Source organism: Schistosoma haematobium, chromosome 3 (genome assembly GCF_000699445.3).
Source record: "Schistosoma haematobium chromosome 3, whole genome shotgun sequence".
Classification (NCBI taxonomy): Eukaryota; Metazoa; Platyhelminthes; class Trematoda; order Strigeidida; family Schistosomatidae; genus Schistosoma; species Schistosoma haematobium.
The window spans coordinates 24,054,794-24,178,837 of record NC_067198.1 but is presented as its reverse complement, the minus strand read 5'-3'; the positions used below and the strand labels follow the sequence as shown (position 1 = coordinate 24,178,837).

At 38.5% G+C, this 124,044-nt stretch overlaps 3 protein-coding genes across 13 annotated transcripts; 2 read left to right on the top strand and 1 right to left on the bottom strand.

Moving 5' to 3' along the window:
• Positions 1-39,026: 39,026 nt before the first annotated feature.
• Positions 39,027-66,248, top strand: RGS14_1 (Regulator of G-protein signaling 14; the record flags this gene model as incomplete). 6 transcript variants are annotated; one of them, XM_051213365.1, is made up of 11 exons in its annotated part: positions 39,027-39,747; positions 40,488-40,849; positions 44,884-45,003; positions 46,477-46,659; positions 48,143-48,229; positions 50,450-50,596; positions 52,235-52,625; positions 61,573-61,600; positions 62,072-62,118; positions 63,380-63,439; positions 65,884-66,248. In XM_051213365.1, 10 exons carry the CDS (start codon positions 39,396-39,398, stop codon positions 63,430-63,432), a joined length of 1,770 nt encoding a protein of 589 aa, XP_051069334.1. In that variant the 3' UTR covers positions 63,433-63,439; positions 65,884-66,248. The 6 variants fall into 6 exon arrangements, with proteins under 6 accessions (XP_051069334.1, XP_051069335.1, XP_051069336.1 ...); XM_051213362.1 differs by having other exon boundaries at positions 39,027-39,287; positions 39,321-39,747; positions 63,245-66,191; XM_051213363.1 differs by having other exon boundaries at positions 39,027-40,849; positions 63,245-63,439; positions 65,884-66,191.
• On the bottom strand, positions 66,234-111,236 carry RQCD1 (Cell differentiation protein RCD1; the record flags this gene model as incomplete). Of its 6 annotated transcripts, XM_051213358.1 has the most annotated exons (12): positions 83,624-84,236; positions 83,507-83,589; positions 83,328-83,475; positions 83,126-83,296; positions 82,959-83,092; positions 80,684-80,881; positions 78,353-78,467; positions 76,056-76,128; positions 75,617-75,719; positions 73,571-73,814; positions 66,952-67,091; positions 66,234-66,582 (listed from the first exon to the last, which is right to left on the bottom strand). In XM_051213358.1, the coding sequence occupies exons 2-12, from the start codon at positions 83,582-83,584 to the stop codon at positions 66,481-66,483; spliced, it is 1,506 nt and encodes a 501-aa protein (XP_051069330.1). In that variant the 5' UTR covers positions 83,585-83,589; positions 83,624-84,236. The 6 variants fall into 6 exon arrangements, with proteins under 6 accessions (XP_051069330.1, XP_051069329.1, XP_051069332.1 ...); XM_051213357.1 differs by having other exon boundaries at positions 76,056-78,467; positions 83,507-83,592; XM_051213359.1 differs by having other exon boundaries at positions 82,959-83,475; positions 83,507-83,592; positions 83,624-83,814.
• On the top strand, positions 94,754-96,354 carry MS3_00010612 (uncharacterized protein). Its single transcript, XM_051218998.1, has 3 exons — positions 94,754-94,844; positions 94,884-95,526; positions 96,080-96,354. The coding sequence occupies exons 2-3, from the start codon at positions 95,033-95,035 to the stop codon at positions 96,336-96,338; spliced, it is 753 nt and encodes a 250-aa protein (XP_051069333.1). The 5' UTR covers positions 94,754-94,844; positions 94,884-95,032; the 3' UTR covers positions 96,339-96,354.
• Positions 111,237-124,044: the final 12,808 nt, after the last annotated feature.

The following is a 124,044-nucleotide window of genomic DNA, read 5'->3' as shown; positions in this document are numbered from 1 at the left end:
CTGTCGATGATGGGATGCAACGTGATAACTGCAATAGGTAGTATTGTAGGGCCAGTGAAATATTACTGAACCCTAACCAAATCATCCGACTTCTGGGTCACTGAGTATCGAACAAGTCGTCGATCGTCGTGAAGGTCAAGGACAACCAACGCGCATTAGTTAATCGTTCGCCATGGACTGACCCATGCAGCGGTGGTCTTGCTTTCGCTTGTATCTACTTTAAACAATATATTTCTGTGACTAGGTCCTCTGTGTTATACGATCTTAAAAGCAGTCATCCTGGGTTATCCACGCTAGATGCTGATCGCGAGTCTTGTTATCGAAGTTAGCTGTTTCGTCACACCGTTCTCGTCTAATTCGAGTGGACCTCCAAACATTCGACGTAGATAATCTACCTTGGTGAACTACAGTAACACAATGTGTGCACCGGACTTACACCGACTGAATAAAAACGGTGCTGCAAGCCATTATCACGTTGGTTGCTCAAAGAATGTTGTTCTACAAAGTCTCTGCTGATTTTAGAGGCGATTGGGCCGCTGAATATAGCAAGATAATTAGGCAGCAGTAGATGGACAGAATTCCACTTTCGAGGAAACTGAGATCGTTATCATGAGCCCAGCTCTAGATCTAAATGAGACCATAAAGGTGGACCCAATCAAAGAAACATATATGTATGTGGATGTAGGCACTGTCACAAGGAAAAAGAGTGCCTTGTGAAGAAGAAGCTACCTATAGACAGTACTAAGGCATGTGGATCTGAGGTTTCAGTTCGGGATTCACACACCAATGCAATACAAAGTATGGGGAGCCAAGTCTGAGTGGTGTAGAGGATGTGATCAAGAGACAAAATAAAGTGAATGAGTGGCTCATAGTAACACCTAGAAAAAGAAGAGTAAGAAAACAGAATATTACTTCCGCGTTTGACGCTAAATTGTAATCGGATTGCGGGGGAGAAACGACTTCAGGAACCAAAATTCCACAGTGTGTTAAGACAGATCTCACTGAGAGGTCAGTCATTTTTCACAAGTTATAAGAATCTTTCGATAAGGAAACAAAGGCAAGATTAGAGCAAGTCCTCAGTCATATTAAGTTCCTAATAAGCAAGCTACTCCCAGGAGCTGTTTCTGGAGTTAGCATCTGTAAGCTTTATAGAATATGACAAAAAGTGGATTCTGAAAGTACTCAGAAAAGCCGCCTTTTGAAAGTTAACTTTGCTACAGTTGAAGAAGGAAACCTGAAACTAGGAAACTCACGCAAACTGATTGGATCCGGAATATACGTCCGTGAGGATCTCAGTATGGCCAATCGCATTAAGAGACGAGCTGCAGAAGTAGAAATGAATGAGCGCTGCCAAAACGGTGAAGGAAACCTCGTTCTTAAGGGTTGACAAATTGCAAACGTTCGGAACAAAACGATCCTCAAACCACTGTGGGTGGTAAGCGAAAGTTCTTCACAAAATTAAGGGTGTACTACACAAATGCTTGCAGCCCACTAAATAAAATGGTGAAGCTCAAAACAGTGGTGGGTAAAGAAGAACCGGGTGTTGTTGCTATCTCAGAAACATGGTTAATATCAGTAGTTTTTGATTATGAAATTCAATTGACTGGTTTTTCTATCCAATAGGGCTGAGAGGATCAACTTTGGGGGAAGCGCGGTTATTCTGTACACGAAAAGTACCTTAACCATACGAGCATTTGAGACAGTGGCACAAGACTCAGGGACACGTAAACTGGTTCGTTGCAAGCTAAAATGTAGAAGGTAACATATTGAATTAGTTGAAACATGTCGTAGTCAAGAATGTGTAGTAGATGACTTTCTCCTGATCAAACTTAAGTCTCGGTGTAATAGGGGTAAAAGCCTTATAGTAGGCGACCATAATGCACCGTAGACAGACTGGGTAATAAACTTAGAAGTAGGGTTGTCGATAACGTTATTCGATTGAAAACCATCAGAAACCTCATTTGCACCAGCCTTATTCCAACACATTAGAGATCCTACCAGATATGAATTCAACGCGTGCTATTCAAAAAGGACAGTGGTATTTCAACTCTGGGTATATTTTACAGTATTGATCCTTAAATTATGCATCAAGACAACTGTTTTTCCTTTAATTGAATTTATTTCAGTAAAAGTAATTCACAAGATTATTCGATGTTTACTAAGTTAAAAGAAGAGTTGTTAGAAAATTGCTGTCAGCCTTGTCACAGCAGGTACGATCGAACGCTACAGGTCGGTAAGAAATAAGTGTGATTAAAATCCGGAGAGTTCAGAGATAATATGAAATGAATTTGTCACAATCTGCACTCAAGTAGCTTAAAAGAATATTCTCGTACATAAATTACAAAACAATGATGCATCATTGGATTTCCAACTTAATGAAAGCAGGGAGTGAATCTGAAATGTTAGAGGGATGTCAGAAAAAAAACAGATGCTATGGCTGGCTATTTTGCGGCAGTTTTCAGTCAGGAACCTCTTCTAGACAAAGAGCTAGAGTCTACAAAACGCCTTCTCACCGTTTGCTTTGATCAACACGATGTACTTAATGCTCTTAGCACCTTAGGCACTGAAAAGTCAACAGGACCAGATGAACTACACCCCAAAATCTTGAGACCTATTGCACAATATATCGCGGCTCCACTGACTGTGATATTCAATATGTCACTTGAACAAGGTGAGTTACCTACGGGCCAGAAGGAAGCAGTTGTCACTTCCATTCATAAAACAGGACCAAGACAACTTTCATAGAGTTACAGACCTGTAAGCTTCACCAGTGTTGCAGTTAAAATATCGGAAAGAATAGTCAAACGGACCATGATGGCACTTATGGAGACCAATAACTTGCTAAACATAGGACAACATGATTTTAGAAAGGGTCTATCTTGTACAACGAACCTCCTTATAGCAAGGGAGTTCTGGATAAAGGCGTTAGACAACGGAAACTCAGTGGATGTTGTCTACATAGACTTCAGCAAAGCACTTGACAAGATGCCAACAAATAGACTTCTATTGAAGTTGGAAAACCTTGGTATTGCCGGGCCTTTTTCAAAATGGATTAGGGATATCCATAAGGTCGTAGACAGAAGGTAAGAATAAATTCCAAGTGCTCCAGTTGGAGACCGGTGCTTAGTGGAGTATATCAAGGTTCTGTCCTAGGTCCTTTGTTGTATGTAAATGTAATTATACACTGACTATGTAAACGACTGGCGATAAATAACGGGAGACGCAGATGCACACGCACTTCAGGCAGACTTAAATAATGTGATTGACTTGTAGAGAAGGGCTGTGGCCTATTAACGCGGAAAGTGCGTTTACGTGTAATTTGGGGATACAAATGCTAATAGGTACAGCATAGTGGAAGTGCCTGTACCCGTGGTCCGATTTCATAAGGATATTGGGGTGAAAGTGAGTTATGATCTTAAAACGACGACCCATTGACAGGAGGTCACAGCTCAGATGTTTAAAACCTTCTGGGCTTTAAAACGGACATTCACTACGTTAGATACTACCATGTTCACTACAGTACACACAACCTTAGTGAGAACTAAGCTTGAAAACTGCGTTCTAGCTGCAAGTCCCGGTTTAAAAGGCGACTCGAATATACTGGAAACAGTGCAGAGGCCACTACCTGTGCAATTCCGGAACTCGAAGGGTTCACCATACGAAGAGCGGTTTAAAAAGCTAAACCTCTTTAATCTGTCCTATCACAGATTAAGGGGAGATCTAATTTTGATGTTTGGAGTGCTAAGAAATGATGTTAGACTCACTATATTCCCTCTTTTTCGTCACATTATATCGAGACATCTCATAGGATCGAACAGAATACCCGTGACATACAGGATTTCACACCAAGTCATCAATACATGGAACCTGCTGCGCGAAGCAGTGGTGTCCGCACCTCCAATTGACACATTCAAGAAAAAAGTGGACACTCATAGAAGCATACAAGAAAAAGGATAACATATGCCATCGGCCTTCTGTCCTCACTACATGAATCTGAATCTGAAAGTGATGCCATCGAAATGATGCATGATATAGTACGAATATTCACTGATATTATGTTGGCGCGACGACTTGCGTGTTGGAACAATTTTGAGACCTGTTTGAAAGAAGCATATAAGTAATAAGACTCCTGTGGTTGACAATTATTTTTACAGCATACGCACATTAAATATGTCATGTCAGTATTATCCTGAACAACTAACTCGTGGCGGATATTATGTATTTGAAATTGACAGATACCGTTGCTTTGGGTGTAAATAATTGTGTTCTATGCTACTTGTAACGGCAATAAGTCTACAAAATTACTGAAATTTCTCAAACTGTGAATCCAATACTAGACAATTGTCATAGAGTTGCATTTCAGTGAGTTTTTACTATAGTCATATGAATAGCATTCTGTTAGACGTTATCCAGATTTAACAAGGCCGGAAAATCTACGTTTTACCTGAAATTTCCGTTATGTAGCACGCGCACTGGTGATGAGGACACAGTAAACGATGAGTTCATGGCTAAGAATCTACGATGAACATCACTGTAAAAAAATGCACACACGTGTTGTCAAAGTTTGATACTTATAAACACATTTATTCGCAGGAAACTCTATTTGAGAATTTTCAATGCAGTTAACCAATAATTTGTGATTGATAATAAATACTCGGTTCATGTATTTAAATAACTTCAATTAAACATGCAGTCGATAACGAAGTGTATTTTTTATCACTGATTCACTGCTTAATATTATTAACTCAAATACTAAAACAACTTTATGTTCGTATATGAAAAAATAAATGTGCCTAACAACAATGAAAAAACCGGCTTCCGTAGTTACAAAAAGACCTTAGCACCTATGGATACAAGCAATACTCGAAGATATATTCAACGGTGAAGAATAAATACCAGTGCCTTTAGTTTTTTTGCATCTGTATTTGTGAAGTATAGATGACAAACTTCTCTAGAGAAAGAATGGTACTCCTAGGGACTACTTTGACCTAAATAAATTTATTTAAAGCTTAAACAGTAGTCTTGATGCGTAATTTAACGATCAGTACTATAAAATACGCTCCTTTTTGAATAGCGCGCGTATGTTACTTGATGGATGGACGCTATAAGAAATGGTGTGACGAAACTCAATTCAAATAAAAATGTCTTAATTTGACCGCTTCTGCAAAACCTTACGAATTGTCGAGGTGACACACCAATCGTTTCGCGTCGGTTTGACCTTCAAGTGCTCAGTCACATCCATCAGTGGATGATACCCCAGAAGCGTTGCCGATTTGGGTAGTGCTTATCCATACCTCTTCACTCGTTTTGCGATGAGAGAACACAAAAGGGGTAACTCATGTACTTAATTACCTTGATAATCCACAAATTCTTCCTGAGGAATAAGGTTTATCGCCTCAAATCCTAATTTGTTTACGCATCTGAACAAATACCAAGTACAACTAATATTAAATATTTTCTGTGTGACTATATAAATAGTCATACTCGGATCAAACCTGCTCTATGTCTATGTCAATGTTAGTTGTATTTTCAGACTACTTCATCTGTAGTTGTTTTCTAGTTTACTATTATAAGTATTAGCTGAACCATGTCCAACGAAGTAACAAGTGTTTTTGGTGTTGAGGAACAAAATGAGAGGAGCTTTCGCCTAATAAGCTTTCGTTCCTAGTGGCAAAATAATCACAGTGCCATCAGTTAAGCACCTGGGTATAAGGTCAATGCAGAAAAGGTGAAATTAGTGTGATAGTGCTCCGAACCCCTTAGATAATTTCGCGTTTCCTTGTGACAGATTTCAGTTTCAGTTTGCACGAGACAGGTGGCCTGTGTTAGTTCCGGCAATAGTGGTCTCATTTGATCCAATTTTCTTTTGAAAGCGTCTACAGGTCCGATCACGTGTAGAGGTAATGAATTCCATTTGATGATTCGATGGGAAAGTCGATAGTCAGCAGACAAGCAATTTGTTCCGGTCTCATGAACGCTTTTATTGTCCTCGTAATTTCTCTGTTTTGAAAGACAAGAAAAATGATGACATGTCAGATGCAAATTTATCACCAAGTAATTTGAAAACTGTAGTCAATTCACCTCTGGTTCTTCGATATGACAGTGGAAATAGGTTTATTTTGGCCAGTTGAGCATAAAATAGGAGCTGTGCTGTCCCGAGAGTCAGCTTACTTGCGGTTCTTTGAACCTTTTCCAACAGCGTACTGTTTCTTTTTAGACGGGCTATTCGGTTGTATGCAGTATTCCAGTTTACGACGGATAAATACTGTACATAAAGTCAAAAAGGTTTTAGCATTTGCATGACTAAAGGCTCTACATATTGACCATAGGGTTCTAAACCTTTGGTATTTATCGAACGTAGTAGTATTAGTTTTTAATTCTTCGATAACGATGACTCCTAGGTCATTGTGTGTGTGAACGACAGGTAGCTCAATGTTATTCACCGTGTATGTATCTGTACCTTGGTGACCAATATGCATCATAGTGCACTTGGAAGCATTTATCGGCAACTACCAAATTTAGACCATTCAGATAATTCCTACAGGTAATTTTTAAGATCTGTACTATCATATTTTTGTCGCTCTCTATATCTTGACATCAGCATATAACAAGACCGATGATGATAGGAGACTAAGGTCATTTACATGCAGGATGAACAACACTGGCCCCCAAACTGTACCCTGGGGCACTCCGGTAAACACAATTACCCAGCTATGCAACTTTTTTGACGCACAATTAGAAAGTCCTTCATCATCATTAATAAATTGTCTGCAATCTCGACATTACTTAACTCATATAACAGTCGGTTGTCAGGATTTTTGTCAAAGTCTTGCTGAATTCAATGTAGTCTACATCTATAGGTGACTTTTTATCTTTAAATGCGCACCGACTTTCACGGGTTATTATTAATTTAATGAGACAGGAATAACCTGTTCTAAATCCATGCTGATTTTTAGAAATAATCTGGTTTTCGTCGAGATACTTAAACAACTTCCGAACAACCTTTTCTAAAATTTTAACAACCATGCTGGTCGATAGTCCTCGGGTTTATGTTTCATACCTGTCATGAAGACAGGACTTACTATAACATTGTTCCAGTCCTTTGGTAATCGACCATGGATTACAGATAGGTTGAAACATATGCTTAAGGGATTTGAGACAAAATTCGCTAGTTCTTTTATTAACCTGTGATACATTTCATCGAGTCTCATGGATCTGTCTACATCAAGCTCATTTAGACCGAAGAAATCGTGTTTCTTAACGGTCATAGTGTCCAGTGTGTGTGGAGTTTGTATGAATTGAAGGAGAGGATGTCTCTACGGTAAATACATTGCTAAAGTTATTCGAGAATACCTGAGTATTTCCATAATCGTCCCCCAGCACTGGTGAAGTACTATTACCTCCTCATAATACTGTAATATTTCCTCTTCCCTCAGTCATTTTGTTTTGATACAAATATAAACGTTTAGGGTAATCTATAGATTCCTCGACAAGTTCTTCGTGCAACCTACTGGACTTGCGGACGCTCGAGGCACAAATATTTCGAGCTTCCCGATATTGAGATTTTGTCCCGTCATTGCCCAGTGACTTAAGTCTCCCACATTCTTCTCTTATGGAGAAGATTGTGGACCTCCTCAGTGAACCACGGTAGGGAGTCACTCGGACCCCTTTGTGTAGTCCAAGGGATGTGCGATGCAGCGACTTTTATGTACAAATCTCTGAATACCTTCCAAGACGTTCCAATGGTGTATTCTGGTTCTAATGTCCAATCTACTAAGGATAGTGAGTGTATAGTCCCCGTATATTTGCTTTCCAGATATTTGGTCCGGCTTGGGCTGACACACTTTCGTTACTAACAGCTATAGTCACTTTTACCTGGAGGTGGGATATAATCCAGGTTTGTGACGTCATCATCATAATGGATCAATATGAGGCCTAGTAAGGATGATTTAGAGTCCGGGTCATACCTAGTTATTTCTTTCACATGTCGCACTACGGCACATGAGATAACCAAGTCAACTAGTTCCTGTTCGAAGGAATTTTCTAACAATTCAGTCCTCGGATTTTTCCATTTTATAGTAGGTGGATTAAAGTTTCCTAAAATTAAACATCGACCACTTGATAACCATATCTCGAAACCGTTTAGCGAGACCTCATTCACCTCACAGTTTGAACTGTGGTAGACCAAACCAATCAATAGCTCTTGTATTCCAGGCAGCAACGAACAGATTCGCAAGTCCCACTTTCATGGGATACGTTATCAATAACAATAAATGGAATAGTACTTCTAATAAATAGTGCTGCCCCTCTTCTTTTACGCTTCCGGATTTTGTCGACTTGCTAATGTGAAAGTTTCAGAATCATGTTCCCTATCGTCTATTGACTGGGTCAGGCAAGTTTCTGTGACGGCGATTACATCCAGCTTAGGTGAGTCTATCTGTACACCTGGCTCCGATCGGTTGTTAAACGCTCTCAGGGCATTTGTGTTACAGGTCTGAAGACCATCTAAATGGCTTCGGCATTGCTCTAAGATCTATCTCTCCAGTATTTAACCCTAGTTTTTACTCTCCTCGATCTTCTCGTCTCTTTGTACTGATCTATCATTATGATCAATCTTCAATTTCTCAGTTACTTTTTAGGGAACTGGCTCTTCTTCAACAAGATGATGTCGCTTCTTGTTTTTGGTTTTTACCCACTCATCAGCAGTCACAGTCGCGTCATACACATTGTGGGATCCTGGGTGATTGTCGATGACTTGGGTAATCAGGTTTCTGTTCTTTCTGCTAGAAACAGACCTAGTCTAACGATCAGGTTTTCTAGGCATTTCCTGCCCACTACCATTTGGAGGGCAGGGGACAGAAGAAATTTCCTTTCTTGAGCTTTTATTTCTAACAAACCTCTTTGAATTCTGTCCTTCCTCGTTCGGTCTGTGTAAGTCAATCGACTCTGAGCTTGAGGTAACTTCGCATCAATGTTTATGTCGACCGAGAGAGTACCATTTGATGTGGCTCGATCACGCTTGTTAATCCTCCTTTTAGCAGCACTCACCATTGCAATGGCCTCAGATAGCAATCTGTTTGCGTCCGAACAGCACTGCTGACACGACCACACAAAACTACTTTTGCTGAACCATTTAAAACCCACAGGCGTTAGATTCGTGCGAAATTCGTGGTACCGTCCTTTGCACTAATCGCACTACATGCCACTTTCCACATGGCATCTACAGCCTGGGCGTTGGCAATTGCTTTTCTTTGCATTGTATGGTATTTGCTTGAACTATTTCACCTGGGCGTAAATTTTAGGACTTGATTATACGTAAAAGGTGGGAGGTATGTCTACTCTCCAATATACTTTTTCATACTTCTAATCTCTTAATTCTTTCCAGAATAAGTTTTTGAGCTGAACTTAAGCAAGTGCTTTAGATAATGTGTAGGGTTTTTTTGTTATGCTTTGAGTTATTGAGAGGTCGCCTGTGAGTTGCCTATTTTATGTAGGTTAGAAACCTAGTGATTTAAGCCATTCCTCTTAAGGCTTTAATCTGTTTGGAAACTAATTCCATAGTTTGGATTAATATACCATCCAGCGGCTTCTTAACTTTTAGAGTGGTCAAGGAATAACTATATTATCATACTCCAAATGAGGCTGAACTAAACCCAAAAATCAAGTGAAAAATTTCGCTATCAAACTGGCAAAAATTGCGCTTCAAAGTAATTAGTGCAAGATTTATTCTGACGGCTTTCTATCACATTTATTATTTATTTATTTATTTATTTGAACACAAATATTGGTACGAGAGGGCACCAAATATATACGCGCCACACAAAACAATGAGGATGGGGAGAGAGAAGAGAAAAAGGTAAGGAGCGTAAAAGAAAAAAAGGACAATAACGACCAGATTGGTGTAAGGTAGTGCAATAATAATAATTAAAAAAATAATAATGGGGGAAACGGAAAGGTTCAACCAGAAGAAATCTTTCAATTAAGAAAGACACAACCACTTTTTATGAAAAAGTAAAAGAATAATGAAAATGATGATATTTGTCAAATTTAACATGTAATTTTAGATCATCGGTAACCAGGACAAGTACCCATTTTCCAACTAGTAACATCACAAGCAGAAAATTGCCTAATTTTTCTGTGTCGCAAATGAACTACACTAAAGGAAGCTACTTTAAAGTGTTGAAAGCAACTCCACTGTTGTTCACCAAACTTTGAAGTTATATCAGATTCTCACAGAGTTCCGGTTTATCATGCTGATTCTAAAGCTTTAGATTCTCAGCAGTAATACATGTCTCAGAGGATACTGTCTGAGGAAGGCTATTTATGTAAATCAAGAAAATATTATTACTAAACCCTGTAGGACCCTAACATGACGCTCTATAGTTTGAGAATATAATTTGCCGTGACCCTATATAGTCAATTTAAGTGAATGTATCGATGGTAATTTTATTATCTTGTCTCATCTGTCGAAGATTGCATACAAAGTTCATACGTATTGGGTGTTCAGCAACTCATCTTTAGTAATTAGCCAGAAAGAGTCTAGTTCATTACTGTATTATTTGATAATCTTGTCTACCAACAATACGTTTGCAGACCTAATTTTGTGTGGGGATTCATGCTTTTAATATATAACGGGGACTTGTTCTCATGAAATCGGTTAATTTCTTTCGGAAAAGTAATTCGTTTCATTCGCGATTGTTACTATATTGGCTGCTTTCCTTCCGAAACCAACATAAGTTATGCTTCAGCACTTTTTAAAGGTCAGATTTTAACCGTAATTATATAAACAATGAGATGTTTGCCTTAAAACGGTAGTCAAACTTATGATGCTTCCACATATTTAATAAAGTCGCTTCCAAAAAGAAAGCGTTATCTATTCGTTGAGTACAGTAATAAATGTTATTCTCAAGCATAAAAGTTGACATGGTATAAGATGTTCTAATTTTATCTTAGCTGTAAGCGTGGCATCGGCTCACTATGTTGCAAGCTCGAAACTTGTACCACATTTTTCGGTTTGAACAGGCAGGGATTATAACTGATTACCACGCCTAAAACGCTTCTCGAGACGGTATATCTATTGAGGGCCAATAATATACTTTAATAACAATTGTAAACTAATTTAGGATTGTTGAGCAGTTTTGCTTCTCCTATAGAAATCTTTGTTTGCCGATTCTATCAGTTTGCTATCATTTTGAATACGGCTTTTTCTCACAAATACTTAAAGTTAGCCAATCACGATTTTTACTATTTCATAAAATTCAAACTGATAATGAACTGCAAATGAATCATGTGTAATTTGGAGCCGGATATCTGATAATTAATTTTAATCTTCATCCTAAAATTAACTCCGGTTTTATTTTTGCTTTGTCAGTTTTTGAAAACTCATTCTTCATTTTGTACCTGTGGTTCGGTTATTAAAGAATTTGACTTTTCATCAGTTGGTTACATGTTGGAACTTTCTTCCATCTCTTCCGCTCTGGGTACTCAAATAGTGTCACTAGCACTCACAAATTGTGACCCTAAGCCAAATACATCTAACTCCATTTTGTAAATGGCTATCATATTGTATAATAAGGCTCTTTGGTTTTTATTTGAGATGTTTTTTATTGAAACTCAGGTACTTTCACCTTACTGTCATGTGTATCTACACGTTGTTAGACCGTTTCGCTGACCCATCCTCTTATCACTTCAGGTGTAGTAACTGCAAATATCACTAGTCGTGTTGACATACAGTTAGGGACTACTGAAGTCCTGGACAGCTTTAATTGGTCAAGGATTATTGCTTAATCTACTCTTAGCTTATGGTTAGGTTTCAGTGACTTGAAAGGATCACCAAAACATACTCATCTTTAAGGCACTATTTGAAAAAGATGAAAATTCACTTTAATTTATACCGCTGAAATAACAAGAAAAACTACAATGTGAGTAAATTGAATTAACCATAGTCCTATTGTCTTTCAATGGACCTTTGGGCAAATCCCTAATGGTGTATAGTAATAATGTGTTTCTTACATTTCAGCTGCCATTCCATCGGGTGATCTTATTTCATTGGGTATGTTCTCTATGTATTTGATTTTATCTTGAGAACGTTAGGAAGTAAATCAAAGAAGGTTTCAGTTTCACATGGAAATCTTGCCAAAAAAACTAAAACTCAATCAGTAGAAGGTAAGGTTGTATACGATAGTTTTCCAGCAATATTCTCAATCTGTTCTCTTCCTCTAAATTTTGCACTATATAAGGTTTTTAAAATTACACATAATTCTTAACTTTCGGGCGTTTTGTATCACCTCCGTTTGTACAATCCTTTGTTTATTCGACGCCGTACTTTGTCTCGTGTGCATAAACCTGTTGAAGTATACTTGTTTAGAAATTAGTCTAATAAAAAATAATGAGTCCAAGTAATCATACCTTAATAACCCATCTCGAATGACTGAACTTCTCTACTCATGAACACTGTACGTTTCGCTTCTCGCCCTTCCCTTTTCCTCTCACGTTTTCAGCACCCTTGTGTTATACCAACGAAAGCTTATGTGGAACATATGACTTTATCGTGCGCCGTTATTATTACCTCCGGAATTTATCTGGTCTCATTACCAAGAAGCAAAAAGTAATGCATTAAATTTAGCCTTTTCTGCTTACTGTTCCGGATTTTAATCACATTTATTCTCGACCACAAATTACTTGTCGCAACGCAACTTTCACAAAGCGCATCATTCTTCACATTAAACATTAGATTCTTACTGACATTATTATTCTAATATATGATGATTTTTCCCTTTTTTATCTAGCTAAGGTATCACATAACATATAAACATAACTGAGCAGCTTATAACATTAAAGCCATTAGCTTTATAACAATCTGATCTTGACTTTAAACTGGCATGTCTTATGAAAAATATGGTTATCTGAGAATAAATATTATCATTGATATTTATTATGTTTTAAAATGCGCGTAAGGTGTATCAGCAGGTGAGTGTGGTCGTCATAAAGAAATAACAAATTCCCAATTAGTCAGTGACTCAGGAGCTGCAGGAGATTTCAGCGTTTGTTACATTTGTCTTTCAGTACGACTGGATAGTTTTTCTAGACAATCGCAGCAGTTTGTGTAACATGCACTATAATCGTCTGAATAGTAACTAAATTTCCCGTATGCCATAGAAGTCCAAAAGAAAATTAGTAGTCATATCACAAATAAATCATGATTCCGTTTTTCCGTGATACCCAGTAATTTCAACAGGTTTTAAAAAAATCTACCTCACAAACGATATTTTTATGGACTGATCCTATCTGTGTGTTCAGATATCACAGTTGTATGTAAACCGAAAATTCTTGATCCATAGAAGTGTATTTTTTCTGATTAACAGTCGATTATATTGCAACCATAATTTATGATGACGTTGGAATTGAATTTCATAATTAGTTCATCATCCACGTGGTAAATAATCAGAATCTGTTTACTGCCTAGACACTGTTAGTACATAGAATACACCTAAAATATATACTTAGAATATTTCATTAGTGTCGTAGGTTGGAAGTTAAATTCTTATGACATTTAAGAGAAGATTCCTAACCATTTTTAAACGGTATTCAATCCTAAAAATAGTTTACAAGGAAGCACAATTTCAGTAAATCTCACAAGCCGTTTCAGTGATATATTCTGGTCCTGTCGTTCAACCCAATGAGTACCTGAGTGTATGATTTATTGTATATTTACCGTCCAGAAGTTTAACTTGGCTTGTGCTGACAAATCGTAGCGGACAACTACATAGAAATCAAACGTTGGAACTGCATGCTCACTCTTACCCAAGTGTACCATATAATCGAGACTGATGACGTCATCTTCATAATGGGTCAATAAGCGACTTAGTATGGCTGATTTGGACTCTAGATCATAACAAGTTGCGTCTTCCACAGGCTACACTCAGGCACATGTGATAATTGCGTCAACTAGAATTTGTTCAAAATAATTCTCTTACGACTAATTCGCGCGTTTCGCCCTCATGCTAAATGTTTTCAATAATGGCAAATGGAATGTCGTTTTTATGATAAATGGAGCTAATCCTCCTTTACGCTTCTAAATTCTGTCTGCTATTGGTAATGTGGAACTTTTGGAATCGAGTTCTCCACTGTCTACAGACTGGGTCAGGCAAGTTTTTCTGACAACGATTACACTGGGCTTGGTAGAGTCTATCTGTAGACCTAGCTCCGATAGCTTATTAAGTACGCTCCCAGCATTTGTGTAACGGATTGAAAGACCATTTAAGTGGTTTTGGCATCATTCTCTATCGAAGCCTCACTATCCGGAAATTTACAGTTTCAAAATCTTTCTTGTTAGCAACTCACCTTTGTTTTAGTTCGCGAGCGACAAGTCTTTACAAATACAAAATCCTGATGCGTTTAGTTTATGTCCATTCTGTTGTATTGTATTCCTTTCATTGGGAGATTTAAATACTCATTTTAGCAGCCTGGTCTGATCCTGTTTCATATCCATTTGGCTACTTATTCTACAAACCCTCAGCAAGATAACCCCAGTGATTTGTCGAGTCATTTGTTGATTACGTAGATTATTTATCAAACCAATGTCATGTTCAAAGAGAGTTCTGGGTTCCGAGATTTTACTTTCCTTGGCTGTACGAAAGACAACTGACTTATCACTATGAACAGTCTTCAATTTCTCAGCTACAGTTTTGGGAACTGGGTCTTCTTCGGCAACATGAGGTCGGTTCCTAATCTTGATTTGTACCCATTCATCAACTGTCATTGGAGTAGCAACCGCAGTCGCGTAATGCACACTGTGGGATCCTAAATGTCTGTTCGTGATCTCGAAGATGTTTGCCATTTGTGAGTACATCTATCTACACACCCGAATTGTATTTCTGACTTATATTTGACGGTCGGTTCGACAATTATTTTTGGATGAAATCCACTAGGTATGGTCTTTCAATCTATCCATGTGGGAACAATTATTCGGAGTTTTTCTGATACTTTGAGCGCTCAGAATTTCAGTCTGGTCCGATGTGTCTGTAAACTATTCCTGTCGCATGTCACCTACCAAGGACATTATTATTTTATTATAACAGCGTGACATAGTTTTTATTCATTTCGATGGTACACACAATGCTGGCCAAAGCAGACAAAGTTTAAAGCCAAGTTGTTCTTGATTTGACTATAGCCTTCACATAAACTCTGGGGCCGTCAGTATCGCGTTTACAGTTCTAATGGAAGATCTGTATGACAAATTAAATCCTACAATAGCCTTAAACTTGAATTGTACCGTTAATTTGTCACTGACTACTAAAATTTCCCTTACTTTAAATGAGAATTGTGTTGAAGATTTGGCAGATTGATTATATGATTGTAAGATCCATGTTGAATGTTTTGTGTGTGAAAATCCCTCCATGTATACACTTGCAGTTTGTTCCTGTTGATTTCTTTAGTTGTACATTGTTAGTCTTTTTGGTTCCATTTGAGTTGTTAATATTTGCATTTTATTATAGTTTTTACTTTTCTTACACCTTCACTAAGTTTACGTGTTTCTTCCTGAACTACATTTATGTTGTTTTACTTTATACTTAGCCTTGACAGCAGCCATATTGGTTTGTTCATATTTTCGATTGAGTTGCTTGTATTGACTGGAATTGTGCATTTTTGACTGTGAATTGAGGCACTCTTCCGGAATTGGAAACACTGTGGCATAAAGGAACCAAATATTATCTTTTGAATGAATCTCTGTGTGTCCTGTCCAAACAGGATAGAATAGCATTTCTTTGTTGCGATTGGTAATTTTCTCGCATCCCTTATCAACTTCCTAATTTGTTGTAATTTAGATTTGGTTAATTGAATAATTATTGGTTGAGTAGTTCGGTGGTCATATTTGTCTAGGTAACAATGTACATTTAAATTTATGATGAATTTTAGAACCATCATTTCATCCAATTACATTGTTTTGGTTTCAACTGGGCAATGGCTCGTATCTAACCCACGTAGACAGCTATTCTTCTGTCCAAACCTTAGTTTACATCTTACGACGATCTGACAAGACTATTTTCTGTCTTCTGCATTTATCTTGAGCTGCACGTAGAGGTCTTTGGGAATGAATTGGTTGGTCTCAGCCCGGTGTTTGGTTTGCATGGCTTCAGTGTACCATGTACTCAAATAATCACATGTGCACTATACTAATGGACGATCTTGCTTTGCCAATCGTTTCCTTTTAATAATTTTGTCGAGTGTCTTATTGTTATAATAATAATAATAATATATTTCTGAATTTGCAGGTACACACCGTTTTTACAGGCATGATCTATAAATTACAACATTTGTTGGCTCACAAAATGTTTCCCAACTTATTAAGTTTATAGTTGTTATAAAGTAGACTCGTAGGGCGCTTGCTGTAAACCATGAACTTGAGGAGACGCATAATTCAAGTTTGTTCCAGACGTCAGAAGTTCCATAGCTGTGCCCCCAGAGCAGGATTCTGAAGAAGAAAAAAAGAGAAACAGAAGAGCAGAAAGGCACTTGGATATGAACGCCAAACGTTGCTTAACATTGTGTAGTAGAACGGACAGAGGTATAATAAATTAGAATAAATTCATATTATATCTTGTTAGAGTGAAATGAAGTCAGAGGCTCCATATTAGAGAATGTAGTAATAAAGAACAATGAATTGTGATAGCTACGTAGGTCTTGAATAAGGTTATTTTTCATTTGTTGATTTGTGCTAATGCTTCTAAATAATTTTGTGGCCTTCCAAATGTGGTCACATTTGTTGATGACTCCTGTGGTCTACACCTTTTATTGTATTCTTTTTGGTTCTTAGTTTCGTTAAAGCTCTTTGTTTCATGCGATAGGTTCAGTCATGACCGATCATTTCAGAATCTTTCACAAATGAGCACATAACTAAACATCCTATCGTCTTCATGTACGAGTCTAGAAGCAGAAATACAACGGATTTCAATATAACCTAATGAGTTTAAACGAGCAGATCCGATTCAGAATAGACGAAGTGGTTAGTTTGCTTAGTGATTTATTTAGTGCTACATGGATGAGCAATGGAACTATAAAAGCTTAGATCCTGGTTAAAGTTAAGACCCAGATTGCTGCCTGGTCTTTACTTACGCCTGTTACTCCTCGTGAAGGATCATAGGCCACACACAAGCGTTCTCAATTCGACTCTGTCCCGAGCAATCCTTTCCGGTTGCTTTTCATTCTTTATTGTCTGAGTCCGATTTCCGACATAATACGTCCTTGGGTCTTCCTCTTTTCTGTGTCCTTTCAGGATTCCAAGTTAAAACTCTCCTCATGATGCAGCTTGGCGATTTTCGCAATGTATTCCCAATCAACTTCTAGCGTTTTTTGTTCTCTCTCAAAGTATGATGTTGCTGATGGTATCTGGCTAACGGACATTGAGTATCTTACGTAAAGAATGGTCTGTAAATACATGTACTCTTGTTGTAGCAGTTCTCTGAGTTTCAGCTCCGTACAATAGAGCTGTCTTTGATGATAGCTGATAGATTTTTTATGATATACGTGTTCTTCAGTTGTAGGGATACTGCCCTTGCTTTTCCAAACATTGCATTCACATCTGCATCATATCCTCCTTGTTCATCGATGATGCTGCTGACCAGCCATTTTTACAGGCATGACCTATAAATTACAACATTTGTTGGTGCACAGCATGCTTTCCAACTTAATACGTTTATAGTTGTTATAAAGTAGACTCGTAGGGCGCTTGCTGTAAACCATGAACTTGAGGAGACGCATAATTCAAGTTTGTTCCAGACGTCAGAAGTTCCATAGCTGTGCCCCCAGAGCAGGATTCTGAAGAAGAAAAAAAGAGAAACAGAAGAGCAGAAAGGCACTTGGATATGAACGCCAAACGTTGCTTAACATTGTGTAGTAGAACGGACAGAGGTATAATAAATTAGAATAAATTCATATTATATCTTGTTAGAGTGAAATGAAGTCAGAGGCTCCATATTAGAGAATGTAGTAATAAAGAACAATGAGTTGTGTCGTTCAACGAGTTGTAGTAAGCTCACATGAAGGAAAGGAAGTCAAGGCTGGTACAAGGAAAGAGGTTTATTAGAAGGGTGTGTATATTGAGGGCGAAGTGTTAAGAATACTAATGACTATATCTTTTGTTGTCTAACTTTTTTTCCTTTTTTGTTTATCCGATGCCAGCCACACAATCCTAGTGTAAAAGTCCGAGTTAGCATGTTATAGGTTGTCTTAGTAGAATAGCTAATCCAGTATAAATTTGGAAGCATGAGTCTAAGTTGTGAGCGTAGGAAGACAATCTACATCACAGATTGATTGACTTATTCTCAATCATAAAGAGCCTGATACATACAAAATGTTCTGCCCCACAAACATGGGTGGGTTGAAGTTATCGCCCGCACCATCAATGCTTGCTGGTCAGTAACTCCACACTCCCTCCTTTTGTGATGTTAGGCTCACTTAAGCTTATTTTTGGATGTATGTCATATCTCAAATAATGCTCTGTGTTTCACAACCTGTTGGAAAGCACTATTTTTATAAGTACCATTTTACAAGCTTATCAGGCAGTTACAAGCTATGGACTGTGGGTAAGGCGTCGATGCAGTGCTTTTGTTGACTATAGTATAAAGTATAGTTTGCCGATCAGAGTATAAGCATTAGGAAGGGTATATAGTAGGATAGTTGTTTATCAAAGCAGGCGGAAAAGTATGGAAGTATATGAGTTGTAGATAAGGTAACGAGTGGAGAAATAATATTAATTGCTAGTCAACATACTGTGCAGAAGAGTAAAAAGTTAATACAGGATAAACAGGTAGAAACTCACAGTAACTTGGTGCTGATGTTATTTTGTGTTGTCCTAACCAGTTGATTGGTAACAGGCTCCATAGATGCAAGACCACTGGTAGTGTAGAATTATGGTCTACTATGATATTAGTGCTGCTCTAATAATAGACCTAATCCTAAATTTGTAGATTTGTCATGATATAACTGCCTAATCTATAAGATCTTACGTGGAAGTCACACCATCGACTACGCCAACTCACTGTATCGTACCAATTACCAATACATGATGTAGAACAAGGTTAGGCTAGAGAAAGAACAATATGTTTAATATGAATAGAAGAAATAAGATAACATTCAGCAGGGACCACGCCTGCACGGCCGAGCCATGCCGCTCGATCAACTCTAATTCACTCAACTCATTGTTCGCGCCTTCTCCATCGTTAGGTATTTCTCCGTGTTAAATATTGAATATCTATTTTCCGAGTTGTCTCATGTTCAGCTTTGCGGATTGTGTGGTTATGGTCCAATGCCACTTTCGTGCCTTAAGGTAACCCTCGTGCTATTGATAGAAGAAACCAGAGAAGTAGTGAATAGGTCTTTATTTTGATCTTCGCGCAGTCACAGTGGAGCGTGGGATTATCTGTTCGGACAAACAAAGGCTCTCAACATTCAATATAAGAAATAGGGAATATAACGCTTATAAAAAATAAGGAAGTGAAGGAATACTTGAACAATACTGTTTTGGCATATGCTTGGTTGTTTGGGGTCAACTCTTAACCAACCAACCTGAGCTGTTACATTAGCTTCCCCCTAGAATCGACTTCCGTAGGAACGTCGGTTCGATTAACCTATCTGTCGAAAACACCTTAGTTCTATTTCTCATCCCAAGGGAAAATTATCAACTCACTCACTATTTGACTTACAATCAGTGACGACTAACGCTGTCAACGATAGTCCATGGATGTCTCCTCATTTACTAGCTTGTCATCTTATTTTGTAGCATGTGATCTGTTCTGCAACTATCGCTGACGGTTTGCTGCGTGCTTTCAAGAGAAAGAGTGTGAGAATGTGGAATAAGAATGTCTGAGGAAGTGCCGCGAGCGGGCTACCCAACACCATGTTGGTGAGGTACGATTTTTCCATGCTCAGATCGGCTATCAGGTGTTTACTCACCTGCCTCTTGAGTCGCCCTCAAGTAAAAGGTAAAGAAGAATCTACTTCAAAGGTAATGGTGAAAATCAAGCAAACCTGAAGAACTGCTCCACTGCCTGCATAAAATAATAAGATACAAAATGGAAATACATAAATGTAATTGATAATTGTTCGGTTCCATGTAAGTGCTTGGCCTCCAGAACGGACTGGTATTCTGGAAGGAAATAGACATAGTGTAGATATCTTGTGCACGTAAAACCATGAAAACAAAAAAATACTCTTTTGTAATGTATATGCTTGGTTGTTTGGGGTCAACTCTTAACCAACCAACCTGAGCTGTTACACCACTACAGTAGTAGGCAATCGATTGTGCGGTCCTCTTGACTTTCTGAGGGTGGTAGTGAGTGTCCCTTAGCGACCGAGTTTAGTTGAACAGTATCGATAGGTTCAGTGAGTAACCTGTCTACTTCAAGTGAAAAATTAGGGTGGAAAAAGTAACTAGTACAACTGCAAAGTAGGAAAAATAAGGCAAACTGAACTTGAAGTCCATTTCGGTCTAAACATGGAGAGAGCCTATGATGTCTGAGTGGGGCGCTGATGTGTTCGTACGTGCAAGACCAGTGCGAGTGAGGGCTTGATCAAACAGTTTTACAAACGTATGTAGTTCATCCGCCATGAGAGTTTCGGAGGGAAGACTGTTCCATATTATTGCATACTTGGTGAGGAAGAAGTTTTCCTGAGTTTTTGATCTGTATTTCTCAACCTTGACCGTAGATACTTTGTTTCGAAGTTCGTATTCATGTGAATCTCGGGCAAGAACTATCTTACATGTTGAATAAGTAAGGTTTTTGAGTAGTTTGAAGTAGAGAATCAAATTAGACCTAAGCCTTCTCTCCCAAAGGGATGCTATTCCTATGATTTGGCATCAAGAACTGTAGTCAATGACCGAGTCAGTCTTAAGTACTTTGCCGGTGAAGTCTCGTTGTATTCTTTCCACCTTTAGTATATCAGATAGGTGTAGGTTGGAAAACAAGAACGAGCAGTATTCAATGATAGGTGTTACACCAACTTTGTAAAGAAGGATTTTAGATTCATTTTGACAGAAATTAAGGAATTGAAGCCAAGCGATTTCAGCATTTTAGATGCTTTGGCTAAAATGTGTTCAGAGAAATTAAGACTGTGTGAGTAATGTACCCCTAGGTCAGTTACTGATACCAGTCTGGGCAGTGTGATTGCTAATTGTTAGTTTTATTTTAAGAGACGTGTTTCCTATGTATAGCCAGCCGCATTTCTCCATGTTGAGCTCTAACCTCCAGCGTTTGCACCAGTCATCTACCATGTTGAGTTCATGTTGGATTGTGTGCATAGTACTACGTAAATCGCAAATGTCAGTTTTATAGATGACTTTTAAGTCATCAGCATAGAGGTAGGTCTTACTTGTGCTGAAGCATTTGCATATATTGTTGATGTAGATTATAAAGAGAAATGAACCCAAGATCTTGTTGTTTTTCCTTTTGTATGTGTTGATCGACTTACTTAGCTTCTTTCCATGTTGAGCATAAGTAATATAGAACAGTTATACTTTCGACTAAATATTCTGCAGAAGGAAATGTGGACAAAGTTGGCGGCCTGCTTGAATATCTGGGCTACCTGTTTCTGTCATCTAATTATTTAAACAAATTATCTGATTTTTCATTTGTTTTAACTTATCATTATGTCCATTAATCGCATAGCCTATTCAGGCGATTTTATGAAGGGCCTGCGACCTTTCGCTGCACAAGTTACAAAAAAGGACTATAAGAGACATCGTGGTGGTTGGCAATAGGCGTTAAAGAGAATGAACATTAAACATGTGCCGATTCCGGAGCTTCTAAATTCTAACTGACGATCACTAATCAACAAAGTGGACTATCTGCAATTCCTACTAAGTCAAAATATGTATCGTAATTGTGGTGTCATCACAATTCAAGAACCTTGGTTAAATGATTTACAGGACGACTTCCTAGTATCACTACGTGATTTCAACATTTATCGTCTGGATCGATCAAGCAGTGAAAGGTGTGACGGTGATGTAGCTACGTTTGTAAGCGTAAACTAGTGTCGATCTTCGTTTGTGTGTTTTAAGTTTTCAAATGACTTTATCGACTGTCTAACTCCTAGATGTCGTGCAAAACATCTGAATAAATACAACTATGTTTATGTTACCAATATCTACGTGATTCCAGATTGCACATCACCTGCACTATCTGTTTTCGCTGATGAATTCACTGAGTTCGCTGTTACTGCCTTCAGTGATTCACTTTCAGTTGTATGTGGTGATTTCAATTCATGTGACTGTAGCTTCCTTACATCACTAGGTCACCAAAACGTTGTAGATTTTCCTACGCTTTTGAATGCTCATTTAGACTTCGTTTTCATTAATGATGTGGGTATATATGCGACTCATAAACGTGCTCCATTGCCTAGCTCGGATCACTGTATAATTCGTGTTCTACCTAAAGTATATGAGAACCTTGGAAGGAGTACACTCTTACATCAAACCAAGAAAGTCAAACATTGGAATTACTCAGAAGAAAATATCCGAGATCTGCAAAACATGTTCCATACGACTAACTGGGAATTGTTTACAGATGACTCACTGGAAATCACTACTGATGTCATCACTTGTTATCTTAAATTCTGTTTTGATATTTGTTGTCCCACTGAAACCATTTTTGTAAGTTTTGATCGACTTATATCTTCACAACTAAAACGACTACGGAGGGTGAAAGAAAGAATGTACAAGGAGAAAAACTCTAATAAAGTTCGTCAGCTAAATGGTTTGATAAGAAGTATGTTCGATGTGCTTTTCTGGACTATACTTCAACTTTTGATTCTATACGAAGACAACTTCTAATTAACAAGTTAATCAGCGTCAACACTGACAGCCGGATAACCAACTTGCTATGTTCCTACCTCTGTGGAAGGGAACAGTATACTGTATTTGGAGGAAAGTGTTCAGAGTCTCTGCTGTCTCATGAAGGTGTACCACAAGGAGCTGTTCTTTCACTTCTTCTTTTCTCTTTTTTTCAGCATGATCTGCCATCTTCCACGGAAAACACTTTTGTGAAATATGCGGATGATCTCACTGTATGTATGCCTATCTCTTCTTCTTTACATCTCATAGAAATGAATGAGTTTTCGTCTCGTATTGACTGTTGGTCTGTTGGTAGTGCTCTTATACTTAGCCCGTCTAAATGTCAAGTTGTTAACTTTAGCGTGAGACATGAACGGAATCTAAACAGCATTTTGAGATCCCATAGTGCTTGTGACATTAAAGACTCTTTGATTAACACAATGTCGAAGGTCAATCATCTCTGTGGTTCCATTTCCTCTGATTTCTCTTGGTTTTATCATGTTTTATTGTTATCGAAGAAAGTTTTCCGTCTGACTTACTGTAAGATGCATTTTGAATGCCTTGTGTGTTTGTGAAAATCCCTCCATGTATATACTTGCAATTTGTTCCTATTGATCTTCTTAGTTGTACATTGTTAACTTTTGGACTACATTTGAATTGTTGATATTTGGATTTTATTATAGTTTTCGTTTTTACCACACTTTCACTAATTCCCCATGTTTCTTCCCGAACTGCACTTATGTTGTTTTACTTTATACTAAATCTGAGCGGCAGCCATTTTGGTTGGTTCCTGCTTTTGATTGCTTGACCTGTGTTGACTGGAATTGTGCATTTTGGTTGTGAATTGAAGCACTCTTCCAGAATTGAAAACACTCTGTGTTATAGAGCGACCAATTATTACCTTTTGAACGAATCTGTACGTGATCTATCCAGACAGGATAGAATAACATTTATTTGTGGTGATAACGATGGAGCGTATAGGCAATACAAACATATCAGGAACACATGCACGAAGGCTATAAGAGAAGACAGGCTTCAGTACCAAACAAAGCTTATGGACAAATTCGCCTCTAACCCTAGAAGCCTATTCCGTTATGCAGCCTCTCTTCGTCAAGCCAAAACAGGAGTTTCTCAACTGCTAGGTCTTAACGGCCCGACCAACAACGATGGCGACGCCGCTAACCTTCTGGCGGCCCATTACTCTCAAACATTTCAACCGGCTGACATCAACTTTATTGACGACAGTCTCATCTCCAACTCCACAGGACTTTCTGAAGTGGACCTAAGCGCTGACTTGGTGTTCCGGAAATTGCAGCACTTAAGACTTGACACTTCTCCTGGCCCGGATATGGTTCATCCTGCCATACTGAGGGAGGCAGCCTCAATCCTGGCAACGCCGCTTAGCGTGATGTTTTCACACTCGCTTAGCCGAGGCAAATTACCGGAAAACTGGAAGTTGGCTCACATCACACCAATTTTCAAAGGTGGTCGACGCAATGAACCTTCAAGTTATCGGCCGGTGGCTCTTCTGTCATTACCTTCAAAACTCATGGAGTCCCTGATATGCGACGGTTTAAATGACTATCTACTGTCCTTAAATTTCTTCTCACCCCAACAGCATGGTTTCAGGAAGGGTTACTCTTGTATAACCAACCTGCTGACTGCGGTGGACAGATGGACAAGCATCCTCGATTGCAAGGGAAAGGTTGATGTCATTTACCTTGATTTCTCAAAAGCTTTTGATAAGGTTAACCACTTGTGTCTTACCAACAAGCTCAAACGACTAGGTATCAAACCACCTCTAATCGATTGGCTTACTTCATACCTAAAAATCGACACTTTAAGGTTAGGGTTAATTTCACTTTATCTCAGGCTATGGAATATCCTAGTGGGGTCCCCCAGGGCTCAGTACTAGGGCCTCTTCTCTTCTTGATCTACACAAATGATCTTCCTCAACAGGTAACGTCAGACTTACTACTTTTTGCCGACGACGTGAAACTTTGGAGAGAGATACGCAACCAAGACGATACACAGGCACTTCAGGAGGATCTGACGCGACTTCAAAGTTGGGCAGACGATAACGGACTTATCTTTAACACTTCAAAGTGTAAAGTGGTCCATCTGCGACATGTCGCAAACTACAGTTACAACTTAGGAAACTCCTCTCTAGTAGTATCCCAAGTCGAAAAAGATTTAGGAGTCCTGGTGCCCCATGACTTAAAGTCTTACGCTAACTGTGACAAAAATGCCTTCCGAGCAAACCTTGCACTGGTAACGTTGAAGCGCATTTTTGGACAGTTTGACGGACGAACTTTCCATACAATCTTCAATAGTTTCATCCGTCCCCATTTAGAGTACGGAAACATAGTACTCCCCCTCACTCCATAAGGACAAGGTCACTTTGGAGCGTATCCAACGGCGAGCTACGAAATCAGTTCGAGGACTCAAATCTAAGCCTTACGAAGAACGCCTCCGTTCACTAGACCTTTACCCACTAGAATATAGGCGTCTTAGAGGTGATTTACTAATGGCTTATAGTATTCTTAACACTTCTGGACATCCTCTTAAACACCTACTTAAGCTTAGTTTGAATAATAATCTAAGGGGTAACACCCAGAAACTGGAAACACAACATAGCAAGACGGAATGTAGACACAACTTCTACTCCTTAAGAGTTGTCAAAAGCTGGAATTCGCTGCCGGCCGAGCTAGTCCAAGCGACTTCTCAGGAGTCCTTCAAGAGGCAACTTGACCTATTCTTAAGGACCAAGGACAGCATCACATTATGATTTACCAATTTCTTTTCCTTTTTTATTGTTAACATACCTAGGTTCCTGCCTGGAGGATTTGGTGATCCCCTGCTACTAGACACGGAAGCCTGTTAAGCGAAAGCTTCTTCTATTCCGTCCACAACCATTTGAACCATTTGAACCATTTGATTGGTAATTTTCTTGCATTCTTTATCAACTTTCCTATTTATTGTAGTTTAGGTTTGATCAATTAAACAATTATTGGTTGGATAGCTGTGTGGTTATATTTGTTTAGGTAATAATGTATACTTAAATTTATGATAAATTATAGAACCGCTAACTTACCTAATTACTTTGTTTTGGTTTCAAACGGGCGAGGGCGCGTATCCAACTTATCCAGGCAGCTGTCCAGCAGTCCAAACGTGGTTTGGATCCTACAGTTCTAAACAAATATTACTTGGCCGAAATCCTTTGGTAATCGTTCGCGGATTTTCTGGAAATAATTGGTCGTTTCGCTTATAATGCCAGTTAATCGTCGAAGGAGATCATGCTCAAAGTTCGTCGATGTTAACGAAGAATCCCCTATTGTCAAGCAAGTGCCTTTTGACGTCTTTAAGGGTCATGGTTCAAACTTAAATAGGGTTAATTATCATGGCAGTGATTCTAGTCTTAATTCGATGTCAGATGATGTAAAAAATCTTAGTTTAAAGGAGGAGCAAAGGTCTGAATTACTAGGAAAGAGCATGTCGCCTATAGTTCATGTTGTTGGCCCAGAGCTACCAAAGGTTGAACTGAGTTATTTCGATGGAGAGCCAAGAGGTTATTGGAAATTTATAAGGCAATTTGAGACGTATGTAGCATCGAGAGTCACGGATGATAGCCAGCGCTTGCTCTATTTGATACACTACTGTAAGGGCAAGGTTAAAACAGCTATTGAAGGTTGCGTCATGATGGAGGCATCCTCTGGCTATAAAAGAGCAAGGGGGATTTTAAAACGTTTTTTTCGGACAGTCTCACGTAATTGCTAGAGAAACACTACAGGACTTATTCAGTGCTGTGAATTTTGAGTATATTGATGGGGACCAACTATCCAACTTGGCTATTAAAATGGAAAACTGTGCCATGGTCTTGGAACAGATGAATCATACTTCTGATCCAAATTCCTTAGTTACCTTGGAAAGAATAGTGAGACTCTTGCCGCAACCTTTGCAAGCCCAGTGGGCGGACTGGGTGGATAAATTGACTGAAGATAACAGGGAACCGACCTTCGACGAGCTCACTCAGTTTATCGCATCGCATGCGAGAGTGGCTTGTAGTAGATTTGGACGGTTAGCAAACCGTTCAAGAAAAGGACATAACGTAAAGACGAACTGTCACGTGCAATCAGAGCAGGGGAATAGTTCGACAACGAAAACTAAATGCAGTATGTGTTCCTACGACCATGCTATTGATAAATGTCCACAGTTCTTAGCGCTTACAATTCAAGACCGATGGTCTCACGCTAAAAGCAAGGGTACCTGTTTTGTTTGTCTTAAGCAAGGACATAAGGTTAATGAATGTAAGATGACAAGGCTCTGTAACGTTGACAGTTGTAAGAAGAGACATCACGTTCTGCTGCACACTGACTCGACAAGCAACGTCGTAAATGATAAGCCATCATGCTCGGAATATAGGAAAAGAGTTGTTAATCATATCAGTAAGGTACAGACACTGGAGAACGAAATACGTAAGCTTTATGATAAGTTTTCAGATGCTTATTCAAGTGATAAATCATTATCAGTAGACGACAAGGCGGCTATAAAGATTGTGGAAGGGGGCACGCACTTAGGCAACGGTCATTTTGTAGTTTCTATACCGTGGAAAAAGAATCCAGATATGAAAGTGGATAATTATGAAGTAGCAAACCGTAGATTACCAAGTTTGAAGGGTATGTTGTCGAAGGATGTCAGTCTGCACATCAGGTATATCAAAAGTATTGAAAGTGATTTTACTAAGGCTTATGCGGAGAGGGTCTTTGAAATATATCTGCAGTCTTATTATCGCCCTCGATGGTATTTACCTCATCATGCAGCATCAAACATGGAAAAACCAGAACTTAGAGTGGTCCTTGATTGTGCCGCCGAGTTTGCAGGGATTTCCACAAATGATATGATTTATCAAGAACCCGATACCACTGATGAGTTAATGTGTATATTATTAAGTTTTCGCAAGGAGGCAGTTACAATCCCTGCAGATGTTGAAGAAGTGTTCATGCAATTGGCCTCTGAGTCTGATCGAGGAGCTTCAAGATTTCTGTGGTGGCAGGAGGGAGACATGTCGAGGGAACCATCTGAGTTTCAAATGACATCTCATCCATTTAGTGCCATATCATCGCCGTTTCGTGCGAACTTTACCTTGAATAAGACGGCTCAAATATTCTCTGACGGTTATGATGGTTATGTCGTAAGTGCTGTCAAGAATAATTTCTATGTTGGTGATTGCTTGATATCCTTTCCACGTTGTGATCAAGCAAAGAGTTTCGTTAAGCAGATAGGTGAATTATTATGTAGAGGAGGTATACAAAAAATGACTGATCTTGAGCTTTGGTTCAAATGTCCTACCTTAATGCATGGCGAGTTTTGTACAGCAATCACTGACTGTCCGGGACCTACTCCTGACGATATTGAGTTAAGAAAAACTGCTGTGGTTAACCTGATTAGTATAAAGTACAACAGGACACCTGTTCTCTCTTATTATTCCGAGTGGTTGAAATTAGTCAGAGCTGTAACCTGGTCTAGAAGGTTCATCGAATTCCTGATGGTAGTTCGTTTACCGAGTTGTGAAGGATCAGTTCATCTAGGATGTTTAAAGGTCAAGGAGCCTGACATCGCCGAGGGTAAGAATTTATTGATGGTTCAAAAGGAAGTGTGTGGAGAATTATTTAGTGAATTTAGAAACAGAAGTAAGGTAGTAAGTCATGATGATCTGAAAGGCTTATCACCGATAATGCTTGATGGATTGCTCTGTGTTACAGGTCGTCTAAGCTACTCAGAATTCTTAAATGCTTTTGAACATCCAGTAATTTTACCCAGTCGACACTTAGTGACGGAAATGATAATTAAACATTGTCATAAAGAACCAGGACACATAGGAGGGTCATTAGAAAAAGGATATAGATATGTGTTTACTTGTTTGCAAACATGGGCAATACATATTGAACTGATGTATAGTTTGATTACTGGTTCATTTATAATGGCCTTATTACGTTTTATTGGAAGAAGGAAACCTCCGGAGTTTTACAGCGATAGTGCGTCAAGCTTCATGGGAGCAGATTCTGAATTAAAGAGGTTTGTGCAACAGTCGAATCAGCAGAAGATAAATATTGAATTGTCAGCGAGGTCCTCATCCAACAGCATGGGTGTAATTTGGGGAACAGTGATTAGGTCTATACCAAGACTGTTATTGTTGATCACAAGAGAACAGGTGAAGCAGGTCTCCTTGAAGCTTTGGATTAGTCTTTGTTGTTATTGATGTAGTTAGGTCGAGTAGGCGTACTGTTGTAAGTCCTACTCGTTCCTATAGTGTCATATGCTACATAATGAACCATGACCATAGGTCAAGGTAGCTTGTGTGATATGGAGGGATTTTGGGGGCCGGTGTAAGATCCATTTTGAATGCCTTGTGTGTTTGTGAAAATCCCTCCATGTATATACTTGCACTTTGTTCCTATTGATCTTCTTAGTTGTACATTGTTAACTTTTGGACTACATTTGAATTGTTGATATTTGGATTTTATTATAGTTTTCGTTTTTACCACACTTTCACTAATTCCCCATGTTTCTTCCCGAACTGCACTTATGTTGTTTTACTTTATACTAAATCTGAGCGGCAGCCATTTTGGTTGGTTCCTGCTTTTGATTGCTTGACCTGTGTTGACTGGAATTGTGCATTTTGGTTGTGAATTGAAGCACTCTTCCAGAATTGAAAACACTCTGTGTTATAGAGCGACCAATTATTACCTTTTGAACGAATCTGTACGTGATCTATCCAGACAGGATAGAATAACATTTATTTGTGGTGATTGGTAATTTTCTTGCATTCTTTATCAATTTTCCTATTTATTGTAGTTTAGGTTTGATCAATTAAACAATTATTGGTTGGATAGCTGTGTGGTTATATTTGTTTAGGTAATAATGTGTACTTAAATTTATGATAAATTATAGAACCGCTATCTTACCCAATTACCTTGTTTTGGTTTCAAACGGGCGAGGGCGCGTATCCAACTTATCCAGGCAGCTGTCCAGCAGTCCAAACGTGGTTTGGATCCTACACTTACTACGTAAAGAGACTGCATGCTCTTGGGATTACTGTTCATTTACTCTTACAATTTGTCAATCCTTTCATATTATTTATTATTATTTACTGTTCTCCATTATTTCCCGGGTTTTTGAGAAAAGATTTTGCTGTATTTCGGAGAGTGTTGAGGGCAGTTAGCAAGGTGTGTGGTGAATCTTTCGAGGTCATAATTAATATGGTTGTGGATAGACATCTGAAGTCATGCAAACTCCTGGAAGATGTTATCTTATTAGATACTAACCATCTCCTTCACTCTTATCTTTCTCCTTGTATATCTTCTGGTAGAACGACACGTATTAACATTAAAATCCATGCACGCAAGCAAGAGTACAAAAGGTCTATAATACCTTACGTAGCAAAAATACTCTGTGACGAACAGGTTGTTAGAGTTATTCTAGTCAATAACCTGCATTCTTAACATGTTTCTGATTTGAAAAGTCGTACGGGTTTTCGGTTTTTTTTAACCTTTTTTGTCTTTGTCACTGTTTTTTGCGCAAGTAACTTGTTGCAATACCCTGTGCTGAGAATTCTATATTGTGTCAGAATATAGTGTTGAATAAAGCCAATAATAATACCATACGACAAAAATGTGAGGTGTTATTAACGAAACCCCTCCAAGAACGATATCTCAAAGCCAATACATGGAAAGAGACTACTATTGAAGGAGGAAAATGCTGAAAAAGAGATAAATATAAACTGCGACTCTATAATCTATATATGAAGCAATCAGATGTGGGATAACATACCTCGGATTTTGGCGCGAATTTCATTCACACATTCGTCGTAGCATTTTGGCTGCTGTCAGTTGCTGGTGGAAAACATAAATATGATATTTAGCCATAAGTGTCAATTTTAAATCATAATGTTTATTCTTCACAGTGTTTCGTGACCCTCTTTTAGCTCTAGAAAAAGGGGGACATTCTCAAGGTCACTAAACGAAAAGAAGAGCTGTAGGCAGGACGTAGCTGGTTAGCAAGTCGTTGGGGGACTCCCATTGTGAGTCAAAATCCACTAACAAAGTCTGATAGTAGGGGAGAATTCCACCCTGGAGTGACTGAGAAGCAGAATCTAATATCATCGAATATTATTGTAAGCAAACTGCTGAAGTCAAACTACTTTTATCCCAAAATTAGACACGCGCTTGATTTAGAGAAGCTCGGAGAATATATTCGTAGTATCTTACCAGATAATTCTAAAAAAGTTCAGGAAAAAAGACGGTTAGAATAGGTAAGAGGACTGAGGACAGTGTTGAACCCTGACCATGTAGATTCCTTAAAGGAATCCTAGGGTCGGAGAAGCAACGTGATCTCTTGTTAAGTAGCGGTCGTAGTCACGACAATTCCGACATCCGAGTTAGACCCGATATGTCTCTTGAAAATAGAATATAAAGGAAGAAGGCACTATCTGAACTAGAAACCTGTCGATAAAATGGTGAGGAAATTCTCCGGTTAGTGGGTTTTTGGATAGTCAGGTCTTGAAAGCGAATGCTACCAAGGCCTGTGTGGATGGGCCGTTCTGACTACGAGTTTTATATGCTAACGCTCGTAGTCTAAGCAATAAGTTCTATGAACTAGAAGCATTAGTGGACAGATTAGAGCCACTCATTATAGCAGTGAAAGAAACTTGGTTAGCCCATAACTTAGATATTACTCTAGAATTATCCGGATACCATTTTCTCAGGATTGATAGACATAGATGTAGGAAAGGAGGTGGCGTCCTGTTATATATAGCCAATAATATAAATATCCGCTCCTCTGCTAGCGAATCTCATGATAGCGGTACTTGTGAAGTGATTAGCTGCAAATTGGCTATCGGATGTAGTACATTTATGCTCGGTGTTATCTATCGCAGCTCGATCTGCTTAGCTGATGACTTTATTTCAGAGCACATTCATCTTTGGAGTGCAAATACCAGATGCTTGATAATAGGAGACTTTAATACACCTGATAATAGTTGGAATGAGATGAGCACGGAAGGGTCTATAAACTCTTTTGATAGTAGGTTCCTGGTAACAATAATGGAGCATGTATTAGTACAGCATGTATTCAAACCCACACGTTTTGCTGCTGACCAAGGTTCTTCTCTGTTGGACCTGGTAATCACTCATGAGACTGAGGATACTGTTGACCTAAGTATTCTTCCACCGTTAGTGAACAGCAATCACGCTGTTTTGTCATTCACATTTAGAACTAGGGACATGTTATACGATCAGGTTACACCCCACCCAAATGTATGGAAAGTTAACATATCAGCCATTCAGAAATGCGCTGTTAAGACATATTGGTTTGTAGATACTAGTTTATCAGTTGAAGAAGCATGATCTGTATTTTAAGGTAAGTTTAGCTACGTCCTCGTTCATACCATACCTGGTACCGCGAAGACCGAATAACAGTCCACCATGGATAACGAAAACAGTCAGGAAACTTCTTAGAAAAAGGAAGAATCACTGGAATATGTTCATCTCTACTGGCTTAGAACAATACAGATCCAGTTATTGCAAGATTAGAAATGCCTGTAAAGCGTTAATAAGTAAGACTGGACGATCATATGAAAAACAATTTGCTAGGGATCCTAGATATAGTCAGAAACAGTTATTCTCGTATTTAAAAAGGCGAACTCAGAGAAGCGATGGAATTCCATCACTTTTGATACAGGAAAATCCCTTAATTTTAACAAGAAATGATACCGAAAAAGCTGAAGCTTTATCGGAATATTTCAATAAAGTGTTTTCTATCAGTAATGAAGAACGACCAACGATTCATTGTGATTGTGACGGCTTGTTGATGGACCCTGTAGTCATTGAGAAAGGTACTGTCTTAAGGCTACTTCAGCATCTCAAACCTGATAAGTCCAATGATACTGATGATATTAGTCCTAGGATTATGAAAGCCATATCAGAAGTAATCGCTGAACCTCTAGCGATACTGTTTGAATGGAAAGACGCGGTAGTAAGTTCGGTGTATAAGGCTGTTAGTAGGTATTTGGCTAGTAACTATAGACCCGTTAGCTTAACTAGTGCGGTTGTAAAACTAATGGAAACAATTATTCGGATATCTGTTACAAACTGTGTTGCAGGGCATATTCTTTTCTCCAGGGAACAACATGGTTTTCAGAGAGCCCTTTCATGCTTGACAAATCCTCTCACTGCAAGAGAAGACTGGGCTGTTGCAAAAGATCAGAATATTCCTGTAGGTGTAATCTTCGTAGAACTAAGTAAAGTCTTCGACAAGGTCTCACATTCTGGTCTTAAATTCAAACTGGAACGTTCTGGAATCCATTATACAGTCTTAGATTGTATAAGTAACTTTCTCCATGACAGGAGACAAAGGGTAAGGGTTAATGGAGCTCTTTCTTCATGGGTACCTGTTAAAAATGGAGTTCCCTAAGGTACAATCCTCACTCCTCCTCTCTTTTTACGTTATGTAAATGAATTACCAACTATAGCAAAATTATCCATTCTACTCTTCACTGATGACATGAAAATTTGGAGACCCATACTTAGTATGTCGAAGTCGAGCAGCGAGTCCTTGTTTCAAGTATGAAGCGGATATGCTGGAAAGAGTCCAACGACGAAGTACTAAGATGGTAAAAGGTCTATCTGGCCTATCTTATGAAGACAGACTGAGACACCTCAACTTATTTCCGTTATCTTACCGTAGAGTACGGGGTGATCTAATATTGGCTTATCGCATACTGAACTATGACCTTGGTGTTAACATGTATTATCTCTTACTTCCGTCTAGAAATGATTATTTGAGAGGACATTCGAAGAAAGTTCAAAGACGGAGTTTTGTTTCTCGCACCGAGTAGTGACCCAAGCTCCTAACTCTGTGGAAATTTTGGGGAAATTCCCGAAGTGAAATAGCATTCCCCAAAGTTTTGAGAAATTTTGGGGTCTTGTGCCATTTCCTCAAAGTTTACCATAGCGGCTTCCCCAAAATTTCCCCAAAACGTGCCAAATTTTCCCAAAAATTGGGAGCTTGGTGAGTTAATGGGATTCAAATGGTTCAAATGGTTGTGGACGGAATAGAAGAAGCTTTCGCTTAACAGGCTTCCGTGTCTAGTAGCAGGGGATCACCAAATCCTCCAGGCAGGAACCTAGGTATGTTAACAATAAAAAAGGAAAAGAAATTGGTAAATCATAATGTGATGCTGTCCTTGGTCCTTAAGAATAGGTCAAGTTGCCTCTTGAAGGACTCCTGAGAAGTCGCTTGGACTAGCTCGGCCGGCAGCGAATTCCAGCTTTTGACAACTCTTAAGGAGTAGAAGTTGTGTCTACATTCCGTCTTGCTATGTTGTGTTTCCAGTTTCTGGGTGTTACCCCTTAGATTATTATTCAAACTAAGCTTAAGTAGGTGTTTAAGAGGATGTCCAGAAGTGTTAAGAATACTATAAGCCATTAGTAAATCACCTCTAAGACGCCTATATTCTAGTGGGTAAAGGTCTAGTGAACGGAGGCGTTCTTCGTAAGGCTTAGATTTGAGTCCTCGAACTGATTTCGTAGCTCGCCGTTGGATACGCTCCAAAGTGACCTTGTCCTTATGGAGTGAGGGGGGGAGTACTATGTTTCCGTACTCTAAATGGGGACGGATGAAACTATTGAAGATTGTATGGAAAGTTCGTCCGTCAAACTGTCCAAAAATGCGCTTCAACGTTACCAGTGCAAGGTTTGCTCGGAAGGCATTTTTGTCACAGTTAGCGTAAGACTTTAAGTCATGGGGCACCAGGACTCCTAAATCTTTTTCGACTTGGGATACTACTAGAGAGGAGTTTCCTAAGTTGTAACTGTAGTTTGCGACATGTCGCAGATGGACTACTTTACACTTTGAAGTGTTAAAGATAAGTCCGTTATCGTCTGCTCAACTTTGAAGTCGCGTCAGATCCTCCTGAAGTGCCTGTGTATCGTCTTGGTTGCGTATCTCTCTCCAAAGTTTCACGTCGTCGGCAAAAAGTAGTAAGTCTGACGTTACCTGTTGAGGAAGATCATTTATGTAGATCAAGAAGAGAAGAGGCCCTAGTACTGAGCCCTGGGGGACCCCACTAGGATATTCCATAGCCTGAGATAAAGTGAAATTAACCCTAACCTTAAAGTGTCGATTTTTAGGTATGAAGTAAGCCAATCGATTAGAGGTGGTTTGATACCTAGTCGTTTGAGCTTGTTGGTAAGACACAAGTGGTTAACCTTATCAAAAGCTTTTGAGAAATCAAGGTAAATGACATCAACCTTTCCCTTGCAATCGAGGATGCTTGTCCATCTGTCCACCGCAGTCAGCAGGTTGGTTATACAAGAGTAACCCTTCCTGAAACCATGCTGTTGGGGTGAGAAGAAATTTAAGGACAGTAGATAGTCATTTAAACCGTCGCATATCAGGGACTCCATGAGTTTTGAAGGTAATGACAGAAGAGCCACCGGCCGATAACTTGAAGGTTCATTGCGTCGACCACCTTTGAAAATTGGTGTGATGTGAGCCAACTTCCAGTTTTCCGGTAATTTGCCTCGGCTAAGCGAGTGTGAAAACATCACGCTAAGCGGCGTTGCCAGGATTGAGGCTGCCTCCCTCAGTATGGCAGGATGAACCATATCCGGGCCAGGAGAAGTGTCAAGTCTTAAGTGCTGCAATTTCCGGAACACCAAGTCAGCGCTTAGGTCCACTTCAGAAAGTCCTGTGGAGTTGGAGATGAGACTGTCGTCAATAAAGTTGATGTCAGCCGGTTGAAATGTTTGAGAGTAATGGGCCGCCAGAAGGTTAGCGGCGTCGCCATCGTTGTTGGTCGGGCCGTTAAGACCTAGCAGTTGAGAAACTCCTGTTTTGGCTTGACGAAGAGAGGCTGCATAACGGAATAGGCTTCTAGGGTTAGAGGCGAATTTGTCCATAAGCTTTGTTTGGTACTGAAGCCTGTCTTCTCTTATAGCCTTCGTGCATATGTTCCTGATATGTTTGTATTGCCTATACGCTCCATCGTTATTAGTTCGTTTGTATTCCGCCCAACAGTGCCGTTTGCGGCTTAGGAGGCGAAGGGTACGGTTCTTGATTACTGTAGGTGGCTTGAAGCTTTTGGGAACCGTTTGAGGAACTGAATGGTCTGTAGCACATATGAGCGTGTGCAGTAAGAAGTCCCAATGACCATCCACATCGATTTGAGGGTGAACATCCCAAACCACCTGTTGTAGATAGTCATGTAGAGCTGGCACATTCAGCCGTTTAAAATTCCAACGCAAATTATTGTTGGGATACCTTAGCTTAGTTTTGATGACAAAACTGAAGGCTATGACGGCATGATCGCTTTTTCCCAGAGGAGCCAGGATTGAGAGGTTGTCGACTAGGAATTCTTCGTTAGTGAATACACAGTCTAAGCGCGATGGTGTCTTACTGTTTCTCCAACGAGTTGCCGACCTCACATTTTCATATAAGCCCAAGTCATCGATGAGGTTGAAGAACCGAGCTTCAATTGAGTTGTCGCCTCCAGTGTACGTGTGTTCCGCGAAGTTGACTCTAGGGAGATTAAAGTCCCCTAGAATCAGGATGTGTGTGAAACCGAGACGGATAGAGCGGGATAGTCCTTCCAGCATACGACTATCGTACTCGGTGTCGGCAGTTGGCTTCCTGTAAATGACTCCGACTAGACACCTGGAAGTACTAGACAATCTTACAGAGCACCATATGGATTCCTCAAGATTGTTAAACTCGAGGTTGTGAACCTGGTGCACCTCCAAGCAAGAGCTTATGTATATGGCTACTCCGCCCCCAATTCCTGTTTTTCTGTCGTTGCGGAACAAAGTCATCCCAGGCAATGCTAACTCTTGGTCCGAGAACTGAGAAGATATCCATGTTTCAGATATTCCTATCAGATGGGCCTTATTAGCGTTGCTTAGTTCACGTAGTTCATCCAGTTTGTTTGGTAGACTCGCGGCGTTCATATATAAGCAGTTTATGCTTTCAATTTGGAACGCGTGAGCTTCGTCCTGTTTTTCTGTATGAACCTTATGTGAATGGACAGGTAGCCCGCCTATGTGAGGTTTGCCGAGGTGGTAGGCCCTGTCCTTTACACGTTTTTTTATCGTTTAGACAGTCCACAAGTGGAATGGTCAGCTCCAACTTGTCTTTGTTCTTGGTCCTAACTTCGTATGGCCTATCCGGGTGCATGTGGATTCCAGGTGGCAATCGACGTCTATTAGCACGAAATGCTTCCAGAACTGCAGCCGCCATGTGGGAAGATGGGAAGGTTATCTTCATTAGACGGGGTCTAAGATCACCGTCCTTCTTGGCTAGTCTCGTCACATGCTGAGTCAGTATGTGTTTGAGCCTCAAGGACTGTTTGATGAATTTCCATTCCCTGATGTCAGAATTTGATTGAGTAGGGTCTGCATTTTCCGGTATACCTTGGACAATTATGTTTCTTCCGCGGAAAAACTTCTCACGAGATTCTTTAGGGACGTTTCGTATGATACTGCGCTCAGAGTACGGTATGTCGGGCAGTATTCTTACGTTACCATCTGATTTCAGCAAGTGGCTTGCTAGCAAGACGTCCTCTACGTCGGTAGCAGCCTTAAGTGTTACTCGGAGAAGCCTCGGGTGATTTAGATGCTTAGAATCCTTTCCTCGAGTGAGCCGGGTGACCGTCAAAGGCTCTATTCTAGGAAGTTCGAGCTTCTTGTTCAATTCACCCCAGAGCATCCTGTCGTTTTTGTCCTGCAGACTGAGAGGAAGATCAGGCTTGTCAACGAGGTTCATGATAATGAGAGAATCGTCACGAACTGTTGTTAATTTACCAGGTTTCACGATGGGTTCAGGTTTGGTAACTTGTTGTTTGGAGGTCAGTGTGCGTTTATGAATCATGGGCTCTTTATTGACCGGACGAACAGTCTTGGGGGTAGACTGTGCGACTAAATTACTAGTTATTTTCCGTGCAGCAACTCTTGGGTTGCTCGGCTTAGGCGGTGATGCCTGGTTCTTTTGGGCTCTCTTAACGTGGGTCGAATCACATGCAGGGTTTTTGGCAACCACTGTTGTGTTCGGGGACCCTGAGCTGGGAGACCCGAGTTTGCCTAGAGAGTTCAGTACCGTCGACGTAATGATGGTACTGAGCCTCGACACGTCGTCGTTAGTGTGGATGGATGCTCCATCGATGGAATACCTATCGATATCCCTGTTTTTGAGTCCGTTGCACTCTCTTGTTTGTATATCAGTTTTTTTACTATCGTATTCCAAGTTAACTGACAACTTGTTCCGAAGACTTGTCAGTAGGACAATGATGTTACTCAGCAAGACTACGGAGTCTGTGTTGCACGTGACACACACCCACTTTTGCTCCGACTTGCTGAGTCTGTTGTAAGCAGTTGCTGTCAGATCTGTGCATGCTTCGTGGAACCAACCTTTGCAGTTGTCGCACTGCATGCCAGTTGTGACAGCAAAACGGCATCCCGGACGTTTGCATGAGTTTTTCATGACGGTGTTGAAGTAAATTATGTTATAGATGCTTGCAAGAGCCTAGGACCTTTTAAAAAAAACACTAAAAAGCACACTGAAAACGGACAAAAATGGACAAAACGAGTGATATAAACTGAAACTAGTCTATACGTGAAAAACAAAAAAAAAACCGAATAGTAAGCTGAGGCAAAACCACAGGTAACTATTAAATATAGTGAAACTCAAAAAAAAAAGTAATCTACCGAACGTATAGCTCAGGATAGATTCTTTAGAACTGAAATGGTACTTTTGTTGCGTAAGAACACAGCAAAAGTTTGATAAATGCAAATCACGTTAGGACTAAACTTCCCGTTCGAAAAGCGCGGTCAAGATTCTCTACCGGAACACGTCATATCAGCACCTCCTATTGATATATTCAAAATGAGATTGGACCTCCACAGTATTACAAACTGCAAGGAATAATATAGGTCGATAGACCTCCTATCCTTATTATGAAGACTGAAGACTGGTGTCGTCCAAGGGCCGTCCGTAAATTGGTCTCACTGTTTTTAGTATTATTTCTGGCTAAAAATGCAACGAGAAGCTTAAATGCCTTTTATGCAATAGTCTTCTGAATATTTACACGATTTACGTGACAGAGAATTTAATTGTTTATTTGTCCCTAATTGTGACGTCCTTTCTCTAGGTCAAATGTTCGCAGCCACTTAGCATCTGTTTGATGCGGAGGATTGTTGAGATTCCTAGGTCGCCTGGTGGTTATGGGTTTCGTTTGAAGAATGAACGTCCTTGCCTCATAGATCATGTTCTAACTGGGTCTAATGCAGAAAAATCAGGGGTTAGGGTTGGTGATATATTGCTCAAAGTGAACGGTGTGAATGTTATTAGTGCTACTCACGAAGAAGTTGCCTCGTTGATTTGGCGATGCCATAAAAAGTTATTCATTGAGGTTTTCCTGCTTCAAACTGTAATATATCTTTAGGTAGAGTCACAGGAATCAAGGTCTAGCCAATGTATCATTGGTTCTTTAGAATCCAGTCATCAGGATTCACACTGCATGATTAGTTCGGAACACAAAACTTATAGCAGAACAACCTCCGTGTTGATTTATGCAGGTTGTGTATCAGTGCCTGCTGGTTTTAAGTCACATACTGAAGAACTTTCAATTCTAAGGAGGAAAACTAACTCTGTGGTTAATAAAATACATGTCCATGCGATGTCAATATGCTTGGTCGATATCCGTTTAGGTGTTCTCCAGGTTCACCTTCATGACACATACACTGCAAAATACCCGGTTAGCTGTTTGCACTCAGCTGGTCATGTTGATTCCGACGAAAAGTTTCTTTACATTGTTACTCGCAGTAAGAACAAAGGTAATGCAAACACGATAAAAGTCAATGAGAACCGTGGTGAGTTTTGGTTATTCATTTATATACGTATCCATATTTTTACGCAGATTTTCAGCATAGCCCCATTCCTATCTTTTTGACGTAGAGTAAATTGTAAGCCACTGTACACTTCTTACATACACATAAGTATTTTTCGTTAGGTACTATTGTTTAGCACGTAGTTTCAATTTTTAGGCAACACTCACGCTTTTACAAAACGTTTAGCATTGCCATAGTCATTTAAAATATGTTCGAAGAGATTAAAGTCAAATCTAAGTAGGAATTTTGCGTTGAATTATGTTGTTCTCATGCATTTTTCCACAAGGCACTTGCGCATTATGAGACTTAATATTCTTTTATTGCATTCATACACTCAGTCGTTGATAAAAAAGTAGGATTTCCCATTCGTTTTTCCTACTTATCTCAGAGAACTATCTTGTGGTTTCTGTTTGCTTTTAAATGGATTCTCAAGGGTCAAAGGATCCAGTTTTCAGTCACTGGGTCTCAGGTTCGATCTCCGCATCACTTTAATATATTTACTGTGTGTATAAAAATATCGTCATTAGATAAAACTTACTCCTGGCACTGCTGAGACTAAAGCTATCAAACCCTTGGTATAGATGAGTGTTTGTCATTTAATGTTAGTTCTAGAGTCCTGCAAAAAGGCAGTTCCAACATTCCACATGTTTATTATGCCTATGTAACCTGTCTTGATCTATAAGCCTAAAGTAACATGATTTCTCAAACTACTCTTTTCCAAGGAAAAAATGCTTCTGTTAAGTTAATGAACTGTCATGTATTCAGAACACTACCAGCAAAATTTTTATCTCATTCGGGTCACATAGCGATTGCAAAGACGTTTGGAATAAACTGTTCATATGACCGCTTGACTGGCGAGTGCTGTAATTTCCCTTCCAGCACTACTTGTGCACTATCCCATTTACAAACTATGCTGGGGAATTCAGGATTACAAAGCACTATGAATATTGGAGATCTTCGGAGCGTTTCACGACGAAGTTCCGAAATATATCACAGTTCAGCTAATATTTCTTCGACAGAATTTCACACGAAATCAAATTCAATAGCAATAAGTTTCCAGGATCCAAACTATCATGCTAATCAGGTAAATGTTTCTTAATGTCATCCTGAGGACTTTAGTGGACAAATACTTTTCGGTAAAATAATTCGTAATTACTTTAATGTACTTTTCGTAAATTTTTTAAAACAATGTAAATGGATACTGCCTTTATCTCAATAATCTGTTAAGTATTCCAGTAACTTTCATTCATTGTTGGACCTGGCGCGCACCTGTTTCAGGTCAAGTCAATACATAATTCAGCTCCAGTCAAAAAGACCAGCGGGGTAATATATACATGGTTACTTTGTTGTTAGCTAACTACGCGTGAATCAACATATCACCATTAACCATATTTTACTTGTTAGAGTGAGAATAATTTGTAGCAGTGTAGAATAAATGAAGTAGCTGAGAGTGAGTGTCTCTATCTTCAATTTTCTCATAGAGAGTTGCAACTCAACAGTAATTGCTTTTAGCTTCTTAAAGGCAGATTTCTAAGTGTGCCTGGAATAGTAGAATAGTGGCTTGTTGTTCCAAACATTCTTTCGATTAATGGGTCACAGGTTCGAATTTCGATATATCAACCATGATTTATTTTTACTTTAATAATTTAAAGTGTATTTTCAATGCCTAATCTTTTCTATTACCACTAAAACTTTTATTACCTTCACTCCTTCGAGATTCGCTCTGGCAATTTGATCTTTCTTATGCTTACGGGGGTATGGCGATTTAAACCGACTCGCACGTGCCAAGTTCTGCGTTGTGTATGACTGACTGGAACTTTAATACTTGGGCAATACCACTATTCCTCACGCAGTGGTTACTCTAACCGAATAGCCGAACTCGTAGTTGGCTATTGTATGTTGAACTGTGCTATTTTAGTAGGTGTAGACTATCTCAAAATCCTCGCGATTACCGAGACTAGCAGTTGAAGATTCAGGGTATTGTAGTTCTTGATCTTGAATTCCAGTTTTCCTTCATACATTCCTTCCCAATCTTTCCAAACCATATTCCCGTCACTTAGCTTTACTAACTTTCACTGCTACTACATTATTTCTGCCTCTCTTATATTTTGCATTTCATTTTATTTATGTGATTTTGGCAACTTCAACCAACACACGATTGTTTCAGGCTCCACCTTGATTATGACTAGTCAATATACTAGTTATCAGTAGAGTCAACATTATGTTTCGTCTTATCCTAGAATTTTCGATTCGTTGTATTTAAATCTGTTTTGATTCTCTGACCAATTATATGTATGATATACTACTAGTTACAAAATGACAGATTTTTCATCATTAATATTCCAAAAGTGAATTGACTTATCCAAATAGGGTTTTCCACGTAATAAGACTACAATCGAACCCAGATAGATTTATTAAGTTCTTAATGTCAACGAAAAACCACTATAACTAATTCGTTGTTTTGTTGCCAGATAATATACATGAAGCGGCTTATTTGTTAATCTATGAGTATCAGGATACTTATATTACAAAGGTTTGGGAGCTAGAGAGTGTACCAACGTCATGGAATGAGTCGATAGTTGTCCCTATCTTTAAAAAGGGTTCACGTCGTCTCTGTCACAACTATCGGGGAATAAGTCTACTTCCGGTTGCGTCCAAGCTATTGGCTTCCGTCATACTTCGTAGGTTGTTCAAAACCCGAGAAAGATTGGCTCGCGAGGAGCAGGCTGGGTTTCGTTCTGGTCGAGGATGTATTGATCATATCTTCACCCTCCGCCAAATGTTAGAACACCACCATACTTATCAAAGGCCAACAATCGTAGTGTTTCTTGACATCAGGGCTGCTTTCGATTCGTTGGGTAGGACTGTTCTGTGGGATTGTCTATTGAAGAAGGGTGTGCCTGAGAAGTTTATTAACATCCTAAAAGCCCTATATAGAAACACCTCAGGCAGAGTGAGGACATAGAACCACCTTTCTCTATTGTTCCATTCGAGCAGTGTAGTTAGGCAGGGTTGCCGAATCTCACCATTCCTCTTCAACTTTGCCATCGATGACATTCTGGAAACAGCTCTGATGAATGTAAGTAATGGTTGTGTGGATCTGTTGCCTGGAGAAAGACTTCTCGACCTTGAGTATGCGGACGATATTGTCTTATTGTGCGAGAATGTCCAAGGCATGCGATCCGCACTTAATCAGTTGGAAATCAGTGTCCGTAAGTATGGTATGTGCTTTGCACCTTCGAAGTGCAAAGTACTTCTACAAGACTGGCAGGATTCTAATCCTGTACTCACCCTGGATGATGAGCAGATAGAAGTAGTCGAGAAGTTCGTGTTTCTGGGTAGCTACATAAGTGCTGGTGGTGGTGTGAGTGATGAGATCAATGTACGTATGGTGAAAGCCAGAGCGACTTATGCCAATCTGGGACACATTTGGCGCCTTCGTGATGTTAGTCTGGCTGTAAAAGGTCGGATCTACAAGGCGTCGGTGAGAGCAGTTTTGCTCTATGCTTGTGAAACCTGGCCTCTCCGAGTAGAGGACGTTAGACGACTCTCTGTGTTCGATCATCGCTGTCTCCGAAGAATTTCTGACATCCAGTGGCAACACCATGTCAGTAATGCAGAGGTTCGGCATCGTGTGTTCTGGCACAGAGATGATAATGCAATCGATGTCACCATCTTGAAACACCGACTTCGGTGGCTTGGACATGTTCTACGAATGTCGTCCCAGAGAATTCCACGTCGTGCATTATTTGCCGACTCTGGGACTAATTGGAAAAAGCGGAGAGGTGGTCAGTGTATGACATGGTGTCGTGGTATGAAAGAAAGCTGCAAAGGGCTGGCTCCTGTCGGTCCTTCACGACTCCCTGGTTGGGGTCTGAGAGATGGTGCTACACAGTGGATAGAGACGTTATCAGATATGGCTCAGAATAGAAGCCAGTGGCGATCCTGCTGTAACCTTCTTTTATTTTCTTCATAAAAATTGGTTGTCTCCCTTAACTGAAAGATTTCTTCTGATTGTACCTTTCCGTTCCCCCATTATTATTATTACTACACTACCTTGCACCAACCTCTTCGTTATTGTTCTTTTTTTTGCACTCCTTACCTTTTTTTTCTTCCTCTTCGAATTCTCATTGTTTTGTGTGGCGCATATATATTGGCGCTCTCTTGTACCAATATTTATGTGTTCAAATAAAATAATAATAATAATAATAAGATGAAATTCAGTGGTGGTAATATATAAAAGAAAGATTGCAATAAGGATATAGTACAGGAAGAAAGAATTAGTTCGTAGAAAGAAAGATATGAAGCGATTTTAAACTCTTAGTTTAAGGGAAGACAGAAAGTGTATACATCTACACCATTGTGATCGATTCAGAGCCGTGTTACCAAGAGTCTCTAACCATGGTTACGATAGTCACGCGGATCCCAACCGAGTAGTCTGCATCTACCAAAATGGCTCAGACTAGAAGTTACTGTCTTCAAGCACTGATGCCACGTTTTGGTTTGGCCGCCCTCAACATTCTTCCAACCATCGCCAACACCAGTTAGCATTGCACGTCGTGGTAATCGGTGTTCAGGCATACGTAACACGTGGCCCAACCATCTCAGTCGATGAAGATTCACAACCTCATCAACTGATTTACCATCATTCCCTAATACCTTGTGTCTAACCTCACTGTTACTAACCCGGTGATCCCAGCAGATGGGAGCAATATTTCTAAGGCATCTGTGGTCAAATACTAGTAGCTTACGAGTATCTTCGACTCTTAATGGTTGGTGATATCCACTTAAAAATAGCATGTCCTGTTGCATCATTTATAGGCCACTCAAGGATATTTTAGGATCGATTCGCCTTGTTTATGCTGTTTATCGTTAGTCATAGATTACTCAAATTTGATTTCGAATGTAAGTGTCAATTTAGGTCTCTCTATCCACTCATGCTCAGTTTTTGAACAGTGTCAATTTTTAGTTAACAACTGATGTCTTGATTCAGTAATTAACTAGTTCATTTGTTTTAAGTTCCCCTCTTGCAAATATATACAATTCTCTACTTGCAAGACATAATATCTCAGCTATTTCATTATTTCTTTCTCCTTTACCATATTTCCACACTTACAGCCTAAAAGATCCCGTAATTCTCTTCCTGAACCAATAAATCCTAACTTGATCTCAAAGTTTTTAAAGGCTACTTCATCTTTAAGTTCACGAATTGTGAGTTCAAAGAATTCTTTGGAAACGGTAAGTTCAAACGTTTTCGTCTTTACTGTAGTAAAGTGAACTAAACGATATTAGATCGACGTGAACTAAAGGTATTTGAATTTTGGTAATTTCATTTAAATCTTAAACATCCTTGTACAGTCAGACGTACCATTTCACAAGATTATCTTTCGGTGGTGAAACATGCTAACAAATACCATGAGCAGCTAGGAAACTAACTCCTTAAGTGAACCATAGTTGTCTGAATTTTGAATTTTTTTTGTTTTTAACACACTGTCATTAGTGAAATACTCGCTTGTGTACACTTTCCAAACGTCAATGGTACAGTTAAAAGGCTAGTTGAAAGTTAGTAAATTATCTATGGATTCGATACTACAATCCTAAAATTACCATTATATATATACCAATCAAAATCTACCCATTAGTAGGTTGACATGTTATTGCACCAAGCCAATATATTGCAACTTCAGTCCCAACACTGGGAACAAGACTGCTTCTATCCTCTTCCTCCCTGCCTCGCTATCTAGGGTGAGAAGTCGAGTTTCTTGATGGAAGCTCTGTTGATGATGTTTTTAATAACATTAAGAATACTTTTAAGTTGATCGATTACAATGGTGCACATGGGCTCCAGTATCCTGAAGGAAGAAATGGCGTATGAACCAATTGTTGGTCACGGCTACCATGGGAATCCATCTCCTTACGATGCTCCACTGCCTTGTGGACGAGACCTTCAGGTCGAAGGCTCGGGGAGTGCCCCCCTAAGAAAACTACCTGCTTCGGTTTGGGCACCTGGGCAGTGTCACAGCCCTCACATATATCGAATGAGATTTGTGTGGCGCATATATATTTGGTGCCTCCTTGTACCAATATCTATGTGTTACAATAAATAAATAAAATAAAATAAGCACATAGCTTAGTAAGAGTGTATTAGAAGTTCACAAAGTAAGTTAATGAAAATGTGTTGACAGTTGACCTTATATTCATCTTAAATTAATATTAATTTCCTTCCTCACAAGCTGTTTGTTGGTATTCCACATTCACAACATGAGTTTTATCTTATTTTTCTGAGCACCGTTTAAGCGGATTAAAACATTTAGTTTTTAAGTAGGTATTTCACATTAATCCTTGCTAAAGGCGTAGTTTTGAGCTGATAAAGAGTGAAACGATTGGAAAGAATATTCATGTAAATTATACAAATAATAGATATTTTAATACATATCAGGATTTTTATTCTGCTTGATTTCCTCTATAATTTGAGGGTTAAAGACTAAAAATTCAAATTGAAAAGTATTGAACTAGCTGATTTGTCTATCTCATTATGTACTTAATGTTGTAAATTACCAGAAATTTGTTTTCGTTTCTAACGAACTGTCTATTTTGTTACACTTTATGTTGAAGGTCGTATTAAAATAACGTATATTACTTATTCCAAAAATATTAAGTGGTACCAACATTAATCAGTAGGACATTTATTTATTTTTGTTTCATACTTAGGTAAAAACGAATTGTGATGAACAGCTACCAAAAATCAGTTGTTTTAGTTCTACTACTGAAATTGAAGATACTGAAAATATAGAGCCACCTAATGATCCGTCAAGTGCGTCATCAAATCCAATGTCATGGGCGAAAGATTTTGATAACCTTCTAAATGACCCTGTCGGTTGCAATGAATTTAGGGTAATTACGCTTTTTTCTTCTTATTTTCTTTCACCATTCAGGAATCTAATTTAGGATACTGTTTGAAGTAGAATGTTGTTTAACGGTGATTGTTGTTAAAGACTGATTTTCTCTATTTAAACTATGAAATTAAAATTGTTTTATACTTTTCTTTCTACCAACTAATTCTTTCTTCTTGGATTATATTCTTGTACACAATCTTTCTTTTATATATTACTGCCATTGAACTAACTACTTCTATGAATTCGGTGTTGATCTTGTGCTAATGAGGTGTGGCAACTGGGACCGATGTATACATGTTCCTGGTCCTAAGTTGTAGCTGACTGTCTGACTTATTCCAAAAAAATGTACAGCGCATTATATTCTAGTGCATTTAAACACAGGATTCTGATGTCTTTTAATTGTCGATTCATTGATTGTTGAACGTGTTGTGAAATTTTAGCGTAAGAAAATTTCGGTCATAAAATATGGTTTTGTCACAAACCTGGATGTATGAGATATTAGCAACTTCCAAAATCACTATTCTTTCTTTCCACGGAAATAATGAATCATCTATGAATACATTCTCTGAAGCGTCTCTTTGATGATAATGTTATGCGGTGTTAATTGCTAATAGATATCAACTACGGACATCAGCTAAACGCAGGTATGGATCAGGAGAGACTGAGAAAGGTCAAAATGATAATATCCTCGTATTTTATCGGGCCGATTTTTATGTATGACGTTTCTTACTTTGCCACCTGTCATACTTTTATCAACTGCGGTGATAAATTTTGCTAATCAAATGAATTCATCCGTCAGTCAATAATCCACCTTTCTTTCGGATATTATATCGGTATTCTGCTTGGTTTTGTTTAACTTGTACATTTACTATAATCCATTGCTTTTTATAGAGAGTGGTGTTTTGTTAGTTCTACTTGTTATGGGGAATTTCTATATTTAATGAACGAAATTTCTATCGTAAAAATCGATGGAAGAAATGGTCGCTCGACCCATTATATGGAATGATGCCTTATGGTTGTGTGATGTCTACACACGATAACAAGTTATGGGTTTAAACATCAAAATAGTTTGAAACTAAAGATAAGACCGCTAGCCAGAAGGACAGTTTTTTCTATGCACTAAGATGAAATATTCATTTACAAAACACCAGCACAAAATAACATGATGAAATGTCCCAGGTTATTCGAGGGAATCCGTTTGTAGGTCACTTACTCTCCAATCAATTAAAACCTGACAGTTAGGGGTAATTCGCGCTACTATGTCAATATGATACTCTGTAATTGTAAACGTATGTATTAAATGAATAAACCAATTTCTAGCATACCACATATTTCGCCCAAACGCTTGTCTCCTCACTTGTTTTATGACTATTTATTGCTCAACTTCAGTGGTTTGTCTTTAGAATATTTGGTTAAGTTTTTTTTTGAATTAACTTGATACTTTTTTATCTCAACTTGCCGCTACTTTCTTTTCCTTTCAGAAATTTCTGATAACAGAATTCAGCAGTGAAAATCTTGATTTTTTGCTTTCAGTCCGTAGTTGGCGTCATTCCTTTGAAACCGGAAATGTAAGTTACTTTCATTTCTGTGATCTGTAATCGTTATTAATGATTGTTGTATAGACGTATATAGTTGGTTAGCAATGTTAAACTGTAAGACTTGTCCGTGTGTTCTTTTACTTGACTAATTAAGATCTGTTTGAATATTTTCCATCCCTTCAAAATTCCATTTTCCAACTCGGTCCGCTTAGTTCATGATCCTTTGTGGTTTCTCTTATAGTATTGACTCTAACGGAACAAATGGACACATTGAAGCAGCACGAAATATACCACACCAACTAATATAAGTTCATTTCTCTTGTAAACTACACGTAAATGCTTATGTAGATAACAAAAGTAATGCACAACAGAATTTCCATTGACTTCAGTTTTGAGCTATATTTCAAGACATTGTTTTGTATGTACCACAGTATGTCTTTCACAAAGTCTCAATGTCCAAACATATGATAACATAATACAGCTATCGTTGCGCTGTGGGAACTCCAGATCCACTGTTTCTACAGAATCTCTCGGATAGAAATACACTTGTGATGATGCAAGAACTAGTCTTAATAATACGGTCCCTAAAATAATAGCGTCTTAAGTCATCTGATTCATCTAGATCCTCATTTTATGATACAAATCTGCACTGTTAATATCCAAATATCAGTTTGGCAAAAACACTGGCAAAGATTCACTGTAGTTCTTTATGAATGTAGCTAATAATTACTGGTAAAAAATATGTGTTCTAAATCGACTTACTCTGATAACATTCTACCTCAGCTTTCAACTATGATATTGGCTTTTCACTAAATTTAGATCAAGGAGAAGCCAAACGAAAAAATCGAACCACTCCACAAAGTAAATGACAGTTCGATTGAGGCATTTTGGTTGGCCAGTCTTTGCACTAGGGATCTGCGGGGTAGTTGTAATCTATGTTTAGAAATCTTCGGTTACTGATACAACGGACGGTTCAAAATATTTTTTCTCCCTCAAGTATACTAAAATAATACGTTAATACGGTAAAAAAAAAAACTAGCCACGTTATATCAGAACCAGGACTCACGATCCCGAATAGAGAACCACAGTACAGACCAAACTACTTTATCCACACAATTACAAGCAGTCACTCCCAGTGAATCCGGAATAGAAATCCGTAACAGGAAAGGAAATCACATATTTAATATCCCGTACGCTAAGTATCTGTTTGTTCACGTTCAATGGCCAATCATACTTTAAATTCACTACCCGACCGTTGTTTCTACCTTGGCGTGGTGATCGGGCTTGCCTATCGTGATGAAGCAACCGAGCTATACTGGCTGGAACAACCGTTCCTCAAGGTCCTACCATGACAGACAGGTTGGCTGAAGTTCGGTAAGACTAAAAGCAACAAACCCAGGGTCCGAAGGCGAAGTCGTACTGCTGACTGTACAGAGGTGTGACTGCAGTAAGGTGTTTCCTTCAGACACCCAGCATGATAGCGATGCTGCCTTCTCTCAAGGAGGGGTGGGGTTAGAAAAGGTCGACTCTAAAAATGCACACCTCGCCTTGTCCCACGGATATCCGTCTCCGGCGGTAAAGTCTCAACAAGTACGGAGCTAACACAAAAATTACCCATAAAAAGGTCGTGTGTGACCGACCTCAAGCAGTTTTCCCTTGGGCACTGCGGTCACGCTCCCAGGTCACTAAGACCACCTCTAATCCAATTTCTTTTTCAGGTACCTTCAGAAGAACCCTTCCATGGTGTGGAAAACCGGGAAGTGATAATCACCCTCATACCTCTAACAGCACTCAAGACCACCATACATAACCTTCCCCTCTAAATTTGCAGGTAGTTTTTTGTCCTGCATTCATTTGAGTGGTCAGCATTATGAAACCGGATATCTCTTACTCGAATTTGAGTCAAAACCAATGGCCCTGATGGAATAGAATTCATTATTTATCTTTCGACTCATGAGCTTGACATTAATTTTTTTGTTCTTATTCTGTGATCCCTTTTGAATATATCTTTCATGTGTATTTTTCGACTGCTGATTTATACACTCTCTGTGCTTTTGTAAATTGTGGCAACCGGGACTAAGACATTTTCTTACCAATTTGCACATTATCTCGGACTAGCTGATTAATAGAAAAATAACCGTAGCACCCGTTACATTGTTCATATTATTCACGTTTATTTTTTTGGTGACCAAAGGTTTTAATTTCCGTTGTAATATCAATGTATTCTTTTCGTTTCTTGATTTCATTAAGGTGAAAAAGAGAGCAAATGAGATATTTAGTCAATTCTTGGTTTCTGATGCTACTCAAGCTGTAAACATAGATCATTTAGCTATAAAGTCTGCCTCATCTTGTTTATCACATCCTCATGTAGATATGTTCTTAGAAGCTGAAAATCAGGTAAATTAAAATCTAGATTATAGTGATAACTAAACGTCCTTATGTTTAGCAGGCTGAATTATATATACGATTTACTTTTATTCTTAAATCCTCCACGTTTATTCTACATAATATTCTTACCTAGATTCAAGTTCTCCATTTCAGTAACCTCCTGAAACGTTAACACTTAAAAATTTTAAGATCATTCAGCACATGTGACATTTTCATAGACTGATATATATTTATTCGTTTTAATTTAGAAAAAAGAAAGCACGTCTTACTGAAACTTTTTATACAGTTTCCTGAAAATAGGTACTAAGTTATATTTAGGAAATAATATAACGAGTCCACAAAATCCATATAATCCATGTTATTATTAGTGCGTTTGAAATCATTCGTAAAAATGGCACTTCTCTAGTTGACCCTGAAATGATATCAAAATATACGTGTGCTTTTGCGAATAAGTCTGTGTTTGAACTTGAAAACTCAAATGATTTGATTACTGTATTGTAAAATATAACTGACTAATCGATCAATCACTTCAGCTTAAAGCTGTCAAAACAAACATAAAGTAAGATGTTACTTCTGGATAGGTTGCGTCAGCCTTTCAATTAATGATAAAGAATGAAGTAGTTGAACGCATCGACCACTTTATTTATCTTGGGAGTCTCATCAATCATGATAGTATGGTGTCCGACGAAATCTCGGCACGGATTAGGAGGGCTCGATTTGGTTTCGTCGACTTGCGTCACTTGTTGCGTGGGGGAGAGATCCGTCTGCCAAACAAAGGGCGAGCTTACTGCTACACAGTAAGCTCAGTTCTATTTTATGGGTGTTAAACATGACCATTAAGAGTAGAGGATATTTATAGGTTACTGATGCCAGATCATAAGTGTTTCTGAAGCATTGCTCATATATTTTTGGACCACAGAGTTAGTAATGTCTGGGTTAGGAACAGGCTACTAGGTAAGGATATGAAATCGAATAACGAGTTAGTAAATCTTCATCAAATGAGACGGTTGGGATGTGTTACGTACCCCCAACCACCGTCTACCTCGTCGGGCGATGCTTTCCGGTGTGAGAGTAGACTGGAAGAAAGCTAGGGGCGGCCAAACCAAAACATGGCATCAGTCCACGAAGTTGTTGGTAATTGAATCTAGCCATGTTGATAGGTGTAGACTACATTATTAGAGACTGAAGGTCATGGTCCAAAATCGTTTCCAATGGTGCAGGTGCATCAATTCTTTGTCGTTCCCCTCAAGTTCAGAGCTCTTGAATGCCTTATAACTGCTTTTGTTTTCATATCACTGATTTATATTTTCTTCTTGAATAGTGCTTTTGATCCCTAATCTATTACCACTTATACAGTTAGTACTTTTACTATTTAGGTGTTTTGCCTAGTAGTTTTATCTGTCTGTACTAATGGCGTATGGCAACTTGAAACGATGCACATATTTACCAGGTTCTACTTACTGATATACATATAGCAATGAATTTTATCATTTATGTGGAGCAGCTGATGGGTTCCATGTTCGGGTCGAGTCATTTTATTTGATTACTTGACATACGTTTACCGTTTTAGTTTTATCGATTCATTTATTTTGTTTATTACTTATTTGTCCTTATTATCTATAATGTATATTTTGTTCAAATTTCTAGGTATATACATTAATGAAAACCGATTCATTCCCACGATTCTTAGAGTCTTCAAACTATTCATCAATAATAAATAATTTCAATGTAAATAAATCTTCCCGAAAATCAACTGTGCTAAATCAATCTAAAAGTTTTAAGAACAAAACAGATGTTTCTCTAGATAGAATGTCTTCAAAAATATCAACAACTATTAACCGACCTGGCAAAGACGATGGTAAATTGATATCATCGCAAGTAAAAAGTTGTAAACATGGCAGTTCTCAAGTGAACAAAAGTAAAATTGTAGTCATGCATAAAAGTGATAAAACTGCTACTCCTAGTGCTGAGATCAAAGACAAATTGAATAAGGAATTTAATAATAATAGTTTCAAGTCAAATTTAATAAGATTAAAAAGTAAGTTTACTCGGTCTTTTTTTTTGTTAGTTTAGTTGCCATTCTTTTCAAAAGTAACGTTGTTGCCATAAGATATCTAGGGTTCTGTTTATAATTTATAGGGTGAGAAAAAGTATCATCGAATGGGAACTCAAGTAACTGTGAAATATCTATCGTATATTTTGATTTTCGTTTCTCAATACTCCTCGTATGTTAGTTGCTAGTACGTTATCAACAGTGCATGCTCAGAATTTTAAGATAGACTTTTACAACCACATCTAGATTTTCGATAAGATTAGAGTAAATTCAGTTAGTCGGTCAGGTTAGCTATCCCATCTCAAAGAAAACTAACTCGCTAAAAAAACGACAACCACTCAGTAACAACATAGAAATTCATACGTACGTACATCAGTTCGAGTTGCCATACCACTTTAGCACACAGATACAATTCTGATTCAAATCCCGTAGTGGTAGAGGTAGTAAAAGTATAAACAGTAATCGGAAACATTAGGGTTTGAAGATGTTATTCAAGGAGTATAATACAGTGTTATAAATTTGGAAAGAGAAAAAAAGGCCATGAAGAATCCAGAAGATTATAATCTGCGATATCACAGAGTGGATACACCTGCACCATTGGAAACAATTTTGAGCCATGTCATTCAAGGTCTCCAATCATCGAGTGCTATCATCTCGCGGATCCCAACCAGGCAGTTTACACCTACCAACATGGCTCGGTCCGCTTGTCAGTGAATTCATGGATTTGTGCCATGTTTTGGTCTGGCCGCCCCTAGCTTTCTTCCAACCTACTCCTACACCTTAAAACTTCGCAAGTCGAGGCAGTCGGTCGTTGAGCATAATTAACATGTGTCCCAGCCACCTCAACTGATGAAGTTTCACTACATCATCAAGAGATTTGCCATCCTTACCTAGTACCCGTTTCCCAACAACTGCATAATTTACTCGGTGGTCCCAGGATATACGAGCAATGTTTCGAAGACATCTATGATCGAATACTAGTAATCCACGAATATCATTTACTCTTACCGGCCATGTTTCACTGCCATAAAGTAGGACGGAAAGAACTGCTGTGCAGTAAACCCGTCCTTTGGTTGATAGATGGATATCTCGCCTATGCCATAAATTTCAAAAGCTAGTCGAGCCTTCTGTATTTGTGACACACCATACTACAAGGGCTGATGCGACTCCCAAGTGAAGCGGTCGGCACGCTCAACCACTTCACTCCCTATCATTAGTTCGGGTGTCAATGCAACCCAAACCTGAAGCAACACTTTACATTTCGAAGGGGAGAATCGCATCCCGAACATGTCTGCATTGTTGCTTAGAGTGGTCAGAAGACTCTGCATTTTGTCAGCGTCTTCACCAAATAGAACTATGTCATCGGCATATTTTAAGCCAACAAGTGAACCTCCCGGTAGAAGTTCAACCCCTGGAAATCTAGACGAGGAAAGTGTTATCTCTAGAAGTACGTCAACGACAAAGTTAAACAAGAATGGAGAGAGTGGGCAGCCCTGACGAACATCACTTGAAGTAATCAATTCTGATGACAGTTCGCCATAAGCTCTCACTCGACCAGTTGTGTTCGAGTAGAAAGCCTTTACAAGGTTAATGTACTTCTTTGGTACTCCTTTCAGTGACAAACACTGCCATAGAACCTTACGATCGACAGAGTCGAATGCCGCCTTAAGGTCGAGAAATACTACGATTGTGGGGCATCTGAACGTGTGTCTATGTTCTAGAACCTGACGTAGTGTGAATATATGGTCTATACAACCACGTCCAGGTCGAAAACCGGCCTGGTTTGCTCTAGTCTGCTTTGGTTAAGCGTCGAAGTATTCTTAAAGTTAATATTTTAGACACTATATTAGTCAAACTGATTCCTCTGTGATTGTCACAAGAGGATTTTGTCCTTTCTTATAGACTGTAGCAATCAGTGATTGAGACCAGTCAGATGGGATTACCTCCAGTCCCCAAATTCTACCTAAGACCTCAGTTAATCTCACTGCTAATACTGAACCACCATCCTTAAAAATCTCAGGAGTAAACCTGTCAGGGCCTGCTGCTGTCCCTCGCTTCAGATTTCCTATGGATTTTTCAACTTCGTAAAGAGTCGGAGGACCTAAATTAACTTGCCATTCGGGTTGACTGGAGATCGTGGGAAACCGAAGTGTGACTGAAGGCCAGTTGAACTGATCCCTAAAGTGTTCTGCCCATCGATCTAATCTCCTGGATTGAGAATGTATAATATGTCCATCTTTCTCTGACATTGTTTCGCTAACAGTCGGGTTCCTAATACCGGTTTTCTTAACAAGTCTGAACAATTGTCTGCTATTACCTATTGCCGCTGCCTTTTCCATCTCTCTTGCTTTCGCTACCCACCACTGTTCGTGATCATTGCGTAGGCTTCTTGTCAACTTGCGCTTAAGCTGACTCCGCTCTTCGTTATGTTCAGATCCAGATGGACTGAGTTGTCGAGCATCTACCAGTGCGGTAGATGCTGCTGAGATCCAGTGTTTCTCCCTAACCTTATGGTTGACCGTACTAGCAGATATTACTGCAGTTTCCACAGCTTTTCGGATATCATTCCATGCTGCCTCGGGGTGGGCATCACCTACATGGCTGCCTAACTGTTTTCCTAGTTGTTCCTGAGATATACTCTTAGCTTGACTATCATTAAATAGGACTGTGAGAGGTTTCCGTGCAGCGCACAAACGACGGTCTACTGGGATCCAGTCTAAGAGAGCTAGTTCTGCCCTAGGACTCACTGCTATACCTACACCAACGAGGCTACGGGAAGCAGCATTAAGGCTTCCAGATAAACGAAGAGTGAATAAAGATATTTCTTTATTTTGATATGGTAAGGTCAAATGAATGACGCTACTTTATTTGCGTTTCGGAGACCCATCGCACATCGATTCTAAAGTCTTAGCTAAGGAAGCCTGTTGTCCTATTTGGCACAGTGTTCGGACGTTAAAAGCTCCTACATGTAGTGCAGAGCGTGGTTTCAGGAGACCAGGAATAACGTTCCGCGTACTCGAATCGTTTGCATTAGCAGCGTGAGGTGATAAAGAAATGTGAGAAGGATCAGTCGTGGAGATAACAGAGTTATTAGGTGTAGAAAGGATTTGATTGTGACCAACTTGGTCTCGTGTGCTGTTACGGGTATGAGGGCTGATATCACTTCCTGGCTGCCCACACCGTGGAACGGTATTTCTTGAGGAACCTGAAAGGGAAGTTGGATTAGTTTTGGTCTTAACGACCTGGGAGCGTGGCCGCAGAGCTCAAGTGAAAACTGCTTCAGGCCGGTCGCGCAAGGGCCCTTTGTGGAGAGCTTTAAACGTGTTAGCTCCGTTTTACAAAAGCCTTTACCGCCGGAGATCCGTGAGGTAAGGTGAGGTGTGACATTTTCAGGGTCAATGCCCTGGTACGGCCGAGAGTGGGGAGAGTCCGCTCACCCTCTCGAAATACTCTCACACGGCCGCGCGTATACAGCCTCTGCCAAGGAAGTCCTACTCATTGCCTTCTCGTGGCGGGGGTGTTGTTTACGAAAATGAGAGGACGAAAACCGAATGTCCGGCGCTTTAACCGGATTCCAAACCAATGGTGCACATGGGCTCCATTATCCTGCGGGAACAAATGGCGTATGAACCAATCGTTGGTCACCGGCTACCATGGGAATGCACCTCCTCACGATGCTCCACTGCCTTCTGGGTTAGACCTTTAGGTCAAAGGCTCGGGGAGTGGCCCCCTAAGATAACCACCTGCTTCGGTCTAGGCACCCGGGCAGTATCACAGCCCACACACAAATGATGAACTCTTTATGTCTATGGAAATTACTTTTCTCGCTTCGAAAAACAACCAATTGATTCAAATTATTATCATTACAATTATTGTTATTATTAATATTATTATTTTCCACATTATTCACCCTCTTTTATACTTATACAGCGGCTCGTCTTTGGTGGAAATTCGACTATATCTAAACGTTCTCGAGTCACTGTCCGGTTGAAAATTGTATGTTACCACCGAATACGAGAACTGAAGCAGTTTTTCTGAAACCACGTGCACCATTCAAACTGGCCGCCTTCAACGTTCGCACACTTATGCACGTTGGACAACAGATAGAGCTGGCTATGTCTTTGGAAAGTCTTAATTTCGATGTTTGCTGTCTATCCGAGACCCGTATTCAAGACTCTGGCGAAGTACTACAAATTCGCTCTCCATCTGTCGCTTCGAAAAGCTTGTTTCACGTGCGTTTATCCGGGGACCCTGTGGCATCTTTGTCTGGTCTTGCTGGCGTTGGTGTCGCACTAAGCGCTAGAGCTGAGGCAGCACTAATCGATTGGACCCTCATTAACAGTCGGTTATGTGCTGTTAGATTAGAAAGTCCCATCAAAGTGAGAAGAAATCGGCGTGAGAAACGATGTCTTTTCGTCATCGCCTATGCTCCGACAGATTGCAGCCCGGATGCAATCAAGGATGAATTTTACCACCAGTTATCTGTTCTTCTCCAGAAAGTGCGTTCGACAGATATTGTGGTACTAGCCGGAGACTTGAATGCTCAGGTTGGACTTCTAGGCACAGAAGAGGATTGTTTAGGTGGTCGATGGGGACATGTTGGTCGCAGGACAGATAACGGGGACCGTCTACTGCAACTGCACAGACCACAACCTGTTTCTGGCTAGCACTAACTTTCGGCACAGTCATCGCCGATGTGCCACCTGGCGTCCTCCCTCTGCATCCCAAGCCTGGACTCAGATTGATCACATCGCAATCAGCTACCGCTGGCGTGGTTGTGTACAAGACTGCCGCTCCTTTTGGAGTACCTATCTGGACTCTGACCATGCCTTGGTCTGCGCCAATCTTACCTTACTTTTCAGTGGACAACGAAGTGACCGCCACCAACGGATTGATGTTAGCAAGCTGGTTGCAACTTCTGTTGCAAGTAAGTATCGAACCGAGCTAGTTTCTAGGCTAGCTACCATTCCACCGAAAAGCATAGATGAGCATTGGTTGCAATTGCATGACCCCATCAAAATGGCGGGAACAGTCAGTTGTGGGTTTGCGAAACGTCCCGCTTATAAGCACTGGGTTTCTTCAGGTTCCTTACAACTCATTGAAGCCCGTCGGTCTACTCCGAGTGACCGTGAGTTTGACCACAAACGAAGGATGTTACGTAATGAAGTTGGGCAAAGCTTGCGTAAGGACCGAGAGGCCTGGTGGTCGAAGCGTGCTAATGAGTTGGAAGCAGCAGCTGCATCTGGTAATTACCGGAAGCTCTTCCAACTCATCCGAGCCACTGGCAGCAAGAAGTCTGGTGTGGGCGAAACAATCTACGAGGATGACGGGATGCCAATCACTAACATCCATCGACGTCTTGGACGATAGGCAGAATTATTCAAGGGGCAGTTCAACTGGCCTGCTGCTCCGGCAACATCGGTCAGACTGTTCTGCCTTCCATGGCCGGTGACGACTAATCCACTAAATGAGGCGGAAGTCCGCAAGGAACTCCAACTCTTGAAGCGTTACAAATCACCTGGCCCAGATGACTTGCCTCCGGCTCTTTTTAAAGATGGTGGTGACTTTCTGACTAAGGAATTGACGACGTTGTTTACAAAGGTTTGGGAACTAGATAGTGTACCAACGTCATGGAATGAGTCGATAGTTGTCCCTATCTTTAAAAAGGGTTCACGTCGTTCCTGCAACAACTATCGGGCAATAAGTCTACTTCCGATTGCCTCCAAGCTATTGGCTTCCGTCATACTTCGTAGGTTGTTCAAAACCCGAGAAAGACTGACTCGCGGGGAACAGGCTGGGTTTCGTTCTGGTCGAGGATGTATTGATCATATCTTCACCCTCCGCCAAATGTTAGAACACCACCATACTTATCAAAGGCCAACAATCGTAGTGTTTCTTGACATCAGGGCTGCTTTCGATTCGTTGGGTAGGACTGTTCTGTGGGATTGTCTATTGAAGAAGGGTGTGCCTGAGAAGTTCATTAACACCCTAAAGGCCCTATATACAAACACTTCAGGTAGAGTGAGGACATAGAACCACCTTTCTCCATTGTTCCATTCGAGCAGTGGGGTTAGGCAGGGTTGCCCAATCTCACCATTCCTCTTCAACTTTGCCATCGACGACATTCTGGAAACAGCTCTGATGGATGTAAGTAATGGTTGTGTGGATCTGTTGCCTGGAGAAAGACTTCTCGACCTTGAGTATGCGGACGATATTGTCTTACTGTGCGATAATGCCCAAGGCATGCGATCCGCACTTAATCAGTTGTCTTCGTGATGTTAGTCTGGCTGTAAAAGGTCGGATCTACAAGGCGTCGGTGAGAGCAGTTTTGCTCTATGCTTGTGAAACCTGGCCTCTCCGAGTAGAGGACGTTAGACGACTCTCTGTGTTCGATCATCGCTGTCTCCGAAGAATTTCTGACATCCAGTGGCAACACCATGTCAGTAATGCAGAGGTTCGGCATCGTGTGTTCTGGCACAGAGATGATAATGCAATCGATGTCACCATCTTGAAACACCGACTTCGGTGGCTTGGACATGTTCTACGAATGTCGTCCCAGAGAATTCCACGTCGTGCATTATTTGCCGACTCTGGGACTAATTGGAAAAAGCGGAGAGGTGGTCAGTGTATGACATGGTGTCGTGGTATGAAAGAAAGCTGCAAAGGGCTGGCTCCTGTCGGTCCTTCACGACTCCCTGGTTGGGGTCTGAGAGATGGTGCTACACAGTGGATAGAGACGTTATCAGATATGGCTCAGAATAGAAGCCAGTGGCGATCCTGCTGTAACCTTCGTTTACTTTCTTCATAAAAATTGGTTGTCTCCCTTAACTGAAAGATTTCTTCTGATTGTACCTCGTTACTACCACACTACCTTACACCAATCTCTTCGTTATTGTTCTCTTTTTCTTTTGCGCTCCTTAATTTTTTTTCTATTTCTCTTCGCATTCTCATTGTTTTGTGTGGCGCATATATATTGGCGCTCTCTTGTACCAATATTTATGTGTTCAAATAAATAAATAACACCGTGAGAAGGCAGCATCGCTGCAGATGCTGGTCGCCCGAGGGAAACACCTTACTGCTGTCAAACTTTGAAAATCCTTAGCAACTATAAAATAGTAGAATAGTAAGTACTATCATGTGTAGTCGCTTTTATTCACTTTTGACTTCATTTTTGCATTCAGCTTGGAAACGTATCAATTAGAAATAAATACTCTGATAGTTATAGTTTGGATTTTTATCAAACTGGTTTCATAATCACCGTTGGTAAAATTAACTAACCCTAGGCCGATCCATTGTACTTATTCATTTCTCACAAAAGCGCAGATACCTCATAATGTGGTAATTTTTGGCTCAAAAAAGTAATTGATAACAAATTCCACTATATCACATGTACATTTATTGGATGTGTTATTTTAAATCTAATTATGATTAGTGCTACATTCATTTTCATTTCAAATATAAATCACTATCGAATTAACTGAAAACTGTTCATCCGTCGATCGTAAAACTAACCCGGAGTACTAACAATCTTTGGAGATCTATTAAGATTTTAAATTATTATTCCAAAGTAGGGAAATAAAGACTGAAAATCCTAAGCAACTATAAGCAGGGAAATGGGTATAAGCCAGTCACTTTAAAGTGTGAATGAGTATACATCCAACATGTCTTTTTTTTACTGTAGGAATGTAACTGGTTATATCACTTATATCCTGGATCATCAGACAGCATATTATGTAATATTAAAAACACTAATGTCAGTGATTCTTGGCCACAGAGTCCTAGGTGCCCGGACATTATTGACTGCAAATTTTTCTGTGTCCAGTCACTTATATCTTGTTTGGAGTGTTAGTAGATATTTTTTAGCTATCTGTTCCAGAATATTATCAACAGAGCTTCAAACGACAGCCCTTTGTGAATCAACAACAGTATATTTTGGATGAAGATCTCTGAGGCACCACAGTTCGTTCGTTTTACCAGCGGCCGATTATTCAGTATTCCTTCAGTCCCGGTCAAAACTGTTGAAAAAGCGTCTTCACTTATTATTATTTGGGGTAGAAGTCGCTCAAGATTTTTTTGGCCACATACTCTCACTTCACCTCGATGGTTTGTCCTAGGCGAGCTAAATACCATGCGCATCTTCGTTCATCAGAATTATTCTTTTTCTTATTTTGGTCCCAGCCTCCAATAATCTTTTTTAGGCTAACAGTTGCGCTCATAAACCTCTAGCTGTCATCGCTAAATGTATGCTTCCTCCTCCAGCAATAAACCGTGAAATAATACATATGAAAACGAGTCCGCGTTGAAAGTACCACCCTTTTCATTATGGATGTATCTAGTGGAGAGAAAAGTAAACAGGAACTTGTAACGTTTTCCAACTGCTCTCTTTTTCTCGGTGTAAAATATTCTAAAGTAATCTATACCCAACAGGTTGAATAGTAATAAACGGGCTACTCTAAAAAGAACAGTTTGAATAATATGTAGTCAAGACCTGTAGATAATATATTCTTAATGTAAATTAACCTTATTTTTTGGGCTAACAGCGGTTACTTTTATTTTTATCGACCTACTGTGCCAAGCAGTTTTTCGGTTAATTATTTATTTACAGTTTGGAAAGCTTCAAGAAAGTGAAGACACTTTTTGATTAGTTTTAGAATTGCTGTTTGGCCACCTCACATTATATCACCTTGGTGAACAAGAATGGGTACAATAGTTGCTCAAATACAACCTAGCAGTGGATCTTGTGGAAGTTATTTTTAAAGATCTTATTTTTACCCAGTTGTTCTGATATAATAAGTGCAAGTATGTTCAAAGGCACTAGTTTAACTCTAACAGTTTGCGGCGTCATGTAATGAATTTAATGTCAGTTAATTAAATTGACGTATCTATACTTCAATATAATATCTAAAAGCCTTTCCCCCCTACTAATTCTTAGGTATGAACGTGATCTCACGCAGTTCTAGGTACGTTTCAAATCTGTGGTAATAATGTGAAGTATATATACTCAGTTTTTATCATTGTTTTCTCATGAAGATATTGTCAAGTCCTTATATTTTCTGAAATTAAAACTTAGTCTTTGTTTAAAATAGGAAGTAATATTACCTATTACTTCACATCGTACCGTCCAGGAGTCATTTCAAAAACATATTACTGATTTACTGTAACGTCAAATCAGTCATACAACTAGCACATTCAAAATGATTCGAACATTCGCTATGTATGAGATTAATGCTATTTAGATGACTTTGATTACTGAGATGTAAATCCATTTTAATGCAAAGAACGATCTCCTACTTGTATTTCAGTAGTTTTCCAGTGATAAAAACACATTTAAGTACTAACTAGCATGATCAAGATAATGTAAACTACCTATTCAAAAAGTCAATGGTAAATCTATATTTATTCAGAAATCGATGTTATTTTATCTATTACAGGGTGGCCAACAGTCCATGTTCAATTTTAAGCGAATCTTCAAAACACAGTGAGTAATTTCAGTCGTTTTGTAAATATCGTACTGTTTATCGTGAATTGAATTTCTTTCTGTATTGCTGTTGTAATCTAAGTTATTTTTGATATCGCAATTCAATTCTTCCATTTATATTATTATTTTATAAGTCTCATTATATGTATCATAAACATATGACAGGTATTTCTGTCACTAAATCGGGTTTTTGTGCTTCCACAAATACTACGCTCATAAATGCCAAAAGCTGAGACTAAAGTCAGGGGATTCAGTGTACCTTTTTAATTGCTACGGTCTCCACTGTGTATTATTTCATGAACACATTGCTTCATTCGATTGATAAATATAAATGTTAATAAGCCTAAATAACATAAAATAAAGTAGTAAAACCATTTTAGTCTATAGAATTTACACGTCAATCTTCTCTATTTATACACTAGTCCTTACTAGGTAAAAATTGGACTGATCAATGTGTGTGAACGAGAACACGGGTGAGGACGAGCAATTTTATCTTCACAAAATAGAAAATCTAGAAGCACTGGACGGCCGTTCTATCCTAGTATGAGACTCCTCAGCAGTGCGCATCCACGACTCCACCTCGCGAGATTCGAAACTAGGACCGATCGGTCTTGCGCGCGAACACATTACCTTTAGACCACTGAGCCGGTGGAGTTCAACCGGGTCTGTTGTGAGATAGTAACTCACTGAAGACAATGATGGGCGGTGGCGCAATTCCGTGGATTGTTTGAACCTAGACATTAACACCGTTGGATGCCGGCACAGTAGTCTAGAGGTTAAGTGTTCGCGCGCGAGACCGATATACCCTGGGTTCGAATCTCGCGAGGCGGGGTCGTGAATGCGCACTGCTGAGGCGTCTCATACTAGAACGCAACGGCCGTCCAGTGCTTCCAGGATTTCAATGGTGGTCTAGCTTCGATTGACTCATAAATTCAACTACTAAATTGCTATAATATCGACAAAACCCTTCTCTGATTTGAATTGAAGGCGAATTTTATCCATTGATAACCACAGAAAACGACATAATTTCTTTATTCGATCAGGTTCATTTTAACTGTCAGAGTATTAAATGTCCATGTGTTTTCTAAATGTTATTTTATTACTGGAAAATTTCTAATTTTTCCAGATTGCGTTGCTATTAAGAGATGTCGGTGAACCGAGTGCATGCGTGGTACCTATCATGCACAATTGAAAACTGTACATAATTTATTATCATAACCAATAAACTCATTTTTATACCAAAATTTCTTTTCTTTATTAGGTAATGTTGTGAGGTTGATTGTTCTGATTTCTTCCAGTGATTTTTCAGCTTGACATTTCTGTAAGTTCTGTTAGCTTAGTCCTTTATATTGCATTGGTCTATAGTTGATCAGGGGAATTACCACATTGCTTCAAAAAGCTATCTCGATCTTTCTCGGCTTTGGCTGCTTCTAGGGTACGCGAGGTGTCCGTTCACCAATGAAGGGATGAATATACCGCTGGTTTGATGTTTGGCTTTGGAGCAACTAAATGTGCATTGTGGTTATGGTGTAAGCTGCTCAGCAATATATCAAAGGGTTAATAGAGCTACCAGTCTTTATCGACTGCTGTGCGTAGGACATATGCTTCGGATACCTAGCCACCGCCTTCTCTGAAGCACGATGCTGGTTGAGGTGGAAATATGTTTAAGTAAACTTCGGAGAGGTTGCTAAACCAAAACATGGTATCAGACTATGAAGTCAACAATTTATGAAATGATTGCTCCAGGAGTTGGTGAGGGCTACCTGGTTCGTGTCTGCGCATTTATAAATTAGAGACTCCTAGTGATTTGGGTTAGAATCGATCATAATGACATAGGTGCACTTAATCCTTACTTTTCTCTCAATGTTGATCTTCAAAATTGTTCCATAATTTTTCAGACCCATCCTTATTTTGAAATATTTAACTTCGCAGAATTATTTTAACTCTCTTGCTATTTACAGCAATAACATCGTCATAGTAATGTGGTACAGCAATCTGGACTGACGCGCTTTTGTGCCTCGATGTATGTTGGTCAAGAACGACTGACCGTACTTCCTTAGGTTTCGGATATTGACTTCCATTAATTTTCATTGGCAATTCTTTTAGTTGTGCATAAAGATAAATCATGTGCAATCACCTACTTTCATTTGGATATACCTGGAATTTATCCCGTCGCAGTTTTTCTATTCGTACCCTGCATAAATGTACAGTTTAAATTTATACGAATGTATAGCCTTATTTGAAATCATCTTTGCTCGTTTGCGGTTCGGGGACTAATAAAGGGAAATTTGAGCCTTAGGCGGCAGTAGTGTTAAGTCACTCAGTCATTTGCAAAGGGGAACCTGGCATTTAGGATTATCGGTTCAAGTTTCCATACCACATTAGCACAATGAAATAGTTCTTTTTATACAAATCCCAAAGTAATAGTAATAACAGTATCAGTAGTTGTACGTATAAAAGGGAAACACAGATAAGGAAGTTTCAATAACTAGATTCTAAAGGAATAATGAAAGTGAATGGACGTGCACCAATGCAAACGATTTTGGACCATGACCTTCAGTCTCTAACCACTGGACACGATAATCATGAGGACCCCAACAATGTAGTCTACACCTATCAACATGGCTAGATTCAATTACCAACAACTTCGTGGACTGATGCCATGTTTTGGTTTGGCCGCCCCTAGCTTTCTTCCAGTCTACTCTCACACCGGAAAGCATCGCCCGACGAGGTAGACGGTGGTTGGGGGTACGTAACACATCCCAACCGTCTCATTTGATGAAGATTTACTAACTCGTTATTCGATTTCATATCCTTACCTAGTAGCCTGTTCCTAACCCAGACATTACTAACTCTGTGGTCCCAAAATACATATCATCGTGATGCAGATATATTTGATATGGATATGTAAACTAAGCAACACAGACGGCATCGAATGTCTAACTTTTATGCACCGCCAACTGCTATCATTAAGGTACATTGAACTTTAAATATTATGTTTCATTAGTAGTTATGCAGTTTAACTATCAGTTGTAGCACCTCACGGTCTCTATATGAGTCTTAACAGTTTGTGACGCTAGGTGACTTTTAACTGGCTAATCGTTTGTACACGCTTGATAATTCTGATTTACTATTAGTTGTAGCATTATATACCCATAAAATAACCGAGCATACGGATGTCGTGACATGGTTTAATAAACTTCTTTTCTGTAAACCAGTACGTTTCTAAGGTGTGCACAAGTGTCGAGCATCAAACTTAAAATTTTGAAAAATCATTTACTTATCTAGTGGCAAGCATCTGGCCATAATAACAGTTACCATGATACGAACATTTTCAACTTCAACCCATCTTTCTAAAAGAGCATTCGGGGTGAAGTCAAATTCAGTTTCTCAATAAGTTGCAGTGTTATGTTTTTGAACAGTCGTTCGTCAAATGAGCTTACGTAAAAGTGCGCTTGAACTTGTTGCGAAAGTTACGCACTTGATTAGACGTTCCATGATTGTTAGACATGGTAGTACCTCGAAAAAGTAATAATAACTATTTATAAGCAAGGGTAGGTAAACGGGTAGTCTTTTTGTCTGATGGCACTTTTTCATGATTTATACTGCTTGAACTCTTTATAAGTGGTTTTGTCATGAGTCATAAGCTTCTAAACTCCAAGCAGAATCAGATTATCCTTCTATTATCTGTTTATTATTCATATATGCCATTAAATTTCCTCTGTTTATTTCAAATCGCTGTGTACTTCAGTCTTGTATTTTTAGGGATGGGGATATTTCTTACAGTGTCGGGCAGCTCCACAGGTTACATTCCAAATAGATCTCAAGTTCTTCCTCCATTAAGAGGAAGCTTTCCGTTAGATCATCATGGCGTATGTAAAGTTGCTATGTTGGAATGGACTCAATGTATGAAAAAGAATCATTGGAATAATTCTTTATGTAGATCTGAAGCGGCCGGTTATTTGCGTTGTCGAGCAGAGAACAATTTAATGGATCCTGATGAAATGTCCTTGCTTGGATTCACTGAAGAAGAATGGAATCAAACTAATAAACATTTCGATAGTAAAACGTAACCACTCTTTGTTTCGTAGACAAATAACTAAATACAAATCTGATTTTAAAAAATGCAAGTTATTTTTTTCATAGTAAATTGCGGACTACACTTTTGGGGACAAAACACAAATAAAAGTTGTTTAAAGCTAATTATGATATTAGTGAAATATCAGAAAAGTAAGTACCGTACAAAACAACGGTATTGCAATAGAAATAAACAACGAAAAAGCAACATAATGACATTAAGACTGAAACAATTAGCATCTGGAGGACAAAAATGCTTTAGAATGTGAATTAATATTAAGTTGGTTAAGTTAAAAGCTTTCGAGCAGATGTTGGAGCTAGCAAAAGTAGCAATCCTTCTAGTCTTTCCAATAGATAATTGATTGGACTGAAAAACCAGTTGAGAGTCTGTGAAAGAAGGAAAATTAGTTGGTTTCAGAATCTAAACGGTAGTGTCAATCAATGAAACGTCAAGCTAAATTGTTCACTATACTGTAAGCCCGCATAATCTAATAATCATTAGTACGTAAATAATACCATTAAATAAAAGTGCAACTTAACAAACTAATATTTTAGATATGAGGTAAATAATCGCATCCATTACGTGATCAGTCGTATCCAATGCTGTGTAATACAGCAGTTGATTGACTTTATCATTTAAGGAGTTTAGAAATACAAGATATGTAAATGACAGTTTTCTGTTGTTTTTCGAGTAGATATTGAAACTTCAAATAGTAGTGGAAATTATACCAAACTTATAGTCCCGTTTAAACTCACCTTACTAGAAAGTGATCCCATTTGTTCAGGGTAGACATGAGTTAAACATGTAAGTATAGCTGTTAAAGAGCATAGAGCCGCAATAAATAGAATAAAAAATGGTACATCTTTTTTCGGATACACAGATAGTGTATGAAAACCTAAATATAAAAAGATAGCACAAAGGAAATTCGTTATGATACATATGTATTTCTTTTAAAGCTATGGGTATGTACAAAAAGACTCATGACATTTTATAATAAATAAAGTATTACACATGGTAATAAATCTAGAGCTTCACATTGGTTGTTGCAAAATAATACGGGCGCCTTACTTGTAATTTTAACGGTAATATTTTCCATAAACTTTCAGACATAAACTCAAATTTAATGCTATCAAGCTTATAATTAGAATTTACTTGACGCATTTTAACACTGAACTTGTTTATCATATCTATTCATATAAAGATGACTATAATTTTCTCAAATGTAGTCATGTAGATTAATTTCTCCATTGAAATATCTGTTTTTATTATTAGTATGATAATTTCTGCTGTAATATGGTTGCATTTAGTTCATGTCAAATATGACAATCCACCAACTAGAACTTAGCTCTAATTCCAGAATTCGTGATCGTTTTATTTTACCAAGCACGAGAGATTTCTCGTTCATACTTGTAATTGAAAATAGGAAGCTACGTTTTTAGCCAAAAATATTTATCATCATCTGTTGTGTAAATTCCATTCACTTTCATACAACCAAGTTTTTGGAAGTAACGAAAAAACATCGCACGTCAAGGCAGTCGGTCGTTGAGCATAATTAACATGTGTCCCAGCCACCTCAACTGATGAAGTTTCACTACATCATCAAGAGATTTGCCATCCTTACCTAGTACCCGTTTCCCAACAACTGCATAATTTACTCGGTGGTCCCAGGATATACGAGCAATGTTTCGAAGACATCTATGATCGAATACTAGTAATCCACGAATATCATTTACTCTTACCGGCCATGTTTCACTGCCATAAAGTAGGACGGAAAGAACTGCTGTGCAGTAAACCCGTCCTTTGGTTGATAGATGGATATCTCGCCTATGCCATAAATTTCAAAAGCTAGTCGAGCCTTCTGTATTTGTGACACACCATACTACAAGGGCTGATGCGACTCCCAAGTGAAGCGGTCGGCACGCTCAACCACTTCACTCCCTATCATTAGTTCGGGTGTCAATGCAACCCAAACCTGAAGCAACACTTTACATTTCGAAGGGGAGAATCGCATCCCGAACATGTCTGCATTGTTGCTTAGAGTGGTCAGAAGACTCTGCATTTTGTCAGCGTCTTCACCAAATAGAACTATGTCATCGGCATATTTTAAGCCAACAAGTGAACCTCCCGGTAGAAGTTCAACCCCTGGAAATCTAGACGAGGAAAGTGTTATCTCTAGAAGTACGTCAACGACAAAGTTAAACAAGAATGGAGAGAGTGGGCAGCCCTGACGAACATCACTTGAAGTAATCAATTCTGATGACAGTTCGCCATAAGCTCTCACTCGACCAGTTGTGTTCGAGTAGAAAGCCTTTACAAGGTTAATGTACTTCTTTGGTACTCCTTTCAGTGACAAACACTGCCATAGAACCTTACGATCGACAGAGTCGAATGCCGCCTTAAGGTCGAGAAATACTACGATTGTGGGGCATCTGAACGTGTGTCTATGTTCTAGAACCTGACGTAGTGTGAATATATGGTCTATACAACCACGTCCAGGTCGAAAACCGGCCTGGTTTGCTCTAGTCTGCTTTGGTTAAGCGTCGAAGTATTCTTAAAGTTAATATTTTAGACACTATATTAGTCAAACTGATTCCTCTGTGATTGTCACAAGAGGATTTTGTCCTTTCTTATAGACTGTAGCAATCAGTGATTGAGACCAGTCAGATGGGATTACCTCCAGTCCCCAAATTCTACCTAAGACCTCAGTTAATCTCACTGCTAATACTGAACCACCATCCTTAAAAATCTCAGGAGTAAACCTGTCAGGGCCTGCTGCTGTCCCTCGCTTCAGATTTCCTATGGATTTTTCAACTTCGTAAAGAGTCGGAGGACCTAAATTAACTTGCCATTCGGGTTGACTGGAGATCGTGGGAAACCGAAGTGTGACTGAAGGCCAGTTGAACTGATCCCTAAAGTGTTCTGCCCATCGATCTAATCTCCTGGATTGAGAATGTATAATATGTCCATCTTTCTCTGACATTGTTTCGCTAACAGTCGGGTTCCTAATACCGGTTTTCTTAACAAGTCTGAACAATTGTCTGCTATTACCTATTGCCGCTGCCTTTTCCATCTCTCTTGCTTTCGCTACCCACCACTGTTCGTGATCATTGCGTAGGCTTCTTGTCAACTTGCGCTTAAGCTGACTCCGCTCTTCATTATTTTCAGATGGAGTCCTGAAGGACCAACACAAGCCAGCCCTTTGCAGCTTACTTTCATACCACGACACCATGTCATACACTGACCACCTCTCCGCTTTTTCCAATTAGTCCCAGAGTCGGCAAATAATGCACGACGTGGAATTCTCTGGGACGACATTCGTAGAACATGTCCAAGCCACCGAAGTCGGTGTTTCAAGATGGTGACATCGATTGCATTATCATCTCTGTGCCAGAACACACGATGCCGAACCTCTGCATTACTGACATGGTGTTGCCACTGGATGTCAGAAATTCTTCGGAGACAGCGATGATCGAACACAGAGAGTCGTCTAACGTCCTCTACTCGGAGAGGCCAGGTTTCACAAGCATAGAGCAAAACTGCTCTCACCGACGCCTTGTAGATCCGACCTTTTACAGCCAGACTAACATCACGAAGGCGCCAAATGTGTCCCAGATTGGCATAAGTCGCTCTGGCTTTCACCATACGTACATTGATCTCATCACTCACACCACCACCAGCACTTATGTAGCTACCCAGAAACACGAACTTCTCGACTACTTCTATCTGCTCATCATCCAGGGTGAGTACAGGATTAGAATCCTGCCAGTCTTGTAGAAGTACTTTGCACTTCGAAGGTGCAAAGCACATACCATACTTACGGACACTGATTTCCAACTGATTAAGTGCGGATCGCATGCCTTGGACATTCTCGCACAATAAGACAATATCGTCCGCATACTCAAGGTCGAGAAGTCTTTCTCCAGGCAACAGATCCACACAACCATTACTTACATCCATCAGAGCTGTTTCCAGAATGTCATCGATGGCAAAGTTGAAGAGGAATGGTGAGATTCGGCAACCCTGCCTAACTACACTGCTCGAATGGAACAATAGAGAAAGGTGGTTCTATGTCCTCACTCTGCCTGAGGTGTTTCTATATAGGGCTTTTAGGATGTTAATAAACTTCTCAGGCACACCCTTCTTCAATAGACAATCCCACAGAACAGTCCTACCCAACGAATCGAAAGCAGCCCTGATGTCAAGAAACACTACGATTGTTGGCCTTTGATAAGTATGGTGGTGTTCTAACATTTGGCGGAGGGTGAAGATATGATCAATACATCCTCGACCAGAACGAAACCCAGCCTGTTCCCCGCGAGTCAGTCTTTCTCGGGTTTTGAACAACCTACGAAGTATGACGGAAGCCAATAGCTTGGACGCAATCGGAAGTAGACTTATCCCCCGATAGTTGTTACAGAGACGACGTGAACCCTTTCTAAGATAGGGACTTCCGCCTCATTTGGATGGTCAGTCGTCACCGGTCATGGAGGGCAGGACAGTCTGATCGATGTTGCCGGAGCAGCAGGCCAGTTGAACTGCCCTTCGAAAAATTCTGCCCATCGTGTAAGATGTCGATTGGTGTTAGTGATTGGCATCCCGTCATCCTCGTAGATTGTTTCGCCCACACCAGACTTCTTGCTGCCAGTGGCTCGGATGAGTTGGAAGAGCTTCCGGTAATTACCAGATGCAGCTGCTGCTTCCAACTCATTAGCACGCTTCGACCACCAGGCCTCTCGGTCCTTACGCAAGCTTTGCCCAACTTCATTACGTAACATCCTTCGTTTGTGGTCAAACTCACGGTCACTCGGAGTAGACCGACGGGCTTCAATGAGTTGTAAGGAACCTGAAGAAACCCAGTGCTTATAAGCGGGACGTTTCGCAAACCCACAACTGACTGTTCCCGCCATTTTGATGGGGTCATGCAATTGCAACCAATGCTCATCTATGCTTTTCGGTGGAATGGTAGCTAGCCTAGAAACTAGCTCGGTTCGATACTTACTTGCAACAGAAGTTGCAACCAGCTTGCTAACATCAATCCGTTGGTGGCGGTCACTTCGTTGTCCACTGAAAAGTAAGGTAAGATTGGCGCAGACCAAGGCATGGTCAGAGTCCAGATAGGTACTCCAAAAGGAGCGGCAGTCTTGTACACAACCACGCCAGCGGTAGCTGATTGCGATGTGATCAATCTGAGTCCAGGCTTGGGATGCAGAGGGAGGACGCCAGGTGGCACATCGGCGATGACTGTGCCGAAAGTTAGTGCTAGCCAGAAACAGGTTGTGGTCTGTGCAGTTGCAGTAGACGGTCCCCGTTATCTGTCCTGCGACCAACATGTCCCCATCGACCACCTAAACAATCCTCTTCTGTGCCTAGAAGTCCAACCTGAGCATCCAAGTCTCCGGCTAGTACCACAATATCTGTCGAACGCACTTTCTGGAGAAGAACAGATAACTGGTGGTAAAATTCATCCTTGATTGCATCCGGGCTGCAATCTGTCGGAGCATAGGCGATGACGAAAAGACATCGTTTCTCACGCCGATTTCTTCTCACTTTGATGGGACTTTCTAATCTAACAGCACATAACCGACTGTTAATGAGGGTCCAATCGATTAGTGCTGCCTCAGCTCTAGCGCTTAGTGCGACACCAACGCCAGCAAGACCAGACAAAGATGCCACAGGGTCCCCGGATAAACGCACGTGAAACAAGCTTTTCGAAGCGACAGATGGAGAGCGAATTTGTAGTACTTCGCCAGAGTCTTGAATACGGGTCTCGGATAGACAGCAAACATCGAAATTAAGACTTTCCAAAGACATAGCCAGCTCTATCTGTTGTCCAACGTGCATAAGTGTGCGAACGTTGAAGGCGGCCAGTTTGAATGGTGCACGTGGTTTCAGAAAAACTCCTTCAGTACTCATATTCAGTGGTAACATACAATTTTCAACCGGACAGTGACTCGAGAACGTTTAGATACAGTGGAATTTCCACCAAAGTCGACCTGCTGTATAAGTCGAAAAAATAATTATAAACAGAGCGGAAATAAAAGAGGGTGAATAATGACGTAGTAAATAATAATAATGCGAGTCACTTGATTGTTATTTGGAGCGAGAGGAATGTTTTTCATAAGTAGATAGTTTATCATGTTTTTGTGTGAGGGCTGAGATACTGTCCGGGCGCCCAAACCGAAGCAGGTGGTTATCTTATGGGGCCACTCCCCGAGCCTTTGACCTAAAGGTCTAACCCACAAGGCAGTGGAGCATCGTGAGGAAATGCTGTCCCATGGTAGCCGGGGACCAAGGAATTGGTTCGTACGCCATTTGTTCCCGCAGGATACTGGAGCCCATGTGCACCATTGGTTTGGGATCCGGTTAAAGGGCCGGACATTCGCTTTTCGTCCTCTCATTTTCGTAAACAACACCCCCGCCACGAGAAGGCAGTGAGTAGGACTTCCCTGGCAGAGGCTTTATACGCGTGGCCGTGTGACAGTATTTCGAGAGGGAGGGCGAACCCACCCCGCTCTCGGCCATACCAGAGCTTTTGGGGGCCGAAAAGTTCTTATGTCAACTTTATTGGTCGAAGCACTTAGACATGAACATCTTACACCTAAAAGCCTGGATATATTTTAGCACGTTAGTGATGGTAGCACTAGTTTAAAGCCAGAACTCTCAACATCTCGTCTTTATAGGAGGAAATGATATCTTTATCTATGAAGGTATGTTAGTTGTTTCTTAGTAAAAATTGTGGATTTTTTCACGCCTGTAATTTATACTGCGATTTTGAGCTGTGAGTAAGGTCAACTTTATAATAAACCGAAGTGTATCTCCATAATCATTGACAAAAGAGTTTTTCAATTTCCAGCCCGTAAATTTCATTTGAAGTTTAAAAAGTAGAGCACAATATCATTAATAAAACTAAGAACATGATTTACAGACTTAATCCAATAAGCCAATTCTCCTACGAATTATAACTATTTTTTACGTATTGCTTAACCTATTTCTAATAGTTCTGTATTCGATAATATCTGCCTTTACTGCGAAAGAAATAGCAACATTAGATCTTAATTTCCGATTAAAGGTGGGTTCATAAATGATTCTTCTCACAAACGTTTAAGATTATAATGCTAGCTGGTTGAAATAAAACATATCAAACAATACCGTGTTTTCCAAGAGAGGATTCAACAAGTGATCTATAAAACAGTTAATTGAATTCAACCACGTAAATGATGTAGTTCACCAAATATATTTTGACATCATTTATGAGACTAGAATTTCATTTTTTAAATTTTATTTGAACACAAATATTGGTAAAAGGGGGCACCAGATATATATATGCGCGACACATGAGACTAGAATGACAAAACAAAAACAAAGTATTCATACTTGGTAAAAGTTCTCGATCGGTCGCTGTAGTTGAATGGGGATAAGGATAAAAGAGGTTTCCTTTTTCTAGAGGATATGGAATGAGTCGAAAAGTTCCCTCCCATGTACAATATAATAAATTAATTGCACCTTCTACAGCTTTCCAATGAGCTAAATGAAAAAATGCATATGCTATGGCTTCAGAATCGCCACGTTTTAAAATGTGCTCTGTAGGCAATATTAGAGGTTTCATTTCAAGAAGGTACTGAAAGAGAATTTAAATGAAACAAATCCAGTAAATATGTGATTTTTTTTGTTTAAAAGTAGTATAGATTTGTAATATGGTATTTCGATTGGTAGAAAACGAATTGGTCAGTAGAAAGAATGCTTTGAATCATGACTGATTGATTTATTCTTTCATAAGTCTTTTCGTTTCTTGACTATTATCAATATCAAGAGATATCTTTGTTGTTTTTACTAAGAGATAAATAATAAGAGTAAATGCTAAAACGGTAATTAGGATCGCAGGAGGTTTGTGTTCAGTTAAGCTGCGAATTCTTCCGTCTGAATAGACCAGATTAATTAAAGGGTGCGTAAAAATACATCACGGAATTACTACCACTTAATGGATATTACTTTCAAGTTATGAGTTTAATTATTAAGACAGTCATTTAATTTGGTCAAAGCACTATTACAGTAATAAATTCCCGATAACAGTTTACCCTAAGAATATTTAAAATACGAAAAAAGCTATTGAAATTTATCTAATCACCTCACCGTGTTCGCTCAACTTCAAATAGGATGAGAGGTGGCTTAAAAACGTACATGACAAAAATCAAATAATTAAGTAATCTTTGTGAGATACTGAAGTGGATAAGTTTTAGAAAAAGTAACCGGTTCTGGACTTTCATCATTAATGAGTAACTGAATAGACTGCACTACAATTCTGTAGAAGGTTTGTAGATACTAGCGATTATCTTTCATTCAATGTATTTGGTTAAAAGTTAACCAGTGTAAGGACGTATGCTTGGAAGCCCAGTGAAATCTAACGAGTGTTCTAAAGGAGATTTTAAACGACACATTTTTAATTATTTGGTTATAGTTTATTTGCGATGTTCCCAATTACGCGGAGGAAAATTAGAAACTAATACAAGGGTTTCTGTAGCCGAGCATAATGAATAGTTCGGACTGGATTAATATGTTCGATATACATTATCACGAAAGGGAAATATTTTATTCAAGTAATTTGACTATAGCAGAAAACAGTAAGATGAAGTTCTGTAAACCATTAGCTAAGAAAATTACAATTGGATGAAGACTGAAAACGCAACTGATATGTAATGTGTTTTTTCTTAACAGGAATTCAATTTACACAGGTGATTCTCTGATCAAAGTAACTCACACGAAAATAAACATAAGTCACCTGTTAGCTACACTTCTAGCATTTGCTTCACAGCTAAAATGGAATTAGACAAATTTAAGACTGGTACTAAATATCGTACAATGCTTCTAACCGGCTGCATCATGATACAGAATGTAAACAGTTCGGTTAAGTAAGTACTCGACACATTTGTGGGAGTGTCAACAAAATACTGAACTTAATTGACAAGTTCTTTCAGTGCTCTAACAGTATGTGACGATATTGTGCACATAACAAGTATAATGTACAAACCTTTGTAAACAGAGAGCAAACAAATATTAACAGCAGTTTGCACTTGTTCGGCTGTTAGTTTTTTCAAACTATAAGCTCCTTATGAATTAAGCTACCAACTCATCTAAAACTGACCTGACAGTTTCTTCTTCCTGTAATAATGGGGATGTGACAACTTGAACTGATGTATACATGTCAATAATGCATATGACTAACTGATTACTCGCACGTTTGGATTTCGAATCATAATAACTGTAAGAGTCAGTAATACTGTCCGGGTGTTCGAACTAAAGTGGGTGAGGCGGAATATGAATCTGACTAAAAAGTCGAATGCCTAGAAAACTGGACCACCGCTTTATTTGAAGTACAGTGTTTAAAACTAAGATTACAAAGGATCCATATAACAGTGAACTCACTTTTGGTACATGTGGATTAAATTCAACAGCCCGATGAATAGCTTCAACAGCACTCAGTTCAGCTGCATTCAAACCCCTACGTGACGCTAAGTCCGGAGAAAATCTAAATAAAAATTTATAACATAAGATTTTAGTATGACAAGTTGTCAAGTAACAGCAATTACATATGAAAGGTGAAGCGGTTACTATTATTCTTTTCCCCATGACTGAATTTTGCTCCGAAACCTATTAGCTGTTATCTCTGATCCGACTGGTCGGCTTCAGGCCATTCACATAGTTCAGTTTCGACAAAATATTTTTGCCACTTCAAACGCAACTTGCTGTCTCCGTTTTGATCGCTCTTTTATTGGTCTCATAAGTAGCAAACGCATAGCAAGTCCACGTTACAGCCACATTGAAAACAATGTTCAGCTAAGCAATATAACAAAGAAAAACTTACTTTTCAGATACTTGTCTGGCTTTAAGTAAAGCTGCAGTGTAACATATAGTAGCTGATTTCGGATAGTTGATATCTGAAAAAGGATAGAAATGGAGCGAAATAAAACTATGTTAGTCTGAAGTTTTATACTTCAAGCAAGTATTATCAAAAAAATTACCAACAGGAAGAGCAGTGGATTCAAAACGTTAACATCAATAAACAGGACATTGAGAATATACTTTTCAAATAAAAACGGACTGAGCTGCGAAAGAATTTGTGTAAAATAACGTTACATTCACCATTTAAAGAAAGATTAAGAATGAATGGGTCTACTTCACCTAAAATCGATTTTAGCTCACATCCATAGAATTTGATTACGATTGCATAGAGGAGCTAATGTCGCCTGGACTTGCGAACACAGACCACAGAAAGGGCTAATGGCTTAATAGATTAATATCACCTATTAGTCTGACCGCATCCACTTTAGGAAATGCATCTCTGTGAAAACGTAGCATATTTCCCAATTACTCCAGTTAGTCTAGTTTCATAATACTTTTGCTCATAAAGTGCTATGGAGAAAAAAATAACTGTAGAACCAAATAGACAATAAATTAAATCAGATATAAATAAACGTGTTTGATTAGAACGTCTCTAGAAGATTGATGTATCCCTTTTAATAGACCTTTCGACAACAGAAAATGACATAAAATTTATCGATCAATGAGGTCAAGAAATACGATGGCTATTGAGTTTTTAAGTATGCTTATGCTCTTGAACCCCATGAAGAATTTTTGTTTCCAAATGTATATGTCCAGGTCTTAAACCAGTCTAATTTCCTAGGGTTTGATCACCACGAGCTCTGTCAAAGGTATGAATAATGATAACAGTTGATGTTTCAATCACAACACTGGTCATTTAATTTGGTGTATTTTTTTCAAAAACTATACTTTTTCAAATACTTGAGAAATTGAAATTGGTGACCAGTCTTACGGAACAATTTCTAGCTCTTCGAATCCAGATACTATCTTAGTCAACAAACGGTGATGCAGGATGAAAATAACCAATAACTTGGTAGTGGCCTTCGAGTTACACTAACCTTGATTAGTCTTTTAGGTTAGGTTGCTAACAGATGTCACTGCAGCTTTTACAAGAGATAAGACTTCCTCAAAATCTAGGACGCAGAATCAGTCTATGACGTTAACGATTGTTGACTTGAGTCGTGCTTGGAGATAGATTTCGTGGTTCGAGTTCATGCCAAGGTCGAAGAATAAAGTTAGAGACCCATTGGTGACCGCTGAAAATCGATCCCAGTAATGCTGTTACATCCTTTGCATTCCTCCGATCCTATACCTTCAAAGAGCGTCTACTCGTCTTATAGAAGTACTATACATTCAGAAACTGTAAATTACATACCCTACTTATGGAAACCAATAGATAACTGATTAAATGTGATTTGGACAGGTTGTGTTGTCGCACAGCAAGACGATGTATGTCAGAATAGCAAATTTACATTACCACTTCCCTTCATTAGAGCTGTTTACGGAATGACATCGATGCCAAAACTGAAAAGAAGTATTGTATATAGGGAGACACTACCTAAAAGTCAGTCAAATGCAACGCAGAAACCAGCACATATGTGCATCGGTTCAAGTTGCTATCCAATATTAGCACAACGAGATGAAACTATTAAGAACTAGCAAAAGCATCAGAAGTAGTACTCTATAGAACTTATTGTTAAGCTGAAACAAAGGAGAGAGGATGGCGTATGCATCCATCCTGTTTGAGAGATATGTGTACAGAGCCTTCGAGATGATAATAATAAAATTATTTAAGTTCTTTGTAAAGGTAGGGACGAAGATTTTTCATTCCGAAATGATAGGACAATCTGTTACTCAAAAGTTTTTCAACGAGCTAGTCAGTCTCGTAGCCAAAAGTTCTCCGTTATCCCCAAAAAAGGCTAAAAGTTAGTCATTTAAGACTGGTGACGTTCCAGCAGTTGAAATTCTTTATGAATCTCCGCTTTGTTGTGTGGGTCAGTAGTCACGGACCAAAAAGTATATTAGAAAGTGCTCGACGTTGATTTGGCAAGAGACCATTTGAATTATTCTTTGTGTAATTCTGTCCAGTGTTCGATTTATTTTGGAGGTAGGAAAAGCTATCCCCATTTCAAGGTAACAGTAACGGTGGAAATATCGGTTAGGAAAATTAAGCCAAATGAACATTATGTGCTATACAGTTAACAAAATACTGCAATATCTATTGAGTAGCCACTAAATAATTAAAATATATGATCACTATCTTATTTTCAAAGAACCTACCATCGTATTTAGCTAGGAAAGCCTGAGCATCAGCATATTGCTGGGCAGCTAGGTAGCATTCAATAAGATTTTCATGGATATTGAAAAGATTTAAATTTGGATATTCCTTTATAAGCTAAAATTAGCATAGATATTGGGTTGAAATTAGATATAACGTGCGATTTCGTATATATATATATATATATATATATATATATATATATATATATATATATATATATATATATATATATATATATATATATATATATAAGACTTAACACAGGATAGAAAGAATAGTCTATCGCTAGTATGTTAACGGTTGTGAAAGACAAGCATATTAATAGTGCCTAGTACATTAAAACAATATGGATTAATCTGCTCTTAAAAACAAAATTCAATGATTTAGTTTAGAAACCATTAGATGTAAAATGAGAAATCTCGTGAAGTAAAATCGCTTTCAGATAGGTCTGAAATTCTCATGCGCTACGTGAGATATACTGAGATAAAAGTTCTATTTGACTATATAGGGATTTTTCGTTGGGTCCGAACTACCAGTGTAAGCGTAATAGCTGGTCTGTCTGTAAAATTAATCATTCGATATGACACTTTGTTTGAAGCATGATTATTAAAGAAGTCACTTTTACCCTTCAACAGTAACCATTAGCTGAAAGTATAAAAATATATGAAGCGAAAAGTGAGAAACTGACAATAGACATAAAATTTATGGAACGAACCCAAATTAACAGCTAAGAGAATGAAGTTGAATGCGATCAGAACTGTAGATGATTTGTGATTCCAACTTAGATTGTGATAGGATTTTTCGCCGAAGTGAAGCTTAGAAAGAAACATAACGACTGTTGTTTGTACGAACCTACAAATATGATCACAGACATTTCTTGACGTTTTCTGAATACAGAATTGTAGTTAGTGTTTTCAATTATGCAGTGTTACCTCCTTATATTTAAGCCACATTGTTGATTCTGTGAGTTCGGAAAGTAAGCTATTTGTGGGTGGACTATTTGTGGTATCATTTACCTAACGGTGAGGAGGAAGACGATATACTTATCCATTAAAAATATCCAACTTTCACCACACCCTAACAATCTGCAACGTAACTTTAGCCGAAGATCTTAGACAAGTGATTTATCTGGTATAGAATAACTTCAAAAAACAGTATATCCTGTGAATATCACATGATTAGGTTGTACAGATACATAAGACCGATTAAGGCTTTTAAGTATTAACTCAGGTAATGATATGAATATAAACAAAAGTGATTCAAATGGGATTTTAATTCAATTTGATGTATTTAGTCTTCGAAGAAAGTAGTAGCTAAACAGGTTAATAAGCTGTAATAATTTGAAATAAAGGATAAGATTTATAAGCTCAGTTTTAATTTCATTTCTGCGTAATAGCTAATATCGAATTCAAATACTCTAAAAATTGAAAATAGATAAAAAGAAAGAATAATAACTGCAAGTTGGAGTGATGAGTAAAAACTGAAGTATAAGCATAAAAATATTAGATGTTGAGAACTGATGGATACATGGTTTTTTCTATGCACGGCCTTTAAAATTATCAAATGATAAACAAGGACACGTTATTTAAAACAAAACAGCTTTAAAAATCATGAAACTAATAGTTATTCTGAATTTGATTCATTTCTGAGGATAAAGTTGGAGATAAAACCAGATGTTAGTTATATGAAGGAAGTTCCTAATGAATCATTACAGTTCTTCTGATTATATAATACGTTTTTTCATCTAATCACCACTGACATTGATTTCCTTACCTGGAATTATGGTTTGATTTGAATGACGGAAGAGTTAATAGGAATATCTTACTATGCATACTGCAATGATAAGACATTTGACATATTGCAACTAGCGCTATTCATTAGGAAGATGCACTCATCTCCATTTTTCTGGATGACTATCATTTCCTTTAAATTTACAGGAACGTATTTCTCACCTAGAAATATTAATCTATTTTGTTTTTTGCCTTTTACGTTATTGATTAAAAGTAACAGGTTAAACTAACAGACTTAAGGTAATTTAACCTAATTAATCTAATTACAGAATGTTTCTACACTAAAATATAATGAAAAAGCTTTACAAGTAAACGAGTTAATCGCCATAAGAACTTTCTTAACTAAAATATGCACTTATTCTTTAACAATAAATCACCAGGCCAAGTTCATTATTGATTCCTTGAAGGTATATTTCTCTGACTTGAAACATTGCAAGTGAGCACTTATCTTTCAATATATAAATTATAGAATACTGACCATGGAAAATAATGATGCACAGTAGCTAGAAATATTTTCTCAAAACAACATAGAACACATACATCTTTCATCATTTTTATTGCTTCTTTCAATTTACCCAATTTTCTTGCACACATTGCAAGTCGACGTCGAATGAAAACAAATGCATGTATATCTCTCCGATACATTGATTCATGTGCTGGACTGTGGTTTTGAAGCTGTTGAGAACGACGAAGATTTGTCTCAGCAACTTTATATGCTTGTTTGTATACTTTCTCTACCTGGAAGAAAGATATAAACAAGGACTAATATTTAGCAGAAACACAATATATTTAATTCAGTTTACCTACAAAAACACCGAATAAAGCCATAAAATAACAGAAATTCGACATAAAAACTACATAAAGGAAATAGAAATTGACGACTAACCGCTAGCTAGGTCATGTCTATTAGTATAAACAATTTCTGCGCCCGTCATTTCAATATAAACATGTCACAAGGAATTATGTTCCGTGAGTTTCTATGTCACTGACTGGGCTGCCACTAAAACAAAGCATTTATTTCTTAAAACATCTAATCACGATTTAAAATGCCGCTGTACCCATGTTTCTCTGGCAGACACTAAAAGTTTCCTTCACAATGTGATTAATATCTCTAAAACACATCTGAAAGGAAGCCAATCAGTTTGTCCCAGTATGTGAACAAATTAACATCAACTGTAAATCTAACTTCGAATTAGAAACACTATCAAAATATTTAGGATGAATTAGTGACTAAATAGTTAGACTCAATGACAGCAAACAAGCAAGAAACAAAGATTTAGTTGAAGATATACTTTGAACATGAGATCAGTTTTAAACGCGAATAAACGATAATACGGTTTTACATCGGAAATCTGAATTTTTACGTTAATCCAAAATACATGTAGGGTCTGACTTATTTCAAACAAACTGGAGTATTCTTTGCCCCAAATATTATATACCAACTGACAAATTTATAGATTGACCAAATTACGAATTTTGGGATGGAAATCCACGTCTAAGTATGACAATTAATAATTTATTGAAAATGGTAAATACATAGTTATGTTTAGTTCATATACTTTAATTGATGACACCAGTTTATCTATTAAAACTCATCTGGATTACGCTATGATTGATTATTTAGATTTATTTTCGCTTTGCGTTTATACTAGTATCCCCGCTTGGATAGTAATTAGTGTTTAGAAACGACATTTTAAAAATGTTTACTAGTCTGGTGGGCATTTAACGTAATATATCCTGAAACCGAGCACAGACACTTATGATAATAGTAATTTTTTGAATGCAGGGAAATGTGGATCACTAAGGATTTATGGATGTTAGATTGCTTTGAATGTACAAAGGCCAACAAAATCTTAAATCTAGATTCACTAACAATTTTTACGTCGAGAACAAACATCAGTGAGTAACGAAAATCTATGATACTTAGCAGGTTTAGGCAGCATATAATAACTGCTATGTATACAAAGATGTAAGTGAATAGTTTCATGCACTAAAAAAATATAGTAAGTAAATAACATTAGGACAGATATCTTTCTTTCTTTTATGGTGTAATCGCCTGGCGGTTTCTGTTTATATGGGATAGTGGACCTGATGTTGCTGGAAAACTACAGCAAACCTATCATATTAAAAGGACGATATTGATAAAGAAATATATTGCTACTAGGGTACTGATAGAGCATGCGAGAATACTCCCAACTGTATTAAGATTAGCTTCAAAGTATAAAAATATTGAAAAACTTACAAATATCAAACTTAGTAAGATAAGTAGGTGAATCCAATAGTAATGTTAATGTTGATAGCCGGCCGTGACTGAGCTATAAGAAGGATGAGATCTATGTAAGATATGAATGTTCTAAATCTTCGATGGCTGACAGTTGTCTGTCGTGCTTAAATACAAGGACTATTCCCCATAACAGCTGTTAAAAAGGGACAGAAACCCTCATAAGGAACTGTTATCAACTCGTTTCAATACTCAACAATAACTGGTTATTGCGTACGGTTGTTTATTCATTTTTATTTGTTTATTTAAACACATGAAGATTGGTACGAGAGGGCACCAAATATATACGCGCCACATAAATCATTCAATTTGTGTGAGGGATGAGATACTGCCCGGGTGCAAAACCGAAGCAGATAAAAGCGTGACAACTGGATGTTACGTATGGTTGTAAATTATTAGTATTTCCGATGATACATTAAATACGGAGGCAAATCATCTACCAGTAAACCAGAATGTGTGTACTATACCTTAAATGAAGTGAAAGGAAGGTATGGACATGAAAAATAGATATTAAGTAGGAACTTATAAACTCACATCTACGATGTAGGAGCATTCCTCCTCTGCAAGCAAGATCATTGCAGTTGCACACTCAGGGTTCTTAGCCAAGGCCTCCTTGGTCTTCTTGATTCTTTCTTCGTGATTTCTCTCTCTCCATGAAAGTTGCATAACTTGAAATACTTTCGTACTAAAAAACAACATACTTTCATACTCGGGCTTTCCGCCATCTGCTTCACATGTGAAAAATGTCTGATGATCTTGAGCAGACAAGTTCATATCATAATACGTCAGGGGGTCACGACCTGTTTCGTGAAAAAACTTTCGATACTCCGCCCCCCTAAACAAACTATAAGGATTTCTCCACACCTTACACTCTAGAGGGAATTTAAAAAAATACTAACAAACCTTGCGTAGACGCTAGGTGACCATTAGATTCCACACTATCACATTCATTATCTTCATCACTTCCACCAATGAGTGGATATATGTGGGTCCAAGAAATTTGCTCAATAAACGACTTTCCGTACTTCTTAAAGTACCACCACTCAAAAATCTAAATGTTAAAATGAAAGAGATATCAATACCAAAATAAGCCCCGATATTAAGGAGCTTGTTCCTGTTAGAGCCACATAAAATTTAGGTGACAAAGTATTCAGAAACATTTTTACTACTAAAAAAAGTCGTTTGAACTTAGAACGTACTTCAAACTGCTCTGTCGATAGGTTACACTTGTGGGGATGTATGGTGGGTGAATAATTAAAATTTAGAAGCAAAGAAACGCTTTTAGAAGTCGAAAATTTGTTATTGAACTCCCGTCGGTCTTACAACTGTGAGGACACAAGACCAGCTAAACAGCTGGGTTTTTTTCAAAATGCCGCAAACAGTAAACGCTTTTCCTAAATTTGACCATGAATGAAATTTTTAATCAGCGGAAATACGACGTAACAATCCTTTAAATTTGATACGAAATAGTGTGACCCACAAAAAAGTACCAAACAATATCACAATTATTCTGGGTCCTCTGGTGACCCTATGAATACCTTCAAATTTTGGACTTCGATACTTTTAGTATATGCTAACAGACAAATCTAGAAATTGATTTGTAATATGAGATTTATGCAACAATCAACATCCTCATTATGAAGTTGGTACGCTATAAAGTGCTGAAATTCCAGGACCTCATGTGGTGAATTTGCTCAAGTAGATTTGTATCCTCGTTGTGCTTTCATCCTACATATTCCATTAAGAGGCTGTATTTGAGAGATATGGAGAGTTTTTCATATATGATAAATATAGGGTGCAAGTGAGTAGAATCTCTCCTCAGTATTTTCTCACTGGTAAGTGATCTCGTTTCTGGTGTAGTTTCTCCCCTAAGTTAACCGCTGCAAAATTTATCATACAAGTCTAAAATTTAACACTGAAAACCCATGAACCTCCGGGAATAGAAGGTTAAACTACGATATCGCTTTCGGGGAGAGGCCTTATTCTCGGAATACAAGTGTTTAGAAACGCAACCGGCGATAATTTCCAAACACTTGGTAGTAATAAACTGTTCAATAAAGGTGTTTGTAAGGTGATAACAGAAAATTAAAATTGTTTATGATATTGTGAGTTAGTGGGTTCGTTACGTGACGTTTTCGCGCATTACATTTAATGTCAATAATTTCCATACATTTCTTCGGTGACTTCAAGCCCTTAAGGAGACCTTGTAAGACCTATTTTCCTTCCATGTCTCTCTAAAATACAAGGCAGAGCAAGTATCAGGGCTACACCATAATTTTGCATTTTTCGCTTCAAAGCCAAAAAGCCACTGGTTTAAAGTGGCGATATGAGGTACTTCGATTTTTGAGACTTCCCTATGTGTGTAGAACATAGTGACAATTACGCAGAACATTCTGTCCTCAAATAAGGTAACTAACTGAGATAGGAAGAGCAAAATAAAGTCGTACTTTGCTGAATTCTTTTTAAGGAAAGAGCGTGGTGAGTATTTCAATTACTCAGGAACAAATATAAAAACGCGGTGGTTCCAATAAAATAGTAGCGTGATTATTACAACGAAAGCTTATATTGAAAAGTTTCATATTGGGCATCTGAATCACCGCCAGTAGCTCTTCTCGATTGCCTCCTGAAATGGAAGCTGGTTTGTTCCCTACTAACATAGGTCAATGTTGATGATATCCCGATATTTTGCATCGACAATCAACAATAAATACCTGTACGTTTTCGATGATAGCTGGATTAGTTTGTAGTGGCATCGGGCCCTAACCATGCAGTTTTCAAGGCTGAACACGAGACAGTCTGGAAAATAGATATTCAATATTTAACGCGGAGAAAAACACAGCGATGAAGAAGGTGGAAGGAATGAATTCAGTTATTTAGAACCGATCGGATGGCATCGCTCAACTTCGCAGTCGTGGTCGCTCTGTACAACTCACTGCTACCCATATTAAATATATATTGTTCTGTCTCCAGCCTGAATGTGTTCTCCATCATATATTTTTGATCGTTACGACAATGTGTACAATGGTGTGACTTCCACGTAAGATCTTAAGGATTAGGCAGTTATATCATAACAAATCTTCAACATTGAGCTTAAGCGTATTATTAGAACCGTACTAATATCGAATTTGACCATAATTCTACATTGGCAAGTCCGACCAAAGAAACACAGCCTATCATTATTAATCTTTATTCCCACTTTGACTTTCTCGATTGATTTTTACTTCCGTTAAACCAGTATTCCATCAGTCCTCTGATTAGTGCTCATACGTATTATCGAAATGTTATACTGATTAGCACTCATAACATACTAACTCAGTTGGTACTAATAACTGGCCGCCTATAATAATAATTAGTTTCAGTGGTTCATTAACAAGCTTTAGTAGCACTTACAAGCTTCAGCGAAATGAACTTGTTAAACATCCAGCTCTAGTATATATGACATGTAAATAACGTAAATATACATCGACCAGCGACGTTAGCAAGGACTGAATGGTTATCTGCAGCTAATCATATTCTTTCTTCACTTAACACTTCAATCTGTTTTAAACTATACCTTATACTGTAAAATCCTTCTTCCGACCACTTCCCGACTTATTTCGAATTTTCGATTTCCATTTTCAAACAACAAAGATAACACTTGTGGAGATATGACTGACAAGCTTATTTTGTAAATAGTTTTCAATATTATTTGTATTTATCATGTCAACCTTTCATCGTATGTATATTTACCATCAAATGATTGTACCTGTTGTTTTAGTAAATGATTTTGAACACTTTTTCCGTTGTGATACTAACACAGCGTGACGTACTGTTGCTGGCTAACAAATACACTGCTTCTCACACATTCCTCGTTCTATTTTCATTCGTGATTGAGTTAAATGAGACCTAAAACAAATATTATTTACATTCATAGACTGTGAGTGCGAATACTCCATACCTTACTTTGGATTATACCACTGGAGAGTTCATCGACACGTTTGGAATTACCAAGCATTCATAATTGTGGATTTATTGTACCAGACTAAAGCTGAACACGCATCATTTTGGGCGAACTTAAGTAAAGTCCCGTTTTTATTGTATTTGTAACATTTAACTGGTATATATCAATATTACTATTGATTTTTATTTACTTTGTTGATACTTTTTGCGTTTATATATTGTCTGGTCCTCCACACACTACTTCGAAAACATACGGTGAGTTCAGGCTATAAATTTTCTTCAGTCATAAGATCATTTAAGATAGCTCATACGATGAAAGCCATACAATTATCTGCATTTATTCAATTGTTCTGATTCGAGGGAGTGACGAACACGTCAACAGCACTATAATTACTGAAACAAAATGTTTTCATGATATCATTGTAAGGCACTGTTATGACAATCACGTAACATGATTGATAAAATTGGTGGAATTATCAACGACATCGGTCAACAAATCGACTTATAATTATCACTAAATAGTGTTGTTTTCTCGTTGTCTTCAACCACTACAGATTATTACAGTATGTTTCTTTATCAGTTGTTCATTCAGTAAATATTTTAAGACTTTTTTAATCTAATTGGAGGTTTGGCAACGCAACCATGCATGCAAATAATCAGCATAAGCATTCGAGCAAATCATTTGCAAACTGAAAACATCACTGTTGAATTTACCCCAACACTGACTAAGGTTCAAGTCATCATCACTGACATGAATTGGGAGTACATTCCCCTTGGTTACAACTTATGTTCTTCCTGATAATGCACATAAGCATCACTCACTGTTTATCATCTTGCAGAGACTTATTTAGCCGAACACATCTTGCAGCACTGCATCACATTTAATTGCGGCACATAAGCTTAGTTGATTCCAACAACTTATAGTCACTACATCTCAATTAAATTGCATTTCGCCTTATGCTAAACTACATAATGTTGACATCGCGCTTTCCAATCTATACCACAACCTGATATGTTGTCTTGACTGCACTGCCCCATTTATTGGCCGGGTGGCTTATAATGCTAATAGGGGCCAAAATACTTTTAAAAGAAAGCTGAGGAAATTAAAATACCGCTACTATGAGCAGAATGATGTGTATGCACTTCAGAGTATACTTAAATTAATCGACAGAAATGCTTCATCTAGATTCAAAACAGGACCACGTAGTGATATTATTAACTATAGGCCAATTAATTTGACATCCGTGCTCTCAAGATCCATGGAAAAAATCATCCACAAACAGCTACTATCATTTTTACTTTCAGCTAGTCTGATCAGCCCATCCCAACACGGGTTTATGACTAAACGCTCATGTTTCACATCGCACCTGGAGTTTTTTGATCAAATTACCCAGAGAAGAAATGTCGGTCAGTCAGTGATAGTTCTTTACTTCGATTTTAGTAAGGCTTTCGACATTGTCTCACACAAACTTCTTCTTTTAAAACTCTCTTCATTTGGCATACAGAATCCGCTTTTATCTTGGCTCAACTTTTTTTTAGAAGAACGTAGCCAAATCGTTCGCTTTGGATCTTGCTACTCTAAACCTGTGAATGTAACCAGTGGGGTTATATAAGGAAGTGTGGTTGGTCCATTACTCTTTCTCCTTTTTATCAATGATGTGTGTTCCCTCTTTTAGTCTCCTTGACAATTTTCTTTCCGAAAGTGGATTATGTCACCTATTAAATATCAATGTATTCAATAATGATTTATACAAACAAGGTCCATCATCCATTTAATTGCTTGAAAAGCAAAATAAAACCTTTAAATCTTTCCACGTCTATCTTGTTTTATTTCTCTTTATCTTAATATATGAAGTCTGCTTATGTACATGTTTATCATTATTACGGTTATTAATATCATTATTAGTTCCCCGACACATTAGATATTCTTTTTGTATCTTCTTATCCTTCTAAACATATTTAACTCCAGATTGTCCTTTAAAATCAATTTTGACTTTCATAGCATCAATCTTAATTATTATTGCACAAATATTTGTACTAATATCCGGTTTCACTCTGTATACTATTACAGAAATCTAAATGTATTCATCCGAGTGCTTTAACGGATTTTTATTTTATTTTTTCAATTGCTGGTTTCCTTGTGAGGTTGATATTCATTACACAATTATTATTCTTATCATGGATCAAAACTTTTCACTAAGTGTTCACTTCTTTTCTCTCTTCTTTCCCTCTAAATAAATATTCTTAAGATTACGAAGTTTGTAATTAAAACAATAACTTGTGTTACACTCAAATTAAATTCTCAGACCCGTTATATCTTCACTATGCATATATGACTCATACATATTGATATTTTATTATCATTTTCATTTAATTGTAACTTTCATAGCATCACTCCAAACTATAACTGCACAAACATTTATTCTAGCGTCATATCTTACTGCAATTAAAAGTTATTTTTTCTTAATTATTTTTGTTACTAATTTAACAATACACACATAGTCGTTTATTCTTGTTCTGTGTTCGACAACACGCCTATTAGACTGTTTGCGTATTTCACGTCTCCTTTATTTCTATTCCCTTATTTTCTCCATTTCCTTCTTTAAACTCAATTCAATATTTTTCTCAATTGCACAGACCCGATTTATTATTATTAATATTATACTATTATTGCTCTAATTTTTTTCTAAATGGCAAGTATAATGCTGACATTATTGAAAATTTTGTATTATTGCATTTTTTGAAGAAACCCGAAATGGTTTCTTCACAACACTTATATGCCCACAAGATGTTTGTGAATAATAATAATAATACTTGCAACTAACTCGTACGTACCGTCAGCCATATGTGTGAATATAAATAAATAGTCTATGGCAAGTCAGAACATTGAGTCTAGAGCATGTCTCTCGCGCAAACACTCATGTTTGACGAATCGCTCTTAGCTGTCTGTCCAAATTCACATAATTATCAATTTTCAAGCACTGAAAATTTTTTTGCATAAACATTCATATGTATTAGTAGCATTACTAAATTCTATCACCATTAAACAATAATAAGGTCGAGAAAATCTCCCCTTAACTAAATAAACCGTATCGAACTAACTGGAACACTAGTTGGATTTCTTTTCCATGGTAATACTCTTGTTCTTTCAGTTAGCCTAATAATGCGGATGCAGTTGGAAATCAATTCATATGGACAGCTTACCGACATAAACGTTATTTGACCTAATGATTTGAACCAAAAGTAATTTCGATAATAACATTCCTACAATATTGACTTTTTTAGTATTTCTAAACACAAAATGCAGTACCTATAAGTTTAGTTATTAATCAACGGCTGTTATCACGTATCTTACGGCGATTTAATAAAATATCCCTACACGGAATCATATTATCATTGTTATAACCCTCTATTTTAGCTTAAATAATCTTCACCCAAATTTTAATTTTAAGCGTTTTAAGCATTAAAACAGACATTTTAAAGCCGCTGCCACCTTCTTTTTTATTTATCTTTCAGTTTATCAATACTCGGAGGATTCTTATTATTCTTGGTAACCTCAGGAGCGCGGCAGTCTTACTAATTTGGTAACGAACCAACGTCACATTGATTCTGGTGGGAGAGTAATGTAGTGGCACTGAGCCTTAGCCACACAATCCTCAAGGACGAACACCAGACAGTTGTGAAGACAGATATTCAACATTTAACGCGGAGGAAACCCTAACGATGAAGAAGGTGGAAAGGACGAATTTAGTTAGTCCGAATGGATCGGATGGTATGGCCTGGCCTTGCAGGCGTGGTTGTACTAATGTAACAGCTTCTTATCTATATTAAATACATTGTTATATTTCCAGCCTGAATATACTCTCCATCATATGCTGATGACCCATACGATAGGACGAATCATGTGACTCCCGTGTTAGATCTCATAGATTAGGCAGTTACATTATAACAATTCTACAATTTTAGGATTGAGTCTACTATGAGAGCGATACCAATATCATAGTAGACCGTGATTCTCCAAGTTTCGGCTTCGTATAACGGAACTACCTTGGAGTTTGGATTTAAGTATCTGACTGCTATTTTGGCTAACAGTTCTTTTGCACTCAAGGTGTTATTCAGTCGTAGAGATTTTTATTTATGTCCATGACAAGCCATTCAAATCGTTGCCTGAACGCTCATCACGTTAATCGGATCTGATCTGTTTGTAGACTATCCCTGTTGCATGTGAACTGCCGATTGGAGGACATTAATATACTATTATATTGGCATAACTCTTAATACTTATTCATTTTTATAAGACACGCAGTGCTAGTGAATATGTTTGTACGTTCCAACTGATAACTATAATTCCTTTAATTATTGTATTAATCTAATTGTTTTTACGTTTTGAAACAGATAAAGTTTATAACCAAGTTATCCTTGGTCCGACCATAGCACTCACATAGACCTTGGGATCTCCAGAATCGCGTTTACAATCCTAGTAGTTTGTTTGTAGGACAAATGATATCCTACAAAGTTTCGACCAGTATTTCATCAGAAATTCTTACGTTGAGTGCTGCCAAATGTTTACAGAGAAAAACCAAAAGACTATTCGTATCCCTGAATTGTCTCTTCACTATTCCGAAAGTCATAGTGATGGCAAGTTAGTAGGGAACGTTTACCGAATGGATCCCTTGTTGGAGTTATAATTAGCTTAAGTACGCTTAGCTCAGTTAAAAAGAGAAATTGATTTGGAAACGTGACTGTAAAATGGATGAGAAGATTATAGTCAGGTTTTGGCAGACAAAGTGATGTCGTTTGAGTCTATGTCGTCCTCACATGAGGTTGGTGTTAGTCCTGAAATAGACTATATAACAATAATATCTAAGGCTTTAGACTTACCAAAGTGAGAGAGATCATAAGGTTTGATGGTAGTTCAATGAATGTTTGAAGCCTCATACGGAATTCCGAAGACTGTTTCGATGAATGTGATGAACTCCGATCTAGGTTAAACTAGTTGACTCAGCATTGTGATGGTGGAGCTAAGGACACTATAGTTCATCGCGCATTGTTCGAACCAGCAGAAGGCTATCGTAAAATGTAAGAGCTTATCGAGGAAGCTTTTGATCATAAGCACATCGTAGCCCGTGCATTTGTTGATAAGACGATGAATACCTCTGGTATTAAGGGGACTAGTCCAGATAATATGAGAAGACTGTCACGGGAGGTGCAGTTTTGTGAGCTTAAGTAGATGAACCATGTGACCAATCTGAATTCCACGAAACTATCCGTACTATGGCTTTGAAACTCCCATTGCACTTACAAAGAGAATGGGTGAAAGTGGCATATAAAACTCTTAAAACGGGAGGAGGGCTTTCATTTATGGACTTTTGTGAATTTGCAAAATAACAGTCCGATATTGCTCATATTACATAAGGATTGCTTGTCTATGGAAATCATTCTAATGACAACCAAATAAAGTCGGCCGTTGTTACTGAAAGAAGCCTCAATTCAGAGTATATGGCGAGAATGTCGTTCGCCAATATGAGTCTGATGTCCCTCCACATGCAAGACAAGCACTCTTGGGTCGCCATGTTTATTGTGTACTGAAAACCACTTTTAGACCAATGTGGGAGGTTTAGAGACAAGGATATTATTGAAGGGATAAAATTCGCACTAAAGAAGTTGTGTAGTGTCTGTCTGAGGGTGAATCACATATTACGAAAATATCGAGCACCGAGGTCATGTGCAGTCAAATGCTGCGGATGGATATACCATACCATTTCACAGTGGAAGCGAGAGGAACAGAGAGATTGTAATAGTAATGCTCATATTAATACCCAATTCTTTACGGAGGAATACGCTAGGCGTGTACAAGGATAAGCAGCATTTGCAATAGTGCCTGTATTGGTAGAAAAAATAGTGGAAGGGCGGTGCAAACTCGCGCTTTGCTTATTGCAGAATATCTCATTGTAAAGAGGTCCAGCTAGAAGTTTTCCCCTTAGATTTTTCTTCATCACTCAGAGTTCCAGATGTATGAGAGGTCAAGGGATTACATATGTTAAGTAGGGCGGTACCAACGATATCTCAGATGGCATTGTAGTCTCACTTGCGTGGTGTGGGCTTCCCAACAGTTGACATCGAAGATATCACGGTACTTATAGTGTGCAATGTACCAATGTCCAAAGATGAACTGAGAGCTAAATTAGATCAGGTATGTAAGATGGATTTTGAAGAAATCCAGAAACAATTTAAAATCGTAAAGCCTTGAATGCCATGTCCAGATCAACACGGTTAGCGAATGAGCATTACCAAAAAGATTTACCCCGTCGTCACCAACAGAGCAGACTAAATTGTTTGAAAAACCGGCTCATCCGTGGTCAGAGGTTGCATGATGAATATGTTATTGTGATGGCACAGTATGTTCAATGATAATAGGTTTTCCGAATGAATTATACGGACAGGAAAATAACAGTTCTCCACTGACCATTTATTAACCAGTGTTGATACGTTAAAAGCTAAATCAGTATATTCTCAGCAGAGATGTTACATTTAGAGTGACTATTCTGACCATGATAAGACCAATAGTGATATAGACTATTTTGATCTATTTAACGCTGAGAGAAGGCGATTCGCTGTAAAGCGATACAGCTTTTTGTTCAATTTCCTGTCTATTAGAGAAGTTCACATCGAAATGGCCCACACCTTCAACATTAAATAATTTTTATGCGTTCAGCTGAAGTTCGTTGCTAGAAGGAGTCACCCAAAACATGTATTTAGCAACAACGCTTCGAACGTCAGATGAGCTGAAACCAGTCTTAGACAGTTTGTGTGTAGTTGGGACCAGAATAAGATATTAAATGCTTCTTTAGATTGTGAATGAACCTTCCGAGAGCTAGTCATAGTTGCCATGTGTGGGGACGAATCATAGAATCACTACCGGAGGAGTCTTTGGAGACGTTTTAAATAGAGGCTAAAGTAACCACTCGTAAGGCTAGTTAATGACTGTGATAATCTGGATATACTTGCGACAAATAAATTATTGTTACTTCGTAGAAGTATATGATTCGACAAAGCACAGACGACTAGAACGTGTTTTTATAACAGATGGAAGGAAGCGCAACAAATAACCAACCTACTTTGGAACTGATGGTTAAGAGATAACCTACCAGATCTTCAGGCGAGATCCAGATTCAATAGCTCTGTAAGTCTTCGACATGTGATGCTGATCGTATTACTTTTACTGGACTCAAGTAGCTGACGGTGCTCGGTTATGCATCTGTATCAGATCATGAGTAGGTATGGTACGTTTCATTTTTATAACCGCTAGCCAGATTAGATTGACCACTTCACGATATATCGATAGCCTATCAAATGTATATTCAAACATCACTTATAACTTGACTGGGTTGGCAAATTTCGTTTAAAAAAGGTGTTGCTGGTTAAAGCGTTGTAACGTTCCGAATGCTTGTGACATCATAACGTTCGTCCATACATTGGCCCGATAATCTTGTTTATCAATGAAACTGCTAGGTTACGTAAACATTTGTAGAATTATAGTCTGATTCGTTATTAGTGTTACTCTAATGATAGACGTAATTTCAAAATTAGAGATCTGTGATGATGTTCGGCACTCACGTAAAGCAACTTTCGGCTGGTTTTGATTGGAAGACGGTAACTTCGGAATACCGATCATGAACATTATTAATACGTGTATCACATACACTGATTGATCTTAGCACTATTACCTGGGAACTCATTCATTTTCCAATTTTACCTTTAGAATGACAGAGCTCTATAAACGTGATCAAAGTAGGTCAACAAAAGGGGTACACGGACTAAAAAATTAATTTCGTCGCGACTCGTACAGAGGCGATTAACTCGGAGATATATAACGTAGTAAGAAGTAAGTTATTGTACTTTCTACTGGAAGCTATGGCGATGACATCGTCCCAAGATTTCAAAGGAAGATTCGGCTAGCACTTTATTTCTCAGCATCGAGGAACCTTCTTTAAATGTTGTTCTTCGATTATTTATGTTACTGACCACTTGGTTTCTCGTACTGAGTTTACTTAAAGGTATATTAAAAAATCACACTATTTAAACTAACAGCCTCTCCACTTATTCAAATTCTATAAGGACTGCAGAGCTTTCTTCTGAAAAAAGGCTCGCTCTTTTTCAACCATGGAGTTACAAACCCTTTTGTTTGGCATTATAATAAACAATACTATCTACAATACATGCATAACTAAGACTCTGTGTCCAGTGATTTAGAACAAAGAAAGGTATAATGTTAGTCAGAAAAATAATCATGTATTGGATTACATAAACGTTAGTAAGTCAAACAAACCTAAATTCACCTTTGAGGTGTTATACTTCGCCTAAAGAAATATCCACGAACGGCGCGATTTGAATACCGTTGTTCAGTTTTCGCGACGACTCGGACACTTCAGCTGTCGCCTGTCGGTCAAATGTTAAACGATTGAAGTTTTTTTTAACGAAGTAATTATTCTGTAAATTGTACTTAACTTTATTCTGTAGATAATAAAGCGACAAACGGGCTGAAATTATCTCCTTAATAAAAATTCCATAAACTATCTATTCATAATAATTCAATCTTTGGAAGTTTAGGTCTGAAGCCGTCCACTAGCGTCACTTTCTGGCATTTAGCGAAGATTAAATCAAATGTAATGAACGCCAAACCTCACATTTACCAATATGACTTATCTAAACGAAGCTACAATGGAAAAACACTCAACCTCTCAAATGACGAACACAAAGTTCCAACAAGATATAACGAGAGCAATATCTATTCACTGTTTAATTACTTACGTCCGTTAAAGTATCAGACTCCCACCCAGTTTGTTTCACAATACGAATTACCTACGCCTGAGGACCCAGAATCCTCTCAGTATAAATTTAGTGACAATAGTTTAAAAGTAATATCCATACAGATAAGAAGACTACGGGGAATATGCAGTTATTTGTCAAAAAACATTGATTGCCCAGTTGTGTATGAGATATTTGGACGGTGTGTATCTAAGGGTAACGCTTTCACCAATATACCTGGTATATCTTTTGTACTGCAAGAAAATGATAACAAACAGACGGTCCAGACAATAAATTGCGCTTTGTATGATTTTGATGAGATATTACCGGATATCAGAGTTGGAAATATATACAGGCAAGTTAAAAATTATCTCGAAAACGTTACATGTGGAATTTTGTTCAATGCATTTTAGGATTTTAGAGATTAATTTGACTGAATATTATAACCTAAGAACAGTACAGTCGGAAATCTTATAGACTCACTTAAGAATCTGTATTAATACTTAGAGAACTGATACAAAACTATGTAAAGATTATTTCTATGGATACAAAATAAGCTTCACTCACACCGGTTACAGAAATACGACCAACTGAGATTTCGAACCCCAAAAATATGAAACAATGTCATTTTATGCTAAGATCCTGTTATTATTAGTTTTAATTACATTAACGACTATAACTCCACCTAGCAACTGACAAATTAATATGAGATTTGACATATTTTCTGTTGTTCTCTCATATGTTATCAAAAATAACTTGGTAATAGGTGTTAGGATCAACATTAGTTTCAGCTGAATAAAGACCTTGTTACAGTCCCTGAAATAACACACTACCTACGTATTGTATAAATTTTGACGTGAGGTTAATGAACAAATGGTATTACAGTAAACTATTGATATTCATTTCAGATGCGCTGGGAGATATCACTGTCAAAAATACATATTCCAGTGTTTTAACATAGAAGAACTAAATGAGGACGAAGTGCATCTTATGGAATCCATTCAATATCAGTCAAACCTGGAGCTAACAGAATTAACGAAACCAAGAAACTTTACACAAAAAGTATCTAGAGTAATATGGAGACCCAACTCGATAGCTAATTCCTCTACAATTACATTCCCAACCGAATACCGACACTTTACTGCAGCAATAAATAAAAAAATATAAAGTAAGATTGTTACAAGTTAAGTTGTTTTTACGGCTCATGTGAGATTCACACGGAAAAACGAAACATGTACATGACGCCCATAACTGTATCAGAATAAGCAAGCACGAAAATGCCACTTGCAAAATATACATACTTGAAGTGAACAAATTTGCTAGAAAGCCAGAAAGTTTTTTTACAAAGTGACTAACCATTTTCTAAAGATTTTCACTGCATCTGATTAGACCAAAGAAGTAGGAATAAAGTTTCGGTTGGAGGAAAATCAGAAAGAATTATGTACATATAATAAGACTAAGCATATCTCAAATAAAATATGCACGGCTTTCTAAAGAGTAGGCTAGTGTGACGGTATTTCAGTTACTTGAAGATGCTGCAGGATCTAAACCTGAGCTGGAAGACATAGGACCAGATGTAGACACTTGGGCACCTGATGTACTACTCGGGGCACCTGTAACGTTTGAAACTGTCGGTCCAGAGGAACTTACAGTAGATACTGTGGTTACTACTGAAGAAGCAATAGTACTTGTTTTAAGAGCAGCCCGAATGGCATTTGTGGTATTCAGTGTATTAACATCAACCGAGCTAACACTAGAAGCAGGAGTGCTAGATGTAGCCGCAGAACCAACTGCACGAAGAGATAACTGGCGAATTAATTGTGTAAGCCATCGTCTAGTAGCGACATCGTTCTCTAACAAACTACTAAATGTGCCGTCTACAAGCTGTTGCGGCAAACATGTTCGAAGAGCATCACGAGCTCTAAAACAAAAAGGGTGAGAAAACATTTATGGTTAGTCAACAGTATGAAATTCGATAAAATCATATTTAGAGATGTGAACAAACATACCAAATGACCACTTTTTGTTTGTCGCGAAGTAAATAGTCAAAATTAATACCTTGAAAATTATAATTCTTAGTCTTCCGAGAAAACACTCAGGACATTCTTAAACCAATTACGATGTTCGGTTTATTTTTCGAATAATTTGAATAGCTAGAAAGCAAGTTACCACTTAAGACAACATAAAAACAACCACCTTTAAATATCTGTCAACAAACTAATGATCCATAGAAGAGAAAACAAACTTCATTAGGATTTAACGAGAGCTAATGAGGTATGGCAACTTGGACCGATGCATATATGCGCCTGAACCTACGTTGTAGCTGACTGACTGAACGAGCGCATTACGAGAACGGTTACATAAGCCTGTATTAGTGAGATGTCACTGCTGGTATTTTTAGGATTTGGATTACAGTAAGGCCAAACTGATACAAAATATTAGATATTCAAAAGGAAAACACGACTGTTTACTTTAGTTATGGACGTAACGAATAATAATAACACTTGATACTGAAATAAGCCAAGTCACTATAGCCTAAGAGTGTGTACAGTTGTTTTGTTTTAATGATTACTACTGTGAGTTTTAAGTTGTAAACAGCCGGGGAGAAGGCACAAAATAAATGACTTCATGTTATTCTGCTACGATATTTGTTTTTTCTTTGTGAAAGAAGTGTGTCACCACGAAACCACAAATTAAAAGCATTGGGGAATGTTTTGAAAAGGATTGCTCTTGCATCGAGACGACTCATTAACTAATACTAGCTAAAATATTTTAGGATACCAACTACATGTTCGAAGTTTCATTATCCACCCAATTCATTTTCGTTTTTTTCCACCAGAAACACATATGTCAGGAGGGATTTCGTGAAGCCACTGAATCATGTTTAAAGCCTAATATATAAGATTTTTTCGACTGAGATTATGAATCGACCAATGTTAAATCATCACTGAAAGCACTGGACGGGCGTTCCGACTTATTTCGGGACTCCTGAGCAGTGTGCACCCACGATCTTGCATGCGGTATTCGAACCCAGGACTTTAAGCTCTAAACCACTGAGCCGGCTTCCAATGATGTCTAACCTCAACCAATCCACGAAATCGCACGACCATCTTCCATTGTCTGAGGTAGATCCCTGTCTCACTAGAGAGACAATGATTGATTCATGATCTCAGTCGAATAAAACCCAACAATCTCCACAACCCTATACTGATAATATGAGATTTTTGGGGAAAATAACACCCATTAACATAACACCTCATCACAAAGTAGTATGTAGACACCGTTAAAAATAAGAGATATTATAATATGGGGTAACGAGGATCTGAATTTTCCTAGTAACACTTTTCGTAATAGGAATTTTTGATAAACTTATGTTACAAATGGTAGAGGTAAGTAGTTAATGGTTGATGTGACATCCTTATTAGTTGTCATTTGATAGGCAATGCAGTCATATTATAATGGTTCAATATTTTGTAAATAAAATCCGTAACTTAGTTTTACATATTCAGTCAGTTAGTCAGTAGCTTTATTTTCCAAAATTTATTTCGTTGGGTCTGATCTGTTTTAACACCAACATTAATATCTTGGCAAAGTAACCTATTGAAATTTATCGAGTTACAACACTCTTCTTTGTAATGAAGTAAGAATACAGGTCAATGAAGACAATTTCCATTGTTTTAGTATCTAAGATTGCGCCATAAAATTACATTGTATTATACATATTTAAATCACTAAGCAACTTCAACTGTTTGAAAACAAGCCGACTTAACAAATAATTACATATTAGTTAATACTGACGCCTTTTGTTTACCTAAACAGCTTAGTGACGATTTGCATTGTAAATACAATCTTCATTACCATACAGTAGGAACTTACCGTGAGTCATCTGAAAGACGTAAGTAACATCGTATTACATGTTTTAAAAGACGTAACGACTGCTCCCTCGCCAAATGGATCACCATTTTGTCCAAAACAGTAGCTACATGTGCAAATCGTTCATAAGTCTGACAGATATACGCTAGGCCTACTTCATCCAACAACAGTTTCTGCATAATGAAAGTAGCTACCTAGATTACAATGAATATGATAATAATAGAAATAACTATAATATAAAAATTTAGTTAACCAACTTATTCTTGCGGATATAACTTAAAAACAATTGAGAAACTCTCATGAAAATGAAATCAGATAAAACAGATAAATCAAATCTACTAAACTGTAATTTATTAGTTCTTGATTGGATGAAAAATCCAACTAAAAGGTAAAAACATCGAGTTTCTAATCTTTAAAAGCGAAGCTAAATTTTAAAATTTTTAACCAAGAAATAAAGTTGAAGCCAAGCTAAGTGATCAATACAGAGGAGATTTAATCGTCCAATTACTTTTTTTTAACATAAGTACCTCATACATATAATCAAACGTAATGCTGTGATTCCTCCCATAAAGTAAGATAAGTAGTCTCAGACGATAAAATACATATATACAAAACAAATGAATGGTTACGAAAAAGTAAATAAAATGTGAATTTTAAATGATTATTCTTTATTGTAAAATCATAAATAAACATAGACCCAAAAGATATAACTCCAATGTGACGACAAATGGTTTCATAATTTCATCGAATAAATATTTAGGCTGTCCAGAAAGGGTGGATTTAAGCGAATTCAGTTTCTTTGAAACTCAAGATATTCAGCCGCACAGATTTAAAATAGTAAGCCAATCCAAATCCTTGATTTGATAAATTATAATTCTATACCACATTTTCCTAACTAATATGAAAATGAATAATCGAATTGACTGAAAGGTCTACGACTTACAGTCTTGCTCAGTTCACTTCCTGACTCCATAATTACTAGACAAAGAGGTATAATTTCTGAACCAAGTAAGAAGGCTATAACTTCTGGTTCGTCAGTCTGAAATTAAGATAAAGCATCTGTATTAAATCACATAAGGTTTTTATTTTTGATAGTTATGTCCAATAAGACTTGCAATATGTAGAATGTTGCATAATAAGTTTTAAAAACATTTTCGTAGTGTCAGGCTAAGACAATTATCTTTTTAATTTGATGTTGTACGAGCGGTTTTCAACGAATTACTGGACTTGAATGATTACACTTTGAAATACAAAGACTGATTACAAAATATTTTAGGTATGTATAGTGAGGTGGGGAATTCATTAAATGTATTGTTGTAACCTTATAAAACACTCACCGGTCCTAAACAACACGAAGATATTATAAGTTTTCATACCACTACCAATGCTGTAAAACTGTTAAGTGAAGAACTCTGAATTTAAGAGAAAGATTCTAATTAGGCGAACTGAGATGTCAATTTTTGTTAATACTAACAAATATACCACGGTAGCTGAGATACAACAAAAACTAATTCGTAAAAGATACCTACTAAATACGTGCCATAAATTCGCGTTGTTTATTATTATTGATAATAAATACTGGAGAACGCAAGGTGACAACATGAAACACCAGATATAGTATAAACAGTTAGTCAATATAAGTAAAGTGTGAAGAGAAGCCACATCCACTGATTACATCCCACAAACAAAAAATATCCGAGTGATAGTCAACTAATTTACCATTTGTGTACGCGAACAGTACCCGACCACTCACATAAATAAAATGATGAAGTGTAGCGCATATTTATGCGATGCTTTCTTGTACCAATATTCATGCACTTAAATTTAAGTAAAAGATGTCCAGCATGGTGGATAGATTTTATCTAACAAGTATCAAGCCTTAAATAAGTGGGGTGGGCCTGCCTCCCTCTCGAAATGCTCTCACACGGCCACGCGTATAAAGCCTCTGCCAGGGAAGTCCTAACCACTGCCTTCTCGTGGCAGGGGTGTTGTTCACAAAAATGAGAGGACGAAAAGCGAATGTCCGACGCTTTAAGCGGACCCCAAACCAAATCAATGGTGCACATGAGCTCCAGTATCCAGCGGGAACAAATGGCGTATGGACCAATTCCCTGGTCACATCGCTATCAGCCACCGATGGAGGGGCTCGATAGAAGACTGTCGCTCATTCTGAAGCACATGCCTAGATTCAGATCATGCTCTAGTACGAGCGCGTATCTGTCTGCGTCTTACTGGACGTAGGGAAGACGCTGCAAGGAAGCCTCTTGGGGGCCTACTTAATGATAGTCAAGCTAAGAGTATATTTCAGGAACAACTAGGAAAACAGTTAGGCAGCCATGTAGGTGATGCCCACCCCGAGGCAGCATGGAATGATATCCGAAAAGCTGTGGAAACTGCAGTAATATCTGCTAGTACGGTCAACCATAAGGTTAGGGAGAAACACTGGATCTCAGCAGCATCTACCGCACTGGTAGATGCTCGACAACTCAGTTCATCTGGATCTGAACATAACGAAGAGCGGAGTCAGCTTAAGCGCAAGTTGACAAGAAGCCTACGCAATGATCACGAACAGTGGTGGGTAGCGAAAGCAAGAGAGATGGAAAAGGCAGCGGCAATAGGTAATAGCAGACAATTGTTCAGACTTGTTAAGAAAACCGGTATTAGGAACCCGACTGTTAGCGAAACAATGTCAGAGAAAGATGGACATATTATACATTCTCAATCCAGGAGATTAGATCGATGGGCAGAACACTTTAGGGATCAGTTCAACTGGCCTTCAGTCACACTTCGGTTTCCCACGATCTCCAGTCAACCCGAATGGCAAGTTAATTTAGGTCCTCCGACTCTTTACGAAGTTGAAAAATCCATAGGAAATCTGAAGCGAGGGACAGCAGCAGGCCCTGACAGGTTTACTCCTGAGATTTTTAAGGATGGTGGTCCAGTATTAGCAGTGAGATTAACTGAGGTCTTAGGTAGAATTTGGGAACTGGAGGTAATCCCATCTGACTGGTCTCAATCACTGATTGCTACAGTCTATAAGAAAGGACAAAATCCTCTTGTGACAATCACAGAGGAATCAGTTTGACTAATATAGTGTCTAAAATATTAGCTTCAATAATACTTCGACGCCTAATCAAAGCTCGTGAAGAGCAGATTAGAGAAAACCAGGCTGGTTTTCGACCTGGATGTGGTTGTATAGACCACATATTCACACTACGTCAGGTTCTAGAACACAGACACACGTTCAGACGCCCCACAATCGTAGTACTTCTCGACCTTAAGGCGGCATTCGACTCTGTTGATCGTGAGGTTCTGTGGCAATGTTTGTCACTGAAAGGAGTACCAGAGAAGTACATTAACCTTGTAAAGGCTTTCTACTCGAACATAACTGGTCGAGTGAGAGCTTATGGCGAACTGTCATCAGAATTGATTACCTCAAGTGGTGTTCGTCAGGGCTGCCCACTCTCTCCATTCTTGTTTAACTTTGTGGTCGACGTACTTTTAGAGATAACACTTTCCTCATCTAAATTTCCAGGGGTTGAACTTCTACCAGAAGATTCACTTGTTGACTTAGAATATGCTGATGACATAGTTTTATTTGGTGAAGAGGCTGACAAAATGCAGAGTCTTCTGATCACTCTAAGCAACAATGCAGACATGTTCGGGATGCGATTCTCGCCCTCGAAATGTAAAATGTTGCTTTAGGATTGGGTTGCATCGACACCCGAACTAATGATAGGAAGTGAAGTAGTTGAGCGTGTCGACCGCTTCATTTATCTTGGAAGTCTGATCAGCCCTTGTGGTTTGGTGTGTGACGAAATCTCAGCACGGATACAGAAGACTCGACTAGCTTTTGCCAACTTGCGTCATTTATGGCGTAGGCGAGATATCCGTCTATCAACCAAAGGACGGGTTTACTGCGCAGCAGTTCGTTCCGTCCTACTTTATGGCAGTGAAACATGGCCGGTAAGAGTAGAGGATATTCGTAGGTTACTAGTATTTAATCATAGGTGTCTTCGAAATATTGCTCGTATATCTTGGGACCATCGAGTAAGTAACGCAGTTGTTAGGAAACGGGTACTAGGTAAGGATGGCAAATCCATTGATGAAGTAGTGAAACTTCATCAGTTGAGATGGCTGGGACACATGTTAATTATGCCCAACCACCGACTGTCTCGACGATGTTCAGTGGTATAGGAGTAAGTTGGAAGAAAGCTAGGGGCGGCCAGACCAAAACATGGCACAAGTCCATGAAGTCACTGACAAGTTGACTGAGTCATGTTGGTAGGTGTAGACTACCTGGTTGGGGACCACGAGATGATAGCAACCGATGGTTAGAGACCCTGAATGACATGGCTGAAAATCGTTTGCAATGGCGCAGGTGCATCTACTCTTTGTGTTCTCCCAAATTTTGATCTCCTTATTCCTCCTTGTCTCTTTTTTTCTCCTCTCAAATTTATTCCACTGTATTATACTCTATAAGTAACATCTCCAAACACTAATCTTCCCGATTACTGCTTATACTCTTATTACCTCTACCACTACGGGATTTGAATCGACAACTGCATCTCTGTGCTAATGTGGTGTGGCAACTCGAACTGATGTACGTACGTACGAAGTTCTACGTTGTAACTGACTGACTGACTGACTTGGTCACCGGCTACCATGTGACTGCATCTCCTCACAATTCTCCACTGCCTTGTGGGTCAGACCTAAAGGTCAAAGGCTCGGGGAGTGGCCCCATAAGATAACCACCTGCTTCGGTCTGGGCACCCGGGCAGTATCACAGCCTACACACGAACAGAATGATATGACAATACTTACGGAAAATACTATACTTGCTTCGATTAACAGTCAAACGACTCACGTTATTATTATTTTATTATTATTTACTACGTCATTTACTCACTTTCTTTTATTCCCACTCTATCTATCCTTACTTCCCGACCTATGGTGGAAACTCGATTCCATCTAAACGTTCTCGAATCACTGCCTGGTTGGAAATTGTATGCCACCACCAAGTACGAGTACTGAAGCAGTTTTTCTGAAACCACGTGCACCATTCAAACTGGCCGCCTTCAACGTTCGCACACTTATGCACGTTGGACAACAGATAGAGCTGGCTATGTCTTTGGAAAGTCTTAATTTCGATGTTTGCTGTCTATCCGAGACCCGTATTCAAGATTCTGGCGAAGTACTACAAGTTCGATCTCCATCTGTCGCTTCGAAAAGCTTGTTTCACGTGCGCTTATCCGGGGACCCTGTGGCATCTTCGTCTGGTCTTGCTGGCGTTGGTGTCGCACTAAGCGCTAGAGCTGCGGCAGCACTAATCGATTGGATCCCCATTAACAGTCGGTTATGTGCTGTTAGATTAGAAAGTCCCATCAAAGTGAGAAGAAATCGGCGTGAGAAACGATGTATTTTCGTCATCTCCGCTTATGCCCCGACAGATTGCAGTCCGGATGCAATCAAAGATGAGTTTTACCACCAGTTATCTGTTCTTCTCCAGAAAGTGCATTCGACAGATATTGTAGTACTAGCCGGAGACTTGAATGCTCAGGTCGGGCGTCTAGGCACAGAAGAGAGTCGTTTAGGTGGCCGACGGGGACTTGTTGGTGTTACGTAATGAAATTGAGCATAGCTTGCGTAAGGACCGAGAAGCCTGGTGGTCGAAGCGTGCTAATGAGCTGGAAGCAGCAGCAGCATCTGGTAATTACCGGAAGCTCTTCCGATGGGCAGAATTTTTCGAAGGGCAGTTCAACTGGCCTGCTGCTCCGGCAACATCGGTCAGACTGTCCTGCTCTCCATGGCTGGTGACGACTGATCCACCAAATGAGGCGGAAGTCCGCAAGGAACTCCAACTCTTCAAGCGCTACAAATCACCTGGCCCAGATGACTTGCCTCCGGCTCTTTTTAAAGATGGTGGTGATTTTGTGACTAAGGAACTGACGACGTTGTTTACAAAGGTCTGGGAGCTCGAGAGTGTACCAACGTCATGGAATGAGTCGATAGTTGTCCCTATCTTTAAAAAGGGTTCACGTCGTATATACAAACACCTCAGGCAGAGTGAGGACATAGAACCACCTCTCTCCATTGTTCCATTCAAGCAGTGTAGTTAGGCAGGGTTGCCGAATCTCACCATTCCTCTTCAACTTTGACATCGATGACATTCTGGAAACAGCTCTGATGGATGTAAGTAATGGTTGTGTTGATCTGTTGCCTGAAGAAAGACTTCTCGACCTTGAGTATGCGGATGATATTGTCTTATTGTGCGAGAATGTCCAAGGCATGCGATCCGCACTTAATCAGTTGGAAATCAGTGTCCGTAGGTATGGTATGTGCTTTGCACCTTCGAAGTGCAAAGTACTTCTACAAGACTGGCAGGATTCTAATCCTGCACTCACCCTGGATGGTGAGCAGATAGAAGTAGTCGAGAAGTTCGTGTATCTGGGTAGCTACATAAGTGCTGGTGGTGGTGTGAGTGATGAGATCAATGCACGTATGGTGAAAGCCAGAGCGGCTTATGCCAATCTGAGCCACCTTTGGCGCCTTCGTTGTGTTAGTCTGGCTGTAAAAGGTCGGATCTACAAGGCGTCGGTGAGAGCAGTTTTGCTCTATGCTTGTGAAACCTGGCCTCTCCGAGTTGAGGATGTTAGACGACTCTATGTTTGATCATCGCTGTCTCCGAAGGATTGCTAACATCCAGTGGCAACATCATATCAGTAATGCAGAGGTTCGGAATCGTGTGTTCGGGCGCAGAGACGTTATCAGATATGGCTCAGAATATAAGCCAGTAGAGATCCTGCTGTAACCTTCTTTGATTTTCTTCATAAAAATGTGGTTGTATCTTTCTTAACTGAAAGATTTCTTCTGGTTGTGTGGTGTGAGCTACTTATATTGATATGAGTAGTATATTACATGAGTTAAAAGAACGTGATGTCTGGCAGCAGAAAATGGGGAAGATCAAGAACACAATGGAATATGTGAGAAAACGCATGAACAATGGAATGGGAGACAATGGATTGGTGTTTGCAACAGAAACAGTCCAGTTTGGTTTGATGCATGAATATTTTGCAAATTGACAATTTACTATATGGTATTCAGATTTTATTGAGATAGTCTGTAATTGTTGTGTTAAATACATTCGATTGTCCCCCCCCCGTGTTCTTGTTCACTACAGTTATACCTTTCTGTCTTCCCGATTATTACCATTCTTCTTCTTTTTCTTCTTCTTATTACACCACCTTACACTAATCTATTCGTTATTGTTCTTTTTTTCTTTCTCTTCGAATTCTCATTGTTTTGTGTGGCGCATATATATTTGGTGCCCTCTTGTACCAATATTTATGTATTCAAATAAATACATAAATAAACTAGTAGTCGATAAGGTAAAGACTGACTTCAAGTAGCATAATATATATAAAAAAATAACTCAGTCAAAATTGACTATAATGTAACATCAATCAACAAGAAGACGTAAAAAACTCATTCTAAAGATAAGTAGTAAATATATATGTAAACACTTACCTTAACAAGTGCACCAATTACCCCTAGGCTTGTTAACCTTAGATATTCGAATGGGCGTGTTCGATTATTTGTGTTCAAAAATGTGTACAAATAAAGAGGTATGTTAGCTTTCAAAAATTCATTTCTGGTTTCCGGGTGGGAAGCTAAACATTGCAGAAGAGCCAACGCGTTGCATACACGATTAGATTGGTGTGCCTTAGAGAACAAAAGCATCAAAATATAAACTTTTTCAAATGATAAAACACTATCATTTATGCAAGTGACGTTAACGAAACAAATAATGGGGCTATGTAATTCAGAGGTACTTCAAAGTAAATTATAATATTACCGTAGGCTACGAAACTTAAGCAGTTTAATGAAAAAGTAGGTGTGGAAAACATCACCAAAGGAAATAGTTCCGAAATGATGTGGTTCAAATACATTTTGTTACTAAAGAGAAAAAACAATTACTGAAGGTAGAATGAATTAGTGATTTGTAGTTTTCTACTAATAACACTTTAAATAGTTTGCGTTTGAGAACGCAACTGACTTGAGAAAGTGTTGCATAATGAAAGCAGCTAGCCGACAATCTTAAAACGTGTTTTAAAAATTTCCAGTTAAGTGATTTATATGAGAAACGACAGCGGAAATCAATGTTATGATCTTAAAGACTGTTTATCCGAACTGTGCACGAACGAAAGGTTACTTGGATTAGGTATACAGGACGAACTTAATCACTATGGTAAAATAATTATTATTCACTAATGTTAAATTTATTCACGCATTTGAATAAGTGCTAAACCGAACTTGCATCAAATATTAACGAACTTCTTAAACCAATATCGTTGGAATAGGCTTGAACCAAGAACGAACAAACCCCGACACTACTGAACGACAGGTTCACAAGGAAGTTACTACTAAGTGATTACTTAAAAAGCAACGTTCATTCCCAAAACGCAACAGGCGTAAATTGGTTGACGTATTACTGGTCTTTCCTTAAGGTCGTGAAGTCCAAAAGTAAAGAACAGAATTGATATAACCCAAACCTGGCCAAAGAAACGAACCCACTTTCTGTGACTTTAGATTATTTATATATTATTTCGTACATTTCACGTCTTCCACAGTAGTTTTACATTAATGAACACATTCCTTTGTTCAGCTTTGTAATTTATATTTTGACATGCCTTCAGCCAAAAAATCAACCTGAACTGATTTTGTGTTATTAATATTTATTTTTCGGACATGTGTATCCCAGTTTCGTTAAAGGCAAAATTAAGAAATTTTAAGAGTGCTTAATTCATAAGGCACCCCCAAGGCAAACCACTGATATAAAAATATACAGTGACAATATTTGAGGCTCTAGTCTACTTTGGTATAATACTAGAAAGGCATAGAAGGAAGCGCAAACAGTACATATGAGCATCCTTAAACAATGACTGACAGAACCAATAATTTCATCTGAAACGGAAGTCTTATAAAATCAACCATAATCCCACCGTAAGATGAATGTATTAGATTAATTTTATTACTAAGATATTCTTTATATCGGACTCTTCAATTAATACTGAATGAAGCATACAAACTAACGTCCTAAAGCTAATATTGCTTATGAAGTTGCAATGATAAACAGCAAATAAGTGCTGCAAACAAAAGGACAGCACAGTAAAATAGAACAACTAACATTAAGATTGTTGTTAGGAATATGAATAAAAATACGAAAAGTAGTTCAGTTACCAAGCAACTATATTACAATTACAATTAAATGCACAGCCGAAATCTTCAGAAATAGCTATCAAGCTTCACATCCTCATCAACAAAATTCGGCTTCGTGTTTGAATGGTTAATCCCACATCCATCCAAGTCATTTTTTACATATATAAAGACCTAAACTAAGAGCTTTTTCGAATATTCAGACTGACCTAGCTAGTTTGCATTGTTAACTTATTTTGACCTATCACATTATCATTGAGATATTTTTTGAAGAGTGAACAGTCATTGTATTTGTCGAGTACGTGAAAAGTAGGTGTCAATTTAGATAGTTACTTGGTTTATATATTTAAGTCTCGATACTTTACGACAACAAGCAAAAATATCAAAGACGAAGACTTAGTAAATGAAATGATAAGCTTAAAAATGAAGAAAATAGTGAATGGTATCAAGGAATCAAGAGAATAGATGAAATGAACCCATCAACACCAATGTGAGTCGGAGTCAAGTAATAACAACCAATGTCGTAAAAAATGGTAAGGTATACAAACAAGGCAATCGTGAATACAGTGTTTGAGTTCATCACAAATAGAATCTTCAACTAAGTTCCTTTTTAAAGTTTCTTTAAATTTCCTCCAAAGTCATTTTCATACTGCACTCACCATATTTTCCTGAGAGTTATCGATGACAAATCCAGTAAAATCACTTAGGATTGGTGTAACTTTGCTTATTTAATCATCTTGGTAAAAAATAAGTTCACTAGAACCCCTCTCTAGTCGAAGTACCAGGATTATCCAATCGTTTATATGTTTTCTTAATACTTCGTGCTTAAATTTTATTAATGCATTCGTCGAAATACTTGTGAGAAAAATAATAATATCATCTCTTCCTTGCGAACCCTGAGATGCACATAAGTAATCTAACGAGTATAAAATTAAGTCCAAGACAGAGAAATTCCCCCTAGAACTTAAAATTCATAAACCAAGAAAATATAACAGGATTTAAAAAAGCTCAACTTGGACGTTTATAACAACAATTGTCAGAACTGAAACCTATGGATATTGAAAAACAAGGTTGGTATCCTCAATTATGACACTAAAACATCAATTCTACAATCTAGAGTACCGAATAGGGATCATGAGGAAACATTAAGTGAACTTATAAAGGACGATACAATTATGGTACTTTGATTAAACAAAGGTTATGGTGGTTATTTTAGACAACGGTAATTATATACGTTGAAAAGCATCTACACTAAGTTTTTACAAAATATGTCATCGATAGCTCTCAGTAAAGTACAGCGGATGCAATACGGAAAAGGCTTTCAAAGGAACTCAAAGAATCTTTGGGGAATTTTCCGACAATTTCAAAAGTGTATCAGTTGCTATTATTGATTGAGATTCATAAAAGGCACCAATCATATAAAATTAACCTGAGCAATTTTGAGTCAATGAATTAATATCTCTAGTGTCTGAATTTTGTCTGGGAGACCTTATGGCGAAAATGATTGTTTTAACAGACGTTCAAAGTAGTAATTTTCAAGTTATGTGGTTGTGAAGGGGTAGTGGAAAAATATAACCTTGATTTAAATGTTAACAAAAGTTTTTCATGATTTACATTCATCCTTAAAACTTATTACAACCAATAGATACTCTTGATCATAAAATCACCAATTGGAAATAGGTTATGAGAGGATTGACTAGTTCAGGTTGGGGGTTGGCGTTAAAAACTCGAAATATCCTGAAATTCCTTATGTACTTCGGTGCTTTGACTTTACGATGATTTATGAACAATGAGTCCAGTTAATAAAAAATCTTGGTTACAAGTATGCCAAAATAATTAAACTGGTGCTACAACGAAGCATTGTTCTTTTTTCGCTGACAAAAAATACATCAATCTCTAACCTTATTATTGACTTTTACATGCACAAGTATTTCAAATGTTGGTCGTGGTTAACTATTAAAAATAAATAACATGGTCACACGTCACTGTGATTATGAAGAATTGAGTAATAAAACGGATCAAATAAAAACATCAAGAGAAACAAAAAAGAACTTGGGGGTTGTATGAACAAACAGTTCGTAAAGTACCAGCGAAATGATATTATCTTTACAAGTTATTTTGTTAACTTCGCTGACATAAGCAGGCATCTTAATTACCTAAAAAATAACAGAAAAGGTCCGAAAGCATCAAAAAACAAGTGAACATCTAGTGCAGAGCATTAAACACTAGCTGCCTGATTGAGACTTTGTAATATGAATGACTCATAGTGATACCATAAATGGGATCACTTCGAGTAGTTTACATATTTCCAGCTCAGAAAATCTACATTAAGAAATCAGGTATACAGTGAGATCTAAATCTCAGAATTGGGATCTAAAAGGACAGAGGTCAATGAGAATTTCTGTTCTGTTCAAACTACTGTTTAACAATTTGGTAGCTTTCTGTAAAAACGTAGTTTTACAGAAGAAATTACAAACGTGTTAAACTCTAATTGCTGAAGAGCCGCTTAAAGACAAAAACAAACCCAAGTTCGCCTGGTGAATAAGAAGGCAAAAACGAAGAGCATTTGGTCAAAGGTTATATAGAAACGCTGGTAAGACAAAAAATCACTAGCTTCATACATGCGTAAACTTCTTATACGGGAAATTATGTCTAACAACTTACGCTTAAATTTGGTGGATTGATGTAAGGATAAATAGCACATATTTCTTGCAGCAACGCAGCAATAGAGCCACAGGAATGCCACAGAAGTGGAGCAAGTTCAGGAACCGACTCTCTTTTTTTACTTTACGAAGGAAACTGAGTATAGACAAAATACAGTATACCATAATTCAAGGAGTGCACTTTCCCGGGTTTCTACATTGGTTAATGAAGCAACCCACTTGTAAACACTTTCCATATCAGAGGCGGATGAATTACTTTGGGAGGAAGTTCGGACACTAGACATTTGTAGCGAAGTACTTAACCTTGGCGCTTTTAACAAAAGTACTCAATGTACAATAACTTTGTGGCCTGTAGCATCAACATATTGTCTTTTTCACAAACATTTTATTATTGGGGTGAACGTACTGTGCTAAGTTAACACTTACTAAGAGTATTTTCTTTCTATATATTTTGAAAAATATTCCTGGGATTATTCACTGTAGGTAAGTGAGTTTATTCCAAAACAGTGATGTTACTAGAAACAAAAGCTACCGTGTTATCTCTTGTTCGATTGATGGACTGTGGTAAGAGCATTGTAAAATCAGAATATAGAGCAGTAAAGAAAGTACAGAAGCTCAGACCAAATACATAGGATAAACAAAATAGCGAAAAAATAGATGAAAATGTTGACTCCAGGTAAATATATGATAAAAGATAAAGTAAGGCATTGCAGGTATGCAAATTAAGTGTGGATACTTTGCTGCACGGGGTCTAGGTAATCTATCTAAAAATAATTTTTCTAGTGTTAATGTTGAACCTCTGTATTCAAAATCCGTGATTTAGTAAGCCACTGTCTGGTTTCCTTTTAAAACTATCGGCAGAGCTGGCTGTTATTACATCTGACACTAAATGGTCTTAGGTGTGCGGGTCCTATAGTAGAAAAAATTGAAATTTCACCTAGGTATTATCTGATCAAAGCGTTGTTAAACTACAAATACTCGTGGCATCTCCAATCTTATCGATATGAGATTTTCTTTTATAATGACGTGAAGGATCAGCGTAAGTAAAATCATGTTAATGAATTGATTCTTCTTTAGCACAGTTTCGTTGAAGACTTCTCTGCTCATATCAATTGTTCCTTCGGATGAGGCAAAGTGTTGTGTTAAGTTTCGACTAGTCTTTAATATATTTTTCACACTCATGTGTGTACATGTGCATAAGCGTCCTTTGAGATGTACACTCGAATTAAAACGGTTTTTATTTTCTCTATAGATAATGGTACTTCCCTCATTACCTAAATCCTTAAAATTTCTATATCTCTATGAACTCATTTCAGTTATAGATTTTGGTTTTATTCGATTATATGAAGCTGTTAGGCCTTTTGTTGATTGCGTTTATTTTGTTTAACTAAACACTTCGTGGTGATGGCAGTTGTTTTGGCCGAGTGTTTCCCCTGATTGTTCACATTTGAATTGGCTGGTCAAATTATCACGAGTGAGAATCACTTGTTCATAAATGATGCTTCCCAGGTACGTGAAATTTTATACCAGTCCCAGAGCTTCTTCATCACGTGACTGGGTTGGTGTTCTGTGTCGTATTTGAAGATCTTGCTTTCCTCTTGTATATGCTGAGGCCTACTGATGCAGAGGCTTCTGCTACATTTACTGTCTTCGCCTGCATACGTTGGTGTGTATGAGATGAAAAAGCTAGGTCATCTGCGAGGTCCAGATAGTCTAGCCGCATACAATCTATCTGTTGTATTCCATGCTTACCCTGAGATGTGAAGTTATTTGTAATTCAGTAGACCACCAGGAGGAAGAGAAAGGTCGATAGTAAGCAAAAATGTCTGACACCGGACCTCGCTTGAAAGGGATTAATCGGCTGTCCTCCACTCACAACTTTGCAATGTAGTCGGTCTTATGTATTCCGCATGATGTTGACGATCTTTTCAGGTACACCATAGTGTGAGAAAAGGATCCATAGGGTTCTCCTATCCACTGTCAAATGCTTTCTCATATTCAAGAAAGTTGATGTATACTGACGTGTTCCATTCAACTGACTTTCCAACAATGATTTATAGTGTCGTGATTTGGTCTGTGCATGACATATACTTACGGAATCTGACCGAATCTTTCATCAAGTTCAGCAACATTATTGAAAACCTTTCTTGGTACTGATAGTAGTGTGATGCCTCTGCAGTTCTCACATTTGCCCAGATCCTTCCTTGGCATCTTGATGAGGTATCCTTCTTTTCAGTCTATCGGAACTTGTTGATTTTCTCAACTCGTTCTGAATATAACGTAGAGTATGTTTGCAGGTATCTCTGTTTCTGACCTCACCGCCTAGTCTGGTATACTGTCAGACCCTGCTGCTTTCCCACTCTTGATTCGTCTGATGGCCATCCTGATTTCTTTGATAATTAATAGAGTGACATCTATAGGTAGGTCTGTGTGTGTTGCTTCGAGTTCCTCAAAGTGCTCTCCCCACCTGTTCTTGAATCTCAGTGATTGTCTTGCCTTCTTTGTCCTTGACCGGTCTCTATGGTTTACAATATTTCCCCGCTAGTTTCTTCGTTGTGTCGTATATTTGTTTCATATTTCCTCCTGTTGAAGCTTTGTACGCTGTCGTTGCTAGATCTTCCACATATCTCTTCTCGTTAGCTCTAATGCTCTCCTTCACTTGTTTGTTAGCTTCGGTGTATTCAGCTTGTGCCTTGAGCTATCATGTATCCATCGAGCTTGTCAGTATCTCGAAAGAAGGCTGTATTAAACATTTGTACTGCTGTTTCTCCACTTGTCCAGTGGTTCTTTAGTTTCGGTCCCATCTTGACAACCGCTGGGTGGTGACCTGAAGCTCCTCTCCTGTTTTTCCTATCATCTATCGACCTTTCGAATTTTTTGCTGCTGCACATATGAGCGATCTGATTCTCCGTAGTGTAACGCTTTGAGACCCATATAGCTTTGGGTATGTGTTTGTGGGGGAATATTGTGCCGCCTATAACCATTTTGTTTAATGCACGTAAGTTTGCAGATCTGTCACCATTCTCGTCACTTTCTTCCAGGCAGTTCATGTCGTCCGATCGTATCTTCATACCCTGTGTTGTCCATTCCGACTTTGGCGTTTACGTCACCCATCAGGATGGTCAAGTCCGTTTCTGAGCACTTCAGTATGATCGACTGCAGCCTCTCAGAGGACGGATCTTTATCGTCTTCATTGCCGGGTGCATACCACTAGACAACGTTCATTGTGATTTCCTCATTCTTTGTTTTGAATGATGATTGGATGACTGTGGGTACATGAGACTCCCATCTCATATGTGCTTCACGTGCTCCATGGAACAGCACCAGAGCAACTCTGAGTGTATGGAGCGTTTCCCTCTTCGTGCCTGAAGTACAACGGCACCACCTCCGCATCTAGTAATTTGCTGTCCAGATTGGTTTCAATTGGTTTCACTGATTCCGAGTACTGCCAAGTTGTATCTCCTCATTTCCGTAACTATTTGATGGGTCCTTTCAGTCTCATACATTGTCCGGATATTCCGTTTCCCCAGATTAACTGTTGCTCTGTTTGTTATAAGGGGCGTCGGCCTCGTCCCTCCCAAAGAATCTTATCTTTTATCATTTGGAGTCATAATTATTCCGAATTAAGACCCATCACCTTGGAGGTTAGAGTTTAAATGATGTATTTTCGTTCACTCTGGTTAGCGTTTTTTAGCAAGGTAGTTTTTCATAGGTTGTGGTTGTCAAGCCTGTGTTTGACCCTCCTTCTTTACTCGAGCTTGAAACCAGAAGTAACCTAAGAAGAGCCACAGGTCAGGCTTTGTTGCTAATTGCTTATTATTAAACATGGACACGTTATGAACTGCCAACGGTATTGGATATCAAAAGGAGTAACATTTGTTTTTCGCTAACTATTCGCTGCTACACACTATGAGTTTTTCAACATCAATAAATATGTTTTTTACGAGTCGACAGTTATATTTCGGGATTGATACTACTGATAAAACTCAAAGAACGTCAAGACGCATCCACCTTACAACTTGGGTCTAATTCAGAAACCCTACCGATATATTTCAGATGTTATCGAATATGTGCTATATAATATTATTAGATGACTCGGACGCATTACGTCGTTCATGAACACTGAACAAACGAAAATCTGCTTCTTGTATTTAGTGTGGATCTGGGAGCCAGCTACACTGTAATGTACACATAATCTCACACTGATCATTTTCTGGTTTTGACGCTTGGGCACACTAATGGAAATGAAGGATCGGGCAGTTCTACTTACTAATTGACTTGCTTCTATAGTTCCCTTGAGCATTATATCGCTTAGACTCAGTTATACGATAGCCATTTATACAAGAATAAACAGATGTAACTATCAAAGCAGTTGAATTTAGATAATTGAACCTATAAACCCTAAAAACAAATTATATATCAGTGTTAGAGGAGAACTGAAGACATTTTTCTGATTTGAACTTTTATATTGAATATTAATAATTTCACTGTTTATGGGGTGTATTTGTTTTACTATACTTCTAGCATGCACAGCATTTCCGGAGTAACGCATTCAGGTGCTTCAATTGAACACACACTCATAGCGAAATTCACAGCATAATCTAGTTTTTTAGATCAAATTTACATCATAATATGACAAATCCATTGACTACATGAACAAACATGATCATTACTCCGGTCTGTGAAACACAAAATTGACGTAACAATGTTGAGTATATTTCCACTCGCCAACTCGTCAACAGCGAATTTGAAATCAGTAAACGTAATTTACCATGGGATCGGGATAGAATGAAACGAATAATCGTGAGCAAGCTAAACGATATCATCATAAAGCATGTTTAAAAGAGATCTGAATAAATGTTAAAATACAGGACATGTAGAAGCAACAAATTAAGGATAGCACTGTCTAAAAAAATGCTTCGGAGGGATTTTCAGGGCTTCCCTTCCGTTATGCTACAAAAATACCCAAATATTTCACCCTATGTAGCAAATGCTTGATAATTGCTGCTAAATAGTATGTGGGTGATTTTCAGTTGCAATCATATGCATAGAATTCGGTCGACAAATTTCAAATTTAATAAGACTCTAAGGTGCAAAATTTATTGGGGATTTATGTTTATCAGTAAGCAAACCGGTCATGAAGAAACAATAAACGTTGGGTTCATGTTTGAAAGACTGTGATGGCTATTAGTAGAAATACACGCAAATCATCGTTGTCAAATTTTGGCATTTATATACACAACTATTCGGCCTCATTCAAATACAGAATGTCCCTTATCAAAATAAAGATATCACGGGTAATTGGAGTTCGACAACGTATTTATGCGTATTACGTTAATAATCGAGGATAAACGAACTCAGTCAAGTCAGAAGCAAGAAAAGCAGGGATTGGAAAATACAATTTAGATGCTATCAATAGGTCGAGAAGTATTTGGCCTAGGCCGGCTAGCAGATGCGATGGATATTTAGCACGGCGTTCACTCATGATCTGATGCGAATGCATGACCGAGCAACTTCAGCTTGAGCGAGTCTAGTAAAACTAATGAGGTCAGCACCATTATTGAAGAAATACAGAGCTGTTAACTTCGTGGATTTACTTACCGTTACAGCTCCCTCTCTATTGAGCAAGCGACGACCCCAGAATGCCGTTAACCAGGGGCGTAAATCCGACGAGCTCGCTAATAGTAAACTTTTTCCTGATAGGATGCTATGTTCAGCTGTACCTCGTCGTCCTTTCCTAATATAAGAGGCCAAATGGTACAACTGCGGGTGAGGCTTTCAGCTATGGACGAAATCGTTCTAGCAACCCTTTAGCTTGTGTGTGGCAACTGTTCATTAGGAGCTCTGTGATTTCTAGTAGTGTATTAAGACAATGAAATGGTCCAGATTTGAACGGGATTCCACGGTTTGTTGTGATAGTTGAGGTACCCAAATCCTGCTACTCACCGTTCGACAAAACGCGCAGGCCACTATTTTGGCAGTAGTGTCTTTCATTAATATTGCTTATGGTTAGCTTACGAAATGTTTCAAACACGCTAAGGGGCAAGTGTCCATTTGAAGAATATCCAACCTGTTCGTAGAACCTACACAAACGTACGTTTGGTTTTTATCTTGATCCGTCATTCAACCATGCAGAACTGACTCCCAGTAAGTCTTCAGTACAGTGAAACTGTAACCCGATTCAGAAGTTGTCCTCATGACTTTCTTTTCGAAAGTGTTCTGTGTCACCTATTAAATATCAGTGTAACCACTAGTGATTTATAAAAACAAGATCCGACATCTATCTACTTAACTGAAAACAAAGTAGAACCCCTGAAGCTTTGATTGTCTGTTCGTTTATTTTGTTTTGTTTCCTTTCTTTCCATCTAAATGATCGAAATCCGCTTGTGTTTCGTGGACGACTGATGTCAGTACTATGTCTATCAGTATTTTCGTGTGTATGAGATAAATTATTAGACTATTTAGCTTTTGAAATTCTAGATCTAGGCCTTGGTAGAACATGCTGTCTGGTAGACTGTACTGACTTTTCGATGCACGTGGGTATAGTGTCTTGCATGTTAATCAGTCTTACCGTTGGCATACTGCACGTAGAGATAGAGGGGTTGTACCATGGAGAATCAGGTATCGATGGTTATATTTGAGGATAAGATGCATAGGGTTCAGCAGATAAATGTTCGACGATGTCTGGTAGTGAATCGTCAGTCATAGGTGTTACAGATTTGGACATTTTATTTGGCTTAGAGGTTGGTGAAATTTCTTTTTTGCTGAAGTTATTGGCCATGATTTGAAACTGGGTGAGTACAGAGTTCGTTAGACTAAATATAGTATCTGAGTATATAGTTGATATTAAGTGTTAACCTGGTTAAAACAATGATCAGAAACTATAAGTACATAATATATTTCAGATCTATTTCAGACTTAAATCCGCGGTAGGAATACATTAACTGATAAGTGTATGTCGAAAAATTTTCCCGAGTAAAATGTATCCGATATACAAGATAGGGTGATAGTCTCCGTGTAATGCACTCTACAAATGAACAATTCGAACAATTCCTAAACCGCGTGAAAAAGTTACCACGTTCAAATTTCGCGCGCAAAGGAACTGTGGATGTTTCTTGACCCAGCTCAGTTTTGTTTTGATGGGTGATACTAAGAGTACCGGCAGTATCTACCAAAAATTTCAAGCCTGAGTTTCTGTCTCTGATATAAAACAAGCGACTGTTTAGGCCAAGTGCATGGTCGCATGCACTTGGTTGGGTTGACAACAAACTTTCAGTGGTACCGACAGAACTGCTCAGATTGTCTGAATATTTTAGACCTATTTTTTGTCTTAGAACTTGGTCGTTGTGGTGACCTGCTCCCATTTGCATTCTTGCGAGAGCCTCATTGAAACCGTTAACACTAGCAATGAGTCCCTCTATGACTAGGTCTTCTGATGTTACTTCAGTTTGTGTATGAATTATCGTGCGTGATCCAGTTGTGGGATCTCTTTCCATTATTTAATCAGCTGTACGCGCTGAATTAGAGGGAGATGTTTCAGGATCTTGTGCATCTAAACAGTGTTGGTCGTATCATGGGAGACCTTGTATCCATCCTTGTTTTGAGACTGCTTCACCCACTGTGTTATCGCTCACTAAGACATGGAGGCGACATAAAACTGTTGCGGCGATCTAACACCTAGTGTTTCTCCTTGGAAAAGCCTTTGTATTCTTTGACCATCTGATAATGGTTAACGGTCCATTATCTTTCGTCTTAAGATGGTGTGTGGTGACGGTGGGCTAAAAATTAAGTAGCGGACGTCTTTGGCGACTAAAGGGGGGGACAGAACATAAATCTCTGTAGCGAATTCCTGTGAGACAATAATTTATGGACGACATTTGAGCAACGCCAAAGTGACCTTGGGTTAGCCTACCTACTTTATGGGGCTTAACGAGGGTTATAAAATTAGGTTGACGAATAAGGTTTATGTTTTGCAGTTGATGATTAGGGTTAGAAGTTTGATTTAGGGTTTTCATCACGAACTGACATGGTTATAATGCCAAGAATCTATTTAGCCAAATAGTGAATGAATTTCGCGCCAAAATCTAGGGCCTGTTGTCGTAACTCTGATTGGTTTGTCCATAAATTATAGTCTCGCCCGAATTCCTTTAGATTTCATATTATGGCTCATGAAATAATGCTCTAGTTGAGCAAACCACAACTCAGGGTCATTACGATCAAATTCTGGAATTCGGGTTTTTGTAGTCATAATAGTGCCTATCTTGACTGGTGGCGAATCCCCCAGGTTTCGGGTTTGCATTTAGTCTAAGATGAGGTATATAACGAATATAGTAATTTGAAAATATTGTAGCGTGTCACGGAATATCGAATATGATATTAACTGACCAGGGTCCTTGTTTTGAAAGTGACGAGTTTAAAGCTTGTCTAAAACAGTTTGGCATCAAGAGGATACGAACTATACCGTATCATCTTCAGACAAACGGGCTTACAGAAAGAAACAATCTGACGTTAAAGGAATGGTTAGCATCTAAAGGAGGAAATTGGGAGAAAGAGTTGCCTTTGATTTTGCTGGCGCATCGTTTCTCCATACAAGCAACAACGAAGAAGTCACCTTTCTTGCTCATGTATGGCAGACAGCCGCGACTCCCGATGCATAATAAGACCTGGCCACAACAACAGAAATGGACGGCAACAAGGTCAAGAGAAGAGAGGAGGGAGGCAATAAGGAACGTAAAAAAGAAACAAATATCAGACATAAAGAAGGCGCAATAACAGAGGAGAACGTGGAAAACTTTCGCAGTGGGGGACCTAGTAAAGTGTAGAGAACGGAAAAGTATCATATCAGAGGAATCAGGGTTGGGAAAGCTGATCCAAAAGTGGGAAGGACCGTGTGTTATCACGGAGAAACGTGGCTCGATTTACATGATCTGAAGAGAAGACAAGCAGAAGCGCGTAAATGCCAGTCAACTGCAGAGATGGTTGCAAGATCATTATGAGTGTGACTTAAGAACAGCACCAAAGAAGACAGCTGTACGGCGATCAGAAAGAATACGAAGACACCTTATTAAAAGGAGGGACGAGTGTGGTGCGTGCTACTTATATTGACATAAGTAGTATATAACGCGAGTCAGGACTGTAATGTTTGGCGGCAGAAGATGGGGAAGATCAAGAAAGGAAGAGCGGGAATAGAAAGCAATTAGCATAGAAATGCAAGAACAATGAAGTCCGAGACAATTATTGAACATTTCGCAAATTAGGTATTATAGTATGGTTTTTTCTATTTTATCAAGTAACTCTGAAATATTGTGATAAATGTAATTCTGTCGTCCTCACCTGTGTTCTCCTTCACTACATTTGAGATAAAAAAACTGTGCACAAATATGTATATGTCTAATTTTGGTTGAGGACAATCGGAAGGTCTAATTGTACGACTAGTTTCGCGCCTGTATGTAACCTTCGTTCTATTGATAAAAGGAACCAGACTAGCAGTGAATAGGTCTTTATTTAGATAGTGTGGCGACTACGATGGGGCGTGAGCTTGTGGTGGACCAAAAATTATATTAACTCAAAAATGACAATAAAGTTATTACGTCCAAAAGTTAATGTAATAATGTATAAATTAGAATTTACAAACACAAAGAAAAGTCATGGGACGTCACTTAAACCGGCAGACTTGGGTGTGTTAGAGTTGCATTGGTATCAGAGTCCACAATTATAGATAGTTTATAACTCCAACGAGGTCGTTATGATTCCAGTAATATAGCCAGACATATAATATAATAGAAACATGACTGCGGTCTATAAATGTGGATATTTCAGAGTTCAGTTACCATAACCACATGTAATGGAGAACGAGAGACATATGTGTAGTAGTGTATTTACGAGCAGTAAACAGCGTATGTCATCCAATGAGCGATACAAATCGGAAGAGAATGAGTTCATGGTCATGCACTTGAACAACTTTAACAATCATTCTGTAGTAAATGTTCGAACTGTGAAAATTAATCCGCTTCGGCTTTTAAAAGGGGAACGTAAAACAATCATTAATTCGATACAGGAGCACTTAATTAACTGTGGACGCATCGCTCCCAAGGAATCTTCATTTAAGGTGGTCTACAAAGTCAAAGGAACTGGATGAAAGCGGGTTCGAACCAATATTTTATGCACTGTAGAGGCATTGGCAATCCACAAACTCAAGCCAGAACTTTGCGTGCAGAAACGATTTGTCCAACCTCTCATCTTTCCTTGGCCCTAATTCCCTTGATATGTATGTTTCTGTGTTGGTGTTTTTTGTTGTCTTTGTTGTTTTTCTGCACTTTTATCTAATTGTCATCGATTTTTTTAATTACTATTTTGCACTTTAAACTCGAATCATTTATTATTGTTACCTTATACAAGTTTTCTTGATTATCATTCAGTTTATTATTATGACCTTTGTTGTTTGTCGCTTTTCTTCATGTTTGTCAATTGGACTTATCTGACCCATAAATTCTGTTCTTCCTTACCCCTTGATTAGTACGTTAACCTCATTTGTTATTTATTCTCGAATCCATTTTTGTGATACAATCCTTTCTATCCTTCTATAGACATACATTTTCCACATAACTATATATACGAATGTACAGCTTAAGAAAATGATTTCGTCGAAAAGAAAATTTTCTTCGCTGCATTCTCTTTTTCTTATTCAATGACGCTAAGGGTTATTTTAATTATTTGGTTATCCTTTTTAACTTGATTGAGACTTTCATAGCATCACTACAAACTATGACTGCACAAACATTTATTCTATCGACATATCTTACTGCAATCATAGGTTATTTTTCCTTGATTATTTTCTATTTTACTTTTGTTATCAATTTGACGATACATACAAAGTTGTTTATTCTTGTTCTGTGTTTGTAAACACGCCTACCAAACTATTTGCATATTTCAAGTCTCCTTTATTTCTATTCTCTTATTTTCTCCCTTTCCTTCTTTGAATTCGATTTAATATTGTTCTCAGCTACACAGAACCTGATTTATTACTAGCATTCTATGATTATCATTCTCTTTGAAGCGGTCAGAAAAAATGTGTCAATGTGTATATGATATTCTGCGTGTGAGCTAGCGATTAAACATCGTCGACATAAAGAAATACGAAGTCTCAACCCCTTATAGCTTCGTCCATGAATCTTTAAAATGTCTGCGCGGCATGTTTTAGTCAGAATGGCATTCTTAAGGATTCAAATAAACCAAGAGTTGCAATGATGGTTGTTTTTTAGATATCTTCTGGTGCCATCGGGTTTTGATGATATGTTTTCACGAGGTAAGGTTTCGAAAAAGTCTGTTTTCTATTTAGATTCAGTGAAAAGTCATGCAAATGAGAAATCGGGTATCTGTTTGGACTGGACTGATTATTAAAACGTGCTTTAGTCCTGATCTTCCTTAGGAACCATGTGTAAAGACGAAGCCTATTTGCCACTAGACTGCCAAATAATGTCTAGGTGCATCATGTGTTCGAATTCTCTCTTCTCAATCTCTAACTTGTGTGGTGGTCGTCATCTCAACTTAGCGCATATTGGTGGACCAGTAGTGTTTATGTGGTGTTGGACATGGTGTAATTTGCATTCATCTTGGTAATCAACTAGTGTGATGCATTCGTATTTTGAAATGACATCGGTGAAAACTTTGTTCGTTGGTTTTATCATTCCAGCACTGTGAATTGTACCGTTCGCCTGTAAACGCGTAATACTGTCGACCAGTTTCTTTTCATTTATGTCCCCACCCTTGCTCCAACTCATGTCCTTCTGGCCCGACAATATTGAAGCCTGGTTCTGTTACGCAGAAGCCAACATCCACGAGCACAGCGTGAGCGACACACGTGCACAATTCCTCGCAGTAGTCAAGGCACTACCGCTCAAATTCAACAGGAACGTAACACCTTGTATGTTTACTAGTGATGTTTCAGATCCTTACGAAACAATTAAACGACCTATCCTTAAACGCGGAGGTCTAACCGGTCGACAAGGGTTAAACCGACTCCTTAATAACATCGAACTGCAACACATTTCTGCGACAGACATGTTGCAAAGAACGAGAGAGGTTATCGGTCAAATAACTCTCGATGATGGCCTATTCAAACAACTTTTCTTATCCAAACTTCCTCAACAAATGCAAGCTGTGCTGGTATCGTTTCAAAACAACGCCGTAGACGAGCTGGCTGCATCTGCCGGTCGCATCTTAGAAATCACCAGATCTTCTAACGTCGAGGTTTTTTCAGTCAAAGAAAAGCCTCAAGCGACCCCGAATGACATTACGGAACTATGTCAAACACTGACACGTTATCTACGATTTCGTAATGACCGTAAACGGCCACACACCCCGCGAAGCATTTCACGTAGGCGGTCTGTCTCTAGACCACGAGAGACAGATAACCTGACTGTTGCCGGTATCATAACCAGTATGGAAAGTCTTCCAGAAGTTGCAGAAAACCGTGCAATTTTTCAAAGTCAAAATCAACCGACGTGAAAAACAATTCGGGAAACTTCCGAGTCGGCACGCGTTAACGGCAAAAGTAGCCGGCGAACATAGCCGCCTGTTGTACGTCACAGATAAAACAACGAGAGTTCGCTACCTCGTCGACACTGGCGCAGAAGTTAGCGTTCTCCCAGCGAATTCTGACGACCGGCTTTACGAATCGGCTTTAAACTTACAGGCGGCAAACGGGAAACCTGTCGCTACGTATGGCAAAAGGTACGTTTACCTGAACGTAGGTTTGGTATGGACCTTCTACAACACCGTAATCTAATCATCGATACGCGCAAACGGAGGCTAGTATACCAAACACTAATTTATCCGTTTGAGTAACTTCTTTTTCTGGTTGCAGATTATCCCCAGTCACAATTAAGCATAAGATAGACCGACTTTATCAACCACTACTCGATAAGTATCCTGAGATTCATCAGACGCAACCGAAACTACCGTGTGTAACCAGCAATGTTACACATCACATCACGACTACAGGACCACCTGCATTCTCTAAAGCACGACGACTAGCCCCTGAAAGGCTAAGGTTGGCGAAAACCGAATTCGATCACATGATAGACTTCGGAATCATACGGCCATCCAATAGCCCAGATGTA

Excerpts from the sequence above, each read along its gene's own strand:
- MS3_00010612 (XM_051218998.1), top strand. The coding sequence starts at position 95,033 with ATGAACGCCAAACCTCACATTTACCAATATGACTTATCTAAACGAAGC. Across the intron at positions 95,527-96,079 it reads AGAGTTGGAAATATATACAG|ATGCGCTGGGAGATATCACT; the intron begins GCAAGTTAAAAA and ends TATTCATTTCAG.